Source organism: Macrotis lagotis, chromosome 1 (genome assembly GCF_037893015.1).
Source record: "Macrotis lagotis isolate mMagLag1 chromosome 1, bilby.v1.9.chrom.fasta, whole genome shotgun sequence".
Classification (NCBI taxonomy): Eukaryota; Metazoa; Chordata; class Mammalia; order Peramelemorphia; family Peramelidae; genus Macrotis; species Macrotis lagotis.
Genome location: NC_133658.1, coordinates 584,970,986 through 585,104,435, shown reverse-complemented (window position 1 = coordinate 585,104,435; position 133,450 = coordinate 584,970,986). Strand labels below are relative to the sequence as shown.

The following is a 133,450-nucleotide window of genomic DNA, read 5'->3' as shown; positions in this document are numbered from 1 at the left end:
CTTGGGGATATATGCAATGGAGAATACCATCTGTATGCTGATAAAGAACTGTGGAGTTTGAACAAAGACCAAAGACTATTACCTCCACTTTAGAAAAAAAACGCTATCTTATTATGTAATTTTACTATCTTATATTTTATTTTTTTCCCTTAAGGATATGATTTCTCTCTCATTACATTAAACTTAGAACAATGTAGACCATGGAAACAATGTAAAGACTAACAGACTGCCTTCTGTGAGGGGTGGGGAGGGGAGGAAGAGAGATTGGGGGAAAATTGCAAAATTCAAAATAAATAAATTTTTAAAAATTTACATAATCAACATTGTAGTACATAGTGATGATGATAATGATGATGAAGATGATGATGTGGTTGTTGTTTGCCCTTCATTCTTGAAGAGGACCATGATATCAGGGAAGTGATACCATGACAAGCAAATGAATTGGATTTCAGTGAGGGGCTTCTGTGCTAAATCACCAGCCTCACTTTCTCTTCCAGATCCATCTGGGTCCAGTGGCCAGATGTGAATCAGGAGGACTGGAAAAGGAGGCTCTGGTTGTGAGGTAGTCAGGGTTAAATATCTTGCCTGAGATCATACAGCTGGTTGGTGTCAAGTGTCTAGTGTCTGGTTCTATTCACCCCAGGACTGAGGTTCTATCCCCTGTATCATCTAGCTAGGAACAATTGGTAAGTAATTCACTCATTGTCTGTGATTAGCATTACTCTAACGTGAGCAAATCAAATATAACTGGGATCAGAGGGAGAAAGGGAAAGAAAAACTTGGGAAGACCAAGAAGTTACTCTGAGACTTTTCTGAATACTCCTAGATAGCAGATCCCATTAGGAACAAGAAAGAGCAGATGCTAGGGCCATAGAATATTATGGGAATTTAAATTGGAAGAAACCATAAAAATCATCTAGTCCACAGTCTCTTTTATAGATAAAGAAACTAAGATCTACAGAGTAGGAGACACTTTGTCCAGGGATATAGTAAGTAGCAGAGTCAAGATCTGTATTTAGATGTTCTGGCTGCAAATACAATATAGTTTGTAGAAAAGGGAAGAGTTAAGTGCTCCAGATTCCTAACTCTATAAAAATAAAAGTCATAGAATGCATTCTCCCTTCTCTCCCCCTCCCACCCACCAACTCAAGAATTATCCCATCAAACTTGGTTTACAAAATCTTGAACTTCTAAAAATTTTCCTAGATTTTCTAATTCCCCCCTTCCCCAAGTTAGAGGGAGAAAACTGAAGTCCATAAAACCCATTCCACTAACACTAGCTCAAGAGCAAGCAAAATAAATGATATGGTTAAGGGGACTGTCCCATGCTCAAGAACTCACATTAGAGATGACACTGGTTAAGGAGCAGACTGCATTCCGGTAAGCATAAAAGGTTTAATGGCATAGTGGATGCTGAATATTACACCTCTTCTGTAATTTCATTTGGGTGAGGAGCTCCACCACTAATGAAGTTCTGGTATTATTTTGTAATTTATTCTTTGAGAGTTGCTTGTAAATACTAAAATCTTCCCATAACTTGACAAAAGTCAGGGAGCTGGTATGTGTCTTGAGCCCAAGTGTTCCTGACTTTTAGCCTCAATTCTCTAATCTGTACACCATGGGTTGCATTCTATTATGAATTAGTTGAATTCTGTTTGTTATTATCAATTGTAATATTACCTGCCACTCCTTCTTAATTACCCTAGTAATGTCAGAATTCCAGTAATGCCCTTACATTTTTTACTTTTAAGATATTTTTGATTAGGTTGAATAGAGCTATACCCCAAGTCTCCACTTTGGGGTCTTTCCTCATTATTTTTGTCTTTCATTCTGAAAGAAGACCATGATGTCAGAGAGCTGATGCCATGACTTGCAAGTGAGTTGGATTTAAGTGAGGAGTCGGGGCAGGTAGGGCATTGTCTCAGTCAAATTTTGACCTAGAAAAGACCAAGTTTTAAAAACTCAAATTCTCCCATAACATCCAGGGCCATCTCCACTCATCCTGATTCATATCTGGCCCCTGATGACTCTGGAAAAGAAATAGAGGCTGATTCAATCATATGCATGTTATGGGATCACCTCCCTAATATCATGATCTTTTTTGAGAAGGAAAGACAAACATCATCAATGGCACTCCAATCAAAACAGAGGCAGTAACTAAAGGCAATGATGGCATGTGAATACTAAAACTGAAGCAATCTCTGTGAGTTTCCTAGTGATAATATCCTAAGAGGAGAAAAGGGAGAGGTGGGTATGATAATGATGAAGTTGAAACCAAGTAGGATAACCCATGGGAAAAAAATGACTCTGGCAAGAGCACTTTCTTTCAATAGAAGATAGATCCCATAGAAAATAACCAAATATCCCAAGATCTCTGAACCTGACTCCATCCTCTCTTAATCATCTCATTGGTGTTATTCTTTTTAACCTCATCCAAGATTTCCTGTTAGGGGTGAGTCCTTACCAGCATTACTAACCTAGCCTGATTCACAGGCCACCTAACCTTACTTCTCTTTCACATCTGAATGTCTAGGCTAACCCTAGCTTAGTCCTGCCCTTACAATTGATAAATGGCACTGTCTGTGCTTTCCCAGGAAAACACTTTAGTCTATGTGTTCCCTCAACAGGTATTTACATCTTAAGCCTCTTTTCTCTTAACAGAATGAAAAGTTTTGCCACTTCTAAACCGATTTTAAGGCATTTCTAAATAGGTGAAAGAGTTTTTTGTTGCACATCTGGAGCTGTTGGATCATACAAGACTCAGAAGAACTTGCTATTCAATTATTTCAGTTGTGTCCTACTCTTCATGATTCTATTTGAGGTTTTCTTGGCAAAGATATTAGAGTGGTTTGCCATTTCCTCCTCCAGCTCATTTTACAGAAGAGGAAGCCCAAAGTATGGTTAAGTGACTTGCCCCAGGATCACACAACTAGTAAATGAGGACAGATTTGAACTCAAGAAAATGAGTCTTCCTTGACTCCAGATCTGGCACTCTAACCATTGCACCATCTAACTGCACCTAGTCCTTGGAGACTTTAACCTTTTTTTTTGTATCACAGACCCTTTTGGCACTCTAATGAAAGCAATAGACCCCTTCTCAAGATAATGTTTTATTGACTGAAGAAATGCTACTTTTCAGTTTAAAGTTAGTAAAAAGAAATATGAATGTTGCTCCTCATCCAAAGTAGCCCTGCAATGGATCCTTGGACTTTTTGGCTATTTGTGAATCCAAGGTTAAAAATCCCTGGAGTAGATGGATTCTGAACTCCCTTGAAGTTTTGAATTCATCATCCAGTCATCCTGTTGAATACATAGAATGAGTAGCATTACATTTAGCAGATATGAAAACTAAGGTTTAATAATAGAAGGACTAGGTGGGTTAATTGACTTCGAAATAAAACTAATTTTGTTCTGAAATGAAACTTTCATCCTATTATCTCTATTTTCTTTGCCTTATAGATTAAAGAAATGCACTGCATCAAATGATACTGCTTAGTCCTTTGAGGTGTTCTTAAATTCCTACTATTCTTTAAAGAAGGTGCTCAGTCAGTTAACAAACATTCATTATGTACCTAAAACATAGTGCTAACGGCTAATGGCTGAAGATATAAAGGAAAGCCAAAAAGAGTTCTTGCTCTCAAGGAGTTTACAATCTAAGGAGAGAGGACATACAAACAGCTATATACACACAAGTTCTAATACAGAATAAATTGGAAATAATCGACAGAGGGAAGGCACTAAAATTAAGAGGATTTGGGAAGACTTTCTGCAAAAGGTAAGATTTAGCTGAGACTTAAAGGTAGCCAGGGAAACTTGAAGGCAGAGATAAAGAGCATCCAAATTTGGGAGACAACCAGTAAAAATATAAAGATGGATTTTTTTTGAGGAAGAGCAAAAAAGGTCAGAACCCCTGGATCAGACTGTTTGCCCCTGGAAGAGTCATACTGTTAATTAGTTCTAAACTCAAGTGTGCTGATTCCAGATGCTCTTTTCCATGATGTATCCTTTTATCTTTACTATTATCCTTATGTCTTTCTACCACTAGTGAAGTTCATTGTTGATCTAAAATTTCTTTATTAGTTGCTGTATGACTGTTAAATATACAAGTATAAACCAATTCTTCAACCTGAAAGAGTGCTCAACTCTCATCTTGTTTTCTGATCCATAATGGGAATGAAAAGCATCACCTCTTAAACAGAACATAAGGATCTTTCTCAAGCAATCTTTCCCGTAGTTGTTTCAGACATTCTTGGGAACAGAGAAAGGTCTGCTTTATTCCTTAAAACCTATTCCAGTTCCTCCTGAGCTAGAGATAATAGACTGTTTATGTCAAAGGACTTAATTAAGCAGACTAAGTGACATTGTCATCCAGAAATTGCAAGCAAGTTTTTAGTTCTACAGTCCATCCATGAATAATTGGGAATTGGATGAATCTTTCTATTTATTTACCTATAAAATGGTACTTTGCTGAATTTGAGTTACTTGCCAAATAACTAGGATAATGGCCTAGACCAAAATAATGATGACTGCCCTCTTATTTTCAAAAAGTAAATTCTTTTTGACATCTTTTGTTTTATATCCCCTATATTTCTTAATCCCTCCCTATTCCCTCTCCAGAGGGATATATACTTCATAGTCATTAATGCACTTAAGACACAAGTTCTATTTGTTGTAAGCTAGTACTATTATTTTAGTATATTGCTTTTGGTATCATAGATGCTGGCTAATTGGATCCTGGCCATACATAGGTATGCTAAATCATGCTAAACAGAACAAATTGGAAAAAATTATATGGAAAAAACTTATTCAAAAAAATCAGTCTCTGACTTTAGTTAGAATATTAAGAGCTAGAGACCAGTTCTACCAACTTCTATTTTACAGATTGAAGAAACAAAGGCATAGAAAATTTTAGTGACATCTAAAATATTAATAGCAAACTTCTTGCTATATCAAAGAAGTGGAAACTAAGAAGATACTCATCAATTGAGGGGATAAGTTGAATAAAATATATGAATGAATTTGGATTATTGTTGGACTGTAAGAAAGAAAGAACAAAGGGAACAGATTCAGAGAAATTTTAAAAAAATTATAAGTAGTCCCATGGAAGTGAGCAAAACCAGGAAAATCAGGTATACATGTAATATATGTGGGTATATACATATATACAAGCATATAAATAAATAATATGTATATATATAATATATGCATGCATATTTTTATGTGCTTTATAAACATAAACTGAGTCCCAAAGCCCATTGATATAGGACTTCCCTCAATGGAAAGAATCTCATCTTAATGGAAATCAATGTCTCTTGTGGGTGGGTCAGAGACTGGGAGAAAGAAAGGAAAAATTGGTTTCTTTGTCTTCAATGTCTTTGAGTGCTTTTGTCTTTCAGTTTCAAGAGAAAAGATATTCAATTCTATATTCTCTCTCCAGGTCAAGAAGGAAGAAAAAGACTCTAAGAAGAAGTTGACAGGAGAGAAACTAGTAATCACCATCATTGTGATTACTATCATCCCCTAGCTTGCTTTACTACGCTGGAGAATTTCCCGTCTGGATGAGTTCTGGACTTTCATTCTTGATAGGTAGTTGTTGTTTATTCATTTCAATCATTTCTGACTCTCCATGATCTAAGGATTTTCCTGGACAAGATATTGGAATGGTTTACTATTTCCTTCTCCAGTACATTTGGCAAATGAAGAAACTGAAACAAACAGGGGGAAGTGATTTACCCAAGGTCAGACAGCTAAAAAGTATCTGAGGCCAGGGCTGAATTCAGAAAGATGAGTCTGTCTTCTCTTTTGCTTCTGACATGGAAAAATGAGCTTCTTTGCTATTTTTGATATGTTCATTATGGAACTGGTACTTTATGGGAAAGGTATCAAGCTTTGAATATTAAAACTTTCCTTCCTCAACATGGAATAGTGAGTGAGAATTTAATTTGAACCTTAAAATTATTTCCTCTAGACTGATACTATTTAAGGATGTAGATAGATATAATTTTGATCCTCTAGTCCCAACTTACTGCTTGCCCTCTTGGTAGGAATTAAAGTCTCCCTTGCAGAAGGGAGGGAGAGAGTAAATGTCTAATATGCCCTTTCTGCAAGCTCCATTGAGGTAGCCTCACTTCATAAAAAAAAAAAAAAAAACAACTTTAAATTGATAAATTCAGTAATCAACCATGATTCCAGAGGCATAATAAAGCATACTACCCACCTACTAACAGAAAGGTGATGGACTCAAAGAGCTGAATGAGACATACATTTTCAGACATGAACAATGCAGAAATTTGCTTTACTTAACTCTGCACATTTTTTAGAATACTTTTGTTTTTCTTTTCAATTGGGGGAAGGTGGTTAAGCAGAAGAAGATCAGCAGAAAGATGGGGAAAAGAATCAAAGTATCAATAAAATTGAGAAGAAAAAAAGGAAAAAAGACTATTGAAGCATATTTTTAATGCCCAAAAAAAGATAAAAATCCAAAATGAAACTCTGTTAAGCGGAAAAGCTTCGAAAGTTAAATGCTGTATTTGTTTTCTACTTGAAAAAGAGGTAATAGAGATTTAAGTAATAGAATTGTACATAATAGAGATTCACTATGTCATGTACAATCCTCTTTTTTGGATCTATTTTATACAGAAATGTTAATTTTATTCTGTGCTTAATTTTAGATTAAATTTTATACAATTTTAAAACAATAATACCTGAAATTAATATTTGCAAAGCACTTTACATCATTTGTCTCATTGGATCTTCACTATAACCCTGTGATGTGGTTGCTATTATTATATCTATTCTACATATGAGGAAATTGAGGCTGAAAGAGGTCAAAGACTTGCCCATGGTTACAAAGCAAGTAAGTGCCCAAGATAGGATTAGAACCCAGGTCTTTCTAACTCCAAAGTCTAATAGAGTATTGCTATCTCCACCATACTGACTCTCTTTAAAAAAAAAATCACAGGATAGTAATTATTCAAACCCTAGTTCTTGAATTCCAAAGTCATTGTTCTTTTTACCACATCACATTGTTATGATTAAACCCTTTGAAGGACAACTCAATATTAGATATTTCAAGTCTTCACAGGAAGAGGAAAAGAGCAAAAACAAAATCTCTAGTTCCAAACTTGGTCCTTAGGATTAATATCTCTAGTATTAAATCTCCAAGTTCTCCACTTCTGCTGGTTATATCTTTCCATTTCAACCTTTTCCATGCTCTGACTCCAACTGTGACTATGGTGTCAACAATCCCTGGGAGCCTTATTCCTGGAAGCTGCTCTGTAGAGGCTTCAGTTCTCAGTAATTTTCCCTGTTCAACAGGTGTTGGATGACCCTGTATCAACCCTAGATTTCTATTACTTTTTAAAATTAATACAGAGTATCTATTTTGCTAACTATTGCCTGGGGATCATTTCTCTTGGCCCTCCATCACTAATCAACCCAAACTTCATAGCATATGTTTTGATTATCTCTATATAATTACCTTAACTTCCCTGGTGAAGACTGTTGTCAATGATCTGTGGTCTGTAATGGAGAGTGTAATGGAAGAACTGTTAAGATTTCATTATACCTTTCATAATGCAACTGAGTCCTATTAATTATATTCCTGCCCAATATGAGAACTGGAATGCATCATTTGTGCAGCTGATTATGTCTCAGACCTCCTAGTATTTCATCCAACTGATGCAATATAAATAGTAGGTTGACCACAGATACAGTGGGGGAAAAAACCCAGCAACATTACCACAAAATTCTACTTACTGATTTCAATCTGAGCCACTTAGACAGGTTATTCCCCACATTTTACTAATGCACTGACTCAATATTGCCTTCTGACTTCTGGCATCTTTACTCTTTCCACTCTCCAAAGATATCTACAGTGAGGCACTGTGGAAAGAGCACTTGTTTGAGATTCAGAGGACTTGGGTTTAAATCTTGCCTCTGATATTTACTACCTATATGACCTTGGATTAGTTTCTTAAGCTCTCAAGGACTCATTTCTTTATCTGTAAAATGAGATGATTGAACTTTGAGGTTCTTAACCTTTGGTCCATGAACTTATTTGTACAAATATTTTGCTGGCTGTATTTCAAAGGAATTGGTTTCCTTTGTGATTCTATTGATTTTATATGATGAATTTTAAAATATTCTAGAAGGGATTCATAGTCTTCACCAGACAGCCAGAAGGGTCCAGTATAAACATAAAGGTTAAGAATTCTTGAACTAAGTAGTCTTTCTCTTAAAAGACTTTCCTAGCTTTAGATAGATGATCCTATTAAAATGAAATAAACAGCCAACAGGCAGAAAGAATTTTGTCTGAGAATCATAGGATGTTTCAGCTGGAAAGGACGCCAGCAGCCATCTAGTCTAACCCCATCATTTTACAGATGAGCAAACTGAGACCCAGAGAGGTGACTTGTCCTTGTACACACAACAAGTAGTTGAGTCAGATTTAAAACTAAAATCTCTAAACTTTTATCCAAGGCTCTTTGCTCTAGACTACTCTGACTTTCCAATACATAAAACTGTCTGTTTTTTTAATGAACAAAGAATAATTTATTTAACTTTTACTATGTGTTAATTAGGGGCAACTAGTGGTTCAGTGGATAGAGCTCTGCATCTAGAACTGCATAAAACTAAGTTCAAATTTGACCTCAGACACTTGCTAGCTCTATGACACTGAGTAAGTCACTTAATCCTATACACCTTACTTTCTTCATCTGTAAAATGAGCTGGAGAAAGAAATGGAAAATTCCAACAACTGCCAAGAAAATTCCAAATGGGGTCATAAAGAATCCAACATGATTGAAATAATAAAAAAAATGACAAAAATTTGTAGAGGTAAGAGTTGGGAATACAAACAGAAAAACAACACAATCCCTTCTTCCAAAGAGCTCACCTTCTAATGGGGAAGAGGAAGAGGGTTCAGGAAACATATATATAGAAGGCTTCCATTCAAATTTATTGGGGAGGTCCCATGGTGCTTCTTTAGAATGCAATAGTAAAACAGATATACAATAAGACCATTTCTTGCTTAGTGATCCACTTTTAATCTCTCTCTTTGGTTTCTCAGTGTCATTAATCAAGGTTTACTGAAGTCTGGAAGAAAATGATACTAAAACCAATTGAGGTTATCATCACTCTTTTAGATTTATAACTCTATTTTGTTTCCATTCAACTATGCTCTTCATGCCCCATATGGAGTTTTCTTGGAAAAGATACCAGAGTACTTTGCCATTTCCTTCTCCAGCTCATTTTATAAATGAGGAAACTGAGGCAAACAAGATTAAGTGACTTGCTAAAGATCATACAGCTAGAAAGTATTTGAGATCAGACTTAAACTCAGGAAGATGAGCCTTCCTCCAGATCTGTTGCTTAATCTGAGCCACCTAGCTGCCCTGTATCTCTAAAGACCTCAGGAAATAGTACTTATTCACCTTTACAATGCATTTATATAATATTATGAATTAGAATTATCTGTGCACATATCATATCCCACCATTCATCTTTGTACCTTCCCTAGTGTCCAGCAAAGTGATCTGTAGATAAAAGGTAAGATCATTCCAAAAATGGAAGGGACCTTAAAAACCCTAATATCTAACCTCCACCTTTCCATTTTATAGATGAGAATACTGAAGCACAGAGAGATGATGCCCAAAGTCCCACAGGGAACTGAGTAGTTCAGATTTCAACAAAAATTCTCTGACTCCAAATCCAGTCCTCTTTCCCCTCTAAGATGCTTGGCAAGTTGCTTCACTTTCCTGGCTCTCAGTTTCCTCATTTGTAAAATGAAGGCAATAATATACTACCTGCCATTAGTATTATGTGAAAATAGCTATTTTTTTAATATTAAAATTTTATATAAATGTGAATTATTATCATTATTATTATTATTGTTTGAAGAGAATTGTACTGGTCACATTCAAGTTTGTTAGTATTAAATTTAGGAATGTATATTCTCTTTTTTATACAGGAGAGGTCTGCTTCATCCCACTTTTCTTGGGTCATTTTGTGATGGGGCAAAGTACAGTCAGGCTCCTGCTCTGAGAGACTGACTGTTATTTATCTGCCTACTTATTTCCTTTTGCAGGTGGCTGGCTCAGGGTAAGTTCTTCTATCTTCTCCTCAGGCAAAATGACATCCATTGGAGATTTCCCAGGGATAGCTATAAACAAAAATGAACAGAATCATGGCTTGTTAGAACTGGAAGGGACCTTGTAGACCACCTGGTCTAACCCTCTCATTTAACAGAACAAGACATGGTAAGGCACAGCAACGATTGGGGGGGGGGGCAACCCAACAAGGCAGCAACTCAGACAGAATAAAAGGCTCTGACTGGGCTTGTCACTGAGCTTTTAGAAGCATGGCAATAAACAAGCCCCTTTAACACGGTGGAGCCATACTGGGGAGTTAAGAACTGACTGCCAATAACTGCACACCTGTGAGGCAGTCCTCCAATACAGGGTGAAGGGAAATCAGTTCCTGCAGCTCTCCCAGCTTTTCTACATAGAGAGGAGCATCAGGAAAAGTATTCTAGAGTCAAAGTGAATATCACAGTTACAAAGTTACCAAGCTAAGAAGTGACCCAGATAATTGAAGGAAGTAGTGGGAAATCAATATACCAAGTCTGATTTTTTTAAATCTGCTTTTCTCATATGTTGGAATATAGAATATTAGAGGCTTAGATAGCACTTTGGGGACAACTAGATGTTTAGTGGATAGAGTGCTGGGCTTGGAGTCAAGAAGACTTGAGTTCGAATGTGGCTTCAAACACTTTTTGGCTATATGACCTGGGCAAGTCACTTAACCTTTTTTTATCTCAGTTTTCTCATTTGTAATATGAATTGGAGAAACTTGGCAAACCACTCCAATATCTTTGCCAAGAAAACCCCAAATGAGGTCACAAAGAGTTAGACACTACTGAAAGGACTAAACAATAAAACCAGCACTTTAAATTTTACTGTTTTCCATGCATTGTCTCATTTGACTCTCACAGCAACCCTATGAGTCAAGCACTACAGGGATGATTACCCCTATTTTGCAGATGAGGAAATTGAGACTCAAATATGTTGGTCATATATCTATTAAATATTAAAGGTAGGATCTGAAACAAAGACTTCCTGATTCCAAGTCTAGCTCTCTATCCATTATGCCACATTGCTAGAAGAGACAAAAATGAAATCCAGAATTAGAAATAAATGTTTCCTCAAGTCAAAAATATAGTAACATAGGAAATACCATGGGATTTTTAGTGATGATTCATGCAATATAATGAACTGCATGCTGAACCAAAATTATGCTCTCATACAGACCTAGCCATTAATTAATTGTGTGCCATGACAAATCTATGAATTGCTCTAGATCTCAGTTTCATGGAATTGTGGGTCTGCAGGATCTTTTTCAAATTCTAAGTTTCCATTTGCTTACATCAAGATGTTTCTATGTTCTTACTGAGGTTAAACTTTCTCCCCATCAAACAATTTCAATGCATTTTTGCCTTATCTTCAGTTAGGTGACTCAGTGGATAGAACACCAGTTCTGGAATCAGGAAGAGCTGACTTCAAATCCAACTTGATGTTGGATGTTATTAGATATATAACCCTGGATGAATCACTTAACCTCTGTTTCCTCAACTTTCAGAGGATGATAATAGCATCTACCTGCTAAGGTTGTTGTGAGGATAAAAGGAGCTAATATTTGCAAATTATTACTTAGCATAGTATCTGGTTTATAGAAGGTGCTTAATAAATGATTCCTTTCTTCCTTCCATCTAGTCTAAATAACTTCAGAGAAGTTAAATGACTTGCCCAGCTATAAGATGTATTGGCAAAGGACATAGAAAGGGAATTAAAATTTTAACATACTGTACATTCTAAGATTTAATCACAAATAGGGCTCTTAACTGGATGAAGTAAGGGTGACTTATAAAAGGGGCACATGGACTATCAGACCTGGGAGAAACCTGACAGGTCCCTTGGTATAATCTCCACACAAATGGGGAAAACTGACACCACCAAAATTCAATGATTAAACCAGAATCACATAGCTACTTAGTAGCTGTATCACAGTTAGATCTTCCACCTTCAAGACCTGGGCTCAGTATATCATACTACACTGTCAAGGCTTGTCATTGATCAGATCATAAGGTCCAAGAAGCAGATTAAACAAAAGAGGGGGGCTGAGATCTGCCATGGAGACAGAGATAGCTCCCAAGAAGTCCTATTGTTCTGACAGAAGCACATAGCTCTCTGGGGTCATTGAGCTAGACTCTAGAGCATCTCATTAGCTTTTCAACTCTTGTCTTCTTACATTTTCTGTTTTACATTTCTACTCTTTCTTACTTTACACCTTTCCATGAACTATAAGATCCATTATACTGACCTACTTTTTGTTCCTTAGATACATCTGCCTTTGGGCTACTTTCTCTCCTTGCTGGAATTCTCTCTCCTTATCCCCCCCCCTTTTAGAATCCCTGGTATCCTTCAAGACCCAACTCAAATTCTACCTTCTGCAGAAGGTCTTTTCTGGTCCTCCCAATTGCCAATCTTTTCTTTAAAGGTTATCTTCTATTTATTTATTCTACATGAATCTTCCATGTGGAAAGTACTGCTTCCATTTCATATGCAAACAAGTTGGATACTCAAATGAGTAGAAAAAGGACATTTGAATAAAAGAAATCATAAAATCAATTTGAGAAGAAACATAATCTCCCAATTGAATGGTTGAAGAGAATCAAAGACTATTCAGAGAACCAGACAAATCTAGTTAAAGAACTGATCCCCACTTGAATTTTTGAGAAGACTGATTTGATGACAATGCAAGTAATGAGATAATAATGGCTACAGAGAATTAAGATTCATCCATTTATTTGCATTTGACTCTCTTAAGAGATTTAAGGGTCATAAACTGACAAAATTATTAATCAAATAACTCTTTGAAGAATATGTGAAAATTATACTAGAATGCTCAGAATTCTGTACTGGGCTCTTTTCTTTCTATCCTATCTCACTTGATGATCTCATTAACTTCCATGAGTTCAAATATCCAGTCATAGTCTTTCTCCTGAGCTTCAGTCTTGTTTCATCAACTACCTATTAAAGGGACAAGATGTCCTTTAGACATTGAAAATTCACAGTGGTGGCCAAGTTGCTTTTTCTCAAACACAACATTCATCTCAGATCCCCCTCTTTGGCAAGATGCCTTTCCTGATCTCCAGATGCAAAGCTTTCCCTTCTAAAATTGTCTTCATCCATTCTGTATGTTCCTTGGATGTCCCTATTTATATGCTGTCTCTCTGTTGGCCTGTAAGCTCCTTGAGGACAAGGATTTTTGTTTGTTTTCTTTGTATTTCCCCATTGCCAGATATAATAAACATTTAATAAATACTTGTTTACTGATAAACTATCGAGTAATTATCTTTCATGTAACCATGATTCCACTGTTCCCTCTTCCCTTGTTCCCCATCCCCAAGGCCCTCTGAGTGTCTGAAATCAAGAGTTTCCCTTTGTTTGAGTTGAAATACACCTTTAATAAAAGACCTGAGAGGCAGCATGACATGAGGGATAACTTCTTGACCATGGAATCAGAATACCCTGTATACAAATCCTGTCTTGTATAAAATCTGTGTGACCCTGGATGAAGTAATCTCAGTGCCTCTAGGTAACTCTAAAACAACTTAGATGACCACTGAAGTCCCTTCCATCTCTCAATCCAAGTTGAATCTGTAGCCAGAATGCGAAAGGAGAGGGAAGAGAAGGCCTACATTTCCCAGGATACTTAGATCAGGCAGCATCAAGTTATGGAAGACAACAATTCCAAGAATGACTGTGGCCAGAGTGCAAACATTTATTAGGAAGAGAGGAAATCCAATTCCTATGAAGTTTATTTGCCTACAGCACAGGCTGTTTGCATTGAGGGAACTGAAGGGAGAGACCAGCAAGATGGAGAAAATAGTACTGAATTTGTGACCATTAAAGTAGAGGAGGGGAGTTTTTGAGACTAAACCATATAAATAAGTTTTTAAAATTTTAAACATAAAGCTGGGAGTGACAGGTCTTGGCTGTGTAAAAGTTGAAAAAATTGCGATCTGAGTGAGAACTGCAAATTGTGTCTGGGTAGAGCAGTCTAAGAAGGAACTGTACTAGAAATGATATAAACCAGAAAGTAGATGATTAGCTAGAGAGAAACTTAACCTTTCACTGAGGTCAAGGCAAATTAGAGATATGCAGGAGAACGATTGGGCTGCTAACACGGTCTATGCCAGATCTGTGAATTATGGACAAAGCTTAGTTGCATCTTCTCTAAGAAAAAAAAGTGGAATGAAGCTATGCATTCAGGAACCTGCCTGAGATTATCTTCTGTTATTTTACTATTTATTTCTATCCCAATTAAATGATTTACTATTTCAGTTCTATTCCTTGCCTGGATGCTTTAGGCTGGTATATATCCAGACATGAGTGATTTTTCAGAACTTCCCAATTTTGTGAGAAAGAGCAAAAGAAACCAAAAGAATTACATTCTACATAATTAGAACCTAATTCCATGATGGTTCAGAGATAAAAAGAGCAAGGATTTCAGAAAACTTATACTTTGTTCTGGACTGTCCTTTCTCTCTTTCTTCCTCTTCCTAATATCTCAGTGCTTCTATCCAATGCTCCTATAACTATTTTCCCCCTTCCATGGATAATATAGGGATTGGAAACTTGAGGAGAGCGATCTTTAGACAAAAGGGAGGATTGGATATGTGCATTATGGCAAGGAGAAGCTTTCTACCCTCACTCTCCTGACCACAACTAGTATTTTTGCACTAGAACATGGTTTGGATATGGATGCACAAGATTTAGGACAGAGAGAAGTTTTGATTAACTGTCTATTTTGACAAGAAAGCCCTAGAATAGGTCAAAATCAAGACACAAATAGAATGAAGAATCTGGCAGATTCCTCCTGATAATAGCTGTGAGTCTTGCTTCACCATTGTAGATATTTGCCTTAAATGATTATTTTTAATGAGCTAATTGGAAGATACAGGTCATGTCAAGAGACTCTCTTTCATCACTTTTTCTCAGTCTTCTCTCTCTCCCTTCCTCCCTCTCTCTCTGTAGGCTGCCTTCTCCTAGAAGTCTCTAATTTTCTCACTTTTCTCTTTCTTCTCTATCCTCTCTATGTCATCCTCTCATTCCCCCAGGACCAGCCTTTGGGAATTTGGTTCTCATTGTAAAAGATTGCTTCAGAATGACTGTGCTGTGCTTTTCACACTGTCAGGAATCTGTATGAGGAGGGAAAAGGAATAACAATAAATAGAGTCAAGTTCCAATTGCTCTGTTTCTCATCTGTAGTTCACAATTCCCTATTGACTGTGGAGGAGACCTTGACCTTCTGAATCTGACTCATCAAGCAATTTGTGTCCATTTGAAATTGGGGCAGTATTCATGCTGTAGTTGCTGTAGTTGCTTTATATTTCTCTAACATACAACATTGAGTGTGCATGTCCCCATGCCAGAGCTGCCTATAGGCTAAAAAGACCTTGCTCCAGAACTGCCTGGCACAATGCAAAAAGCAATGGATTTGGATTCAGAGTATCCAGGTTTAAATTCCAGCTCTGCTACCTGTGAGACTTTTGATAATCCATTTAAAACAAACTGCATCTCAGTTTCCCATCTATAAAAATGGGAGGGAGGTCAGACTATATGGTTTGTGGTGTCCCTTCTATCTAAGATCATGTAAAACTTTCCTGAAACTACAGCCTTCCAAACTGCAGCAGCATGATACCATGGAAAATTCAATGGTTTTGATGTCAGAAGAGTTCAAAGCCTACTTCTGCCATTTCTGTCTGGCCCCTTGTGTGGGACGAATGTAACCACTTAAATAAATTTTGGATATTTCTTAAGGTATGAAGAGAAAAAGATTTATTCAATTCTAGAGAAGCTGACCCCATTCAACCATAAAGATGGAGAATGAGGCAAAGGGACAGAAGACCCCAAAGGTCATATATCCTAATGCGGTCCCCCCACACACACACACACACACACACACTGACCCATCCTTATTAGTGAGGAATGTGGTCTTCACAGTCTAAATGCTAATCTAAAGAAAAAAGCATATCATTCAAACAGAGACAGGATTACCCCTCCAGGCCCAGGAATATCTGACTTCAGCCAGATAAGACAGGGTCAGTTGACTCTTTACATTTCCACTCATGATACCCCAGAAGTTGCTTGTCAGGGGAGAAGGGGCAGAAGAGATATAACACACAGTTCAACTATTTCTAATCTATAGTATTTTACTGAAGAAATCTCAGGCCTTATTCCGCTCACCCTTGAATAAGTTATTTTAAAATGAAGAGGTTTTGAATTAGATGTGTTGAGGGGGCAGATAGGTGGTACACTAGGTAGAGTAGCAGACTTGGAGTCAGAAAGATCTGAGTTCAAATATGATTTCAGACTGTGTGACCCTGGGTAAGTCATTTAATTCCTATTTACCTTAGTCCCTCATCTGTAATATGGAGACTTAAAAGAGAAGGAAATGGCAAAGCACTGCAGTATCTTTGCCAAGAAAATCCCATGTATGGGGAAATCTCAGTAACATTGTGGATAGATAGTGCACTGACCCTGAAGTTAAGAAGACCTGAGTTCAAATTCAACTTCAGATACTTAGTAGCTTTTGATTCTAGGCAAGTCACACAACCCCAATTGCCTCCAAAAGATGAAAACCCCATGTTCAAAAAGCAAGATGTCAAGTAGACTAGGACAAAGAGGGACAACAACAACAGAGCTCTGAATATATGATTGGATAAAAGCATAGAACTCAGAGTGCTTACCTCTGCTTACGTGGTTCTGAATTCATAGAGTAATAGAATGTTAGATAATTAGAGCAAGAAGAGACCCTACAAGTCACCTAGTCTTCACCTTACAAATGAGGTGACTGACTCCAGAAAAGTGAAGTAACCTATTCGAGGTGACAGAAAACTGGCAGATGCCAGAACTGGGAATAGATTAAAGATCTCCTAATTATGAGTTTCTCTCACCTCCCCAATCCCATTCCAGAAAGTCCTGCACTAATTACTTCTTTGTATTGATATTTAAGAAACCAGTTAAATTGTCTACCTTCTCTGCTTTGAGGATCCAACATAAATGCCACTGACTCTAAGAAACTTTCATGATCTTTTCCAGCTGTGATTCTCCACCTCTGAACTGTTAAGAGGTCCCCCTGAATTTATCTTTTGAGTTATATTTTCCAGAAACACTGAACCCAGAACATTCAGGAAGCCCTGAATGGGTCAAGGATAAAGTCATTCCCCACCAGCACCTCATACCCCGACTGACATAATGTGTTGTTTGCAGCTCAAAATGGATTGCCTGTGTGTCCTTGGAAGGTCAGACAAATGGGATCCAACCTGTGCCAGTCTGGAGAAAATGCTTGTGCAACTGGAGGCTTTGTAGATAAGCAGACCCTCCTATCTTCATAGTTTCAAGGTTTTCAAAAGGAAAAAAAATGGGCTTTTGTCATTGTGAGGCAGGAAGATGATGTGGAGAATTATGAATGTGGCAGAAACAAAAATCTGTAGTCTTAAATGCTGTTGAAGGAGTGGAGGTTCCCCACTCTTGAGATGTAAATTGACCCCCCTGTTGATTGTGTCCTGCCTATCTTGTCCCCATTTTCCCCTTAACTTGACTTTTCCCTGGATTCTGGAGTGGCAGGAAATGACTTGTTGAACTTGGGGATCAAGCACCTTGGGACAGGAAGGACCAGTGTGTGGCAAGGAGACCTGGTCCAAGGCGTAAGAACTACTCCTCAAGCATCACCCTCTGTCCAGCCTACAGGGGAGGGGTATTTAACAGGAAGCACTTCCCCTTCAAGCTATCTTGCTTTTCCAGTCTCCCATCCAGAAGGATGGGGCTTTCTCTGACTCTTCTTTAATCCACATGGAGCTCCATGGACCATACCATGTGGCCTGGTTAAGCCAAGTCTCATGGCTGTCTGCCCTTCTCTCTCTCTCTCTCTCTCTCTCTCTCTCTCTCTCTCTCTCTCTCTCTCTCTCCTCTCTCTCCCTCTCTCTCTCTCTCTCCCTCTCTGTCTCTCCATCTCTGTCTCTCTCTCCCTCCCTCTCTGTTTCTCTGTCTGTCTGTCTGTCTGTCTCTCTCTCTCTCTCTCTATCTCTATCTCTATCTCCCCCTCTCTGTCTCTCTCTCCCTCCCTCCCTCCCTCTCTCCCTCTCTTCCTCCCTCTCTCTGTGTCTCTGTGTCTCTGTGTCTCTCTGTGTGTCTCTCTCTGTCTCTTTCTGTCTCTCTCTCCCCCTCTCCCTCCCTCTCTTCCTCCCTCTCTGTCTCTCTGTCTCTCTGTCTCTCTGTCTCTCTCTCTCTGTCTCTCTCTCTGTCTCTCTCTCTCTCTCTCTCTCTCTCTCTCTCTCTCTCCTCTCCCTCTCTCCCTCTCCCTCCCTCTCTGTCTCTCTCTGTCTTTTCCTGTCTCTCTCTCTCACTCACTCACTCCACCTGGCCTGTCCTCAGGGTGCTTGCTGCTTTTCTTACGAATTTGGTCAATGTACTTTGTAATAGTTTTTTGCTATACTAAAATCCTGAGTAGTTTTAACATCCCAGAGAGCATACAAATTGCTTTGCCTTTTCAGTGGCCTTAAATCTTAAGCCTTCAGTCTCTAAATCTTTAAGAATCAGCAATTGTCTTGCTCCTCCCCTTCAGGAAAGGTTTTATGCTTTTTTTCCACTTATCTGTCACCTCCTATGTCATGCCCCTTTATGTGGAGATTTGTATTTCCTTCTCCTTTCTTTGTCTTCCTGTTATAAAAATGTGAACTTCTATATAGATTATGAACTCTTTGGGTTCCACAAGCACATTCATTTATGTTGTAATAAAACTGACTCTTACATAAGTCTCTCAAGATTGTGATTGACAGAACTAACAGCATCTCTTACTGTACTTTTTCCTTCAGTTTTAGATTGGTTCTCCCTATTTCACCCAGGAAGTGCAGGATCAGTTAAGAAGCCCAGTCCCTCTGATTGGCATGGAAGTTTTGACCTGTTCCATTTCTGACCTAGGCTGACTTGCTCCTCCTTAGACTGCTTGGTGTTCTTGTCCACCACTCTCACCTCTGGAGTTCGCCATATTAATGGCAGGCTTAGTGTGGATACACAATTAATTTAGCCTGAAGCTCAGAACTCCCAAGCTCAAGTGATCTAGTAGCTTCATACTCCCTGGTAGTTTCGGACTAGATCTTATTACACTTTCACATTGGTTTGATATTTTAAGAGACTCGAGGTGAACGTAGGAAAAAAGACATTCCAAAAGTTAAAGATGAAGAAGTGGATCAATCGAGGAATGGGTAACAGTCAGTATAAAAGTTTAGTGATGAGATATAGAGAACTATGTGAGAGGAACAACAAGAAAACCAGTCTTGTTGGGACACAGAGTGTGTGTAGGGTAATAATGAAGCAGAGAAACTGAGCAGAGAAATATTATAACCCTTTTGTATTGGAAACAATCTTTAATTTTTGTACTGTTTAAGTGTTCTTGATTCTGTATTGACTTTTGTAAACCACATTTAGCAGTAAGCTCTTGTTTTTAATCCTAAACTATTCTGAACTTAACAATAGGTGGCCATGTGCCTAACCTTGGCCACATCCTGGGGGCAGGCACAGTTACCTCATACTAGGTATTAATTGAGCCCACCTTTGGAGTATGTCCAGTAGACTCTACCAGGTGTTAAGTAGTCCTTCAAAGCCATCCCATTCCTCCTACCACAGAAGTGTATTTGAAGAGGGTCTGTCACTTTGGCCAGACAATGACTCTGCCAGGCAGCTGCCAGGTTCCCTTTCCCCTTTTCTCCATGCCAGATCCATGTGATCCCAGCTCCATATTGCTACACTTATTTTGTGGTAGATGAGATTTTAGGATTGCCAATTAAAGATTGGAGAGTGAGAATTTCTCTGAATAGCAAATGAATTCACATGTCCCTCCGGGATTTTAAAACTGCTCAGGATTTATTATAAATTATTGCAAAGTATACAGATTAAAAACTTTTTTCCTCCCAGAGACTCAACAGTCTCCTTGAATACAGAGTGAATAACAAAAGGCTAGGCAAGGTTACTTGGGAGAGAGAGACAGACAGAGAGATATGGAAGAGAGAGAAAGGAAAACAATCAGACAGAGCTGACTAGACCAGAAAGCAGACAGGCTAGGTGAAGTCTGAGAGAGAGAGAGAGAGAGAGAGAGAGAGAGAGAGAGAGAGAGAGACAGAGACAGAGACAGAGACAGAGACAGAGACAGAGACAGACAAACAGGCAGACAGACAGACAGAGACAGAAACAGATAGAGACACAGAGACAGGGAGAGAGAGAGAGAAAGAGAGAAAGGTCAGGCAGCCCTGAGGGTTGGCTTATAGTCCAGCCACATGGCATGGGTTCTCCATGGTACTCCACTAGGTCCTAGTTTGGGAGCACATGGCCTAGGAAGGAAAGAGAGATGCAGACATCCTTGTGGATAGAGTCTAAGAGAGTGAAAGAGTCCCAGGATGGATGGGACTTCTTCTTAAATGCACTTCTACAGTGGATTGATGCTTTTTGTAATGATCTAGCACCAGTATCCTTCAATGGGTAAGTAATATATTGGTCCTTCCTATCCGAGGGTGTATGACCTCCAAGTTCAACATGTCATTTCCTGTAATGCTAACATCAATGAGTAAGGTCAGGTAGCTGGAAATCCATGCCACTCCCATCGTGGAATAGAGTCCAAATTCCCTGCATCAATATGATAACATTTCCATATTGCTGGACTCATATGATCCAATCTCCATGTTTCTGGATTGACATAGTTCCAATACCATGAGACTGAATCCTTGTTGATCTAAGGCTAGCCACCATCTTGTGGCTGTTTTCCTTTTCCCTTTGACTGTCTCTTTTTGGATAACTGTCTTCTTAGAAACTCACCTTCTTTAACTTGTTAGAAAATCTAGCCCAGTAACTGTCTCTTTTTGCTTAAACTTACTATCTTCTTATCTCTCTCTCTCTCTCTCTCTCTCTCTCTCTCTCTCTCTAGGATCTCCTCCACTCCAGTTGCTCCTGCAACAATAACACATAATAAAGCTGGAAAGAAAGGACAGATAGAGAGAGAGAGAGAGAGAGAGAGTGAGTGTGTGTGTGTGCGTGTATGTAAACACATACAAACCATGAGGGTAGCTAAGAGTGAATTTGGTAGAGGGCTAAACCTGGAGTCAAGAAGACCTGTGTTCAATTCCAGACTCAGACACTAGCTGTGTGAACCTGGACAAGTCATTATTTGCCATCGTTTCCTCATCTATAAAATGATCTGGAGAAGGAAATAACAAACCATTCCAATATCTTTGCAAACCAAAATCCCAAATGAGGTCATGAAGAGTCAGACAAAATTGAAAACAACTCAACAGGGGTGGTTAGTCATTGGTGAAGGAGTCAGCACACACACAGACACACAGACACACAGACATACAGACACACACACACACACAGACACGCACACACAGACACATACACACACACACACAGACACACACACACACACACACACACACACACACACACACACACACACACACTCTCACACTCTAGCTAGTCCTGCAGTCAGGAAGACCTGAGTTTAAATCTAACCTCAGACATTTAATAATTACCTAGCTGTGTGACCTTGGGCAAGTCACTTAACCCCACTATCTTACCAAAAAAAGAAAAAAGAAAACAACTCAACAACACCATAGTGACAACTACAACTCCTTGTACGAAGTAGTCATATAGCTTAAAAAGATAATACACTAAACCATTTTCCTCTTTCACCATTAATCTAATTAATTAATTCATACAGAATTAATTCTCTAACAAAAGCATGGCTACCAAAGAACAAGATACAGTTTAAGTTGAACATGGGAGGAAGTTCTAGAAGGTTAGGGGAAATTTTATTGATATTTATACAACACTTTAAGATTTACAAGGCGCTTCTCACATTCTCTCCTTTTATCTGTAAGGTATTGTAAGACCCTGAGTGTCGAAACCTATGAACTTTTGCCTAAATTCTTCTCCTAAGTCTCTGCCTGGTCAGCTCTCAGACCATGCAACAGCGGGGCTTCCCCGAGGACCTGCATCCAATAAGAACACGTCGCACCATCTCAAGACAACAACCAGCAGGCAGATGCTTGGAAATCCCCTACTGAACCATATATAAGGTCTCTCCTCACTTTACTCGGGATTCCAGGATCCTAGCCCTGTCCTAGGATGGAACCCTAGCTCGAGCTGGTTTAATAAACCCTTGCTATTGCATCTCCATCATGTTGAGTGTCTCTGTTCAGAGATTGGGGATTTTTCTCAGACCCTAACAGTATAGAATTCAAGCACTATTCCCTTTCTACAGAAGATAAAGAACACAAGCTTAAAGACAGAGATGAGATTTGAACCAAGTGTACCAAATTAAATGTTCATTTTACTATACCACAGCTCCTCTAAGGGAGCCCATTGTGATTCAAATTGCCTTGCCTAGGCCTTTAAACCCAAAGGCTTCTAATGGTTCATTGTTAGGTTTTAATGACTTAGAATAAATGTAAATAGAAATTGTTTTCTATTCAGGTCAAAAGTTCCAAGGGTCTTCCCCTGTCATATTAATATTTTTGTGATGGCAAATTGGTTCATCTTTTCTTACTTCTTACCTAGCCCTTAGTCTTGAAACAGGCATTGTTTGTGACCTGGGAAAGACCTTACTTTAGATCATCCATTGTATCCTGGGTCCTCCATAGTTCTTTTGACTTTTGTCCTGCCACTGGTCTTCAGTGACTGGAGAAGAAAGTGAGTCTGACAGTTCTGTGCAACTCTACCTCATTTAAGTTCAGTTCCTGCAAGTCAAGACATCTCCCCATAATGTCATTGAACCTCTTCTAGAATGAAGGACAACAACATAGAAGTCAGTGTTGTCTACTTCAGTTAGGCACAGTCATGGATATATGAAATGATTAGCATAAGAGGTTTGAGCAGTCACCTGAATAGAATGACTGAGGAATATCTAAAGAAACACAGAAGAGAACAAAGTACCCTGAGAACTAAATTCTTCATCTACTTTGCCAGTTGAGAACACTTCTCTACCTTCTTGGAGTAGTAACAGAGAGTATGTTGAGATCATTGGACTGGACATCAAAACTGCAGGACTATGACCCAGAGGGATCTATTATCACATTATAAGTGTAGGCACACTTTGTTTTATTGATACTGTGGGTTCTACAAATGAAAGTTTGGGGCAACCCTCTGTTGAACAACTCTATCAGTGCCATTTTGCCAACAGTTTATGCTCAAATTGTATCTTATAAACAATGAATTTTGCCCTTCTATTAATTATTTTTCTGAGTCTCCAAGAACAGAGTGATATGTAAGGTCAAACTTTCTCTTAGATAATAAAAAAAAAACTTCCTTTAATCATGTCCATTTAGGAATTGAAAAGGGTGCAACTCTCTTAATTATAAACAGACCAAAGGCTTGACTTCTTAATCCAACAAAGAGCCCCTACAGCTATTCATTGCTTCAAAGGTCTTTTAGGATGAGGCACTTCTTTTACTGGAATGTCTAAAGGGTTGGTAGCCTTATTTGTTTGGACAAGCCATAAATAACATTTCAGATCATAACTTCTGATGGTCAAAACTATTTAAGGATGACAGTAGGTCCCCATTTTGGATGCTGGTGTTATAAATGAATGAAAGAAAAACCTGCTAGAGTGAGAGAAAATTGTAGATTTTATTCACGAATCCTGCAGGATACAGGTACCTCACCTAGCATGAGGCACAAGGTGGGGTTATTACAGCAGGTATTATTTAGTCTTCAGAAACTCTTTCCCCTCCCTCTTGGATTTTCATAGGCTCTAAGAGTTTGAGTTACAATCTAAGAGGTCTGCCCATCCCATGACATGCCCCTAATATGATGCATGATATGCTGATGAACCTCAATCATCACAGGGGGTGTGTGGGATGATATTCAATTACCTAAAGCACAAATTCAGTTGCATTAGGTCAAGATCTCTAGGTCACGCTTGACCAATTGAGAACCAGATCCTTCTAATCTTGGGTTTATCATCTTTGGAGTGGGATTAGAAACACTCTCCCCATTTTGTGATTGGCTGGGCCATTCCCCCTTTTTAATGGATCCCCTAGGGGCCCCCCTCCATACCCTGTGAAGACCATCACCCTACATTCCTCATACTAGGGAAGTCTATGACTTTGAGTAATATCAATAAATGTACTTGCTAACTTAATTTTGTTTTGCTCTTTCTTAAGACTAAAAGCTCTGGTAACATTTGTCCCTGATTAGGAAACCCTCTGGGAAGGTTAATACATGTGTATTTCCAACAAGTCAAAACTCTGTGAGGACCCCTCCTCATTTTGGGAAGAATTTTTCACAATCTATTCACATTTTGATAATTCTTACAACATTTAAAACTTTTTTCATTATTATTATTATTATGTTATTGTGATCTGTGATCAGAAATATTTGCTGTTATTATTGTAATTGTTTGGGGGGTACCATGAACTGTGTCCATATAAGACAGTGAACTTAAAGGCTTAGTGTGTATGTGTGTGTGTGTGTTTGTGTGTCTGTGTGTCTGTGTATGTGTCTGTACTGACTCCTCCACCAACCAGCTATTCCTTGTCTCTCTCCTTGACCTCTGACTTCCCTTTTCCCAGAGACACAATATTGAAATTAGGCCAATTAATTACATTACAATGGTGTTCAGGTGGAAGGGTCAATTGATACAACAAATTTCATTATTGATTTATTGTAAGAAATTGCCACAGCTACCCCAACCTTCAGCTACCATCATCCAGATCAGTCAACAACCATCAGCATCTAGGCAAGACCCCTCCACTAGTAAAAAAAAAAAAAAAAAAGATAATGACTCACTGAGGGCTTAGATGATTGTTAGCATTTTTAGCAATAAACTATTTTTAAATTAAAGTATGAACATTTTTAAAGGCATAATGCTTATTGCACACTTAGTAGACTATAGTATAATATAAACATAATTTTTAAATGCACTGGAAAAACAAAAAATTCTATGTAGCTCTCTTGATTGTGATATTTGTTTTACTGCAGTAATTGGGAACTGAACCTTCAATATCTCTGAGATATGCTTGTAAATGGATTCTATTCCCTATTTTCCAATCCCTAGTCCCATATGTACACAATTCCTTGAGTCTTCCAGAGAGCAGTGACTCATATCCTGAGCTACAGTATAGGAGTAGTACCTAGGGAAGAGAACTGAGGTCTGAGGGACAGGCAAAATCCCATAAGTCCAAGTCAGTTTTATAGCAACCATCAAAGAACCTTCACTGACCTGTATCAAGTATGAGGGGTGGGAGGAGCAGAAGAGAAGCAGATGAGTGAATGACAGATATTATTATTTCAGTCTTTTCTGAATTTGATGATTCAGATAGAAGTGATACTGGGAGATGTACCTATCAAATACATATATATATATATATATATATATATATATATATATATATATGTAAGTTTGATGAACATGAATGGATAAAATGACTACTTTTTGTAAATCACTAAAAGAGCACAAACTCTTCTTTATATATATATATTTTATTATTATTATTATTATTATTATTGTTATTATTATTATTACCAGAAGTGGAAGAAGTGGGATAACATGGCAAAAAGAAAGTGAACCTCAGAGCCAGGAAAACCTAGTAGTCCTATTTCTGACACATACTGATTGATATGTGACCTTGGGCAAGTCATTTAATCTCAGTGCTCAAGGCAACTAACTCTAAAGACTAAATTGCAGAGAAGTTATTAACGTATATTACTAGAAGGAGTTTTCTCCCCTGAGATGCCCGATACCAGTAAAAATTCAGTTCCAACCCTATCTCTATTAGAGGGAGTATGCTACTTCTTTTCATGCTCCCAACTTTCCCTCTGCCTTTCAAATAAAGCTTCCCAGACCTTGCGACGATCCTATTTTGTGAAAGGTCAGTCTGAGAGTTTAACAATTCATTGGACATTTCTGGGTGTTGTAAGAGTCAGAGGATGAAACTTTCATTTCAAAATGAGGGTGAGAGGCGGCTAGGTGGTTCGGTAGATAAAGCACCGGCCCTGGAGTCCGGAGTACCTGGGTTCAAATCCGGTCTCAGACACTTAATAATTACCCTAGCTGTGTGGCCTCGGATAAGCCACTTAACCCAATTTGCCTTGCAAAAACCTAAAAAAAAAAAAAAAAAAAAAAAAAAAAAAAAAAAAAAAAAACAAATGAGGGTGAGCTAATAGATTTGAGAGAGGAAACAAATGCCTCTTGAGGGGCATGTATTATTTGCTGTGTGATCCAAAAAAGGCGTCGGGACCCCAGGTTGCGATGGCATTCATCCTTGCATGACGAATGAGTTTTCTAAGCATGTAGAATTACAGAATAGCACTGCCAGGGCCTGTCACCCACAGGTGTTAACATTCCCCCAGAGACCACCAGCCAAATGTCTTGCAGCTACCAGCTCACTCTGTGACAGAATAGGAGCCTGAGATAAAATTAGAAAGGATTTCTCAGTTCAAGCCTTCTCCAAATCTTAGTGGCCAGCTAAACAGAGTCCCTTCTAATTGCTAAATCATACCATTCCTTCTCTGTCTCCTGGTTAGCCTATTTGAAAGGCAGGAGAGAGTTAGAGAAGATGGGGATGGGGATAGGTATGAGGACTGGAGGGGACATCAGACTTTTAACGGAGCAAAGATTTTCAAGACTTTCACTCTACATTACTGTGGGCTGTCACTTAAACACCCAGGAGATCCTATTACTCAATCTGACTAGTGTAAAAATCAATTACCTACAGAGATCTCTCAGTCTCTCAATGACTCACTCCCCAATCCCTGCAAATCACTTAATTTACCCTTCTTCTCCAGGCAATTAATAAATATATGAATGTATGCATATTTAGTTCCATGTGTTTAAGCATATACATATATATATAAATTTATATGCCATATCATTCTGTTTTTTCCACTTCCCTTTTTTATTTGTTTTTTCTTTTCCACTTCTAATAGAAATAATAATAAATGTATGAGTAAAGAAAAATTTCTATCTCCATACTTTTACTGATGCATAAAAAAGTAGTCATTTTATCCATCCCTTCATAAAATATAAAAAGATGATTCAAGATAGGGAACTCTCTCAGGGCAACTTCTTTCTGAACTCCATAACATATAAATTTATATTATACTATATTTTATATACAAATATATAGGCAAATACATCCATATGAGATATGGATATCCATATATATGTATTCAAATACATACATAGATATGAAAGGGCTCTATATGCATGCATGTTTAGATTCATATATTATATATATATATATGGACCATATGCATGAATATTTGAGATACATATGAGGTGGACTGGGCTATATGAGAGTGTAAAGGGCAAAGAACTCCTATTTCCCGCAGCTATTCAGACTGGGGTTCTATTGCTCCTTATTTTCTGCCCTTTTTTAATTAAAAAAATGCTTTTGTCTCATTATGAGATTTCCACACGGATCTAGACTCTGCAGCAGGAGGGAGGAAAAATCCTCCTTTTCTCTGCAAAGAAAGAAGCTTCGAAGCTTCCACAGAGAACCCAGCCAAGGCGAAGCTAGTTCTGAGAAAAGTATTAATACAGAAGGCAAGTGGTCAAACATGAAAAGGGCAGGAAGGCAAAGAGAACATGAGGAAGGGGGTGGGGTGGGGGCAGGGGGGAGGCCCTTGTGAAACTAGAACTCTTCTTTCCAAGGGCTCTCCTTCCTCCTCCACCGTGGGTGATGGATCCGCGCCGGGATTTCCTTTCAGAGGTGACTTATAAGCGCTTCATTAGGGCAGCTCTCTCCCGGGCTCTAATGGCGTGTTTGGCAGAGTCAGCGAAATGCTGTTTGTGTGTCGGTTGTGAGTGAGGGGGAGCTGTCAGCCGCAGGGAGGACAGTCCGCAGGGTCACTCTCCGCGGGCAGCGCGGGCCAATGCGCACGGCCGACAGGTGCCATGGAGCTGAAGAAGGGCAACTGTGAGATCGCCATCGATATGCTCCTCATAGTGCACCCCGAGAAGAGACGGACCGTGCAGAGGGACAGACAGACGGAGCCTGCGGCCCCGCTGCAGTGCCGAGGTAACCACACACGGGCAAGCCAGCCCTGCTGCTCCCGGAGTCCGGAGAGGCCCGGGCAAGGGGCCGCTGTCCCCGGGGTGCCCGGGCCCGGGGTGCCGGCGGAGGTCCGAAGCCGGGTCCTCGCCCCGCTCCCCTCCAGAGGGTCCCGCCGCCTCCTAAAATTGTTTCCAAGTTTGCCCACCTGTGTCTGGAGAGATTTCTGCAAGCCCAGGCGCCCCTGGGATTGCGAATGTCCAGCCCGATGGGAAGTCAGTGGAGAAGAATCTTAGGCAGCCTCTCTCGCTAGGTTTGTAGGAACTTTGTCCAGGGAGCTACAGCCAGGGGAGGGTCTGATCAGGAGGGGGACTTGATGGCTTGGCGTCCCTGTTCATCACTTCTGTCAAACAAGAGCACCAATAAAGCCTCCCCCCACCCCCATGTAGTCCCTCTATCAGAACGAAGAGGCAGGTTGAAAAGATGCTGATGGTAAAGGCCGCCCTGGTTCCGCACACAGCTGGGCAAAGTTCATGAGAATCCAGAAATCAGCTTTGTGTAGCCCACATTGGACCCAGATTTTCACTTGAGGCAGAAATGTAGCTTCCAGGAATACAAGCTTGCCAGAGATTGACTTTGTGGCTTAAAGGGTTGACCCGTCTGGTGCCTCAGTTTCCCAGGACATGAAACTCTCTGAGAGTATGTTTTTGGAGGGAGAAAATGAAAAAAATGATAAATGGCTTTGATCTCTGGAAGGAAGGGGCTACATATTATAACAGGAGAGGAATAAATTCATAGAATGATAGAAAATTAAAGTTTGAAAGGAACTTGTGCTCATCTAGTTAAATCCTCTCATTGTACAGATGAAGAAACTGAGGCCCAGCAAAGAGAAATAGTCATAATTAGTCAATTGTCAAGCCAGGACTAAAACAGCGGATTACTGATTCCCAAAGATTTGGACTACTTAACAAGGCAATCTTAAAAAAAAAAAGACTAGGGATTATTTCTTTGGTTTTTGTAGTGAAGCTGGAATATTAACATATTATCAATGTTACATGTGTGTAGATATTCATTGGTGATGGTGAGTCTTCATATTTCCAGCCCTTAACATAGTCTATGGCACATAGTAAAAGCTTAATAATGCTTGTTGTTTATTTGAAATGATGGTGGTGATGATGACGAAAATAGCCCCTTTTTAAGCATTTGAGGGCCATTAGTTATCGATAGACTATCTCATCAAGAAGAGAAGCTACTTATCCACTGCATTAATGATAAGTGGCCACCTACCTGATTAAGCTTCCATTCTTTAAGAACAAGACCTAATGGAAGTTCTGTGAAGTGCATTGTGTAACTCCCTTTTTAGCCTCCTACACCAAAGCGGTTTATATTTTCTGCCGCCTCTGGCTCTGATTCTATCCCCAGAGCTCTTGAATCCATTTAATTTCCACCTCCTACCTACCCACCTGAAATGGTAGAGCTGAAGATGTCTTTGTCCCTGTCAATTATAGCTGGAGAGTCTCAGAAAGTCTCCTGGGAGCTCGCCTAGACACTGCACACAAGCAAGGAAAATAAATAGATTCAGGAGTTCTGGGAATACCGACAGGTGTCCTGGACTCAGAAGAGACATGGGGGCCAAAGGCAATTCTCTGGGATTCTCTAGGTGGGAGGGACAGCACTAAACTAATGAGAGAATTTGGAAGCTTTGGGTTAAAATAATTAGGCAATTAGCAGAGGTAATAGGATCCTGATTAAGAAATTAGATTTTGTCCATTCCGTCTCTCAATTCCTCTGTTATTGAGAGGTTCTATATAATCCCCTTCACTTCCTAAGAGGCCAAATCAAGATTTTGCTAGTTTTTGTTGAACTCTAATGTGTGTGTGTGTGTGTCTATATTTCTCTCTTGGGAGATCTGGTACTAATGAGAGTAGGTGAAAGAATAAAGAAAACACCGACTACCATCAGAATAGAAGTAACAGTAGTTTAAATGTACAATTGCCCCAAAATAGACCGAATAGATAAATCCACCCGTGTTTCTTCTAATATTATGATTCATGCACCTGAGAGAAATCCTGGCTGAGACTGAGGCCCAAGAATATTCTTTCTGCTTAAACTTTTAAAATTATTTCTTTTCTTCAAATGTTTTATTGGTGAATTCTAAAGTTATCTTGTTGACTGAAAAGAAAAATGAGAGTTAGTTTACATTGGAGTGCTCCTTTTGACCACTTCAGAAATAAGAAGTTACTGGCATTTCAAACACTTACTAAAATCTGTGTAAATAAGAGAATGAGAGAGGCCCATCCTTTAATCAAACAGGTAGGTCAACTCAGTCAAAATGAGCTGTAGTTCTATGGAAAAATGCCCAGATCCTCCATGGAGAGAAAGCATTGAACAAACCTAACATGCTAGGAGAAGGAATAAAGAAGCATAAATGAATATTGGAAGAACAGAAAGGAATAAAAATGCTTCCTATTTACCTTAGCTCTTTGGTAGAGAAAATGGCATCACTGAAATCTCCTTTTTGTTCTGCATCCTCTTTCCAGGGAGTCTGAATGAGGAAGTAGGACCTCTCAGATATGACTGGATTCCATAGCAGCAGAAAGGCATTTTCTTCATCCAAATGTCAGAGAATTGAGAGAAATTTGTTAATAATAGAACAGGGTTTTCAAAGGGCTAGGAAGAGATAAGTTTGATATAGGTAGTAGCAATGGAAGAGAATTTTTGCCTAAGTAGCCCAGGATATTCCATTTGATTGCATCTGACTCTCAGGTGTCCTGTGATGATGAGAAGGGCAAGAGGCTATTTTTTTTCAAATACCAGAATAAAGGGAGATCAGATCAGGTATCTGAATCAGTACATATCTAGTGAGTGAATCTTCAAAGTCATGAATAAACAGGAGCTAGTGGTAGCATAGTCTGAAGTTGTCCACCACCTGGAACATGTTCTTGGTTGGTATTGAGTCCTGGTGTCTGAGGTACTGATCCTGGGTAGGATACTACAGATGGGATGGAATCAACAGAAGGCACCTAAAAATCAGTAGAGAGCTGTCACTTCATCCATATAGGGAATTCCCAGATGAAGAAACTACCTCAACTAATTGTCTCCTCTGCAATGATAGTGATTTACTCAGGGTAAAACAACCAGTATATATAGTAGATGGGATGTTACTTTAAAGCTTTGTTTCCAGGTCAGCTCTCTATCCACTCTGTTAGGCTGTCATATATCTAATCTCCTAATTTGACAGAAAAGGAACACACCCTGTCCAGCTAGCCAGACAATCAATGGTTGGAGTACTGGGCTTGGATCAAGAGTGCCTGATTTCAAATATTTCCTTAGTCACTTGCTAATTGCATGACACAGCCTGCCTCAGTTTCCTCAACTGTAAAATGGGGGATGAAAATAATAGCACTTAAGCTCCCAGGGTTTTTGTGAGGATTGAATAAGGCAATAATTGTAAAATGTTTAGCCCAGTGAATGGAGTGGTAGTACTTATTAATGCTTGTTTCCTTTAATAGAAGAGAATCATAGACTCATAGGACTTCATTAGAATTAGAAAGGACTAAATGTCTCCAGGAAAAAAACTGGGAAAAACAACTGTTAGTCAAGTAAAGAAATCTTTCACAAAAGTGTTTCTTATTTGCAGTTCTGGTTCACAGGTCTTCCTTCAGAGACAACCAGCCCTATTTTGTAGGGAAGAGAAACCCAAGGGCTACAGGAAGCCTCCTGGCTTCACTTTACCCATTAATCATAGAACTGACTGTCCTCATCTGTCATGAAATTATTCATTGGTTAAGTGGAATACAGTACCCTGGATTGAAGGCTTTAACCATGTGACCAGAAAAATGTGGCCAGAAATGAATTAAAATGAAATTGAGAAATACTTAACAAAATAAAGTTATAAAATACAATAAAACATAGATAAGATTGCATTTTGAAACTAAGGCAATATACAGGATTTATGTTTAGATTAAATTCTCCATTTGAGTTTGACTCAACTGCCATAGATAAATGTTCAACTAGAAAACTACTGAAGGTAGTTTCAATAGAAAAACAGTGGGCAACACAAATTTACTAAGAGCCTACTTTGTGGTAGGCACTATATTTAGTACTGGGAATATTAAAGCAAGCAAACGATAGACAGTCCCTACCCTCAAGGAGGTGACATTCTAATGAGAAGTCAGCACATTAGAGGAAGGGGATTGGAGAAGTAGCAGTCAAGTCCTGAGAGAAATTCACCAATGGGAAAAGGGGTCTAGCATGGTGTGATATCTCTAGAGTCAGAAAACTTAGGTTCAGACCCCATCTCAAATTCTGTGAGACCTTGGAAAAATCATTTAACCTCCCTGGATCTGTTTCTTCATCTGTAAAATGCATGAGTAACATAAATGGCTTCTAAGGTTCCCTCTAAATCCAGATCTTTTATTTTTTGGATTGCCCCCCCATTCCTGGAATACTCTCCCTCCTCTCCTCTGACTCCTGATCTCTCTAACCACCACTGAAACCAACTAAAAATCCACCTTCTACAGGAAGCCTCCCTTAACTATTCTTAATTTCATTGCTTTGTATCATTTAATTATCTCTTGTTTATCCTGTATATATTTAATTGTTGTCTTTTTTGGTGTTGTTTAGTTTTTTCAACATTCAACTATTTGCAAATTCATAAGCTACACATTTCTCTACCTTCCCTCCCCCTGGTAAAAATTGTACATGAACATTTATGTTTAACATATTTACATATTAGTCATTTTGTTTAAGAGGAGTTAGGACTAAAGGAAAGGACGAAAACCATGAGATAGGAAGGAAAAACATGAGAAGTTTTAAAATTTCACCTTGTCTTAAACTCATTAGATTGTAAATTCCTTGAAGGTAGAGACTGTCTTTTGTTTCTTTTTCTATCACCAGTTTTTTTGCCCAGATCCTGACACATGGTATGCACTAAATAAATGTTTATTGTGTTTTGGGGGGTTGGTTTGTTTGTTCTTGTGGGGCAGTGCAGGCAAGTGGCTTGCCCAGGGTCACACAGCTAGTAAGTATGAAGTGACTAAGGTCAAATTTGAACTCAGATCCCCCTGACTCCAGGGTTAGTGCTTGATCCTTGGTGCCACCTAGCTGCCCCCCAATAAATGTTGATTGAATGAATGAATGAATGAATGAATGAAAAACCATTCATAAAATAGTGTGATGAGAAAATGCTAGAACCAAGTCAACATGCAAATCTACTATGACAATATATGAGGAAAATATACAAGTAATAAAGGTATTAGTTGACACAAAGCAATAGGGAGGAATACAACTAGCAAATATAATGTATATGTTAGAGATATCTGTGATTTTAAAGTTTTTATAAACTTAGTTGGAAATGTAAACAACTTGCATTTGTTATTGTTTTAAGTTTACAAAAAAATTTTATTCAGTTTTAAAAATCACTAAACTAAATGTCTAACTGCTCTGGCATGTCTCATGCCAACTCATTGTTTCATAGGCTTCCAGGGAATCGGAAATGGAAACCGAAGACGTCAGAAATTTGAAGGAAATGACCTTCGAGGTAACTGTCTGGGAGGAGGTCATGGGGGGTGATGGAATGTTAGAGCTGGAAGGAACCTGAGCAATAGATCAACTTAGTCTAATCCTCTATTTTATATATGAGGAAACTGAAACCCCAGTCTCATTCAGCTCTTTTATTTTCTTTCTTTCTTTTAAATCTCTGGGAATTCAATCTTTCTGAAAAGGAATGAGAGCAACTGAAGTTGGACCAGGCTTGCAGCCTGGTTCTGAAATATCTTTCAACCTCAAATGCTGTTCCTTCTGTGACACAAGGCCATGGTAACAGTGTTCCTCTTCAGCCTTTTCAGAGACTGGGCTAAATGATCTTGGAGGTCTTTTCAGCTCCTTGAAGATAAAGAAGGCAGGCCAATTGTATTGGACTTCAAGGAAGTTTTATGCCCTAAAATGGTCTCATCTATGAAATCTGATTATGTTTAGGTTTTAGACAAAATTATCTGCAGAGACAGGCCAAGAATTCTGTGATTCCGTAATGATCTAGGAACAAAGCACATGATAAAGTGTTAGTCTGAGAGAGATTCTGAAGCTTTCCGTTCCGTGATTCAGTCCTTGTAACCATTCAATCCAGATGCAACCCACTACTTCCTTCTATTACAATCCAAGAGTAATCTCTTTGAAGATGGGATCTATAAACCAAGTTGATTGAACCAGATCTTAGACTGCTTTGGTAACAGTTACTAACAACTCATTTGTGTAAATGAGACTCAGATTGTTTTTTGATTTAGGCCAATGTGCTGGTTTTGTTAGTGTAGTTGTTTGTTACAAGGGAAGGTCCGTATTGGGCTGGGGAGGTGGTAAAAAAGTAAGAAGTCATAGGAATGGGGAATAAAAAGAAGAAAAGAATAATAATAAAATATAAATTTATGTCTTATTAGGTATCAAGGAGGCATCATGCATAGAATAGTAAGCGACTTGAATAAAGAAGACCTGAATTTAAATCCTGCTTCAGATCCTTAATTAGCTGTCTGATCCTGGGGAAGTCCCCTCTTTTCTGCCATCACTTTTCCCATCTGTAAAAGATGGAGATAATAGCCCCTAAAACATTATATATACATATATTATTACAATATAACATATATTATATATATATAAATATATATATATATATATATATAAACCTTACAGGCTCATACAAATGTGAATTAATACTTTATGATGATAACAAATATCATTATGCAAAGTCCTGTGTCCTTTCAGAGACTTTTTTAATATTGCTATTGGAGGTTACAAACCATCCAACCAACACTCCAATTAAAGCACCCTTGAATCACAGAAATCTGGGAAATCAGATTAATCCAAAAAGAAGCTGTTCTGTGAGCAAGAAAAATAAGAACTAAGTTCCCACAGATCTGCTTGTGTATTGGGTTAGGATTTAGGAGCTAGATAAAAAGCTGTCCTCAAGACAACTCTATTTTTCAGTGGGATTGACCAAGAAGGGAGGGTGAAAAAAAGCACTGGAGTGAACACAATATTGGGAAGACAAGTCCTGCTGGAGTTAGCATGGGTTTAAGCCCTTCCTCCTACAAATCCTAGGCATGTGACCCAGGTCACCCAAGGTCTCACTGCCCCCAGTCAAATCTCTTAAGTCTAGACCCATTCATATTGGTGACTTTTTTCACTAGGAGCTCTCAAAGTTGATGAAATCAGAGGTCCAGATTCCTTGTCCACACTCCCCACAGCATCTCTTCCCACCCCCCTCCCACCCACCCCCCGAACCCAGAGTTAGAAAACTTAGGTTAGAATTCTGCTTTGCCTAAGCAAGCAACTGTACCCTCAGGTTCTAAATTTGCAAAAAGAACAGAATGGGCTAGATATTCTGTGAAGTTGCTTTGAGTTCCATTGATCTCTGCATTTCAGAATCCCATATTTTTAAACAAAGAACCAGGATATGAACCGCTTTTTCCTCTCTCCATCAGTAGCAGCCATTTCTGGGTGAGCCAAAGAGTCTTGTCCTTATCGGTACATCAATTTTTCTGTTATCACTCACAGAATATCTTTTTCAGACAGGTTCTAAAATGCTGTTGGCAGTGGACAGATTTACTGTCTTCTGCAGTGTCCTTAATCTTTTCCTTCTAACTGAAGTCCAACACAAAGATTCAAAAGTGGTTGAAAGCCAGTGCTAGCATTGGGCCAGCCCTGATAGAACATTTTTCAGTTTTTAAATGCCAATTCTTCTTTATCTAATGCCAAGATGTCCAGGGGAAAGACTACCAGATCTGGAGTCAGCTTCTTCATACCTGTGTGACCTTAGGCAAGTTACTTCTCTGGGCTTCAGTTTCCTCATCCAGAAAATGAAGAGGGTTGGTCTCCATGACCTTTAGATTCCTTCCAAATCTAAATCTATGAGCCTGTGCCTGAGTTCTCTCAGGTTAATCTGATGGCTTTCTAGCCAAGTCATGACTAGAAGCTAGGTGAAAACTGCTGACTTTTGCTATTACTCCATGTATGCCCTGGGGGAGAGGGTGAGCTGAAGAACTGGTAAGCTGGTCTCCTCTCTTGGTGTACATATTTAGAAATACAGACTTGTCTATCATTCCTTTCTACTTTCATTTATTTAACACTTAATTACTGAGTGCCTGTGATACACAGGCTACCATTTCTAGAATTAATTTTATTTTTTTAGAGACCTTTTAGATCTCATGGCTCAATTTTCTCCTATTGTATTCATATATGCATATATGTGTATGCATATATTATATATATAATATATTATCTTTTATAGTTTATCCTGTCCTCTTACATAGACAAGAAAAGCAAGGAAAAGAGAATTAAAGTGAGGTTTAGAAAGAAGCAAGAGTTCCATTTCTCTACTACTTTATAATCTTAACACTTTCTTTTTATTGACAATATGAGGCAGAGAATTCAGTTTTATGGATAAGAAAAGCCAAGACACAGAACAGCTGCGATCACCAATATAACATGCTTGATAAACAGCCAGTATGGGATTCTAATTCAGGTTTCTTGATTTTCCTGTGCTTATTTAACCAGATTCATTTTATGAAACTTCAAGCACACTCTCCAGGTGTTCTCAACCTTTTTGGTATCAGGACTCCACCCAAGACATTTTGTTTGTATGGTTATATCTATTAATGTTTACTGCACTGAAAATTAAAATGAATAAAATTTTAAAATATTTATTCTTTTAAAATAACAGTAATAAATTCATTACCTATTATAAATAGCATCTTATGAAAGATAATGTTTGCCCCAAGGAAAAAAAATGTAGTAAGAAGAATGACATTGTTTTGCATATTTTTTACAAATCTCTTTTATATATGGCTTAATATAAGACAGTTGGTTCTCACATCTTCTGCACTCAGCCTGTTATGATGTATTATTTTAGTTGAAGTATATGAAGAAAATCTGGCCAAAATTGGGGTTGGGGAAAGTAAGTCAACCATCATTATATATCTTTTTTTAAGCTAGGATTTTATTTAAAATTTCTGAAGTGATAATATGAATATTAGCCTACACTTACTATTCTTTGTTTTCTGGGCCTCTGGTTTAGGTTCTAGGACTGTATTCTTCTTATAAAAAGAGTTTGGCAAAACTCTTTTTTTCCAATGCTTTTAGAGCAATTAGTACAATATAGGTATTAATTTTTCTTTAAAAGTATAATGAATCCATCTGGAATAGGTTATTCTCCCACCCCTTCCCTCCTTGGTAGTTTCCAGCTACTTTAATTTTCTTTTCTAAAATTGTATTATTTAATATATTTGGTGTTCTTTTCGTCTAGGTCTCTTTATTTTTGTAGATAATTCTCTTATAATTTTTAAATTTTCAGTTTTGCTGACATATATTTGGATATGTGCTCTGGCCATTAAAAAAAGTCTCCTCTGCTTGTTATGATTTCACTTTGTAACCGATTTAATTTCTAAAGGCAGAGCAAATATACCAAATTGTTGAGAAACCCAGTCTGGCAACACTGTCATCCAACCGGCTGTGCTCAGGATGGAGCCGTGCCCGCTTTCCTGGCCGTGTGTTCCTCTGTGTTTCTATTCGCTGTTTCCTAGTCTCTTGGTGAACTCTACCTAGCAGCACTGTACAGCTCTGTTGTTACATATGGAAATCAACTGTACAGTCATGTCTATAAATATCAATTGCCTATTGGTGCCAGCCAATCCTCCTCCTCGAGGATTCCCTTCCCCAGGATCTAGTTTCCTCAACACCCCCCCACACACCCGCCTCCCCCCCAGCGAGACAGCCAGCTGTCCTATGTAGAAACACAACCTTCCTGTCTTCAGGCCTCAGGGTTTGAGGACCAGGGATTCCCACTGAGCACTGTTTTATTGGGTTGTTGGGAGACACAGGGACAATAGTCAGTTTTAAAGAGAAATGGGGGGAAGAGGTAGGTCTTGAGGGCCTCTGGAAGAAGGCTGCTGCATAATCACAGGAGGTTACTTTGAGGACAGTTACCTGCTCTGGGTTTGGCTTTGGTCTTATATTGAAGGGAAATAATGAAATGCTGCTAGAGGATGCTACATTTCTAGGTCTAAGGAACCAACCTGGTGTAGTAAAAAGAGAAGCAGAAATAATGACAAAATATGCGAAAATGAATGTTGCAAAAATGTAAAGAATAAGCTTGACTTCTAAGAAGAAAGATGGGTAGAAATTTCCCTTCCCTCCTTTGCAAAGGTAGAGAGAGATGGGGGAGAGGGGAGACAGGTGTCAATGAAGGGGAAATATTTCATTTATTATCAAAATTGTTCAGCATATTGATTGATTTTGCAGAATTTTTTCTCATCTTCCACTTTTTCTTTTTTTAAAAAAATTCTGTTTTTATAAAGGAATGAAAAGAATATAGAGAAAAATGTAAGCCAAAAAGAAAAAAAGTTTATTTAAAAAAAAAACAAAAGATTTGGAATTAGAAGACATAAATTTGAATATTAGCTCTGCTACTCGGAATCTGGGTGACCTTGAGCAATGGAAAAAAAAAGAAGAAAAAAAGCATGTATAAGTGGTTAATATGCACCAAACACTGAGATAACTGAAAATAAAAATGCAAAAGCAAGACAGTGTCTGCCTTCAAAGAGTTTACAAAAGGTGGTGGAGAGCCTCAGTAGGTCAATCATGGACAAACTAGTTCCAGGTTCAGTGTTTGTGTTCATTTGATTTTCAATGCAAAAGGTGGAAAAAAGAAATAGGTGGGGAAGGGAGAAGGAGCACTATCCCTATTGAGGGAAAAGTAGAAAATGTCCAGTGTAGGGAAGGGATGATATCAGGAAATTAAAAATGGAGCAGCTTAGTTCTTCACACATACAGTCTCTTTCTGAATCTCTGGGACTCAATTTCTATAAAATGAGCAAGTTAGACTAGTTAATCTCTAAGTTCCCTTATAGTTCTATATTCTTTGATGTCCTTAAACAAAGGAAAAAGAAGAAAGGATAAACATAGTCTTCCCTTTATGGTAAGGTCAGAAAGAAGAATTAGGGACCATACAGAAGATACTCAAATCAGTTCAGGGACAAAAAGAAATCAGAATTTAGGTAGAATAAGAAATACAACAAAAACTAAAAAGTAGCCTTGCAGTATTATTGTCTACAGCTTTAGTTGGACATTGGGAAAGTGATCAAATCTGTTTCTACATATTTTATATGAAGAAGCATCCTAATTTGTGTATGGGGGGGGAGGAATAGACAATGACCTTGGTGTCAAAAGATTTGCATGTGAATATGAATGACCCTCTTGACCTCTCTGTGCCTCCCTTTCCTCAAATGTAAAACTGATATGCTATTTCTTACACTACCTATCTCACAGGTTAATTGTGAAACACTTAATAGAGATGAGCACATGACATTATCTACATGATCCTACCATTTCCTGTTTTAAGAGGATCTTTGCCCACTATGATTTAAGGCAATAAGAATGCTATGGAAAAATAATACAGAGAGGTAGATGGTCAAAGGGGGAGAGTAGGAGGGAAGATGCTAATGGGATCACTGCCATAAAGCCAGTACCCTCTGCTGCCAAAACCTTGATTCCCCTCTTCCCCCAAAGCTCTTGTTCAGTTAGCAAAATCAGAATCCCATAGATGGAAAGAACTATTGAAATCTTCTAGTCCACCCTTGTCATTTTACAGATTTATTTTAGGAATTCCTTTCATTATGGGATGGGGGAGATGCCTGCTAAAGTCCCTCCCAACTCTGCCATTGAGTGATTCTGAAAATCTGGAGCCCAGGGAAGAGAAGTGACTTGCTCAAAAGTCATTCATGACAGGCCTCAATGGCAGTATTAATAGGATGGCAACTTCCCTTTTCTAGACCAGCTCCTTGGAGAGGGAGAGTTAAGGGGAGCTAGGGTAGCTCAGAATTGCTTCCAAAAAGTAGATAGGTAAATAGATAAAATCTGTAGTATGTCTGATTAGTTATGATTGATAAATTCCCCTAGGAGATGCTGCAATTTTTAATTCATTTTAAGGTTATACATTAAACTGCACACCTTTAAAAAAAGATACCTCAATGTTTGAATGCAATAGAATCAAAACTTGGGCATCAAGCATGGGGCAGGGGTGAGGTGGGGGCAGGGAATAGTTCTCCAGAGCAGTGATTTACAGGGACAAGGGCCTCCTTCACCAGCAGGCACAAAGGGCTACTTGACTCTGTGCCACTCCTTCTAAGCTTCGGATCAGCTCTCTGGTAATGAAGGAAACCCAATCTCTTTTGGGACACTGATGAAAGGTGCCCCCTGCTGAGTTGGTCCCTGATGTGGGAGGGAGAGGGAATGGAAAAGGGGAGATATTGGCAGCCTTTGGATAACCTGCCTCTCCTGGAGCCACACACGCATCTCTTAACTCTGCCTTAAGGGAAATTCCACCCCAGTCCCAGTGGTCACCACAGTATTTTCTCTCTTACTTAAATAGGAAACGTGGCCCAGACACAGCACCATCAGCAGACACAAGTCATCACGTCCTATGACAACGAAGGTATGTGATTAGCTGGTCCATGCTGTTTTCTCCTAGCTGTATCCTCCCTACCCAGGAACTAGAACATGCACAAGCTCCCTCACCCCAGAGGGGACCAGAGATCATTTAATTGAACAAAGACTCTGCTAAGCACTGGGGGGAAATACAAAAAAAGTGGTCCCTGCCCTAATGGAGTTTGTAGTCCACAGGGGGAGAAAATATAGATCATTTTAAAAGAATCAGTGATCTTGTCAGGGTGTGGAACCCTCTGCCAGTAGAGATCACAATCCTTCCGTTCATTGAGCATTGGTCCATGTGAAATGGTACAGATGCAAAGTCCACCTTGAAGCTAACCCAGTGATGGAACTCTCTGAAATAATTGCAGCTAGGCAACTTGGGCAGGCTTTCCAACAGTGGGCAGACTATCCATAGCTTGAGTGCTTACCCATCTTGCCTTCAGAGGTTTCTGGGGTTGTGTCATATGTGGAAAAAGTCATGAAGGCTTCCTTCAAGTAAAGAACTGTCAGGCACTGAACACAGTAATAGCATTTATAGAGGGTTTTTCAAGTTTGTGAAACATTGTACATCTGTAAAGTTGGGATAATAATAGTACCTACTTCTTGGGGCTATTGTGAAAATCAAACAAATTAATGGGTATATGTGTGTTTGGGTAAATACATATATATATATATATATATATATATATATATATATATATATGTATGTATATATATATATACACACATATATGTGTACATATACACATGTACACACACATAGACACTTGTGTGCATATCACACATACCTATGTATAGACCTGTACATGCATATACATGTGTGCATATATAAACATGATCATGCATATAATACATTTCTATGAACATGTGTTTGTATAATCACATGTGTATCCGCACATGCACATATTTACGATGTCTGTGTATATGACATAATATTGCACACATGCACATATGTGTGTGCCTGGATGCATGCAAGCAACCTTCACAAACCCTTGGGGACTAGGTGATAGTTACCCCTTTTTTACAGAGCTGAGAGAGGTTAAGGGTCATGCCAGTGGTCCCATACCAGGGAAACATGTAAGAAGGATTTGAACACTGGTTTTCCTTACTCTAGGTCCAGCACACTAGCCACTGTGCCACCTAGTGGCACCTAAGTGGTGAGCTCTAAAATGACACCATAAAAATTGGAATGGATTCCACTTTAATAGATAATAAAAGATTTGGTTTATGATTTTAATATTCAGGATTTGGCATGAAAAACATACCAGATTTTCAAGTGGGCAATATAGGATGATGTGATGAACTTGAGGAAGATCTGTATTCAAATAGGTCACTTCCTGGTTTTTTGACTCTGTACAAGTCTCTTAACCTCTCTTGGACTCATTTCTTCATCAGTAAAAATAAAGTATTGGTCTAGATGACCTCTAAGGCCCCTTCTGCTTAGTGTAAAAAAATCTATGATACTATAACTGAGGAATATGAGCAAAGGATTCATGGAGGAGATGACATTTAAAATGGGATTTAAATAACAGCTAAAACTCAATAGGAAGGAGAAAGACTACTCTAGGCATGGGAAACATGGAAACAGGAAAGTTCTGAGCTCGTTCAGAGATTATAGAATAGTTTAGTTTGGCTATAGTACATGATAGGTTGCAATATAAGAAAAGACTGGAAAAAATAGGATGGCTCTAGACTTTGGAGAGTATTGAAGGCCAGGCAAAAGACTGTTAAATGTCATTCAATAGACGATATGTCTTTGCTCACTATTTTTTCCATATTGAGATTTCAATACTGAGATTTTCCCCTCCCTCTGTCTGTTGAGTTTTCCTCCATCATTTAAAACTCAGTTTTTTTGAAGCAGAGGAGAGATATGACTGAGTTCAAATCCTGACTCTAAAATGTACTACCTTTGTAACCTCAAGTAAGTCACTGAATCTCCCTAATATTCAACTTTTTCATCTTCCCACACTAAATAATGATCTAATGTATATGGAAGACTTCAGTATAGGGTTGATATGAAAAATGGGTTATAAGAAAAATGACTTTGGGGTTGTTGTAATAGATTTTTTTTAAAAAGGCATTGAAGCGGGTAACTAGATGGCACAGATAGAGCACCAGCCCTGGAATCAGGAGGATCTGAGTTCAAATATGACCTCAGACACATAATAATTTTCTAGCTGTGTAACTTTGGGTAAATCACTTAACCCCATTGCCTTAAATAAATTTTAAAAATTAAAAAAATTAAAAGGCATTGAAATTCCTTTTGTAAGCAGTGGAGAAGAGAGAAAAAGTATTTCTAGAGCCATGTTTTTATACTGGATACTTCTCATTCCTGGAACGTTCTGCTTACCTCCATTCCCAACCCCATCTCTGCCATTTCCTCCTCATCTTTTAGTTTCTTTCACACTTCCTTCAAATCTGAGTTCACGTGACATCTCCTGCAGGAGACTTCTCTCAGTTCCCTCAGCTGCTAGCGCTTTCTTCTCTTTGAATACACTCTGTGTTTTTGAAGGCAAACTAAGTAATCTTTTACCTCAGCTCTTTTATTATTGAATGGGTATAGCCACGGACAAATTGAGGCCTGGGAAATACCATAGCTTAAAAAGGCCAAAATCTCCCACTGAATTTGGGGACATAGCCAGTCTTCTTGACCATGATCCACTAGACATCAATGAATCTGTAGGAGATAGTAAGGCTGATGATTTTGCACAACTCAGCCTCATTTGAATGCAACTCACTTGTAAGCCAAGACATCATTGATCCTCTTCAAGAATGAAAGATCAGCTAACAACAGCAAACAACATTCTATCTACTGTTATCTACCTCTTGTCTATGGAAGGTACAATGGGAAATGTGCCAACCCTGAAGTCAGGAGGACCTGAATTCAAATCCAGCCTCAAACATTTATTAGACTTGGGCAAGTCACTTAACCCTGATTACCTCACATCCATGGCTATCTCTAGTCATCCTGATTCCTATCTGGCCACTAGACTCAGATGTCTCTAGAGGAGAAAGTAAGACTGGTGACTTAGCACAGCACTGCCCTTACTCAAATCCATTTCACATACATATCATGGCATCATCTCCCTGATGTCATAGCCTTTTTTTGAACAAAGGAAAAACATCATCACCTCTTGTCTATACTTAATTTTTTAAACATTGCCCTTCATTAGAATGTAAACTCCTTGAAGACAGGAATAGTAGGGTTCCCCCACTCCTTTTCTTGTATCTGAAGTAATTAGCACAGTGCCTGGTTCATAATATTGTTTTTCAGTTGTTCTGTTTTGTTTTGTTTTCAGTCATGTAGTAACCTAATTTGGGAAGTTTTCTTGTCAAAGATACTGGATGAGGAAACTGAGACAGACAGAGTTAAGTGACCCAAATGGAATCACAAAGAGACAGACTGAAATAACTTAACAACAACATACCTATGCCAGACATTGTTCTAGGTGCTAGGGCTACGAGTACAAAGAATGAGACAATCTGTACTCAACAAGAAGAAATTTACAGTGTAAGGTAGGAGGAGAGAAAGAAGCATCAACACCTATAATATATGTGCTTAAATACAAAGTAGTTATATACAAAGTAGTTTAATGCAAAAAAGCAAACTAATCCTGAACAAAGATGTTAAGAGGAAAAGGTGGAAAATTAATGGAATTTGAACTTTTCAGAACAAAAGGAAATCATGTACATTCAAGGAATTATTCATTTCTAAATCAAAGAAATCAATTCAACTACCACCTACAGGTGATAGAGTTCTGAGTTTAGAGTTAAGAAAATCTGATTTCAAAACATGCCTCAGATATTTCCTAGCTGTGAGACCCTGGGGGCAAGACACTCAGCCTCAGTTTCTCTCAATTTCTTCCCCTGTAAAATGGAGAGCATAATAATCCTTATCTCAGAGTTGTAAGAATGGAATGAGATTACTGCTTTTCAAATCTTAAAGTGTTATATAAATGCAGTCTATTGTTATTACCTATCCCATAGAACTGTTATGAAATGCAAATAAGATTATGTGTGTAAAGTGTTTATTAGCCTTAAAGTGATGCATAAATACTCTCATCATCATATTTTCATTGTTCCTCTCTTTTTCAATGGGATAGAATTTTTTTTCAGATAGAAATAGCCCTGGAGAAGTTGCTATCTTGTGGTCATTCTTTTTCACTTACTATGCCATCACCTTCCTATTTATTATTCTATTGACCATACCTGGGATTTCATTAGTATAAGAAAGTTCCATTAAGGAAACTTACTTTAAAATTTGGCTCAGCCACTGTTCTGAACTAGAGTCTTAAAATCTTATCATTACATTTTTCATAGTTTTTTGGTTCTGTCCTCAATAGAAATGGAGTAACTACTAAACCTCTGTGGGTCTGAAGAAAGTTATGTCAATCACTCCTCAACCCACCATGTCTTTTCCAATATAAACAATCCTTCCCACATTTTGTTTGAAATCCTCTGTGAGAGGGACATTGCAACTTTAGCTGATACTGAATTAAAATACACACACAAGAACACTACAACAAACCAATTCTGTTTTCTGTTCTGGTCTGCACTTTAATAGTTCACAGTTGTCCAGGACCCATTTTGAAAGCTTGTGAGTAAAAATGAGGTCTTTAACACCACTCTATCGTGTGCCTCTTTGACCCTTTCTTTGGAAAAACTAGACAGGCCTTTCAGGAAATAACAGGGTAGGGAATGGGGGGATCACAATGAATTCTTTTCAAAACTGTGGCTGAAGAATAGGCTTAGGTTAAATTCATTTCATTTTACTTGTACCCTACTCTTCTTTAAAGAATACTAACACTGATGGCTAAAAGCTTTCCCAGCACTTGATATGATTAGGTTGTTGGGCTCAACTGGATAACCCTTCAACCTTTACACTCAGAATTGATTTTCTAATACATTAAGGAGCTTAGTCATTCAGGAGAGGCCTGGAAGATGCTACTGAAGTTGAAGACTTCAAACAATCTCTGAAGGAATTCAGTGCCCCTCAGAAAAATTCTGAAGATTAGATGAGACACTTCTTAATTAAGTTCTTCTCATGTACATGAATCTGACTTTCCTCTTCTTTGTAGTGATAGCATTCAGCACCACCTGCAGTGTCTGTATCTACTTCCATTTGTGGGAGAGAAAGTCCCCAAAGACTAGACCACTGAGCAATGTGATGTAGGGCAGGAGCATTAGACAAAGGTGGCACTTCTCTGACCTAATTATCCACAATACCAAGATTTCCAACATCCTTCTGACAGCCTTATGTCCACATCTCATGGTATTTGGGCAGAGATCTGGGCAGGGACAATTGGCTGTTTCATTCAGGGTCAGTGTTCAAGTAAAGTATTGGAGATCAGAGAATCAATTGAGAATCAGAGAATCATGGAATTCTGCCCACTTCCCTTATGTTAAACACCTGGAAACTCATTTGACTATTCTAAGTTGATTCATCTGTGAAATAATTAAAATGACAACACACCTATAAAAAACAGGAATAATAACATGGCAACCCTGTTTTCCTGGGGAACAATGAGAAATATATGGGAAATGGAGACTCTTTCAGGTCAGTAGAGTAATACAGAACAAATGACTTTACTTCTGTTCTGGACAATACCCTCTTTTTTTTTTTTTGGTTTTTGCAAGGCAAATGGAGTTAAGTGGCTTGCACAAGGCCACACAGCTAGGTAATTATTAAGGGTCTGAGACCAGATTTGAACCCAGGTACTCCTGACTCCAAGGCCGGTGCTTTACCCACTACAGTGCTTTATCCACTACACCACCTAGCTGCCCCTGGACAATACCCTCTTGAACTGCAATGCCTCTGACCAAGGTTAGAAGCTCACCCCCTACTGCCTTTTCACCACAGTCTCTGAGCATTTAGGTTCTAGAGGATTGCTAAGGAAACCCAAGGGAGGAGAAGGAAGAGCAAGAAAGCATAGGAGAATCCATTTGAATACAGCTTCCAAGCATGAGTATAATCAGCACATTACAAGATTTGCTGGTTACAGCAAGAAAAAAAAACCCTATAATGCAAGGAAAACAAGGCACAGGATGAGAACCTCAAGACAACTAGAGTTATGGAATAAATATCAGATCATTTCAGAGTTGTCTGAATGGGTCCAGGTTGTCTCGTGAGTCAAGCTCTGAAATGGGATTATTTGAGCCTTTGTGAATGAGATTGCACAAGTCTATTGAACTGTTGACCTTTCAGTATATATATCGGATCTTTCTTTCTGATAATCATAGGTCAAGAGTGTAGTCAAATTGGAAAGTCATTTACTCTGATCAGATTGAGTGATAAATGCAAAGAAAAGAAGTGAAATTTAGGAAATGGGTTCATAATCCTGCCATTGATTGTGATATCTTCTGGCTTAAATCCAGTGATTTGAAGTAAGTCTAAAAGATGGTTAAGATTAAACCAGATGTTCATGGGAAAGGAAGAGACAAAATGGTGGAAATGGGGCCCTTCCTAGTGTGTTTGAGAACCATGACATAATTATTTTGATTAAAGAATTTGATATACATAGAAGAGAATTAGGAGATAAGGTTCGAAGTGTGCATAAAGGCTAGTCTGTGGGGTTTCTGACTCTTGGGTTAAATAGTTTAAATTTTATCCATAGTAGTGGTTCACTCTTTCTGACTCTTCATAACCATTTGGAATTTTCTTGGCAGATACTGGGAGTGGTTTGCCATTTCCTTCTCTAAGTCATTCTAAAGTTGAGGAAAATGAGACAAATGGGTTAAGTGATTTGTTCAGGGTTGCAACAGCCAGTAAATGTCTGAAGTACGATTTGAACACAGGACGATGGGTCTTTCTGACTTCAGGCCTGGTGTTCTATTCCCCTTAGCTGTCTGTAATCAGTAGAGAATTATTGGAGGATTTTGAGCGGAGGATTTTTTTGGAATATTAATCTAGTATCAGAGTAGAAAGTGGATTGGAACAGTAAAAAGAATAGGAAATAACTACATTGTCAAGACTCCTTTGGACCTCAATACTACTATAAATGATTCCTATCTGTGATTTGGAGTCTTGAAGCACATTATTAAGTAGTCAGCTTTTTGTCTGAGTTCTCATCTTTTAACTACCATTGTACTTCATCATATAAGTATTTGTGAGAAACTTTCCTTGATATTCCTTCTTTTAAATGAAAGATTTTCTCTCTCTTAGGAAAGTCATTCTCAAAGTGATATCTAAAGACCTCATCCTTGAAACCCTTTCAAAGACATCCACAAGGTTAAAACTATTTTCATAAGAATGCTATTTTACTTTTTTTCAATATCAATAAATATAATTCACAAAAACAAAATCTTTTGTGGAGGGAGCATTCTCAATAATTTTTAAGAGTGTAAAGAGTTTGATCTTGAGACCATAAGTTTGGGAACTTCTATTCTATGTCTTCTATTCTATTTCTTAGGTATCCACTGTTTCTGAAAGAAAGGGGGCAGAGAGTATTATCTCTGTTTTACCAAAGGGGAGCACTTTACCCAATGAGTACTTTAGGATCTTGGAAAAATATCTTGGGGAATGTGAGGTATTTTTCCAGGAGCCTAAAGTGCTCACTGGGAGGGCTCAGTGAAAGACTTTCTATTATTATAGAGCAAAATTGTACTCAATAATTTTGGGAATTTGGGGGGATCAAGAGCTCCCAGCAAGGAAACATATCAGTGCACATCAGATCATGCTCTGCAGTTTATATTCTTAGAAAATTGTCACAGGGTGCTGAGATGTTAAAGTGACCTAGCTGTCACACAACCAGGATGTGACATTAGGAGGACTTAAACTCAGGTCTTCTGGACTCCAAGGCCAGCTATATTTTCATGTCATTCTGCCCTTCAGAACAGTGTGTCCTATAGTGCCACATAGCAGTCAATCAACAAGGATGTATTAAACATCTACTATCTTCAAAACACTGTGCAAGGTACAAGGGAGACAGACAAAAAGGAAAACAATCCCTACCCTCAAGGAGTTTACAATCTCTCAGTGGGAACACTGATACATTTATCAGTGTATACAGAACACAAAGGCACTAATGGTTGGGAGTATCAGGAAAGGATTTCGTACAAGTGGATCTATTTATCTTTTTTTAATGTTATTTTCCATTATTTTTTTCTAATTTACCTTAAAGCATTCATCTTTTTGTAAGCTTTTAGTACTACACTTTTCTACCATCCTTTTCCCTCCCATTTCACTATGACAGAGAGTAATCAGATATAGGTTATATATGTACAATCATGTGTAAAATTTTTGCGTATTAGTAATGTTATAAAAAGATGAATCAGGACTAAAGGTGAAAGAATAAAAGAAATAAAGAAACAAACATAAAATAAGTTTTAAAAGTGAACATACTTTGGTCTGCATTCAGAATCCATATTTTTTCCCCTCTGGATGAAGATAGTATTTTCCATCAAAAGACTTTTAGAATTGTCCTTGATCTAATACTGCCCTGGTCCAGACAAGTGGAAGGAGGAAATATCTCAAAATGTTGATAATAGAAATATGGAAGAGGGAACAGTTTTGAAATATCTTGGCAAAATTAAATGCATATGACTTGATAATGAAGTCAAAGATAGCAATTAGTTTTCAGAATTGGGGGGGTGCATTGTTGATGACACTGACAGGACTTCTGAAGTCAGAATGAAGAGCAAGGTTAGGGGAAATTTCACTAAGTTCAAAATTATGAACTTATGATGGGAATGACTGGAATTGCTTAGAGAGAAAAGGCCAAGGTCAGAACCTTGGAGAGTACCCAACTTGGGGAATCTAGCCTGGAACAAGAAGTGAAGCAGAAGCAATAGTTAAAGAAGCAGATGAAAAAACTATATTGTACAGTGTCTCTTAAGGAGAGAATATATAGTAGTAGGGGCTGGAAGATGGTGTCTAATGCTATAATGTGGTCAAGAAAGATAAGGACTAGAAAAAAACAGGTATTGAATTTGACAGTGGAGTTTGCTGACTTTTTAAGAGATTGGTTTCAGTGGAGTTGGGGCATGGGTTAAGAGAAAACAAATTACTAGGGCTTGAGGCAAGAGTGAGTAGCAAGGAAGAAGAGAAATATATTATACTTTAGACAATTTGTTCAAGAAATTGGACAGTAAAAGTGAAAAGAGAGTGACAATAGCAACTGTATGAAGTAGAAGGACCAAGAGAAAATTTTTTTAGGGACCTGAAATACTTGGTTGTATTTGTAAAAGAAGTGGTGCCATTACTATTACTATTACTATCTTTGACCTTGAACAAATCAATAAAATTATCTGGGTCTCAGTTTCCTCATCTGTAAAATCAGACCTCTACAGTTCTTTCTAGCTCTAAATATATTCAGTGGGAAAAGAGCAATTGAAACTACATGAAAGAACCTGATGTGATGAAGGAGGTGGGAGGGAACAGGGTCAAAGATGCAAAGAAAGCTAATCTCTCCTCCTACATCCCAGACAAGGAAAAGGGATATAATCATGGGTTCAGACAGCAGAAATGTTCTTGCAAAGGCATATAATATCTTGTCTATGAATATAATCTGTAACCAGCATTCCTACTGAGCTATATTCTTGATATCTGAAATAATCATTTCTGTAATGGTTCCTGACATTTTGTGTTCCATCCCAGCACCACCAGAGTTGAAGGTGAAGACAACTTCATGGTGTCCATAGATTATCCAATTCCAGTGACCACTGGCAAAAATATACCCTTAGGGTAGATGAGTGGTCCTGAGATATCACTCCCTAACTCTTCAAATGTGTCCATATCTTGGCTTTTGAGTACATTTGTGAATATGTATGGGTATATGTAATAATAAGGACATTGCAAGTATACACCTTCTTTTCTAAAGACTCAATTTAAGGTTAATGTCTGCAACAGGGAGGCACAATTTGCAGCCTGATTAATTAGGGCCTGCTAAAACTTATAATTACTTGTTTGTTTTAAATGAGGTGTTTTGTTCTCATTAAAATCATTAATGCTAGTGAAGGAATGATAATGTGTTTTTATTATGTATGTTTGAATATGAATCCCTTCATTTTATAAACAGGAGCCTAGGCTTAATCAATATGTTCACATACTGACAACTGTATTTGTTGGATAAGAATGTACTTAAGCCATCAAACAGTGCTCACTTATAATGTCAAACCAAAACAGAAAGATCTGTTCCCAACTCTAGTCGAAAAATATTAACATTAGCCAAGCATCTGATTACATCACCAGCTTATTAAATACAGAACTGCTTACTTACTGAACACATAACTAGGGAATATGTTTGGTGTCAATATTAAATAATCAGATAATATCAATAGTAACTGACCATCATCCAGACATTAGTCATTTGTCATCCTTGTTAAAGATCCTGCTATTAATATATTGCTACCCACATAGGTAAAAGGCAATAGGGAAAAAGCACTGGATTCGAAGTTAGTGAGACCTAGGTTCAAAAGTGTGCTGGAGTTGACTCAAATCTTCCTAAGAGCCAATTGTTAATTTGCACTTCAAATATGAACAAATGCTATAATTCAGGACATGATTTCTTGTTTTGTTTGTTGCCAAGACTTTAAAATGTGAGAGATTTATGATGCAAATTAATCTTAAAAATTTAAAGCCTTTCAAAGGCAATTATTAAATATTTTAGTACATTATTAGTGACTGGGTTCAAATCTTTTCTTTATGCCTTATTTTGTATGCAATCTTGGATGAGTTACTTCTTCTCTTAACCATATCTTTCCTATTTGTGAATGAAGAATTTGAACTGAATGACCTCTAAGGTTCCTTCTACCTCTAAATTCTGTGATCTTTTTTAGAATTTTCCAAGATAAATCATCAACCCAAAATAACTCCTAGTAGAAATGCCAAGGCAGTGTTCTGTCCTTGCAGCTTTGCTTGATAACCACAGGGTAGAGAAAGCATATCTCTTTCTTATGCAGGATGTGCCCCCATTTGATCTCTATAGTTCTGTAGCCCTATTGCACTTCTCTCTGGTAAAAAAAAACTGTCTATCAATCAGTGGGAAGCCAGGAGAGAAATGAAGAAAAATAGGCACAAAATATCAAGGCATAGATCAAAGCATGAGTTTTAGAAATATAGATAGGAACTTAGAAATATAGATAGGGAAAATGAGCAAGCAGAGAAACAAAAGGAAGACTATTGAGAAATATTTTGCAAATGAGCCCAAGAAGGATCAAAATACTCAATCTGAAGATGAGGAAGCACAAGCTCCTGCATCTAAAGACTCCAAGAAAAACAGAAATTGGGCTCAGGCTATGACAGAGCTCAAAAAAAAAAAACTTTGAAAATCAAATGAAGGAGTTGGAAGAAAAACTGGGAAAAGAAAGGAGAGAAATGCAGGAAAAACATGAAAATGAAGTCAGCAGCTTAGTCAAGGAAATCCAAAAAAATGCTGAAGAAAATAGCATGCTAAAAACCAGCTTAGGTCAAATGGATAAAACAGTTCAAAAAGTTATTGAGGAGAAGAATGCTTTAAAAAGCAAAATTGGCCAGATGGAAAAAGAGATAAGAAAACTCTCTGAGGAGAACAAATCCTTCAGACAAAGAATAGAATTCAGGGAGATTGATGAATTTACCAGAAATCAGGAATCAATACTTCAAACCCAAAAAAAATGAAAAATTGGAAGAAAATGTGAAATATCTCATTGAAAAAACAACTGATATGGAAAACAGACTTAGGAAAGATAATTTAAAAATTATTGGAATACCTGAAAGTCATGACCAGGAAAAGAGCCTTGACATCATTTTCAAAGAATTACTACAGGAAAATTGCCCTGATATTCTAGAAGCAGAGGGCAAAATAGAAATGGAGAGAATCCACCGATCCCCCAGAGAAAGAGATCCCAAAAAACCAACCCCTAGGAATATTATAGCCAAGTTCCAGAACTCCCAAGTCAAAGAGAAAATATTACAAGCAGCCAGAAGGACACAGTTCAAATATAGTGGAGCTGCAGTCAGGATCACACAGGACTTAGCATCAACTACATTGGAAGCTCGTAGGGCTTGGAATACAATATACCGGAAAGCAAAAGAGCTTAGAATGCAGCCAAGAATGAACTACCCAGCAAGGCTGAATGTACTTTTCCAGGGAAAAAGATGGACTTTCAATGAACCAGGAGCATTTCAAAGGTTCCTTTTGGAATGGCCAGAGCTGAACAGAAGGTTTGATCTTCAGATACAGGACTCAGGTGAAGCATGGAGATTGGAGGAGAGGGGGGAAATATGAGGGACTTAATGAGGATGAACTGCATGTATTCCTGCATAGAAAAATGACACTGATAATACTCATATGAACCTTCTCATAGAGCAGGTAGAGAGAGCTTTTATAGTTGAAGCACAGGAGAAAGCTAAAATCAAAGATAAAATAGGGTGTAAAAATGGAGTCAATAGAAAAAAAGGGAAATGGAATGGGAAAAAGAAAAAGGAGAAGGGGAATAGTGCAAGATATTTCACATGAGACTTTTTTTATTACAGTGAGCTATTGCAATGATATGGAAAGGGAGAGGCAAGGGGGAATGAGGGAATCTTTGCTCTCATCAGAGGTGGCTAGGAGAGGAAACAGCATATATTCTCAATGGGGTATAGACATCTGGAGTAAGAAGGAGCGGGGAGCAGGGGGAAGGGGTGGGGATGTGAATAAAGGAGGAAAGGATGGACCATGGGGGGAGGGTGGTCAGATATAACACATTTTCTTTTTTACTTCTTGCAAGGGGCTGGGATTGGATGGCCTGTCCGGGACCATGGGGCCAGGTGGAATCTGGGCCTAAGGGGTGGTATGGGGGCTCAGGGCTTCTTGGCCCTAGGACCAGGGATCTGTCTGCTGAGCCAGTCAATGACCCTACAGCAGAGTCAGAGTGAAAGGAGAGAGAAAATAGAGTACATGGTAGTGGAGAAATAAGAAAGGAGGGAGTTGCGATCAGCAATGGCAACGGTGGAAAAATATGGAAGTAACTTTTGTGATGGACTTATCATAAAGAATTGTTGGTGTTGGAACAAAGACTCAAGCACATTTTTTGTTATTATTATTTGGGGGAGGGTTCAGGGCAAGTGGGGCTGGATGGTCTGCCTGGGGCCACATAGCAGGATGATCTTTGGGTGTCTGGGGCCGGATTTGGACCCAGGTGCTCCTGGCTCAAGGGCCAATGCTCTGTCTGACACCCAGCCACCCCTACTATTATTACTATTTTATTTTATTTTGGGTCTTTTTTTTTCTTCTTTTTTGGTTTTTGCAGGGCAGTGGGGATCGGGGAGCTTGCATGTCACACGGCTGGGTGATTGTTGGGTTTACGAGGCTGGATATGGGCTTGGGTGCTCGTGGCTCCAGGGCTGGTGCTTCGTCCATTGCACCACCTGGCCATACCTACAATTATTACTATTATTTTTTTTAATTTTAATTTTTTTCTCTCCCCTTTACTTTTTTTCACCCAAGCAAGTCTATCTATATTCATGGGGGAAGAGGGGTGTTTTGTTTACTTGTAAACAAGAATATTTTATTAATGTAAAAAAAAAACAATTGTACAAAATGAGAATAAAAAATAAATTAAAAAAAAGAAAAGAAATATAGATAGGAGGAAGTCAAGAGTCAGGACAAGATTGAACAAGCAAAAACTAAAGAATCAACAGGTTTTCAGGAAATTCAGCAAAAAGTGAGATGTTGCTGCACAATGGGTGTGTAACTCTGTTCAATTCCTTTTAGTCTGACATTAGAAATAATACCAATATCTAATATTTTATGTAGCACTTACAATGTACCAGGCACTTTTCAGTTATCTTATTTGATTCTCACAATAATCCTAAGAGGTATGATCTATTATCAACTTCATTTAATAGATGAGAAAACTGAGGTAAATAGAATTTAAGTGACTTGGTCAGGGTCACACACCTAGGAAGTATTTGAGGACACATTCAGGGCTTCCTATTCCAGGTCCAGTGTTCTATCCACTGTTTCAACACTAAAAGCCACATCTTATAGATAATATAGTAAGAAATAGTATTATGAAAAGTAGAAACTATATTTACCTCACCAATCATTGCCAAGGAGAACCTTGGACAGTGAATTGCCACCTGCCCAAACTATTGTAATAGCTTTCCAAAAGGTCTTTTCACCTCCATTCTCTCTCACTAGATCCATCCTTCACCCATTTATCAGGCTAATTGTTCTTATGCAGAGATCTAGCTATGGCTCTCAATACTCAAAAATCTTCAATGTCTCCCAATTTTCTACTGAGAGCAAATTCTTTTGCCTGGAATTTAGAGCTTACAACATCTGGTACCATTTGACTTTTTCAACATTATTTCACATTACTTCCCCCTGATATTTTTTCCTCTAGCCAAATTAGACAACCCTTTTCCCTCGAAATATGTTCTTAATTCACTCACCCCCCATATTTATTCATACCATTCCCAATGTCTAAAATGTTTTCCCTTTTCCTCTTTCCCTATTAAATTCCCATGTTAAATGACACCTCCTCCATAAAATTTTCCTTGATTCCCCTTGTTGGTAACATCTTCACCCTCTTGTACCTCCCATGATACTTTGTTTCTACATTTCTCTAAAATAATTGGATTGTTGTATATTCTAAATTTCAGTCTTTTTGTCTTAGCTTCATAAAGTGAGGAATTATATTCTATTTCAATTTTATAACTCTCACAGCACTTAGCACAGTGTTCTGCAAAGAGCAGATGATTAATAAATATTTGTGGGATCTAATTTTAAAAGCTTCTTTTGCTATAGTAATTACATACACAAAAAAACCAAAGCTTTAAGAGTAATATCCAGTGGAACCAAATGTGCATACTCCCTCTAAATCGCAGAAAATCCACAGACAAACAGAGACCCCCTAGTGAGTTCAATTTCATCAAGCCTGGGGGGATGGTAATGGTAAAATTTAGTCATGATCATTAATTGTTAGAAGTTAGTGAGAAAGGTATCTGTGATTGCACTCCAATGTTTCTATTTCTTACTGAGTTCCTTAAATCTTGTTATAAGTAGCATATTTTAATATGGTCATTAGAGTTGTAATCATAATGTTAAATTTCAAGAGGAGTTCCATTTTAATTGAATTCTATAATTGAATGAGAAAAACAGGCTAAGTTCTTTTAGATAGGCAGATCTAGGGTAAATATTTCTGTTCAGTCTCTGTGGTCACCATTCCCATGTCATACTTGCTTGGTTTTCAAAACCCTTTACAATCTGGCCTCTTTCTACCTTTTTAATCTTTGTATACTTTACCCACTTTACCCTCCTCCATGAACTATATAATCCTGAGATGCTGATTTGCTCATAGCCCTCACACAGAACACCTCATCCCCTAAGTCCATGTATTTTCACTGACTGTCCCCATAACCTGCTGTAGTATTCTTCCTCACTTTGAACTCCTGGCTTCTTTCAAAATTGAGTTCAAATCTAAATCTTCTGCAAGAAGACTTTTTTCTGGCTCACTCCTCCTCCTCCTCACCCTCTAGCCACCCACCTACCCTGTGCCTTTTATACTGCATTGTTGTTTTCCTTCATCTCAAAGAGGACCAATGGCATCCTAAGGGTGAGGCTTTGACTTGGGTATGAACTGTATTTGGATAAAACTGGCTCATACCGTTCTCTTATACCATACACATCTTGTATCTATATCACTGTTTCCAAATCCTCCTATTAGAATATGAACTCCTTGAAGAGAAGAATCTTCTTTTGAAAAAAATGTCTTTTTAAAATCCAGTGCTTAACACAGTACCTAGTATATAGTAAGCTCTTAAAAAGCATTTATTAATTCACTGACTAACTACAAACCATGCCACTTACTTGGTAGCAATTTACTTGAAGTATAGGAAAAAATTAACTCTAGAGATAACTTTGAAAAGTAAAACTCATAAAATCAAGATTAATGACATTACATTACAGTTTTAAGAAAGTGTTTAGGACAGCTAGGAAAATGCAAGTTATCCCCTTGGAAAGCTCAGATTCTAAGTTGGCATTTAAAACCTATGGTCTAAAGAGTAACAAGACTAGAGACTGAGGAATAGACTCTTCAGAACCATAAGGTTGTCATGGCAACACCCTCAGAGTACATAACAACTCATGAGTGTATTGCAACATAGTTTAGATGTTTAGTCATTCATCCCTATTATCCCTTCTGTTTTAGGGAGAAATGAGTGAGGATTGGACTGATTTAGGAATTCTTGGACTTCTACATGGAGTTAGTTTGGAGAAAAACCTCTTGGGACTAAAACCAGGGATAGCAAATTTATCAGCACTACCTACTTGTTAGTATATCTTCTTGAGGGTTGAGAACCAATATGACTTTTAATGACATAAGCAAATTGAAAAGGACAATGGAGCAACCAAGTGTCAGCACATTTGTCTTATAATATCCCTTCTAGACTCTCAAGAGTGTGATCTTTTTGGCTTGGTAAGGACTCATAGCAAAGACACAAAAGAGAAACTAAACTGTTCCTCACTATGTAACTGAATTCTAATAATATCATTCAAGTATGACCTTAGAGAGAGAGAGACAATAATGATTTTCTAGAATAATAGGAATCTGACATTTTGGAGAAGACAACTACACCAGCATAGCATAATGGATAGTAATTTGGCCTAAGAGTAAGGAAGATCTGAGTTCAGTTAGTCCTCTGACTGGGTAACCTTGGACAACCCATTTAACCCCTCAGTGCTCTCAGGAATGCTCAAAGATTGTAATCTCAGAGCATTTGCTGAATTGTACTAATAAGGGAAGATTCTTCACTGGAATTTCCCTATGCTAGTGAAAACATAAAGGCATAAAAAGGAAGGGAGATAAAGAGAAGGAATAAGGAAAGTAAAGAAAGAGAAAGGAAGGGAGGCGAGACAGACAGACATTGATTTTTCCCCAGGGGTAGAAAATTAGCTAGACTTCAATATTTACTATTTCTACCCATTACATGCTATTCTTGTTTTCCTATTAAGACTGTATGGATATTAAAGAGAAACATATTAACTGTAAAAAAAAAATTCTCGGTGCCTAAAATAATGACATATGTGTGTGTGTTTATGTGTGTGTGTGTATATATATATATATATATATATATATATATATATGAAGGAAAAGAAATCATATATATGTGTATGTCAAAAGGAATCATATATATGTGTATGTATATACATACACATATATATGATTCCTTTTGACTTCTCCAGGCACATACATTTAGTATATTTCTGATGCCATATTTGATCCCCACCATGCTTGTATGTTCACTTTGTATGTATGTAACACCAATACCATTATTTACTTTGTTTTATACACAAAGTGCTATTTCTTAGAATGGCAGTTTGATACCCCTTTTATTTGCCATATTTGAGGGCAGGAACTATTTCATTTTCTTGTCTTTGAATCCTCATTGATAACAGGAATTATTTTATTTTATTTTTTTGTGTCCCCAGAACACCTAATATTTGACAGATCTTGTCCTCTAATTGCTTAAAGCCTCAACATCTCTTCCTTTCCAGGAACTCATCTAACTGTGGAGATACACCCTGGGAACAAGACACCACAGCTCCTTAAGAAATTCTCCTTTGACAAACGTAAGTATCCATTTCCATATGTTGCTGAACCCTCCCCCCACCCACCCACCCCAGGATAACTGTATCTGTCTGATGTATTCAGGAATAGTAAGAAGATTTAAAAGGGAGGAGACCTATAGCCCAAGAGATGGCATTCCAGGCCCCTCAAGACTAACTATACTCAGTCCTATATTCTTTCTGGAGAAACAGGAAGAATATATAAAGCACCTCATCAAATCCTTGCATTGGGAAGGGCCTCATCTCTGGATTGTTGATGACTTATATTTCCTTCTCAGTAGTTAGTTGCCTGGAACTGTTCTCCATACTATATATATTCCTTCTAACTTTCTATACATTTGTGGGAAACTCATATCATTTTGGTGGAAGAAATGTATTATATCCCAAAAGCTTTTCATAGACTAGTAAGTGGGGTGTGTCATCTGGTTGTATCACTTGTCTGACTTCTTTCTGTACAGGTGTATTTGGTGCTCAGGGAGATTACTCCAGTCTCAGAGGGAAGTGTTAGGAAAAAGTTGAACTCCTCAGCTGCTTTCTGGATTGACAGAGCTCCTTTCCTCAAGCAAACATGGAGAAAGGAATAAAAATAATTGCAGGATAGTCTTGAAAACAATAATGATCATATCTACCCTTTTATTCTTTCTATAAAAAAGTGTCAACAAAATGGTGTAGTCCATTCCTTTGCTTTCCAATTAGTACAACATTTTAAAAAATGAAGACTACTTTTATTTTTAAACCCCTCTCCTTGCCAACCCCCCCCAAAATAAAAATGGAGAAAAATTGCAATTCTTATAACAAAGACACAGTCAGGCAAATCAAATCCAACTCATATGCCATGTTCAAAAATGCATGTTTCATTTAACATCTGGGATATATCCCTTTCAGGTAGGAAGTGGATAGTATTGTTTAATCATGGTCCTCTGGAATTATGTTGGTTATAGCTTCCATCAGAGTTATTGCTTGTTACTGTATAAATTGTCCCCCTTGTTCTACTTCTCTCAATTGATAGAAGCCTTCCCAGATTTCTCTGAAATCATCCCTTTTCTTGTATCTTTTTAAAAATAGAATTTTTTGTTTTTTTACTTTACCATTCATCTTTAAAATTCTCAGTTCCAAATTCACTCCTACCCCCATCCCCCCATCCATTGAGAAGACAAACAATCTAATATCCATTATTTATTTCATGTCTTTTGACACTGTAATTCTCCAGTGGATGAAAACTCCTTCTGTTTCTAGTTCTTTGCTTCAACAACAAAAACTATTATAAATATGTTTGCACATATGAGCTCTTTTCCTCCTTTTTTAAATTTCTTGGGACATGTCTAGTAGTGATATCACTGGATCAGAGGAGAGGCTGTAGTGGAATTTAGTTCTAAATTGCTTTCCAGAGTAAGTTAAGTCAAGTCACAGCTCCACCCATAGTGCACCAGTGTGTCAGTCTTCCCACATTATCTCCAATCATTGTAGAAACTCAGAGTTATTTTAATATGCATTTCCCAAATTATTAGTGATTCAAAGTATTTGGAGCACAGATTCCTGTCTTTGAGAACTGCCTCATCATATCCTTTCATCTTTTATCTATTGAGAAATAGCTGTCATTCTTATTTATCTGAATCAGTTTCTTTTGTGTTTTAAATATAGACCTTTATCAGAGAAACTTGTAAAAGATTTTTTCCCACTGAACTATTTCAGCTAAATTTATGTTTATCCTATTTTTAAAGCCTAACAGAAAAGATTTTATAAATTCCTTTAACTTCCCTTCCAATAATTGTGAGAACCTTGCCAAAACTTTTTACATCTAACTTATATCACTTATGTTCCTCCTTAAATGTCTTTTATCTTATTTAGCCCTTCAATAAGACAAGAAACAACTGATCAATTCCCTAAGTGCAAAAGCCTTTACTATATAGTATTTGAGAAAGGAATTATTATATTTCCTTTGATTTTCATTTTTCTTCGTATTTTCTTTTTTCTGACTTTACTTTTTTCTATTCCCTTTGTTCCTTTCCTTTCCAAGTTCCTTCCTTTTTATTTTTGGTAATGTTCAATTCTTAGAGCACCTATTCAATCCGACAAAAAAATGAATCAAATATCTAATAAGAATAAGACAATGTACTAAACCCCATCTGGAATATAGAAATTAATGGGGCACTACCCTTGTCAGAAAAGTTCCCAGAGTCTAGCTGATAATACAGATTGCTAAAAGCAAATCTTTTGATCACAAATAATCTCTTATCACCCTTGGATATATCCTTCTCCTTTCTTTCCCATTCATTACTTCTCACCCCACCCAGGAGGAGTTAATTAGAATTGACTGATGCCAATTTCAACTATTTTTTTCTTGATCTGTCCTAATGAGAAGACTAAGGTTATGGGGGGGAAAGTAAAAAAAAAGACTTGGAAACAAAAATATGTGTTAACAGGATAGTTGAAAACTGTTAATATTTGAGTCATCTACATTTGGAATTTTACAGGTTTTCAAGGTGATCGGAATGGAAACACAAGACCACAGCAGCCTGGAGCAAAAGATGCCCATGGTAAATGTCAGTCAAATTGTATAGCATTTATTCAATTTGCCAAGCATTTAGTAAGCACCTACTGTCTATGATTCACAATATGTTCTAGGCTATAGGGAAAAACACAAGCATAAAGAAGATATGATTTCTCCCTTTGAGAAACATATAGTTGATAAGTCATGTCCAACTGACTACAATGCAGAGAATCCAATAAGTGAATGAAAAAATGAAGTAGATGGCTAAAGTCTAAAGCAATATTACCACGATAAGGGAAGCTTCATATTCTGGCATTTGAGCTGGGCCTTATAGGATAAGTAGGTGACCAAAAGGTAGCAAAAAGTTGGAGGCAGACAGCCAAGGTGTAGGAAAAAACAAAAACAATGCCCAGAGATGGGAAAGCAGTGATTGCAGTTGATTTTTGTTATTGTTGTTGTTGTTGTTCAATCATTTTAGTCATGTTTGACTCTTCATGACCTTCTTTGGGGTTTTCTTGATAAAGATACTGGAATTTTTGCCATTTTCTTCTCTAGCTCATTTTACAGTTAAAAAAAACTGAGGCAAACAAAGTTAAGTGACTTGTCTAGGGTCACCTAGATTTGAACTCAGGAAGATGAGTCTTCCGACTTCAGATCTAATCACTCCATCCATTCCTCCACCTATCTGTAGTTCCGGGTAACTGAAACATTAACTGTAGAGGTAAGATGAGGCTAGAAAGTTCAGTTGGAACTTCTGTGTAGTGTCTTCAGTGCTAAGGCTAAAGAAGTCATACCTTATTCTAAAAAACTGAGAGTCCATTAAAAGCTTTTGAGGATCAAAGTAACAAATTGGCATCTGAGAATTAGGAAGGTTAATCCAACTATAAAGCAGTGTATGGAATGGCTTAGAGGAAAGACTTATTCAACTGAGAGCTAATGAATTTCTGAAATAGGCCTACCTAGTGGAAAATAAATTCCTCTCATTGTGGAAAATAAATCTGAAACAGTAACCACATAAAAATGCCTGGTTTCTGATCCCATATTTCAATGGTATGAAAAAAAATTATGTTAAATTTTAAAAGCATTATTAGTTTTAAGTATATTATTAAATATTATCTATATAAATATACTACAGTTTAGAAAGTAAGTTAACAAAGCAAGTGGATCTTGTGGGAAAAAAATGCCAGACTGAGAGCTAGAAGGGCATGAGTAATCTCCCTCACTTTGTGGATCTCAGTTTCCTCATCTTTAAAGTGAGGGGATTCAACTCCCTTAGAGGTTCTCTAAGGCCCCTTCCAGTGCTAGCATTTTGATTCTGTGATAAATATAGTTAGCTTTATTCCATGCATTTTCTATGATTTTAAATCAGATCAACTTGGTTAATGCCACAGATATTTTAAATGTATTTATGCACAACATATTTGGGTAGGGGTGCTATGCCTCTGAGCCTTATATAATCTGTACAGAGGAGAGATTTAATGAGGCATAAATCATTACAGGCTTTTAAAATATGCAGATATTATGAAATGGAATGGAGAAAGAGTGAAGCTAGTAACAGTGTTTTCAACCTCATTTTAGAAATGTCATCCTTCTTCCAAATGGAAGGGGAAAAAAAAATCCCTCATTTTCAGAGCTATATTGAGCAGAGACCTGTTAAATGTGTAAATCCACTTTCCCTCCATTTAGGTCAATGCAATAGCCCTTGTCAGAGATAACCTGATAGATGTAGACTATAGGTACAAAAAGCTGTTAAAGAAGGAAGAGATGAGGGGATGGTAAGCAAGTAGGTTTCATTTCCCCAGGGTTTCCAGGACATACATGACTTCAGTTCTTCTGGCTCTCCAGCAGATGCTGCACATATTCTGATAGACTGAATTCCCATTTGAGGATTACAATAACAACACCATCACAATACTAATAATTAAAAATCACACATTAATGTAGCATTTTGTGGTTTATATAATGCTTCCTTCATAATAACCTTGTGAAGTAGGTAGTAGAGTGGGTTCTTATCCCCATTTTACAGATGAAGCTCACTGAAATAAGTTGAGTTAACCAAGGTCAAAAACTGAGGCTCACAGATATCAGTTTGCCTTCTGACACAAAGTCCAGTACTTTCTTTTCCTATACCATGTTTCTTTCTTCATAATTATATATCGCATTACATATTTTCATATCCAATATTCAATCAATCAATAAGTACTTATGAAATATTTACCATGTGTCAAGTGAAAACTATCTTTGCTCTCAGGAAGCTTACAATCTAGAAGTTTGTGTGTGTATATGTGTGTGTGTGTGTGTGTGAGTATGTATAAAGCATGGAAGAATCATGACAGTCACTTTCCTGCAAAAAAGTAGACCTAAAGCTGAGGCAAAAAGACAGAGGCAAGAGGAGAGAGACACCACAGTAAGGCCAATTTGGCCAGTCTGAAGTGGGCCTGAAGAGGGAATCTGTTATTTTAGTTGATTCTTACTATAATCTTATGAGATATATAAGGACAGAAATGTTATCAACATTTTACAGATGAGGAAACCAAGACTGAGAGAGATCACTCTCTCTATGATTGGATCAATAGGGATTCAAACCCAGGTTCTCCTCTAATTTCCAATTCATGCCCTTTCCACTCCATCAAATTCCCCTGCCTCTCTTACAGGGAAGACCTGAAGATAGATCCCAGCCTAGGTTTTGAGAATTGCATCTACCTCCTCAGACAGTTGAGAAATGAGACTGCTGAAACCAGAAGGGCAAGTGTGTCACCAGTAATACCTTGAAAAATAAGTCTGTGAGACTTCTTCCATCATTTCAAAAGGGAAAAAAAGTAGTATATAGACACACATACACAGAGAAAAAGGGTATTAAATAAGGCTGCTTCTCTTGTCTACAGAGGTTTCATTTCACTTGTCATGAGAAGTAAGACAACTTCGAACTTAGGTGGATTTTTAGGTCATGGACAGAACTTAACCTTGAGCTAATTCTTACTTGATTATCTACAACCTCCTCAATGAAAGAAAACTTTATAGCAAATAGTGGGATGGAAAGGAAAAGAGATGATCATCCAAGTTCTGGGGTATTTGTGAACTTTGAACCAGGGGAGCCCCAGAAATAGTTATATACACAGTCATCAAATCATAGGATATTAAAGCTGAAGAGAACCATATTGATTGTGTAGACTAGGCCCTCTCATTTTCTTCAGAAGATTCTTACTCACTCATGAGTCCATAAGGAACTCATTTTCAGACAGCTGTAGTTACTATGAAGTCCTTTTTATTGAACTAAAAACTCCCTCTGTGCAATTTCTAGGAGCAGCTAAAATAGAGTGCTGGGTTTGGAATCAAGAAGACTAATCTTTCTGAATTCAAAAACAGCCTCAGACACTTACCAACTCTGTGACCTAGGCAAATCACTTAACCCTATTTGCCTCAGTTTCCTCATCTGTAAAATGAGCCAGAGGAGGAGAAAATAGCAAATCACTTCATTATTTTTGCAAAAGAAAACCCAAAATGGAGTCATGACTAAAAACATGCAACAAAAATGCATTTTCTGCCCACTGGTGCTATTTTTACCCTTTAGAGAAAGACTAATTTGGATGACAATTGTCAATACAATGACAAGAGAAGCAAAAAACCTAGAGTTCATTGGAATGCATTCCTTCTCTTTCCCAAATAATCATCAGATCAAGAAACAGAGGAGTAATTGATTACTTAACTCTCAGGATTATGCTCAATGTATGTCTCACCAAGGAAGGAAATTTCCTGCTGGCTCACATGTCTGCAAGTGAAGCAATGTCCTCAAATGACTCAATATGGTTCTGGCTCTGTCCAAAGTTCTACTCCAGAGAATGTTTCTAAATTAAAGTCTCTGGGAAAACAAGCACTTGTTGTAAAAGAACGGGGTTTATTCTCCAGGAATCTGAACATTTCTCCAGGGAGTGAACAATTTAGAGCATCAAAAACAATTCAAAATGAACTAGGAAGATGGAAGTTGATTCTATTCTAAATGGTTGGGATTTGTGGAAAGCTCAGGATAAGAAATAGGGAAATCCCAATGGATGGAATTTGCTTTTCCAGATGTGATTTCATGGATGAAACTTCTACCAAGGTTAATCAGCATCTGTTCTGCAATTTATAGCTTCAGAACAGAGGTTCTTAATCTCCTTTAGTATCATAGAAGCTTTGGCAGTTTGAATAAGAATAGGGATCCTTTCTCCTAGTAATATTTTTATCTTCATAAAATAAGATAGAATTACAAAGGAAACTAATTATATTGAAATTCCAGAGACAAACAAAAAACAAATTTTTGGATCCAGGGTTTAGAACTCCCTGCCTTAGGGAGTTCCTAGGATAGTTAGAGCTTAAATACTTGCAATGAGTGACAGAGGTAGCACTTGAACCCAAGTCTTCCTGACTCTAAGTTTCCTCCATCAATTGCCTCATCTATCACTATGCCTATCACAAGATACCTGGATCTGAAGCAATGAGCAAAGGCAACTTGATGGTCTGGATGTGGGATAGTTCTCTTTTTAAAAATGGGGTTTTAGGGGCAGCTAGGTGGTACAGTGGATAGAGCACTGGCCCAGGAGTCAGGAGGACCTGAGTTCAAATCTGACCTCAGACATTTAATAATTACCTAGCCGTGTGGCCTTGGGCAAGCCACTTAACCCCATTGCCTTGCAAAAACCTAAAAAAAAAAAAAAAAACAAATGGGGTTTTAATCTCACTATTGTGCATTGCCATCAAAGAGAAAGGTACTATATCCCAAAGAGTGAATCTCTTTTTTCCTACTGCCATATTTCATTTCTGATTTAATCACAGTGATTCCAGGAATAATTTTTAAATATGTTAGAAAATGCACAGACACCTTCAGATTTTACAGGGTGTCTTCCCTAGCCTCACCCTCAGTCACTTACTCAACAAAGATTGAGCATTTTATATTTGCATTGCATATATTGAGCATTTTATATTCATGCAGGGGCACTGAGGATTTGGGTTCTAGTTTAGGCTCAGCCACCTTCTATGTGACTATGGGTAAATCACTTCACCACTCTGAAAATCAACTTCCTGACTTCTGTAAAATGAGGGGGCTGGCCCAGAGGATCTCTGAGCTTTAACATTCTGTGATTCTAAGATTGATTCTATCATTCAGTCTGTAGACACTCCATAAATATTTTCTGACTGATCTGTCTGGAGTAGCATAGGGGCGGACCTACCTGGAAACAGGGAGATGAATGGTATAATCCCTCAATCTCCTGCTCCCTTTCTTCAACCCTCCCACATCCAACCCTCCAAAAGAAATAATAAATCTAGAAAGAAAGTGCTTTGTGCTCCTATGCAACCTGGTATCCAGGGACTTCAGATCTCTTCACAAACATTAATTAGATTCTGTCCATGTCTCTGTGAAATATGACCATCTCCTATTCTCCATTTTGGAGATGGATGGACTAAGATCTAAAAAAAGTGAAATCCCTTGCTTACTATGGATGAATAGACAGTATAGGGAAGAAGAGAGTTAGCCCACATCTTTCTGCAACCATGTAATTACACATTTGTCCATATGTCTTAAGGGCTACCAATCAGAAATTTGGTTCTTCACACTATTCCCCAAAGTACTCACTTTTTGGAAACTTTTGAACTGATAGTTACTGACCCCAACAATTCCAATGTCTCTTTGTATCTGTGCAGTTATACTTGCCCCACTCCCTTTGCAATTTCCTGAGCTAGAAGGTTGGGGATAGGAAAGGTGAGAATGATGAACCAGTTCACTGCTTCCTTCACTCACCCTGTACTGCTCCTCAAGAAGAGTCTGGAGCATGAGAATAGCAAAAAGATTAAAAAGGAGAATGATAACCACCACCATTACCTTTTTTTTTTTGGTCTCTACCTTATGATGTATTCTCAGGAGGTAGTCACTTGCCCAAGGTCATAGTTGCTAAGTGATAGAGCCAAGAAAATAACCCTGTTTTCTTGAATTCCAGCCAAATTTTCTCTTCCATAGATCCCTCTCCCTCAGTAGGATGCAAAGATCTCTCAAGGGTATCATAGATGAAAAGATCTCTACAGTGTATACTTTGTTCAGGACCTTTAGAGGTATGTGAAGTATGAACCAAAGGACTTGTGAACCAGGCAGCCCTGTGTCAGATGAAAACCACAGCTTTCCATTCCCAGGACTTAGCCCTTCAGGAAATGTTAGAGCCCCTTAACAATGGCATTCCCAGCCCTAGAGTTTTCTTACCTTACTGCCGGGTAATCACAGTGTCAAGAGGGATTGTATTGACACCCCACACACATACTTCTCATTATTGTCTGCTAAACTAGTCTGGAGTTGCCAAAGATCTTTGTTCAATGCAATTCTTAGGATGTTTGCTGGTGTTTATGATTTAAACAAAAAAGTACAAAATCTCCTATTCTTTGTTTTCTACCATGCCTCTCTCTCTGCCCTCCTGGCTTGGCTGGCAGCTTTGTTCTGGCCACTTTGTGCTGATCATAGCATTCAAGGGCATCCTCAAAGGGGCCTTCTTTCTGAAATATAAGGACAAAGCACTTCTGGGGTCAGGGTTCTCTGTCAATGGCCATTCCAAAATGTCTGGTAATGATAAATTAAAATGCCCAGGTTCTTCTTAAACATCAAATTACTTTTTCATAGTGGTAGGAAGTTCAACTTACAACAATAGAGAATATTTTTGATGGAACAATATAGTTCATTTCAACTCAGTTTCAATATAATGATTATCTACTAAACTGTAGCCCAAGGAAAAGGTACATCAGTGATCTAAGAGGGGTCATTTGTCCTCATGGAGCTTACCATAAACTGGGAGATACTTTTTCAAAGTCTGTGTTCACATTTATAATAGTCTTCAATTCATTGCCCTCATTTTGCAAAGTAGGTAACAAAATTGTATGGGTAGGCAAGTCTGCATTATTCAAGGATCTATTGCTTAATTGGTCAATTATCTAGGACTCCTTTGACTTATAACCTCCTTGGGCTGCCTACTTTCTGACCTTTTTCTGCGTCATTAAGAGTTCAATCAAACTCAGTTCATTCTACTCGAATTCAAATAGTTCTCTCCCTCCAGCCTTCTCTCTCTCCATCTAGCCAATGAATATTAATTGAACACCTGCCTTGGGGAATGCAGGGTAAAGGTTTTAATAGGGGACAAAGAAAATGCTAGATAAAATGATAAAATAAGGGTATTTTTCTTCTATATCCCACTATACCCCTACCAAAGTCTTCTTTTACAATTCTTTCCTCCAGATACTTTATTCAATGGTTCCTCACCTACCCAATTCTACCCACATGTCAACTTCACTCCTAAGGTCCTGGACCTCTTTCTTTCTCCTCTATTCAGGAAATTTCTTTTTTTATCTCATTATCTTAGAGTTGCACCACAAAAACTTGTCAGTTTAGAAATATTCTGATAAGCTGATTCTTCTTGTCGTTCATTCATTTTCAGTTATGTCCAACCCTTTGTGATCCCATTTGAGGTTGTCTTGGAAGAGACACTGGAGTGGTTTGTTTTTTCCTTCTCCAGCTCATTTGAAAGATGAGGAAACTGAGGCAAATAGGCTTAATGACTTGCCATGGTCACACAGTTATTATTTGTCTAAAAACCAGATTTGAACATATACGTCTTAGGGCTAAGTGTGTGTTTATATATGCACACAAACTAGAATAACTGTATGTATCTATATGTTGTTCTGGACCTGTGATTTCACTAATTTAGTAAACCCCTCATGAAAACATTTTCTTTTACCAAGGCATATCAATAACTAATCCAAAACTTAGTCTTTGAGGTTTTACTGGGGCATTGAGGGTTTTTTTTTTAAATCTCTACCCTGAGTTAAATGACTTGCCCAGTATCATATAGCAGATGTATGCCAAAAGAAGAACTTGAACCCAAGTCCTCCTGCTACTCAGGCTTACTCTCCAACCTCAATGCCAGTATGCCTCTCATCAAGTACATTATCCCCTGTAAAATTTCTTCTCTCAGTCCCTGAAGACTGGTTAACATTTTAATAAATGATGTTGCCAATAAGAACTGTTAAGATAAGAGTATGAATCTGTAAATCAGTGGGGAGTGGGGGTTAAAAGCGATTTGTTGAAGAGAGAGTTTGGGATAGAGAGAGTTTCTGAAGTGTCCTCCAAATTTTACCATTTGGGTATCCATATGCTCCATCTACATATAAGGCTAATCCATGGCCAAGAGTGAGGATGCAGAGCTTGAAATAGCTAAATACTATGAGATAACAGATTAATTGTAGGTTTTACTTATTGTCTCACCTCATCTCCTATGACTATAGAAAACTGAGATTTAGTTTTATCCTGGGCTTCTATAGACACTCTTGTTATATATAGATGGAGAAATTGAAGTAGACAGATCTAAATGATATCCATATTTACAACAATCCACTGGACTGGGAGAGATTGATTTATGCCAAGTAATCATAAATTATATTGACTTTATTGTATTCATAGATTCATAGAATTAAAAGAATATTTATCCTAATATACACATACATACGCATACACACAAAATTTTAAAATAAGGAAACTGAGGCCCAGAGACTCATCCAGCGAGTAAATGACAGAACTAAGAATAATACCCGGGCCTCTTGAGAGACTCTCTAAGTAAAAAAAGCAGAGAAAAAATCATTTTAGCATGTGAACATACATGGTTAAAATTGTCCCAACTTCTCCATGCTAGGAACCCATTTCGGGTACAATTTCCCTATTTTTCTTTTTGTGTGATCTTAGTTCACTAGATGTTACTATTTGTAGAAGGAGGAACTTTATTAATAGTTATCTTTATGATTCTTTATATTCTCTGATGTTTTCCAGTCTATCCATGGGATCGGTCTAGTCTGAAATCCATGCGATTAGACCTAAGGCAGTTTGAAAAATTGGATGTCTATGCCTCCAAGGTAAGAAATCTAATATGTGCTGTGATTGTCTCAGATCCTCAGATAAATAGGCACCCTCAGGGTATGGGTTAGAGTACTGAGGGTCAGTAAAACAAAGTCCAGCTTCAAAGAACCCCTCCACAATATTGAAAACTTAACAAACTCATACAAACTCTGTTAAAGGTGGTCTGTATTCACATTGACATATACCCTGTGAGAAATGCCCACTGTTGCCAGCATCTCTGCCTCTCTATTCCTATATATTCTTTCTGGCTAAAATGAACTTCAGTGAGTCCCTTCCCAGAAAACAAAGAGAACAGCTACTCTTGAAGTTAGAAAGAATTGATTCATCATTTCTCTCTTCTGAGTTCTGTTATTCTTTTTTTTTCTTTTGGTTTTTGCAAGGTAATGGGATTAAGTGACTTGCCCAAGGTCACACAGCTAAGTGAGTATTAAGTAACTGGGATCAAATTTGAACTCAGGTCCTCCTAACTTCAGGACCTGTACTCTATCCACTGTACCAACTAACTTCCCCCCTCTGTTATTCTTTTTTGTCCATCTTCACTACCTCTAGGTTGTGAACCTTACTGGCATAGACTTTCCTGCTATAACCATTCTTAGATGATCTCCTTAGACCTGATCCCTTCTGTATTATCCATTAGACTTAACCAATTGAGCTATTCTTCTGATTCTGGAGCCTATTGGCCATCCCTGATCCATTGCTGCTCCAAACCAATATTATACATTACCCCTAATAACAACACTATTCAGCTTCAGTTGTAAAACTGACAGGGGATTGGTGGAAGAGAGAGTAAGAGCTATTGTATTATATTCTTATACCTCAAAACCTCTAGTGACTAGAAGAAATGATGAGTAAAAGGAAAGGGGGACCAAGAACTGAGGGCAAAAGGAGAAGGTACACCAGAGGGCTTTATGGTCAATTTGTACTGGCCATGAGTCATACCTAGTTATTGCATTGACCCCCCCATCCTCCATGCATCAGTCAATATCTGCTCTTTTCCAAGTTAAACAAGACAGAAAGATAGCTCATCTTATTCCACAATTGTCCTGTTCCTTTCCATCAGGTGAAGGTCAAGTCTGGTTTGGAAGAACTAATGAAAGATCTACTCCAGGAGGCTCATACAGATCTGGAGAAAGTCAGAGTCATTTGGATCTGGATATGCCATCACATTGGTAGGTCACACAATATAGACATACAATCAGCTCTGGGTGGGTAGGAATAATAATAATAGTAATATAACTATAATAAGTAGCATTTTATAATCCTTTAAGGTTTGCAAAGCTCTGTACATGTTATTTCCCTTGATCCTCATTATCTTGTACAGAAGGTACTACAATTTTGACCATTTTGTAGATGAGGAAACTGAGACTGACTGAAGACTAGTAACTTGCCCAGAGTCATAGAACTAGTAACTGTTTGAAGAGAGTTGTACATTGGTCTCCTTAACTTCAAGTCCAGTCCTCTCACCCATTGAGCCACCTTGCCATCTCCAATCCACTATAGAATTTATAGTTCATTAGCTCTCTTCAAAAAAAAGCCAAATTAAATTAAAGGACATAATCTCAAATTGTCCATCCTGTTCCTTGTTGGTACCTTTAGTAAAGGGTTTATATGGAAGAAATTAAAAGTAGATCCCAGAGGCAGCTAGGTGGCACAGTGGATAGAGCACCAGCCCTGGAGTCAGGAGGACCTGAGTTCAAATGTGGCCTCAGACACTCAGTTATTACCTAGCTGTGTGGCCTTGGGCAAGCCACTTAACCCCAGTTGCCTTGCAAAAAACCTTAAAAAAAGAGAATTAATGAAAACAGTAGATTCCATTACCAAGGGGTGGCTACCATTGGGGCAATACCCAGTATTGGGCAATGATAAAGAATTCTCCATTAAAGAGAAATTGAGAAATCATGGAAGATTTACTGTGTGATTCTTAGGCTGAAGCTGCAGAATGTGTCATTACCCTCAGACTCTGTCTTTTATGAACATTGTTTCATCTCCAGATCATCACAGGGCTCAACAGTGGATCCTACCTAGACATTCAGGAAACACAAGCCCATCACATAACTAACTTCCTTCCCTTGAAGGACAATAGCTAAGACCAAACATACTACCACCACCACCAAAAGAGATGAAAAGGAAAATATAGAAGGCCTCAGAAAAACCATGGCAGGATTTTCAAAGCCCCTTCCTCATTCCTCACATACCTCACTATGAAACTCACCAAAGTTGAATTGCTCCAACATTCATGTGGGACAGCTAGGTGGCACAGTGGATAGAGTGTCAGACCTGAAGTCAAGAAAATTTAACTTTGTGAGTTCAAATCTAGCTTCAGACTCTTACTGGCTATGTGATCTTGGGGAGGTCACTTAATCCTGTTTGCCTCAGTTTCCTCATCTATAATATGAGCTAGAGAAGGAAATCTAATGGGGGTCACAGAGAGTCAGACATACTTGAAATGACTGAACAACAATACCTGATATAGTGTAAAGAGATAGGATTTGTTTGCTATAGTAAACTCTCCAGTGACCAAATGGTATAGTAAATGCTCCTTGATCAATATATATCACGACCTTCTCTGCAACTTTGAGCTTGCCCAGGCAGCTAACACAGGCAGCTGAATAGTCAAATGGTTAGAGCAAAAGAAATGAGTTAGGAAGACCTATAGTTACATTTGTCACAAACACTAACTAGTCACTGTGTGACTCTGGGGAAGTAAGTCCCTTGACCTGGGTTGGACTCAGTCATATCAACTGTAAAATGATGATAATAGTGGCACCTATCTCCCTGGGTCATATAAGGATCAAATGAGGTCATATTAAAAACATACTTACACAGTGCCTGGAAAATAGTAAGGGTATAATAAATAATTTCTTCCCCCTTCTTTTCATTATGTTTCTTTATGTTACTTTTTTTTCCCATTTATTTAAGGGGCAGTGAGATTAAGTGACTTCCCAAGGCCACACAGCTAGGCAATTATTAAGTGTCTGAGGCCGCATTTGAACTCAGGTCCTCCTGACTCCAGGGCTGGTGCTCTATCCACTGTGCCACCTAGCTGCCCTCCATTATGTTTCAAAAGCAGGACTTAAACTCCAGTCTTTCTGCCTTCAAGACCAGCTCTTTCTCTACTCTGCCATGCTGCCACCCCATATACATATGTATACACATACATATATGTGAACAAATGCTCATATACCCAGTGATAGATAATCATGTACATTAAAACACAAAGATGTCACATGCTCACTCAATATATATATATATATATATATATATATATATATAAATAAACATGAATACACATGCATTTATACTCATAAATATTCCTGCATTCACAGATATGTTCTTACAAGCTTACACATATACTCTTCCATATACTTACACACACACACAAATAAGCACTCTCATGTATGCAATTGCCCTCATTTATAGGTGTGTTTGTATGTATCGTGGATGTACAAATGCATATATTCACATGTATACTGTGTGTCTGTATACAAATATGCATATATACTTATATACATGTGTACTGTCTTTCAAACATGCATGCATCTAAATTCCTACTCCTTCATGTTCACAGAAGCCCTTCCCAATGGCTCCTTCTACATATCAGTTTGTTGAAGTGTCTCCTAGAGAATAGACTTTGTCCTCATGATGAGAGTGTCACTTTTAAAAACAGATCACCAGGACCTCTGATCTTGGCAAAGCACCAGTGCTATAAGCACTCATCTGATAAAAGCATTTCCTGGCACATTGAACTATGTTCCAATGAGCCCCTGATCACTGAAATATTCCATCCAGGGGCAGATTTCTTCCTCTGTTTGGAAATTATGAAGATTCAACTATTCAACTGCCCTCATGGCGGCGAGCTTAGAATGGTGGGAATCAATCTCTCTGTCTGGCAGTTAATGACAGAGCAGCAACACTTTTGGTCCCCAGGCTTAAGCTTTCATAGCTTGATTTGCATTCCCTGTGAATTTATTCTTCCTTCTTTTGACATACAATCAGAAGTCCTCAGTTAAAGACAGTGGGCATAGACTCTAGGAGCCAGTGGCAGGTAGTTCCTGCCTGTAGTGCCACTCATCTAGCCCAGAGAGCCTTCCCTTCCCTTTGTTTCACTCTAATAGGTATGTGACTTTATTTACAGACTTTATATCATCTAGTAGTCTTGGCCTCCTGATAACAAAGCCCATAGTAATTGATTTTACTGGATTGGATTGGTGACATTGTTCAATCATTTCAGTCATGTCTGACTCTGTGTCCACATTTTGGGTTTTCTTGTCAAAGATACTGGAGTAGTTTCCCATTTCCTTCTCTGGCTTATTTTATAAATAAGAAAATTGATATAAACAGGGTTAAGTGACCCACCCATGGTAAGTTTCTGAGATTTGAATTCAAGTCCTTCTGACTCAGGTCCAGAGTCCTATCAACAGCATCACCTACCTGCCTCTGATAGCCAACTTCAAATTAGATATGCTTGGGAGGTTTAGGGGACGAAGCAGGTGTAACTGAAATTTACAGTATCTAAATTCTATTTTAACCTTCCTCCTCCCAATTTTAACCAAAGTACTCAAAAAAATTGACCCAAATTGCCTTTACCTCTTTTACATCTGCCTCCATTCTAGTGACTGTGCAAATCCCAGATTCAGGTTCCTGGGGAAACCAATCCAAATGGAAATAGAAAGAAGAGAAGTTTATGAAATATATTTCAAGTCCAGTGCCTCATTTTCATAGGGTCCACTTTAAATGTTTTTAATACAAAGCTATCTGTGAGTCAACACTACTCATGATAATGATGATTCATAGAGAGCTTCTAGATAGAGTCAGCATGACCTGCATTCAAGTCCCACTATTGATACAAATGGGTTGTGTGATCTCGGGCATGTCCTTCACAATTCTCAATGCACCAGCTATCCCTCTAAGATTATAAGTTGCATAGCAGATGACAGTATACATTGGAAGAGAGAGAGCCCTTTCATTGGGAGTTGCCTATGCCTATGAAATCACAGGTTCAAGACCCAACTGATTATCAGATGATTGGAGCAGTCCCAATGGAATCTGATAGAGACAGTGTCCTTCTAGTCTGCCATTTTCTTCTTGGGGGAAGAATCTGCCTTACATCCTCTTATGCTCTCTTCTCTACCTTTGTCCCTTCAGAGTATGATATTGTGGCTGCCCAGGAGAAGGACCGCAGGTCCTACAAGCCCACTGACATTCTACAGAGCCACAAGAGCAACTGTGACGGGTACGCTGAGCTCTTCGAGAAAATGTGCAAGTAAGTGAAAAGTCAGGCAAAACCCAGGCCCCAAGAGAATACTCTGAAAGCTACTGACCCTATCCTCAGCTGTCACTTGTAAATCATTGTCTGCCTTGGTGCCAGGCTGGAAACTTTAGTTTGCAAACTAGGCTTTGGAATCCGAAAGAGTCCTGAAAAGGTCAATTTCTCTCTCTCTCGCTCTCTCTCGCTCTCTCTCTCTCTCTCTCTCTCTCTCTCTCTCTCTCTCTCTCTCTCTCTCTCTCTCTCTCTCTCTCTCTCTCTCTCTCTCTCTCTTTTTTCACCAGCATAATTTACTTTGTGCCATCTGCTGAGCTTCACATTGCATTAACATAATGGCAGATGAATACACAGAGATAATTTGGTTATAAAAGGCTTTTTTTCTCCCTCCTTCTCTGGGTCTCTGTGGAACTGAAGGTTAAAAGAATGGCAGGTCTGGGAACGAGAGAGCTGGTATCTGTAGACAGCCAAGGCCTAGTGTGAAAAGCTGTCCTCTGTTCTGGCCCAGTGGCCCTCCTGGGGTAACAAAAGGTCTTCTACCTGGAAAGCTTTGGCAGTGGGGAAAGGTGAATAATTATAAATGGAGCTCTCTTCAAAGCCCCTTTAGTTCCATTTAAAAGGCTCTGTATCTTTGCCTGGGGTTCAAACAAGGAAGGCTGAATGAATGGAAGACCTATGTCAAACTCCATGAGGTTGATTCAGGTCAATTAAAGAATCCATGCTTAAGATGGTAAGAGCAAGAATCCATAGAATGGTAAATCTTAGTAATTTGTTTATTAGATTGGTTTGAAAGAATACCATTTCTAACCAATGTGATCTAAATTTCTCATGACTTCTTAATAAGTAAAACTATGAGCTCTGACTATTATCACTATTACTATTGCTGCAAATTTCAATTGATCATTATCCCTCCCAACTTCACATTTGCCTCATCTGTAAGATGCAAGGTTGAGCTTCTATATCCCTACTACTTCTCCCAAAGTTTTTCTATATAATTTTGCTGTTGTTAAGTCATTTCACTTGTGTCTAATTCTTTGTGAGCCTATTTGGGGTTTTCTTTGTAAAGATACTGGAATGGTTTGGCATTTTATTCTCCAACTCATTTTACAGATGAAGAAACTGAAGTAAACAAGGTTAAGTGACTTGCCCAGGGTCACATAATGAGTAAGTTTCTGAGGCCAGATTTGAACTCAGAAAGATGAGTCTTCCTAACTTTATACCTTTCATCCTATCTACTGCTCCACTACTGCCCTTTCTATATCGACATTCCTTTAAAATTTACATTCTGGATCTCCTCAGTGTCTCCCAGACAAACCCAACATATTTCTAACTCATCTCTGCTACTGTTCACATTAGTCTTCCTTTTCCCACCTTTACTCCCTATCCAATTTCTACATATAATTTAAAGTCCAGCTCTACTCCCATCTCCTCCATGAAGCCTTCCATCCAAAAGTTCTCCAGACCACAATGATCACCCTCACCTGTGAAATTATAGGGAATTTAATTAATTTTCCATTTATTTGTCACATTACTATTTTGTGGCAGTTGGGTGGTGTAGTAGATAGAATATTAGGTCTGAAGTCAAGAAGTATCTTCCTGAGTTCAAATCTGGCCTCAGATATTTACTCAGTATGTGACCCTGGACAAGTCATTTAACAGTCACTGAATCCCAATTGCCTCAGTTTCTTTATCTATAATATGAACTGGAGAAGGAAATGACAAATCACTCTGGTATTTCTGCCAAGAAAATCTCAAATGGGGTCATGGATAGTCTGAAACAACTGAACAACTACTCACTGTCTTGTGTTATTATTTAACTGGATATATTAGTCTTAGCTCCCCACCTAGATTAGAAGCTCCAGGGCAGTGTCTCAAACTTGCCTTGTATCTTCCACAGCAAGTAGAAGTTTCTAACACATAGTAACTACTTATTAAATGAATGATTCTTAAATATTACAGTATGTTCTTGTTCTTCTCTATAGCCATGTCAGCTAATTTGATCAAATGGCCTGTGCTGATCTTTATCTAGAACTCCTCAGCCTGTATGTCATGCCATATATCTGGAGTGAACTGCAACTTTTGAGACTTTTCATCAGTTTGCTTATTTGAAAATACTAATAAATAGTCTTAGAAGATAACCTTCCTTATCGAATATTGCCTTTCTACCTTCCTATCCTAGACAGTATTATGTTCTGGTCATTTAGTTGCTATTGGCCTTTTCTGTAAGATTGCATAAAAGCTGACAGAGATTATATTCTTCTCTGCCTAGTACTTTCATATGCTGTTGATTACCCCCTGCCAACTAATAAATAGGGGAATTTTTGTCTTGACTTTTTTGCCATGTATATTTAAAGAATGCTTCTGGTAATCTTTTTATTTTTAAGTTTATTTTTAGGTTTTTCCAAGGCAAATGGGATTAAGTGGCTTGCCCAAGGTCACACAGCTAGGCAATTATTAAGTGTCTGAGGTCAGATTTAAACTCAGGTCCTCCTGACTCCAGGGTCAGTGCTCTATCCACTGCACCACCTAGCTGCCCCTGGTTATCTTTTAAATTTCTAGGAGGATACACTTTAGAATAGGGATATTTTACACATCCTAATTTTATCTCTACAAATGTTTTTGCTTTCTGTATCGAAAGCATGCTACTGGTTGTCTTTTGGGGTTCTAAAATGAACTTTAAAGAACTTTAGTGGAAAGACTTTAGAATTTCAGCTATATAAATATATAGAATTATAGATAACACACATATGTATGTGTATGTGCATATATAGATAGGCATATATGAGTATATATAAAATCTTATATGATTTCTTAGAACTCATGAATGGGAACCTCTTTGTAGAACCTTTGGAAGGCACCTGAGAGGTCTTGAGACCAGCTCCTATCTAGTATCTAGCTACCTTAGCTGTGATCTCAAGAGCCATTATTCAGCCACCATTTGAATATCTCCCTCACATCCCAAAGATGGGACACTTGCTTCTTTAAAGTTTTAATAACTCAAAAGTTCCTCCCCTCCTCCTCCTCAAAAGTTCCTCCTACCAAAATCCTTCATTTTGCTCCTAGTTTTGTTCTTCACAACCACACAGAACATGTCTGATCCAAGATCCATGTCACAGCACCACAGATACTCGAAGACTATGGAAGACTGTGGATGACAATTTTCCAGCTCCCCTTCCCCAATTTTTTTCTTCTCCAATCTAATCTGCACATTTTAGAGAATTCCACTTGAAACCTCAAATATTTTTATGTGACATTTTTAGTCAACCCAACTGCTAATTACCTTGCATGCTTATTGGGTATCTGGCTACATTTTAAAGCTCAATAATTCTTCCAAGCTCAAAAAATAGCTATCCCAAAAAATAAATATAACTTTCTTGCTTCTACTTGGCCAATTACAGTAGCTTCCAAATATAAGCTCCTCTGTTTAGTTTTTAAAGTCCTACTCGACCAGCCCCAGCCCATCTTTCCAGGCTCTTTGTACATTACTCCCCCCTCCTGCCCTCTGTGATCCAACCAAATAGGCCTTCACTCTACCCTTGTACAGGGAATTCCATGGCTTTGTACTAGCCACTCCCTAGGCCTGGAACATACCCCATTCTAGCTTCTTCCTCATAAAGGTTTTCTATTCCTTTAAGATACTGCTCAAGCACCATTTTCTGTTTGAAATCTATTTGAATTCTAGCAACAGCTAGTGTCCTCCCTTTTGTATAAATTTGTATTTATTAACTTTGTATTTAGGTGGCATAGCTCTTTAAGGTGTGAATCCTAGGGGTGGTTTCATTCTTTGTACTTCCATTCAGTACCCAGCAGAGTGCCTGTCAGAGAGTAAATACTCTACCCCAAATAAATACTTGCTGGTTGATTCATTGATTTCCTGGACCAAAGACTTGACAGTTGAGCCATTTTGTCAACAAATTGATAAACAATAAATCAAATAAATCAAAGAGAAAGGGAAAGCAAAAGAAGTGTTTTATATAGCACCTCCTTCATTCTAGTCACTGTGCTTTATAAATTTTATCATATTTGATGATAAAATATTGTATTACTTTTCATCCTTTAAAATTAAGTTTTCTGCTTAGTAGTTACCATAGAGATCATAGATTCAGAGCTAGAAAGGACAGACTATCTAATCCAAACCTTTGCTGAACAGATGAGAAAATTGAGGTCTAGATATTTGCAGGTCAAAGTCACACAGGTAGTAAGTATTAGAGATAGAATTTGAGCATAGGTTCATCTGACAGTAGGATATCTGAAATTTTCTCCACCACCCTACCCATAAAGGATTAGAGACATTATCCTTACTTGTCTTAAGGTCAGCACAGGCTCCCTTCTTTATTTTACAGCTCAATATTACCTGTCCTTTTCTCCCCCTATTTATGGATCACCTTCTTCATTTTTTTTACTTTAAAATAACTGGCAGAAGTTTGGCAAATTCATTAGCTAATCCCTTAATAACCTGAGATACATACATAATCCTGATCAGTTGATTTATCTCTGCTCAACTGCCAAAGCAGGCTTTTAGCTGGTGTTGTATTTACAAGGCCATCATTACTTCTTAATGGTCCTACCTGCATTTTCTCATTAAAAGCTGACTTAATGAAGCACTTCAGAGGAGAATTCAGATATTCTACCAGTATCATTCATTTCCTCATCTTTCTTTTCAAATAATAAATGTGTTTTCTGTTAGTTCTTTTGTCTTCAACTGCTGGGCCAAATTTGTTCATATTCTCAGCTGTCAAGTTTTAATTCCTTCCATTTTGCCTCTGTTGCCCACAGTCATAATTGATTCTGTCTAGTTCCCTATCTAGAGCCTCACTTAATTCCCTCCAGTCTCCTGTCGTTTTGATTCAGTTTTCACAGCATTTTCTTCACCTCTTAATGTTTCTCTAGCTCCATGAGCTATGGAGATTTTCCAACATAACTTTCCATAAATCCATGATGTTTACTACTAATGGGCCAAGTTCTATATGCTTCCTGGGACCTCTCGTTACCACAGATCAGATTTTGGTCCCATTATTCCATGAGCCTAAACCTGGTTACAAGGTTAATATCATAAACAAGCACAGTAGTAAAGAGTTAGGATTTCATCACTTTGTTCTTCCTTCCACTTGTACCAAGAATAGCTCTTCTACTCCTTTAGGAGACAAGTGTCATAAACTGCCACTGGGGAAAAAGATTGCCTAATGGTCAGTCCTGTGGGAATAATTCTCCAAACCGACTAGACCAATATCAAGTCCATTGCCAATGGACAGAATACATATTTAAAACCTTCCCAGTTTGTTATGATCCATCAGGGTTTGTGCAAGTGCATATCCTTCAAGTATGACTTTTGTGGAAAACTATTTTCTTCTGTGGGGTACTAGGGGTCATAGAACACTGGGATTAAAGTCAGGAAGACCTGAGTTCAAATTTGACCTTGGACACTTATGGCTTTGTGATGTTGAGAAAGTCACTTAGCCCTGTTTGCCCCAGTTTCCTCATTTGTAAAATGAGCTGAAGGAGAAAATCACAAACCACTCCAATATTTCTGCCAAGAAAACCCCAATAGGGTCATGAAAAGTTCAACACAACTGAATAACAACAAATTTTTCCTCTGGGGGTGGGGTGGGGTAATAGGGGAGATCCTCAGATTTCATTGGTATGGAAAATTCCTAGAAAGAAAATTCTCTTTAGCACTTCAGGTAAATATCTTCTCTATAATTTATAGTCTTAGAACAGGAGCTCTTAACCTGGGATCCACACACTCCTATGCAAAGATTTCAGGAAGGTTTATGAATTTGAATGGAAAAAAAACAGCATATTTAATTTTCATAAATCTCTGATATTTAGCATTTCCTTCAACTGAGAAAGGATTTAAAGGAGCCACCAGACTATCAGAGGGGTTAAGAACTCTATCTTTGAGAGGCATTCAGGTTTATTTATCCAAGTATGTGTCAGAGGTGGAATTTGAATCTAGACTTTCCTCACATCAAAAGCTTGATCTCTATCCATTCTGCTGTAGTAGTACCAGTAGTACTAACAGTGCAAGTGGTAGCAGCAGTAGTAGCTGTAATCATCATCATTGTCATTTAAATTAGTAGGCATTTATTTTGTTGTTATTATTATTATAGTATAGATAACATATGCTACTATATTATTATGATAGTATTTTACTATTATTATTGCTATTATTATATTATAAATATACTCTGTAAACAGGCACTATCCTATGTGTTGAGAAATCCAAAGACAAAAATGAAACCACTTCTCCCCTACAGAAAGTTATACTCTGGTAGAGAAAGACAATATGTACACAGATAAGTAAATACAAAACACATTCAAGCTAAATAAAGGAACATAAGGAAGAATTAACCATGGTGGGATTAGATAAAAATCTTCTCAGGATGGGGCATGACAGTCCTGAAGGAAGGTTTGGATTCCAAGAGGTAGGAGTGAGAAAGGAGGACCTTCCAAGGATGGGGGACAACATGTTCAAAAGTAAACAATGGGAATATGGAATAATATATACAGCAAACAAATGCTTTATTGGAATATAGAAGCAAGTAGAAAGAATAACATGAAATAATTATAGAAAGATAAGCTGGAGCCAAATTGAGAAATGTCAAATAGAAGAATTTCTAAGCATGGCTCAGCAGAAAATGACTGATTTGAAGTCAGAAAACCACTTATTGTGTGTGCTTAGACCAGTTCCAAACCATTTTTGACCTCAAATTTCTCATCTATAAAATGTCAGGTTGGACTAGACAACCTCCAAGGTTTTTTCCAACTCTAGAGTTGGAATTTTTTTCAATCTTCTTTATCTTACAATTAATTTGTAGCTACTATATCCTTGTGAGTGGAAGAATAGCATAATCATAATAATACCCACTCACCTCAATGGATTGTTTATTTTTAAAGAACTTGGAGGCAAATGTCAGCTCTCCTCTTCTAAGATGATTCAGAATTAATGGCAAGATTTCAATTCTAAAATTTTATTATCAACCAACATACCTATAAAAGGGTCTCCAGTTTTCACTTTCCATTCCCAACATAATCCTTAAGATGCAAAACTAAACAATGACATCAGTCCTGTTTAGCTCTTTTTTTTTACAATGAGCATGAATCTGTATGATGCTTGAACCTGCCTGCAGTTTTCCTTGTCACTGTAATGTTAAGAAGTTAAAACTGCTTTATTAAGGCAAAAGCTCCATAAGAACAGAAACTTTCTGTGTACTTATTACCTCACTCAGGAATTTGGTCATTACTCTGCTCAGCAAATACTTGATGACAAGCAATACAGAACTATAGTTGCACCCATAAACAGATTTTTCCTAGGACTAACATACACATAACATCTTCATATAAAAAATGGAGTTTCATATCAAGTCAACAATCATTAAATTCCTGCTATGTGAAAGGCATTGGGAATACAAAGATGATATAGATATGATTCTTGCCCTTGGAGTCTTAATCCTAAAAGAATGGAGTTAATGCATGTTTGCAAATAACTATAGTAAGGCAGAATGCAAGGAAAGTTTTAAGAGCAGAGGAGTCATTTTTAGCTGGGAGGTAGATTGAAAAGGGAGATTAGAGAAGGCTTCAAAGATAAGAGTGGGTAGAGAAAGTTTTTTAGATGGATCAGATCAGATCTGATTTGGTCCTTCAAAGGACAGCTTGCAATGGGTAGATAGGGAAAGAAGTCTATGAGGCAGGGAGGAGGACTTGAAGAGATGAAAGACAAAAAGTCAAGGAAATAGAAAAGGGCAGGGTCAGAATTTTGGGTACTTAGTAGTCTAGTTTGGCCGTAATGCAGTTCATATGAAGAGGAAGAGAATGACATAAAGGTAGAATGGAAATAGTGACAGGCTTTGAATGACAGGGTTAGATAGCCATACTTTATTTATCTGGCAAGAAGGAACCACTGATGTCTTTTTTTTAATCAAAGAATAACACAATCAGAGCATTGCTTTAAGATTAGTCAGCTCAGGGGCGGCTAGGTGGTGCAGTGGATAGAGCACTGGCCTTGGAGTCAGGAGTACCTGGGTTCAAATCCGACCTCAGACACTTAATAATTACCTAGCCATGTGGCCTTGGGCAAGCCACTTAACCCCATTTGCCTTGTAAAAACCTAAAAAAAAAAAAAGATTAGTCAGCTCAGTTCAATTCAAAAATCAATTTAATTGACTACTTACTATGTTAGATACTGTGGACAAAAGGACAAAATATGAAATAGTTCCTGCCCTCAGGGCACTTCCAATTTGCTGAGGAATATATCACATACACAGAGAAGCAAATATAAGATAACCTGAAGAACAAGAGAACTCCTTCCTTACCTCATATCCTTCTTGCTGAAATAGGCCTTTCATTTAATGGCCTTCTTCCATATAAGGTGGGAAGATGAGAGAAAAATTCACAGAGAAAGCAACACTTGGTCTGATTCTTGAAAGAAGATGAAAGATGAGTCAACTCGAGACCCAACAAGGAAAGAAGAGAAATTGTAAAAATGCACTGAGACAGGGGATAAGAGTATTAAGTTTGGATTACTAATAGTCCAGTTTGGCTGTGATATAGAGTATATTAAAGGGAATAATTTGAAGTACAACAGTTCCAATTAACGTAAATAATGAATCTTGTGAAGTGATCACATTATTCACATTTTCATTGTATATTTTCATTGGGCTGGAACCAATTGCCATATTTTAAGATACTTATATTTTGAATAACACAACTAGTAGTATTCTCACTAATTAGAGCTTAGTTGGCTATAAAAGTAGACTGGAGCTAGATTTTGGAGGGCTTTTAATACCAGACTTTAGGTAAGTCCTAGCTGTGGGACCCTGGACAAGTCACTTAACTCTCTTTACCTCAGCTCCTCATCTTTCAAATGAACTGGAGATGGACATGGCAAACCACTCAGGATCTTTGCCAAGAAAATCCCAAATAGTTCATAGAGAGTCAAATATTTCAAAAAATGAAGCAACAAAAATGCCAGTCTGAGAAATTTATATTTTATTATAGAAGTAGTAGGGAATCAAGAGAAAGGATGGTATAATGGACAGTAATACCACAGAGTTGGGAAGACCAAGTTCATATCTTGTCTCTGAATTATACTGGCTGTGTGACCCTGGATAGGTCATAGAATTTCTTGTTGTTGTCCCTACCACAACTCTCCAAGACTGTTAGTTCCAAGGTGGTCACTGATATGTCTTGACACAGGAAGTTTGCTCATTGAATGTGCCCTATACCTAAGAAATCAGAGCTCTTGTGTCTAAGTATATATATTTATACAGTATTTTTTCCAAGAAAACCCCAAATGGGATCATAAAGAGTTGGACTTGGCTGAAACAATTACAATTAAACAACAACAACCATATATGTGTGCATTTGGCAATGAGGCAGATATAGATATCATAACTTTGATTTCTTTGGCATAGGGACATACAGACACATATACATATACATTTATGTAGCTAGATGGCATAAGGAAAATAGAGTGCTAGGCCTGGAGCCAAGAGGACTTGAGTTCAAATCCAGCCTAAGATATGTGTTAGCTATGCGATCCTGGGCAATTCACTTAACTGTTTGCCTCAGTTACCTCGTCTGTAAAATAGTGATAATAATAGCTCCTATCTCCCAGTTTAGGTCTGGCCCTTAGTAGGTATTATATAAATAGTGCTAAATAAATGCTAGACATATATATAGATATATAATATATGTATATATAATATAGTTATCATATCATTATAATTATTATAAATACTAATATACATGTACCTATACTATATATACAGATATTATATATGTATATGTTTATTTTTGTTCTTCACATACAGTCAGTCAATCATGCCCTTCTCTTTTTGACCCTATTTTGGGGTTTTCTTAGTAAATATTGGAGTGGTTTGCCATTTCCTTCTCGAACTCATTTTACAGATGAGGAAACTGAGGCAAACAGGATTAAATGACTAACCCAGGGTCACATACTAGTAAGTATCAGAGGGCAGATTTTTTTAAAAAATTTTTAAATTTTTATTTATTTAAAGCAATGGGGTTTAAGTAACTTACCTAAGATCCCACAACTAGGCAGTTACTAAGTCTCTAAGGCCGAATTTGAACTCAGGTCCTCCTGTCTCCAGGGCTGGTGCTCTATCCACTGAGCCACCTAGCTGTCCCCAGAGGCCAGATTTTAATTCAGGTCCTTCCTATTCTGAACCCAACTTTCTATCTCCTGTGAGTATACATAGCAAGCCACTGAAAGTTTGTAAGCAAACGTTTATTTTGGCAATTCTATTGACTAAGGTTTGGAGAGGAGGGGGACTGAGGAGGAGTCAGTTGCCATAATCTAAATAAGAGGTGATGTGTCTAAAAGAGGAAACAAATATTAGATGGTTTGAAAGTTAAATAGACAAGATTTGGCAAGTGATCAAATATAGGGAACAAAGGGGAGGGTTGATGATATACCAGCTTGGGTGGGTGGAGTATAGGTATAGAGTCAGAAAGACCTGGGGTCAGATTTCATGGTAGATGCTCCCTAGCCATGTGACCATGAACAGGTTGTTAACTGTGCAATGGTGGTAACCAGTGATTCTGTCCCTGACTACCTTCCCTTCTCTGGCTCTGCTTCTGTTAGCCTCCCCGTCTCATAGGGTGGTTATGAAGATCAATATGAGAGCAGACATGTTTTCACTATATAAATGTGAGCAATTATTAGATCCTGAAGTTATCATTTTATACTAAGTGGTTAAACCAGCTAATTATCTCTGAAGTGGTATTTCATGTTTATGAATCAGATGTTACACTGTAAATGTGTTTCATGATTGCTTTTAGTCAATCACAGCCAAAATGATGGAGAATTTCTTTTTAATTTTTCACTTGTGAACTGGTGACCTACATCAGCCAAACAATGTTCTCTATTAATATTGCAAAAACTCAGAACTCAAACATTTGCCACATCATTTCTTTCTTGAAGTCCCGTGAACTTTTCATTATTATTTTCAGCCTCTTCGAGATTAAGGAGGCAGCTTGGGACAGTGGAATGGGCACTGAAATGAAGTCAGAAAACCTGGACCCAATCTTATCTCTGACACTAACAAGTTGACCTTGGACAGTTCCCTTAATCACCCTGGGCCTCTGTTTCCTCACACAGAAAATGAAAGAGTTTCACTAGATGGTTTCCAATATCCCTTCCAGGTTTAGATATATGATTCTATAATCCTATAAGATGGTGACCTTTGGATAATAGATTTGGTTAAGTGAGCCATCAACTCTTTGATTTAACCTATAACAATAACCCTAAATACATGCTGCTTCTGAGATCAGATTACCTTATGGCTGTGTTGTCATAATAATATAGATATTAGTAACAAGAATAATACTTTAAGACATTAAGGTATATGATTTATTATTTGATGTAGAACTTCCAGTAATGCAGATCACAACTCTTCCCTTTATACCTTCACTAAACTGTGTCCATAATGAAAAAAATCCATCACCTAGTAGCCAACATTCTGATGAGAAACTATTTGAACTGAATTAGACTGGCCCCCAAATACCAAATATATGATCCACTGATGAGCTGATACTCAAAGCCTTTCCCATTTTAGTGGGGTCCTCAGAAATTGGGTTGGGTTCGTCTGGCATAGGTTTCAAGAACCCAAGGTTTTCTCCATGTCCCCACAATTAGTTATCATAGTATGATTTTAATGCCACCATGAAGAATATTTGGAAAGAAGAGTTCTTGAATTTAGTTCTCACCATAAAATACTGCAGAACTAATCTTCAAATGCTAGAATCTTAAAGTAATATGGGACATGGAAGGTCATCTACTGCAGCTTTGCTATACCATAGTCATGATCACTACCATCTAATATTTTGCTTCATCATTTCTAGTGATAGCTAACTCACTATCTCACAAAAACATCTATTCTATTTTTCCTGCTAGACCTATAATCTCAATGCTATAGGAAACTACTGGTGAAGAAGCTACCTACAATTTAGAACAGCAGCTACTCTGCAAATTTTAATCTTAGAGGCCACTGAGTGGCACAATAGATAAGGTGCTAGACTTGTAATTGGAAAAACCTCAGTTTAAGTCCTGCCTCAGAGCCATGCTAGCTGAGTGATCCTAGGCAAATCATTTAACCTTTCTCAGACTCAATTACCTCATCTGTAAAATGGGGATAATAATCATAGCATCTACCTAAAAGAGTTGTTGTGAGGATCAAGTGAGATAAAATATGTAAAATGTAAATGTAAATGTAAAATGTAAAATTATAAACCTCAAAGTACTATATACTTTTTAGCTAGTATTATTATATTGTTGGTGTTGTCATAATTGTTGTTGTTAATCATTATTGAGCTACCCTTAGCACTTAGGAATTCAGTCACTTGCTCAGAGGTATTCAACCAGTAATGGTAAGAGACAAGATTTGAACTCAGGTCTTAATTCTATCTGGTGGCCTGAGTTTCAACTTCTATACCAGAAACAAAAAATATTTCTAATCTTTCTTCCATATAAGGATACTTCAAATATTTGCAACCATCTATCATGTCCCTCAAAAGCATCTTCTGTAGGCTAAACCTTCACCATTCCTTCTTCCTTTTTTCATACAACATGGTTTCTAGGCAGCTTGCTATCTTCGCTTCTTTCCGCTGGATAATCCCAGAATGAAACACAGTTCTCCAACTGTGATCTTCCTCAGTTGTCCTATGGGGTTATTGCCCCTATTCATCCAGACACTTGACTTTTATTAAAATAACAAAACAATGTGATGTCTTCCATTGGATTGTGAGCTCCTTGAGAGCAGGGATTATCTTTTCTCTTTCTGTATATCCCCAGCTCTTAGCACAGTGTCTGGCTCTTACTAGGCACTTATTATATTGTTACTTGACTGGTTTCATCATTGTCAGGAGGTGACTCTGGGTCCCTGCAATCCACTGGAGCCCTAGCTCTAACAGACCCTATCAAGATATGTATGTGTACAACCCCAATAACACTAGCATGTCTCTCTCCTTTGGACCAGATAGCTGAATTTGAAGAAGTTATTACAATAGGTTGGCCACTAAGTGAAAAGTATTTTCAATCATAGCTCATGGAAATTGTTTATTAAGGCATAGAGAGTTTTCAATCTGTACTGATGGAATGAATAACCACACTGATAAAGCCATGAATTCTTAAAGAAGCCAAGTATTGAAGGTGAGGCTGTTAGCTATTCAAACAGCCCTGTTACAATATTGACCATGAAGGGAGTAAAAAAATCTTCCAATCAAAATTCTATTCTTGATACAAGACTTTATTCTTGCAGAGTAGAAAAAACAGTTATCTCTTCCACATTGTGGTGCCCCACCATCTTAAAGATAGGCATAAAATTTTTAGAAGTCTGATTTTTCTTTTTTCTTTTCAAAAGTATTTATTGTAAAATTTGGATTAAGTATTTGGTCATAGGTTTTGTGTGGTCTTCTGGGTTTCATGTGTCATTGACAGCTTCCACAAAACTTCTCCAAAATTCCCATTTGATTTCTTACACTGACTGACCTGCAATATACTGAAGCCACAGTGGAAAAAGTCATGATGTGGAAGGAGTAACTATACTGTGAAGTCAAAAGAGGGAAGACCAAAATAGAATGTGGGAAGGTGATATTCAAACCTAGCAAAACAAGCAAGACAGGTCATTTCTGCCATCTTTATTATGATGGCCCTTCTGTTTGCTTCAATGAAATCACAGGATGTTAAGGCTACCAGAGGCCTTAGAAAGACCTGGTCTACACCCCTATACCCTACTGTCACTCATTTTATAGATGAAGAAACTGAGACCTATAAAAAATAAAATTACTCCCACAAGGTCTTACACAGAAGCAGAACCTAGACCAAATTTCTGAATCCAAGGCTCACTATATTATATCTTATTCTCTCTCACATCATGAATATCGATTTTATTGATGTGATGTTTCTGACATCTGACTCCATCATCTTCCCACTGTCTCACTAAGGAGGGTCCCAGTTGTCCCTCGATGTCTTCTGTTGTCTTGGTTCTTTTATTTTCACCCACCTTCAATTAACACAATCTGAGTTAGCATCTGGAACTAACTCCCAGTAAATGTGAACTGCCTTCCTCCTCTCTCAGATGCAACCTAACTTCACTGATGCTCAGTGGTATTGCAAATTCAGAGAGAATCTGGGCCAGTTGTTGCTGCCAAAGCAAGTGTCAGCTCTGTTCTTATGTGCCTGAAAAATCTCTTAATCCATCCCTGAGAAAAAGTATAGTTCCACCTTCCTTCCTTGAGACCAAGTGGCCCCTCAGCAGAGAAACAATCTTGGATTCACATGCCTTAATGGGCAAGCATATCTTGGTAGTAAAATTGTTTATTTACCATCATTGTTCTTGATAATAATCATCATTCAGCATCATATTTGAAATTTATATGTGCAGAAATCAAAGATGGCCTGAGAGTTCATAACAGGACTAATGGTACTACTCTCAATAGAAACAAGGAAGCCAGAAGGTAGAATTGATTTGGGGAGAGGATTAAGTTTGATTTTCTGTAGGTTGAGTTTGAAGTGATGATGGGACATCCAACTATAGCCATCCAGAAAACAGTTGTAATTCTGTGAAAGACAGTGTAATTGTGGAGTGTTGAGTTCTAATTCTGTCTCTGAAACTTATTGCTTTTCTGACCTTAGATAAGTTATTTAATTTTCTTACTTCAGTTTCCTTATTTATAGTATTGAACAATTTGGCCGTGAAAGTTCCTTCTGACCTATTATTCTACACAATTATCTAACTTGTGGATTATGTGCAGAGAATTTTTAAATGTCAGGCAGGTGACCCCCTGACTCTCAGCACACTCTCCTGATACCATCTTAGACATCCAGCTGGGATGTCCTTATGAGGTGATTGAGGAACATCCATGACGGAAAAGGAAGCACTACCCTAAAAATCAGCAACCTCTAAACAACATACTCAGAATGTTTGACTGGTACAATGCATAGAATCAGACAGCAATTACACTTCAGTAGAATGGGCAGCTAGTACAACAGGTACATTGGATAAAGTGCTGGGCCTAGAGTCAGGAAGACCTGAGTTCAAATGCGACCTCAGATACTCACTAGCAGGTGATCACCAGTGTGACCCTGGACAAGTGTCAACCACTATCTAACTCAGCTATAAAAGGGGGATAATAATAGCACCTACCTCACAAGGTTGTTGTGAAAATCAAATAAGAAACTATTGGTTAAAAAAAGTGCTTTTCACAGACCTTGGTACATGATAGAATTTATAATGGAGAGCTCCTGGGAGGGGATGTTGGTAATTTTGAAATGAGTCTACCATCATTCTATAGCAGCAATGATAGGGGAGCCAAATGTTTGGGGCCAGGGAGAAGCTGAGTAAGGAATAAATGACTCTTCCATACCATATGTATCCATAGTCTCCATAATCATAAAGGATTTGCCCCTTCTTCCTCTCATCTGTGTTTCTGTGGCTCACTAGGGAGTTGAGTGGCCTCAACTCATCACCAAGAAGTTATGTTGGACTAGTTATTTAACCTATTTGTGCCTCAGATTCTTCAGCTGTTAAAGTCTGGGGCAAGGTAGAGGAGAAGGTAGCTATATGGAACAGTGGATAGAGTTCTGGGTCTGGAGTTAGGAAGACTGATTCAAATCTAACCTCAGATAATTGGTCTACAAGTTGCTTTAGCTCTGTTTGCCTCCTATTTTTCTCATCAGTAAGCTGGAGCTGAAGAAGGAAATGGCAAACCTCTTTCTTTTCTTTACCAAGGAAAACCAAAGAATGAGTTAGGCAAAACTGAAAAATGGCTCTACAACACCAAAAGCGAGGGATTGGATTGAATAGCCTCTGAAAGACCCTCCCTATTCTAAATCTATGATCCTATCATTCTCATTTTCTGCCCAGATGCCCTTGGAAAACTGACTCCTTGAGGTGATATTGGTTATGTCCCTCCAGAAATGGAAAAGTAGTTGGCACAAATAACAAGACCCTAATATCCCTAGGTGACTATGCCAATGATTAAAAATATTATGCCTCATTTTGGTATAAAGGAAAGAGCACTGGAATCCAAAGAATCACCTTTGAATAATGGTTCTGTTGCTCGCTACAACTCTGGGCAACTGACAAAGTCTCTGGGTCTCAGGTTCCTTAACTGAAAAATAACAATATGTTAACTTCCTACTTCACAGAGTTATTATGAGGAAAACACTTTTTAACCCTTTAAAAGCTATATAAATGTAAGTTGTCTACTGGAGTGCAAATTCCCAAGGAGGAAACTCCTTCTGTCTCTCTCTGCAAATCAGTAATTGTTCTATAGATTATACTCTCAGGGGGCGGCTAGGTGGCTCAGTGGATAAAGCACCGGCCCTGGAGTCAGGAGTACCTGGGTTCAAATCCAGTCTCAGACACTTAATAATTACCTAGCTGTGTGGCTTTGGGCAAGCCACTTAACCCTGGTTGCCTTGCAAAAACCTAAAAAAACAAACAAAAAAAAAAAAAAGATTATACTCTCAGCTTTAAGAATTGGTTGCAGGCACTGAATGGTTAAGTGATGTAGTCTAGGTCACATGGCTCATTTCAGAGATAGGACTTGAACCCAGATCTTTCTGATTCTAAGATTTACTCTATTTACTACTCTGTGATGCTTAATAGAATAATGATGGTGGTGGTGGTGGTGATGATGATGATGATGATGATGATGATGATGATGATGATGATGACATCAATGATGATCACACCATGGAAGGTTTAGAGAACCAAAATGATAGAGTTAGAACAAGCCTCAGAATCTGAAAAATATGGGTCCAAGTCATCACTTTTACCAAATGTGAAACCCTAAATAAGTTATTTGACTTCTTCATGTCCTAGTCAACTCTCTAAGACTCTCTTAAAAAGATTGCACAGAAGGTGCCAGTCTGCATTGGTAGATGGAGTTTCCTCACTTAGAAGTTCCCTATCCCAACCTATCTCTATCAATATTATTGTCAAGTATTGTTGTTAACCACAGAGATTTCCCTTGGAGATCAGACTTCAGCATTCTCTTGGACCTATACTTGAAATCTTTTTATATCTGGCAGTGTTTTTGCTCCCCAATCCATGGGGAGCATGGTATTCAGGAACTCAGATGATTGGGAACCCTATGGTGATTGGGCTAGTGGAGGAGTGAAGGGATATTCACTTTTATTTGAGGAATGTATTCACTTAAGCAAAACATAATCAGGAAGGAAAATGGTTTCTTGATGTCATCACTTACTGTACACTGACTTTCAGTGCTCTCTGCCCAGTATGAACTAGAGTCAATGGTGAGTAAAGTCTGCAGGTGCTACTGATTGCAGTTCCTCAGCAGGCCATCCTCTGTGGCAGGAGCGGGCAGATAACACCATAGCTGGTAATTAGAGGTCTTGGTGATGATTTGTTTGAAGCCAGGAGAAGAGATAAAGCTACAGTCTGAAAAACTTGTCAGGATCAGATGAGCCAGAAAACTGCTAAGTTACTGCAATGGGCATGACTTGGCTTACTACAAAATAAACTGGAGTTGGAAACAATGTCCAAACTCAGGGGGGGACACAAATGAGTTGTGCTAATGGCATCCACTTGAGAATTCGAATATTTGACAAGGTGACAGAGCACTAGCCCATCCCACGCCTACCTTTCCAGGGCCTCTGACTTCTCTAGGATGATGTCTTCCCCTAATCACTTCCTTACTAAATGATTAGGAGGGAAAAATTTTGGAACTCAAAATCTTTCAAAAAATGAATGATGAAAAATGTATTTATATGTAATAGAAAAAATAAAATACTATTAAATTTTTTAAAAAGAAGAAAATGGAAGTAAGTCAAGAAGGAATCATAGTTAAGCAGAATTGCTTTGAAGTTATATGTTACATTTTTCAGTTATTTAAAAAGAAAAGTGAGTTGTACATAATTGAGATATACAGTTTCATGCACAATTCTTTTTCTATTCTACAATGTCTTTGAAAAATTATCAATTCATTTAGTGTATGTTAATTTAAAAAAAAAAACAAATCCTATGTGACAACAAAGGCTCTAAGTTTTCAGTACACAATAACATACAATGGATGTAATTTTCAAATGCAGAAGGAGTCGGTCACAATCTATTAAACTTTGCCTAGCAGAAAGTTGACCTTCTATATCATTAAAGGTCCTTGTTGTCCACTTTGACACTCAGTAGAGATCTCAGTGAAGGAAGAGTACCCCAGCCCTGACAATATCCATTGCTTTGGCATGTCATAAGAACTTAATATAAAGACTTGTTAATTAGCTGAGTTTGAATCTTCCACATAATTACACCCTTCTACTAGTGTGGTATACTCTCTCACAAAGCTTGACTCTAATGCTTCACTGAAGCCTGGATGTGACCCTGGGTTCTCAGAGAACAGATTATATCATTTCAGAAAGGTTTCAGGTATGATCCTAACACTTTGTCTATTTTCTGAGGACCAGGCTAGCCAATTTCAGAGAATCTAATAACAAGGAAACTAGCCATTTGGTGATGAATTATTTGGCCATGAAAAAAAAATGGCCTCTGGTTTCTAGTAACCCCCTTCCACTTCTGCAGTGACAGTAACAGAAAGACAGAAGTAGGGGGCATTGTTGATAAAAAAAATTTCACATTGTTTTGAGACAATTTATAAACATTAACCTTGGGTATTCTAAATATGAAATCTTTCTGAGATTTAAAAAATAGACATACTATTGGAAAAATTACATTAATCTTGTCATTCTTCCTACCAATGAAGTGAGAAAACAAAAGAAATTTTGCCTAAATGGAATGTTTCTCAAGTTCTCTTTGGAGAGACAATCACAGTTATTGTCCCTTCTTGGACTCTAAGGGAACAGAAAAACACCCCTTCATGGCACATTTGGCCCTATGCTTGCAATCCTCATTGTGAGCAAAGGAAGACAATCATGATATTTTCAACTTATACACTATCTTTTGTGAAAGATGATGAAATAGAAGGTTACGTAACAAGTTACCAAACCAAAGTAAACCTATATTTTGATACCTATTGAGTTTAATGCAATGGTGGATATTGGTTTTATAAACATGAATCAAATGTTTATAAACTATTCAGAAGTCTCATGCCTTTATGACATAATCCTTCCATAATGAATAAAGTGAAAAGCACTGGACATGGTAAACCCTGAACAATAGTACAAAGAATGAAAATGATTATATCTGAATAAACAAAAAATTACTGGGTTGCTCATGCAGGATGGTGAAGGGACTATATCAGAACTGTTGGCCACTATATTCAGACCATTAGTTAGTTATGATAAAAGTCTAAATCAATATAAAATTAGAAGAAAGGTTAAAAATGAGATAACACTAAAAAACTGCAGTAACTCTAGCCTGACCTATTCAAACAAACATTGATGCCAAAAATTAGGAAATAGAAAGAGGCAAAGATATTGACCTTGATCATCAGTATTTCTGGGGGGAAATTTATAATGTAAAATATTTACTAAAATGAGATGAGAAGACCCTAGAAACTGCCTTACCCAGCAAATATTTGTGAGAGATGACAGCTGAAAGCAGCAATAGTAGGGAATATAGATTCATTTATAAATGCTCCAGAGGAAAATGACAAAGGATTGTCAGTTGTATTACCTTTTAAAAGATTGGAAAGCAGTGGAAGTAAAAATAAATCTATAGAAGGCTTGGTCTGAGAGCCTAGTGCATTACATTATTTTAGAGAAGTCAGAGATGAAACCACCAGGAAGTTAACAAATAATCATAAAAATGAGAAGATTATTCAATGTTTCTATTACAATCTGTTTTTATTATTGATCATTGAGGTGCCACCACATTTGGATTCTTACCCCTCAGATAATGATATGCTATTCAGAGAAGAAGATGACACTTAGAAATACAGTTGCTCCAAAAGCCACTGGAAAAGACCAAGTATGCAATCTTTCAGGAGATGACACAATCTTGGGCACTAGAATTCACAGGAGGAACTGGACAAAAGTCTCATAGAATGACCAGGTATAGATGGGTTATGAGCTCCATCATTGGAAAGAACATTCAAATTTATGAGAGCATAAGTCCATTAGAGTATAGGCCAGACACTGTGCTGGATACCAGGAATATAAATATGAAATATAAATATATATGAACATAAATATGAAATTTAAATATAAATATGAAAAATAAACAGATGTCTCACTTATATTCAACTGAGAAATCAATATGCATACCTATAGAAGGATTGTATCTTTATGCAGGTACAAGTGAAAGAAATGAGGTATGACTTTGACTTAGAAATGAGAACACTCTTAAACCATCACATTCATCAGCCTAGTGCTTGTTTACAAGAACAAAACTAAGAAACTGTCTCCTAAGGCAAATAGAGACTACATCCATAACAAGTGGTTGAATTTGAACTGTGTGAGGTAATGGAACAATGTTAAGTAAAAGGACAAACATATTATAATTAACATTGTAATGCATAGTGGACAGTACCTATCTTATGCAGTTTTTCTAATTTTGGCCCTGTGATATGTTCCACATGGCTACCCACTTCTACAGCCCTAATACTTTTCGGGGGGGGGGAGGGAAAATGGGAAAGAGACAGAGAGGTCACCTCTTGGCATATTTGCTACTAATTGTTCTTGAGGCAGTCAATTTTCTATTTAGAGAGCCAGCAGACTCCCAGATCTGGATTTTCTACCATCATAGAACCATAAATTTAAAAAACCCTAAATCTTTATATTTGTGTAATAGATTACAGTTTTCAAAGTTCTTCAGTTACATTATCTCACTTGAACATAATTGTAGTAAACATTTATCTAGAGCTTTAAGATTTACAAAGTACTTTACATCCATTTTCTCATTTTGCCTTCATAACCACATGAGGCAACCTAATGGAATAGTATATGGTATAGTGGAGTAGTTGGACTTGAAATCAGTACAATAGATAAGTATTGTCAGCTCCATTTTCCAGGTGGAGAAGCTATAACTTACAAAGTTTAGGTGTCTTGTCCTATGTTACACAGATGGTAAATGCCAGACCACTATATAAATGATCCTGGAGATTAAAATTGGAAAGGACCTTAGTTGAAAGTAATGTCTAATTCAGTGCTCTCATTTAACATATGAGGAAACTGGAGCCCAGAGAGGGGAAGAGATTTTTCCAAAGACACATAGATAGTAAATATCGTTTTGGATTCAAACCATACTCTTTTTATTTTAATTCTTAGCATCCTTTTACAGTATATCCCATTTGACCCTTATAAAAGTCCAGTCCAGAGGGCTTCTTAATCTAGGGTAGGTGAGTATATATATATATATATATATATATATATATATATATATGGAAAAACTTATTTCAGTACAATTAGTTTCCTTGCTAATCCTATGTATTTAATTCTATGCATTTAAAAGTATTATTCCAAGATATAGCCCTCAGACTTTACCAGACAGCCAGAGGGTACTATGACACAAAAACCTCTGCTGTAAGACTAGGAGGAAAAGGTATCACCCATCCCCATTTTGCAGATAAAATACTTGACATGAAAAAGCTATGACTTCCCCAATATCACATAACAACAGAGTCAGGTCTAGACTCTGAATCTCTAACATATAGTCCAGAGCTCTTTCGACTATGGCAAGCCACATGCAGTGTGCCTCAACCTAACTTGTGCTATCTAGGAGAAAGAGATGTATGGAGTTGTGAGGGGACAACATGGTACATAGAACCTCAGAACTAGAAAGGGACCTAGATTCCATTAAGTCTAATCCATCCATCTTGCAGATGAGAAAACTGAAGATCAAAAAGGTTAAATAATTTTGTCTAAGCTAGGATTACACAGCAATTCTTAGAAACTAGCCATTGATACAACAGACAACTGGCCAAGACCAATGCAAAGCTAAACAGAAAGAATCAGAGAGAAAAGAAAGTAAAAAAAGAGGTAGGGCACAAATGAGAAAGACACAGAGACAAGAGGGTGGAAGAAACATAGAGACTTGGAAGAGCTTGGGGGTGGGAGGATAGTGACCTTGAAAGGTAAAAGAAAGTGAAAATTCTAGAGGACCCATGATGAAAACTACTATCTACTGCAGGGAAAGAACTGATGAGGTTTGAATGCAGATTGTAACATAATTTTTAAACTTTATTATTCTTGGAGTTTTTTGGGTCTGTGTTCTCTATTGCAACATGGCTAATATGGGAATTTTTTGCATGACTGCACATATATAATCTATATCAAATTGGTTGCCTTCTCAAGAAGGGGGAAGGGAAGGGAAGGGAAGAAGGGAGAAAATTTGAAAAGCAATTTTTAAAAAAATTAAACATTTTTGTTTCCATGTAATTTGAGAAAAATAAAATAAAAATTAAATATAAAACATAAATGAAAAATCAGATATAAGATTATGTTGAGGTTTCCTATAGAAATAAATGATGGCAATAATAAGCAAAAGATAATGATGTGGCAGTTAAAAGATAACTCAGTCTATTTCAATCTTTTATCTTCTGCTGCTCCTGCTAACTCTGGCAAAGCAGGTTCTGTCCCCTTGAAAACATCAGAGTGGATGAGAGACAACCTTACTGCATAGGAGGTACTGCTCATCAATTCTTTCTTTCCTCACAGGATTGCAGGGGTGCATTGCATGACAGTGGCTGGCTACTCCAAAGGCTACGGCTACCAAACTGGACAGAGCTTTTCAGGGGAATATGACCATGCCTGGAATGCTGTTTACCTAGAAGGAAGATGGCATCTATTGGACAGCACCTGGGGAAGTGGACTGGTAGATCCTGCTACCACAAAATTCACCTTCATGTAGGTACCCTTCCCCATTTCTTTTGAGTTTAGAGAAATGGGAGGGAAAAGGAGCAGAAGATTCTTTGGGTCAAGTTGGAATGGAGAGAACATCTTTCTCATTTATGCATTCACCCAAAAGCACACTCATATAGATTATGTCACAATCTATCTTGTTTATTATAGGTTCATGAAGGTTCCAAAGTTATAGTAGTCCCCATTTAGATTTTCCAGAACCACCCCCTACTCCTTAAGTCCTGCAACTAAAAAAGCAAACATATTCAGAGTTTCCTTCTCCCAGATCCCACATCTCATTCCTCTGCTCTATCCCTATCCCCAAATACAAGTTCTCATTTTAAAAAAAGTAAAATCAGAATAGCAAAGAAAAGTCCATTTTGATTTATCTTAGGACTTTGAGTATATAAGCATAGCTTCTGTGTGGCTGACTAAAATCAGAGATAGATGCCCTATGAAATCCAAAGTAGCTTCAGATAAGTGGAAAAGGCACTGGTCTTAGAATCAGGAAGATTTGGGTTCAAATAATGTTCTTGAGGAAGACACATTCCACAGGGAAAGTAATGTCAGTAAAACCAAGAGAATCCATAAAGTCTCATACCTAGCCCCCCTTGCACTTGACCAAACACTAAGCTTTTCTCCTGAAACTACTTCTCATATCTCCAATGAAAATCCACTATGCTAGGACACCTGAATCCAGCCTAGTAGTCTCAAGCATGTCCCAGCCCAAAGACTTGCTAATATAGCAAAATACTCTGATACAGAAAAACAAAGTTCCCACCCCTTTGAAAGTAAGATTTGTGGTGCCTGCATGAGGTTGGAGCAGCTAGGCAGTACAATAGATAGAGTGCTGTCCCTGGAATCAGGAAGACATGAGTTCAAATCTGGCCTCAGACATTTGCTATCCATATGACCCTGGGTAAGTCACTTAACCCTGCTTATGTTGGTTTTTTTCATCTGTAAAATGAGCTGGAGAAGGAAATGGTAAACCACTCCATGGCAAACCGAGAAAACCCAAATGGGCTCATGAGGATTTAGACATGACTGAAATGACTGAACAACCATCAGGTTCTGTGGGACCTGGTGAATTTCCCAGCATAAGCCCAACATTAGAATTGTAGAAGAACACAACCACGGAATTGGAAAGGATTCCATTGGTCATGCAGTCCACCCTGTGGTCTGAGCAGGAATCCCCTCCCTATAATAATCTCTAGGGAAATATTGTGGAAAGGAGCTTGAAGCTCTTGCCTGAAGCCTCCAGTGACAGGGGGTTTCCTACCTCCCAAGACAGCTCATTCCACTTTGTGGCTGCATTAATTGGAAGGTCTTTTTTCCCCTTGATTTAAGCCAAAATCTATGTCATTTTAACTCCCATCCTTTACATCTAGTTCTGCCCTCTGGGACCAATTAAGTCTAATTTTCCTTCTCTATGGCAGTCAAATAGTCTTGGGATCATAGATTTAGAGCTGTGGGGGTGCTTGGATTGGACCTAGTCCAATCCCTTATTTTACAGATGAGGAAACTGAGGCTCACTGAGGGTAAATGACTTGTCCAAAATTAAATAGCCAGTCAGCGAAACAGTCAGGATTCAAACTCAAAGTCTGCTAACTCTATTCAAACCTGGTATTCTCTCCATTGTGCCATACTTTCCTAATTAAAGGAATTGATTGTATATATCCCTCTCTACTGCTATTCTACTCAAACCTAAACCTCCTCAGTGTCTTTAACTCATCCTCAGATGGCACATATTTTCAGTGCCTTCACCATCCTGATCACCTTCCTTTGAACATGTTCCAGCTGTCGATGTCCTTTCAAGAGTGAAACATTCAGAACTCAAAACTATAGATATGACAAAATATAGCAAGCCTCTATCTTTCTGCTATTCCATCAAGGCATCCTAAGCTCAACTTAGATTCTCTGCATTTTTTTCTTACTTTCTCACATTGTTGATTCATTTTAAGCATTAAACACTCCTTACCTCTTTCCACCCACACACTGTGGTCTAACCATGCTCCCCCCAGTCTGTATTTTATACCACTAGTAGTTTGAATTCAACTGTAGGATTTTATATTTATACCTATTGCATTTCTTTTTATCAGAGTCAGACCATATTTCCAGTCTGTCAAGATCTCTTTGGATTCTAATTCTTCCATCAAACATGTTAACTGTCCCTCCCAGCTTTTTATGAGTAACAAATTCAATAAACATTCCATCTTTTGTTTCATCTTAGTCACTAATAAAAATGGTAAAAATGGTGAATGAAATAAGAGCAAAGATTGATCCCTAGGCCCTTTCTCCAGTGTGACATTAATCCATTGATCCTCATTTTTTTCATCTAGATACTGAACCAGTTCTAAATCCACTAAACTAAACTATCATGCAGTTCACTATTTCTATTTTTTCCACAAGAATATCATAAGAGCTGAAGTCTAGCTATATCTAAGACATTTCTTTTATCTGCCATCATAATCATGATGATGGCATAAGATTAGTCTGGTGTTGTTTACTCATGATGAGCCCACACTAGCTCATAATGATCACTGTTTCCTTTTCTACATACTCATAAATTACCCCTTTAATAAGGAACAGTTCTAATTCCATTCTTGCCAGAATTCAAAGGCCATAGCTTGAAGAGTGGATCTTTTCCTGCTTTCCAAAAGTCAGGACATTTGCCTTTCTCCAGTCCCACAGCCTCTCTTCCTTTCTTATAGATTTTCCCCCAAGATCTTTAAAACCCATTCATGAATTCTTTTATTGCCTTGGGTTGTAGTGAATTCAAATGTGATAGACTGAATTTATTGAGATGATCTGTTAGAATCTCTTCACTTTCAATACTATTTTTGTCCCATATAGACTAAAGACAACACAAATTGGGATGGTTGGTGACAGTTTTCACTGGCTTTAAATCTGTGGCATCACCTGACCTTTGTGAAGAGCTCTGTAATAAATGCCATATTCCGTTCCTCTCCCAATATCCCTATTATCATCATTCTTCCAATGACATAGACTCAAAACCATAGGCACATCTTCTGTTTATGTTTTCAGATGAATCATTTATTTTGTTTAACCAGTTCAAGGGTTTATGTATGGTCATCAAGCATGAAAGCTCCTTAAAGACTTCAGAAATGTCTCATCCTTATTTGAATTCTCCATATTAACTAGCAGACATATGGGGCTCTCCCAAAAGAGCACATGAATTTCTTCTCTCCCCTTTTGTTTCTGCAAAACTTCTTGGAACAAAAGTGGAATATTAGCCTAGGAGGCCATCGATATGCTAATGGACTAGAATAGAGCATATCTCTCCATCAGATCCAATCTCAAAGGTCTCATTATTCACCCAGTGCATTGGCCCAGGGCAAGGAGTCTACATAATGATCTATAAGATGTGTTTCCAACTCTCATTCCTTTTTTATTATTATTATTTAATGGGGGAGGGGGTGAGAGGAAACCTTCTGCCTTTAAAAACTGAAATCTTACAAACCCGTTTTCTTCCCAATATATTACTCTTCAACCTCTACTTTATAATTATGGTTGTATAAATTGCTTGCCTTTATTAGTGAGGGACATTTTCCTCTCATCTTTGTCTGATACTGCTTTTAGTCCCCACGAGCCAGTCCTTAATTGTCCTACAAAACAGTCCCAAACAAGGGCAGTCCAGTGTTGAAACAGTCTCCCAGAGTCCCTTGTCAGGCTGTAGGATCATAAATTTGAGTTCAAAGGGACATTAGAGATCATCTAGTTCCAAATCCCTCACTTACAGATTAGAAAATATTAAAGTCCAGAGAAGTTAAGTAACTTTCCTGAGGTCATATGTCCTCTGACTTCTACTTCAACCTTGTCCCCTCAGCACCATGCTGCCTGCAATACCCACAAATGATGGCATGTCTGCTTGCGGTGTTGGTTTTCTTATTAATGTGGTGTCCTGGAAAGCCTTTGGGGATGAGGCTCTGATAATAAATGTATTTTTTTAGCATGTCACTGCAAGGCTGAGTTAAATAGTTTCATAATGAAGCAATTGAAGAGCAATCTAGAGGGAGAACAAGAGTATTGTCCATTTCCATTCACTCACTATCTCCACCCCTATCCCCCACCCCTTACCTGAACATTCGAGGTCTGCATTGGGTTTTTTAATTTTGCATTTTGCATTTTTAGTCTTAAAAATAAAACTCCTAAATAATCATTTGCATAATGGATGCCCTGAATATGACAAATCCACAAATAAATGCAGGTCATATCCATTATGTCAAAGGACTGACACATCAAAAGGCAAGGGGTAAAATATGATTTATGAAATAATCTCCACTGTGAAGTTGGCAGACTCCAACATAAGAATATTATAATTTGCTTTGTCCAGGTTAGAATGGTTCTTGTACCAGGCATATCCCCATTCTGGCAATAGCAGAATATGGTAGAAAGAACAATGACTTTAAAATCAGAGAAACTGGATTTTAAAGTCTGTTACTGTGCAATCTTGTACAAATCACATCTGTAAAATAAGGGTTTCAACTAGCTGGCTTCTAAAATTTCTTCTTGCTCTAATTTCACAATCCCATAATCTCCTACTGCAAAAGAGAGTTAACCCAAGAAAACAGAGTGCTGTAAATCTCCCAATGTGACCCCAGATGCCGACAGGAAGTACAGCATCTCTTTAGACTGACCTTTGTGCAATGCTGTGTTTTCTCCACACCAGGCTGCCCATGACTCTTTCTTTCCCTCTGCTGCAGATACAATGAATTCTATTTCCTCACCCACCCTGCCCTGTTCATTGAGGACCACTTCCCAGACAATAAGAACTGGCAACTACTTAAACCTGTTCAGTCTCTAAGACAATTTGAGACCAATATGTACCACAAGAGTGAATTTTACAACAAGGGGATGCTGGCAGCTCATCCAGAGACATCAGTCATCAAAACAGGTAAAGAAGGCTCTGGGCCAGGTGAACAAACAATGGTTCTTTGGTACAGCATGTTCTGTCTCTCTCTCTCTCAGGGACGTATTTTAATCATGTATGTTCATTTTTCTCAACAGGCTAAGAAAATTTCTCTTCCATAAGGGCTTCAGAGTACAAAAATTTAGGTTACTTTTGAGTTAACCCATTCAATTAGAGAACAATTATTGAGTACTTACTATCTACTAGTTGCTGTGATACTAGAGATTAGAATAGATTGAGTAATATATATAGTCCCTGAATTTAAGGAGTTTACAATTGGCTAATAGATTTACAAGGGCAACTAGATGACTCAGTGCATAAAGCCTGGAATCAGGAAGACCTGAATTCAAATCTAGCCACAGACACTTACTAACTGTGTAGCTCTGTATGCCTCAATTTCCTCATCAGTAAAATGAGTTTGGGGAAGAAAATGGCAAATTACTCTGGTATTTTTGCCAAGAAAACACCAAATTGGGTCATGAAGAGTCAAATATGACTGAAATGACTGAACAGCAACATCAAATCAAGAATAAATATACAAATAAATATAAATCAAATAAAAATATGGCAAAGGCATAGAGTCAGCGCAAAATGCCACAGGGAAGGAAGATCTGATAGGGAGACCAAGAAGTGTTTCATGAAGATTTATTGAGATGGATAGGATTTCAGTGGATAAAGAGAACATCATGCACAAAGGTGTGAAAATGAAAAAGCTTCAGAATATATCTATCCATGATGAGAGATATGCATTAGTCTAGTTCATGAGCATAATGATGATCTTCTAGATTAATATTCAAAATTCAGTGGGTAGAGGAGAACTTCTAAAGGTTTTGAATTGGGTTGTGGAAGTGATAAAGAGATTATGCTGTGAAGATAGTTATTGTGTTTCCATTGCTGTTCTCTAGGAGCTAGGGTATTTAGGTCATAAGAGTCTCTTGGAAGATATAGAAAACAAGTTATAGTAGAAATGTGGGTTCTACATTACATCTCATAATAGAAAAGAGAGAGACACAGGTCTCAGATCTCAGATTAACGATAAATTACATGCATATAATGAGCTTCAATATACAGGTTAAAGAGTATGGTATATATTTTATCTTGTACAGAATAAGGAGCTACTAACGGTTTTTGAGCAGGGAAATTAAATGATCACATTGATTTTATATACATTAATTTAGTAGTTCTTTGAAGCATTGCTCAGAAAGAAAAGGTAACAAGGGTAGGCAGATCATCTAAGAATCTATTTCAGTCTTCCAGGTAAGGGATGATGAGGATTCAACCAAGGGTAGTGGTAATAGAAGTAGGTTGGTAGAAACATAGAGAATCAATGGTGGAGATATTTTGTAGATAGAATTGCTAGAATTTCACAACTAGGGCTTTAGGAAAGGAAGGAGTCAGAGATGACTCCTGGGTAACTTGGGGAATTTTGTTGCCATTGGCAGAAATTAGAAAGTTGAAGAGAAAGGCAAATTTTGGATAAAAGAAAATGAATTCACTTTTTAAATATTCTGAGTTTGAGATACCAGTGAGGTGTTCAGGTAAAGTTGTTTCACAGAGAATTCTAAAAGTGAGAGTGGAACTCGGAGGAGAGACTAGCCTGGAAATGGAGATTTGTGTATCATCTGCAGAGACTGATGTCTTTGGGAAGAATTTCAACTAATTTGTCCTAGACAGTTGGATATATTTCTTGTACTTGAATATTCTTTTTCATAACTTTCTCAATAGGTCTGAGAAATTTTTTTAAGTCTACTCTAAATCTATATATTTACACTTAAGGGCAATTTTTCCCTGTTCCATTCTTGTGGTGATGGAGAATATCTGATCACCATGCTCTTTTAATCTGATCTTTTGTCTACTTGAAGCCTATTAATAATAGTATTACATATTATATAGTATAATTTAGGTTTACAAAGAACTTCACAAATATCTTTCTTTTTTCCTTATAACAACTCTGGGAAGTACATAATATTATTTTCCTTATTTTACATATAAGGAAACAGGCAGAGGTTCAGACAGCTAGGAAGTGATTGATACAGAATTTGAATTTAGGTCTTTCTCATACCAAATTTAATGCTCTAGCCACTGTATCACCTATAGCTGCCTCCTGATAATCTCAAGTACCACTGCCAACATCCCCCTAGCTGCTAATGCCTCCCTAATCATATACATGTAAAGTATATATATATATACATGTAAAGTAAAAACACATGTATTTTTTGTGTATATATATATATATATATATATATATATATATGCTTATATGTGTTTATCTCCCCACTCTCTTGATTTTTAGATGGAAGGTAAGGTTTCTGAATATAGAGATACAAAATGTTTGATCTTGTATCCCCAGCACCTAGCAAATTATTTGGTTTACAACAAGCTATTAATAAATGTTTGCTTGATTGGTTACACTACAAACCTAAATCCAAAAATAAAACCTCTTTCTGCCAAATTATTATATTATTTGAAATTGGAAGTATATAAGTAATATATGTATATATATATATATATATATATATATATATATATACATACATACATGTAAGAGCTTACTTGTTGATTTTGTCTACCAATGAAGGGGATTCCATATATCAATAACAGAGCAACAAAATAAGATCAGAAATAGAAAAGGATAGTAGAGGGAATTAAGGAAATGACCTTTCTACCTGGTGTAATCCATATCAAAGGGAGGAATCTTCTAAATAATTATATACAAGCAGCTGTCCAGCTTTGATTAAAAGACCTCCAGATGTCTAGCTCCTAGAGAAGTAGCAATGGGAACATAAAGACATATAAACAGCATCTCTTGTATCCACCCATCTCTTTCCTACCACTTCCACAGCCCTTCTCAAACTCCTATTGCTCCTTGCTTGTATAACCACTCTTTAATTGGACTCCCTGTCCCAATGTTGCCTCTTCATTCTATCCATTCCACTTTCAAGCAATCCTAATTGTTGGGAAGCATTTTTTGTTTGTTTTTAATGGAGCTTAAATTGACTCTTCTTTACAACTTGTAGGTTTCAGTTTTTGCCCATCATGGGCAGGAATTTTGCATTTGCAAAAATTCCACTTTGGTTTTACATAATGAAGTTTATGCACTCTCCATAGCCACATTAGTGGAACATCCTCTTTGGGAGGTGTTGCTGTACTGGAAAGGTTCTTAGTCTGGGACTATTTAGATAATAGATTTAGAACCTGGAAGAGCTTTAGAAATTATCAAGTCCAGGAGTTACTAATGTGGGGGCCCATTCATTTTAAAAATACTTTGATAACTGTATTTTAATTTATTTAATACATTTCAAATATTATTCTGAGATGTCTATAGGCTTCACTAGACAGCCAGAGGGATCCATGAAGGAAAAAAAAAGATTGGGAATCTCTGATCAAGTCCAGAACCCTAATTTTACAACAGAGAGACTGACTTGACCAAAGTCAACAACATGTTATACTTTAAACATGCTGCTCTTAAAGGAAACAGATCTTGGTTTGACACCTGGCTTTCATAGTAACTTATTGTATGACTGGTCAAATCCCATCACTGCCTCAGTTTCTTATTACATATTATATTACATAAAATAGCATTATATAAATACAAGTGAGAGGGTAACGACTTGGCTAGACTCCTTGCCTCCTGAGTCCAGTGATTCTATAACACCAAGACCACATAACCATGACCATTTGTGTATCTCTCAGAAAATCCAAGTCATCACCCTGCACCTGCTAACAGTCTCTTAATTCAAAGTGTAAATGGTTTATGCTTGAAAAGCAGAAAGTCTTGAATCCCACTTCTCACACCCAATAACTGGTAACTGTGAATTGTCTGTAGCACCAGATTTGTTCTGGATGACCTGCCCTTTTCAGCTGATGTTAGTTTCTTTAAACAGGTTGTGCTACTCTCACTTACTTTTTAAAAACTATAAATATCTGACAACTCCAGCTGCTAAAATAACAGGGTAAGATTGTTTGCTTTTACATTGCTACATAGGGATAGGGAGTCATTTTTTTCCGATTGAGAACTGTTGACGCTCAGGAGAAAAAAATTCAATTGAGGACCGCACAAACATAAAAAGCAATTTGATTTAATTAGGGTTTGTTTGTAGAATCTCTAAGTTAAAAATGATTGGAAGTCACAGAACCAAGGTTCAAATCCTGATTCTACTACCCACTAGATGTTTGACTTTCTAGAAGTCACTTAGTACTTTTCAACCTCAGTTTCTAAGTTGTAATTGAAGAAATCGTTCTAGATTATCTGCATTTTTCAGTCATTTTTTTCAGCCATATCTGATTCTTTATGACTCTTTTTGGGGTTTTCTTGGCAAAGATACTAAAGTAGTTTACCATTTCCTTCTCCATACCATTTTACAAATGAGGAAACTGAGGTAGCCAGGATGAAGTACAAGTCACAGGGTCACACAACTAGTACATATCTTAGGCTAGATTTCAACTCAGGTAGATAAGTCTTCCTGACTTTCCATCTAGTACTCTATAAGAGGGAGAGGGAGAGAGAGAGAGAGAGAGAGAGAGAGAGAGAGAGAGAGAGAGAGAGAGGAAGGAATGGAAAGTCTTTCTGACTCTAGGTCCAGTGTTCTATCTACTATGCCAACTAACTGCCTAAGGTTCTTGCCAGTTCTAAATCTTATTTGGTCTATGGTCCTAGAGTATCTAGTCCAACTTCCTGTCTGATTTTGAATCCCTTTACAACATCTCAGTGATGACTGCTGGTTCAAAAGGATTCTTCACTATTTTGCATATCATTGACCCTCTCTGGTCATCTGATTAAGCTTATTGACCTCTCTTCAAAATAATGTTTTTGAATGCATAAAATAAAATATATAGGATTATATAGGAAATTGATTATATTGGATAGTTGTTAAAAATACATATTTTTAGCATTTATAACCTTTAAAACCCCTGAAGGATTCCAGAAGCTATGTAGTACAATCACTTCCTCTTATAAGTTGGAAACTGAGGCCCACAAAGGCCGTGTCTTACCCATGACCACACAAGGAATAAGCATAAGAGTTAGAATTCAAATCAGAAACAAAGCCAGAGCTTTTATTGTTGTACCATGAGGAGCACATTGCTTCCTAAGGCAGTTCTGTCTTCTTTTAGACATCTCTAATTATGAAGAAATGTTTCCTCATTTGGAGCTGAAATCTCTTTGTGAATAATATCCACTGTTCCTAATTCTCCCTTGAGGACCAAGAAAATCAAGAATGACCCTTCTTTCTCATGATAGCTTTTCAAATAATTGAAAACAACTATTTTATTCCCTCTAATTTTCTCAGATAATGCACAACTTCCTAACTAGCATTTATATTGCACTTTATTGTTTGCAAAGCACTTTGCAAATATTATTTCATTTGATCCTCATAATAATCCTAGGAAGTTGGATGCCATTATTATCCCCATTTTACAAATGAGAAAACTGAGGCAGAAGTCAGTGATATTATTCTGGCCATAATTACATGGCTAGTTCATTTCTAGACCTTCCTGCCTCTAGGTCTAGTGTTCTTATCTAATGTCCCACTTAGCCAGCCACTAACTTAATTACCTCTTGACATAAGCAGGACAGGTATTATTAGCTATTTTTTTAAATGGATGAGAAATCAGAATTAATCATAGAATCCCAGATTTGAATGGGACCTCTGGTATAAGCTGTGCTTGAAGTAGTAATTCCTCTCTACCATCTCCTTAAGAAGTGGTTATTCACCTTCCATTTGAAGACCTCCATCCCCTGGGGAAGCTTCTTCTATTTTGAGACTTCTTCAAATGTTAGGAATTTTATCCCTTTATGCAAATGTGGAAGGACCTATATGATTTCTTACATGTAAGGAATTTCTGAGTGGATGAGCTTTTTCCACCAAAAATTTGCAAAGCATTCATGACATTGTAGGTAATTTTTTATGGAAGGAATCAGCCCTAAAGCCTGAAGGCATTGTTACTTGTCCCAAGGTCACAGTTACTAAGTGTCAGAAACAGAATTTGAATCCAAGTCTTAACTCTAAACCAGTACTCTACCCACTGTTCCATGCTACTTCTTTTTCTTAGAGAAAAAGTAAAATCTTTCTCCCTGTAACCTCCAACTCTTTATTCCAACAAATAGTCTTAGTTCAGCCCTTTTTGTAGGGCAGTTGAAGAAGGGGGAAGAGAGAGAAGCAGAAGAGGTTTAATACCTCCCTTCTCCAATGTAAGATCAATGACTTTGGATTCAGTGGTCCTAAGTTCAAATCTTCACCATTTGCTCTTGGGGAAGTAATTTAAATTCATTGGACCTCAGCTGCCTCATCTTTAAAAATGTGGGCAAGGTAGAATAGATGAGCTTTCCAGCTTTAAATCAAGGATCCAATGATTCTCTCCACTCGGTCTCTCAATTCTTTTATTCTCATTTCTTTTTCCTCCTCTGGACACACAGTGGTTTTTCAGTTTCTTACCTAAAATGACAACGTTTCAAAAATAGAAGATGCAAAAGCATTGTTGTACTAAACTGAAAAGAATACAGTCCCAAGATTTGTTTTGGTCCAAGGAGATTATAATAATTGTTACTACCATCCATTCTGCTTTTTTGAGTAATAAACAAATACAAGTTTAAATTCATCAGGTTCTAAAAGGACAGACAAGAAACAATGCTTTATACAAAATAATAATAATTACTATTATCAATTACTTATTATTATCAATAAAGAGTTAGGGTAAGGGTAGGAAGAAAAAGAAAGAAATGAAGATGGGGAAAGACAAGCAACAGGCAGACAAAGACAGACAGGAGACAGACTCATAAAGATGAAAAATAGAGAGAAAGAAAAAAGTGTATTTCAGTCTGTGCTTGGATTCCAATGGCTCTGTCTCTGGTATGAGCTGCCTTCCTCATCACAGCCACCAGAGAAGTTGCTTCAATATTTTTCCCAGCTTTATTTCCCTCTTCTCTATTCCTCCCCACTCTCATCTATTCCATTCTTTCTCTCCTTTCATCTTGTCCCTGTTCAGAAGTGTGATGTATCTGAGTACCCTCTTCTACAATCTTCTCTCTCCTATCACCTACTCCCTTCTTCCCCCCCCCCCATTCCCCCTTATCCCATCCCTTTCTTTTAATTTTTCTCTAGGGTAAGATAGATTTCTATACCCTATTAAGTGTGTATGTTATTTCCTCTCTGAGCCATTTCTGATGAGAATGAAGGCTCACACATTCTCCCTCACTTTCCCCCATTCCACTCCATTGTCAAAGCTTTTTCTTGACTCTTATGTGTAATATCTTAACCCCTTCTTTTTCTCCTTTCTCTTCCTCCCAATACTTTCCTTTATCACCCATTGACTCCATCTTTTTTCTATATTATACCATTATATTCATCTCTTTCCTGTGGCTTGTCTGTGTATGCTCCTTCTAACTGCTCTTATGAATAAGTTCATATGAGTTATTAATATCTTCTTCAACATCATCAAGTTCCTCATAGTTAATCCTTCTCATCCAACCTCGCTATGGTTCACCAGAGTCCTGTACTAGGAGATCAAACTTTCTGTTCAGCTCTGGTTGTTTCGACAGGAAAGTTTGAAAGTCCCCTGTTTCATTGAAAGTCCATCTTTTCCCCTGAAAGAGGGTGCTCATTTTTGCTAGGTAGTTGATTCTTAGTTGTAAACCAAGATCTTTTGCCTTCTAGAATAGAATATCATGTTCCAATCCCTACAAGCCCTTTAATGTAGATGCTACCAGATCCTATGTAATCCTGACATGGAGCCTCAGTAGTTGAATTGCTTGTTTCTGCAGCTTTTAGTATTTTCTCTTTGACTTGGAAGTTTTGGAGTTTGGGTATAATATTCCTGGAAGTTTTTTTTCTTTTGGGATCTCTTTCAGGAGGTGACTGATGAATTCCTTCTATTTCTATTTTGCCCTCTGCTTCTAGGATCTCAGGGCCATTTTGCTGTATTGTTTATTGAAAAATGAAGTCTAGGCTCTTTTCTTGGTAATGACTTTCAGGTAGCCCAATAATTTTTCAATTATCTCTTCTGGATCTGTTTTCAAGGTCAGTAGTTTTTCCAATGCAATATTTCACATTTTCTTCTATTTTTTGGTACAGTTTTATTTCTTCCTGAGTTCTTGTAAAGTCATCAGCTTCCTTTAGTTCCATTCTGCATTTGAAGGAGTTATTTTCTTTAGAGAACTTTTTTATCTCTTTTTCCAGCTGGTCAATTCTGCTTTTTAAGGCATTCTCCTCATTTGCCTTTTGTGTTGCTTTTTCCATTTGGCCTAAACTGATTTTTAACATTATTTTCTTCAATTTTTTTGTATTTCTTTCACCAAGCTGCTAACTTGGTTTTCATGATTTTTCTGCATCTCTCTCATTTCTCTTGCCAATTTTTCCTCCACCTCCCTTAATTGCTTTTCAAAGACTTTTTTGAGCTCATCAATAACCTGAGCCCATTTTCTATTTCTCTTGGAGGTTTTGGATACAGAAGCTTTGATTTTTTTTTTCATCATCTGAGTATGTATTTTGGTACTCTGTGGGACCAAAGTAATTTTCTGTGGCCTGATTGTTTGCACATTTCCTCAGCCCATGGCTGATTTATCATACTTCCAAGGCTTTGGGACAACCCACAGGGATCTTAATTCCTCCAAGGTCTTATGAGAGACTCTCTTGTCTGTGTTCAGGCCTTCCCCTCTGCCCTGGAGCTGTGAGGAGGGTCTCAGCTCAGCCATGGTGATTGGGAGCCCAAACTGCAACCTGGATCTGAGTGTAGGCAAACAGCTGAGTCCTGCCCCCATCTGTGGATTGAGAGCTCTGGACTTAACTGGGTGGCTCTGCCGACTTCCACTGCAGGTTCTTACCTCAGGGCTGCTCTGAGGCTAGAGCTCTGCTCTGCTCTCACTCCAGTGTGGCAGAGCTCTCTCACTACTCCTACTGGCTGTTCCCGGAGATTAAGCCACCCTGTGTACCATGGACCCAGGTGCCAGCCCAGCTGTGCTGTGCTGTAACTGTGCTGTGGCTTTTTCCAACCCCTGGTCCCAGTGGAATAGACCTGTCCTGGAGATCTTCTAAGTTGTCTTGGACTGGGAAATTGTATCACTCAGTCTTTCTGTGGGTTCTGCTCCTCTAAATTTTGGTTAGGGTCATAATTTGATGACATTCAGAGTTTTGTGGGGAATGAGTTTCTGTGAATTCCTGCCTTCAACACTGCCATCTTAGCTCTTCCCCTAAAGATGGAAAATAGAGAGATAATTAGAGATATAGAGAGTGAGAGAAATAAAGGGAAGACTAAGGGGTGGTAAAAAGGTAGAAAGGAATAGAGAGACAGAGGGAGCCAAAGACTGGCTAGAAGGTGGATGGTGGAAGAGGAGGACTATTCATTAAATACTGTCCTGTTCATCAAACTGCACACCCTGCAGTTCTTATAAGCTGTGGGCTTCCAAGTCATGATTGCCCTTTGGGATGTTTATTAGTTGATTAACCACCGCTCATAATTCTTCCATCCAAAAAGTTAAGTGCCAGAATCCCCACTCAGACACCTATTTTCACTCTTGTTTCTACACTATTGTTTCTACAGAAAATACTTACTATGTGCAAGATACACTAAGAATAATTCTGTTTTTCCTTTTCTTAGCTCTCCCCCAAAAGACATGATCTCAGGTTTGTTGTTATTATTGTTTTCCCTTCCATGACTTATATTTCTGTAATTTCATTCCTTAAGTAGAATCATAGAATATTCTCACATCAGAAAGACTTGTGATATTATCTGCCCCACTCTCTTCATTTTACTCATTTTAAAATGAAATAAAGTAGCTGGTCCAACTTCACACAGGGAGATCCTGGCAAAGCTGGAAATAGAGTCCTGGTCTTCCTGGCACAGGTGTCTCTGGGAATGAGATCCATGAGTCCTAATTCCTAGGTCATAGGCTGCCTGTTCAACCATCTGTTTCCCAGGAGGTGGCAATGAATGTATCTAAGATTTGGGTTACTAAGCTTATAAAATTTCCCTCAGATCTCCTCTGGAGGTGATAGTGAGCCACTTGAGTTTATTGAATAGGAGATGATGTTATCAGACCTCCCCTTTAGAATGATTAAGTAAATAGGTTAGTAATGGATATATTAGAATGAGGAGAAACTTAAGGCAGGCAGACCAACCAGCAGGCTTTTGTAATATTCCAAAAGTCAGGTGAGGAGGATCTGCTTCAAAGGACTTGCTGTTTCAGAAAGAGAAGAGAATATATATTAGAGATGTTACTAAGGTAAAATCAGTAGGTCTGAGTAACTGATTGAATATGGGGGGACTCCTCTAGGGAGAGAGACAGTAAGAAATAGAGGGTGACACCTAAGTTGTAAGTCTGGGTGATTGGGAGGATGGAGGTGCCCTCCATAGTAATAAGGAAGCTGGGGACATGGAGGGCTTGGTGGGGAGAGAAGATAATGAACTGAATTTTTTAGATACCAAGTTTGAGATTTCTAGTAGGCAAAGATTAGAAGAAAGATTGGAACTAGATAAATAGATCTCCAAATCATCAGCTTATAGGTGATAATTAAACCACCAAGTTACATAATTTGGAAAAAAAGAGATGAGGACCTAGAACAGAATCCTGGGAGACAACTACAGTTATTAGGTATGACCTCAATGAATATCCAGCAAAGGAAACTACAAAGTGGTTGAACAAGGAGGATCACCAGAATATAGTTGTGTCGCTGAGGTCTAGAGAGAAGTAACAAGAAGATGGCAATTGACAGTGACAAAGAGAGGAATCAAGAAAAAAGACAACTGAGAAAATCCTGTTAGTTTGGTAACACTGGCTACTTCTGTTGAAGAAGTTAGAAGACAGACTAAGTTAAGTGAGTAAAAGGAAATGAAGTACAGTATAAATATCCTTCCAGTATCTATATCGGAAGGTGTGTAGCCACAAAAGATGATGTTGGCTAGCAAGAATAGATGGATCAGGGGATGGTCTTTTGAAGATGGAGATGTGTTTATAGGCAGTAAAGAAGCAACCAGTAGACCAAGAAAGACAGAATATAAGTCAGAGAGTGGGGATAATAGAAGGGGTAACCTGCTGGAGAAAATGGAGCGGAATAGAATTATATGAGTAGGTGATATTTGTTGGGGCCCTTTTTTCTTGTGAGATGGGATGAAGAAAAAGATAGTGACAGAAGTTATCTGGGTGATGAGTAAGGAAGGAAGAATAGGGAGCTCTCAGAAACTGCCTTCAATTGTTTTTTTCAGTAAAATGAGGCAAAGTTCTCAGCTGAGAGGACTGGTGGACTAGGAGCACTGGGAGGTCTGAAAAAAGGTGAAATTATATGGAATAGTCACTGTGATAGGTAAAATAATGAGTCAATCAGAAAAATATAAAAAAAGATTTCCTTGCTGCAGTGAGGACCCAGTCACAATTATGTTACATAAATATATAGTGGATCCAGTCAGCATGGTTTTATGATTTTTCTCCATCTCTGTTCAACAGCACATGAATAGGAATGAAGGCAGTAGATGGTCAAGTAATCCAAGCCTGAGCCTTGCCAGAGCAATAAAATACAAATATAGGACTGAGTTCTTGCTCTCAGGCAGATTATAATTTAATAACTTTTGTGTATTATAGTCAAATTAATCACACTGATAGTAAATACCATCATAGTTAAGGCATAAGAATTATAACTGTGAGTGAGAGAAGTCAGAGAAGGATTCATGTAAGAAATGGGACTTCAGAAAATCTTTGAAAGGAGGGTCTGAATAGAGAAAATGAGTGGGTCAAGACATTCCAGGAAGGGGGAAATAAATAAACAAAGCAAATATGTGTGATAAATATAGTTGGAGGAATGAGTTTGGGTAAGTAGGTACTAAGAATTCCAGCTTTAAATGGTAGGTTAGGATAACTCCAGAGGACTCGTGATGAAGTATATGCCTTCCCAATAGAGAGTTGATGAACTTGAGGTTCATAATTAGTCATAAATTTTTTTGATTTGATGTGTAGATTTATCTTTATAGATTGTGCTTATTTGTTTCAAGAATTATTACAAAGGGTTGGGGGGATTTGGGACGGGAGTTAAGAGTGGAGCTAATGATAGGTTATTAAAAGAGAAAGAAGAAAAGGAAGAGGTTCAATAAAGTATTTTTAAATACACAAAAGACACCTAGAAGAAATTCAGAAGGAAATTACAGACAAGCAAGATAGCTTTGAAAATGACCTATTGAGTTTTTTTTATATTCGTTTTTTAAAAAGCAAGCTATATGTAACAGAGTTTACAATTTTCACACATAAAAAAGTATATTAGAGTCAGATTTTGGCAGATAATTGTCCTATGTGACTGTATAGAGAGTCCCTGAATGTTTCATGGAGGTGAAGTTTTTAATAAGATGCTTTTTAACTATAGTATGAAGAATGAGTAGGAGAGATTAGGAGGAGGGAAACTAGTTAGCAGGCCAGTCCTGCTTTAGAGTGATAGTGATGAGGAAAAAATAAAACTGGACAGAAGAGACATCAAGCTGGAATAACTGCTAACACTGGCAATTGAATGGATATAGTGGGAAAGGGTGGATGTCAAAGTTGCCTTTGATGTTTGGTTGTCCAACATGCTAACTTTGAAACAATAATCCAAGTGGAAGTACCTAGCAGGAAACTGGAGACATGGAAACAAAACTCAAAGCTTGGCCAGAATTTAAATGTCATCAGAATGTTGGTATTTAAAGCAATAAAAATGAATAAGATCTCCAAGGAAGAATGCAGAAAGAGAAAGGCTAGAGACTGAATTTTAGAGAATGCCCACAATTGCAAGTGGGAAGGAAAGCAAAAAAGTCTAGTCCTAGAAGTAGAATCTCAACCAAGACATTGCAATGTGGCAGAAGCCAAGAGAGAAGAAATACTCAAGGAGGGAGGGTCAGAGGCTGCAGTGAAATTAAGGAACATGGGATCTGAAAAAAAGGTACCTGAATATAATGATTAAAAGTTGACCTTTGAATGACCAACTTCAATCAAAAATTGGAGGCAAAATCTGTATTACAAGATATCAGTGAATGCTATAGATTTTGATCATTTATTTGAAAAGTTAGAGAGTAAAAGAAATAGAGAAATAGAACAAGTTCATATGGAACCAATAACTGGGATCCAAGGAGATTGTTGGATTTGGATTCTGTGCATGTTTTAAATTGAGGGACTCTGTGCACATTTAAAAAGGGAAAAAAAGAAAGAGACAGAAAAGATATGTTTCCTATAATAATATTTTCCATTTTGGTCCTTTCCCTGGAGTTTGTTTTTTCTGAAATTACAGAGAAAGTCAGAATCAAAATCAAAGGACCTTTATGGTCTCTTCCAATTCTTAATATTCTATGACTCACCTCCCTCTCAGATTTAAGACCTATTGACAAAAAGAAAGGGAATGTGGGATTCTTGAAAGGGGGTATGAAACTGCCTTCTTATACTTTAAATACATCAGTAAATGGGGTTAATAAGGTTGAGTCAAATTCAACAAAAATGGTAAGTTTATGTAAAAGATAAAGACACAATGCAATACTGAGGAGAGTTTACCCAAATGTGTCAGCATAGTGTAGGTAAGAGGAATGGATGAAAGTTTGAGGATCTGAGAGCAAGTCTCTCATCTGATACTTATACTGACCTTGGACCACTAAAGCTCCTTCTGCTCTATATCGACAATCCTTATTTCAAAATTTACAAACCACTGAAAGCAAGTTCTCAATTTATCTATTCTTGTCAAGGAAGATAGGGAAAACTGGATACATGAAATTTCTCTCTCAGTTTTGCCACTAGTTTCAACCTCCTCTTCTATTAAGGCTTTGAAAAGAACTAAAATATACTGGTTTGAAATTTTCCTGTTTTCTAGGGAAATTAACACAAAAAGAGAGAAAGAAACAAAAAAGCCCAAATAAAACATGTACTAATGACAAAATAAGAACATAGGCTTTAGATCTAGAAAGGACAGAAGAAATAATTTAGCCCATCCTCCATGGTTTACAATTGAGAAAACTGAGGTCAGAGAAATACAGTGATTTATCCAAGCTCTCTCAAGTAGGTTGTTTAAAAAAAAAACTGGGATTTTTTCATCTAGCTTTTCTGACTTTAAAATCAATTACCTTTTCCCTATACTGTCCTGGACAGTACAGTGTTACTGGAACCAGACTGCAAGTGTCTAAGACAAAGGTTCTCTACCTTTTTTGTATGTTGTGGACCTCTGTAGAAGCCTAGTAAAGCCTATGGAGTCCTCAGAATAACGAGCTTTTTTTCATCATAACTGAAAGAAATGTAAATTTAGTTAGAAACAAGTGAAAGGGAAGATTTGTTTTCTATACAAGTTCATAGACACTCTAAAATCCATCTGGAGAGTCCTTTTGGTGTCCATGGATCTCAAATTAAGAAATCCTGCTCAAAGTAACAGAAAAGTGATTGACCAGGATAATGAATGAAATCTTCCAGCACAAAATTTGAACTTCAAAGGAACTTAATAAATAGATATTAAAGGAAGATATGAATGATCTGTCATGTATGGCAGAAGTTCATCTTCACATATAAATCCCTTCTTATTTTCTAGATCAATCTAGAGCAGCATTTTGTATACAATCAATTCAATTTGACAAGCATTTATTTCTGAAGTGACTACTGTGTGGTAGGTACTGAGCCAGATGCTGTTGTTTATATACATATATATATATACATAAATTTGCAGCCCTTCAGATGCCTATGTTCTATGTTCTATTGGGGGAGGTAAAGACAACATCTAACAAGGTTTTTGACTTTCTTTCCTTACAGTAAATGGAAAAGCCACCATTTCCATTGAGAGCTGTTCTCCAACACTCTTCATGTTCATGCTCAACGGAAAACAAGAAAATGGCATAATGACTTTCAAGAAGAATGGGATGAATCTGGAGGTATACCCCCAGACCACTGGCACACACAAGTTACAGATCTTTGCTAAAGGCACCTCAGACCTCTATAGTTCTGTGCTGGAATATACCCTAGAATGCAACTCAGTGGATAGGAGCATCCAGCTTCCTTCTGAACTCCACCAACCTGTGGGCCCCAGCTGGTTCTCAGAGCAGGCAGGCATCCTGAAACCTTCACATCTTGATCCCATCATCCACACCAAAGATGGGCGCTGCTCCATTAGCTTCGGAGTGGAAGAGGACATCAGTGTCTTAGCCTCATTACATGGAGATGAGAAAATAACCGAGGAGACACAGCGACGTTACATCTTCCAACTTCATGGGGAAAAGAGAACAGAGTTGAAAGTCCAACTACCCTATGCAGGGAAGTTTGCCTTGAAAATCTTTGCCAAGAAGAGGTTGGATCCAGGCAACTATGTCTTCATCTTCAATTACCTCCTCTGTTGCTCTAACACTAAGGTGAAATGGCCTGTGTTCCCAGAGAGTTTTGGCAACTGGAGACAGGACAATGAGCTGCTAGAGCCTCTGTCTGGGGTGCTGCCAGCCAACCGGAATATCCCATTTAAACTGAAGCTCCATGGGGTAGCAGAAGTATTAGTGAAAGGGCAGGACACATGGCCTCTAACGCTGAGCCAAGATGGATACTGGGAAGGTACCTGTAACACTGCTGGCTGTCGAGAGGTTTATGTCATGGTCTTGGAGAATGCCAACCACAACTTCTACTCCTATATCCTGAAATACAAAGTGATGGCCCAATGACAATCCTTAACCTCTCTCTACTCCATCCTTCTGGATGGACATTTATTTTTCCAGCTCAGCAAAAGTTAGAATAGTAGACTGATAAGGTGGGAGGGAGAGAGAGAGAGAGAGAGAGAGAGAGAGAGAGAGAGAGAGAGAGAATCATCTAGGAAATAGAAAGGACCTGTAAAGCTAGTTGCTAATTCTTGTTCTGCCTCCTACTAACTCATTGAATGATGTTCTTGAAATCACTTTTATACCTAGTAATTCAGTTTTCCTTTTTGCAGAAGGGATAATGATACTTATACCCTATTCACTTTGCAATGAAGTTGTGAGAATAAAATGATAGATGTGAAGGCACTTTAGAAAAAAAGGTACTATATCCATCCAAGGTTTTGTGATCATAGTAGAACCCTATTATAATGTTGTTTTAGGGCAACAAGGATACTGACCATGTTATAGGGTTTCCTCATTGTAAAGAATTGTCCTCAATGATCACAGAAGATAAATTAAATCTATTCAATACTAAAGGACAAAATTGTATAGTATTTAGTGTAGAGAATATCTGGACCCACTGAAAAGACACACACACCCACACACACACACACACACACACACACACACACACACACACACGCACCTCCCAAGTCCATCAGGAAAAGAGATAGTATCTAGAGTTTTCAGACAGTGGCCCTTTGGCCCCATTTCCTCTCCCTTCTGTCTCCCTTTGCTGGTAGTCAGATAAAACTCATAAAGAGTAAGAAAACCCACACGAGAATCCATCAGCATCATGACCTTCTTAGGTTCCCACAGAGCCAGAAAACATAATCCCTGCCCTCTCTGACCTTGGATTCTATCTAATGCATTAAAAATGATAACCTGAGAGGTGAGCTGAGAGAAACTGGAATAGAGAGACTTTGTCAGAGTATACAGGGGAGTTAAAAACTTCTTCCATAATCCAACCCTCATTTTAAAGAGTCCTAGAAATTAATTACACATACATACATACACACACACACACACACACACACATACACACACACATACACAACCATTCTTTACAGTAAAATTGCAAGTATAATCAACTCAATACAGCTATCCCCAAGACTTATATATCTCCTCCTTTCTACCTTTATTTCATTGCACAAAAACCTCAGAATGTGATGAATAGAACTCAATGATTTATTGGGTGTCTTCCGTATGCCAAACACTGTGGCATTTATTGTTTATTGTGTACCAGACTAGAAAAGTGGTGCTAGGATGAGATAGTCCCTGTCCTCAAAGAGCTTACATTCTCCTAGAAGAAAGCAGGTAAAACTAAAACCAGTCTTTTGTTTCTTTTTTACGTATCTAATTAAAGGTTTGAAGGAAGGGAAGGCAGAGATTACAGGTAATCTGAGCTTGATCTTAAAAGTGAGACTTGACTTGGGGAGTGAGGCTAGATTTCAGTTTTTAAAATTCCCCCTCCCCCCACTAGCATATCCCTTCATTAGATGTTTATTTTGGAAACAGACTGATCTGCCAAACTTTCTTTGCCTACCCTGTCAGTCCAGAGGGATGGGGAACTTCATTATCTTTACATCTCACCTAAAAAACTACCAATTAAGATAAATGATCAAGAAATCTTTGTGCTTATTTATTACTCTTTAAAAAGGAAGTCCCCTCTTTATTTCCAGCTTTTCATGAATGAATTTTTAAACCAAAAAACAAATTACCATTAACATATGCTTTCATCTGAGAGGAAAACCTCATCTTCTCTCTTCTCCCTCTTCCCCTTCCCCCTCCCCCCAGAACTGTTCACTCTTTATTTGAGATTAGACCTAGGAAAAGAACCTAGGAAAAGAAATTAGAGACCTAGCCTTGTATCTCCTCCTACCCCCTCCCCTAGCCAGCTGTCCAGTGAAGGGTATGCAGCCCCTCCCAAAGGACTCACTATCTCCATGGCAACAGAGAAAAGGCTGAATCCATAGCTGGACAAGGAGGGAGCTGAAGTTAAAGGAAAGCCACCCAATCTACTTCTCTAGGGAGGGTACTTCTTCCCTGAAAGGCTGAAGATGCCAGAAAGGGAAGATCTACTTTGTCCACTCTGACCTCAGAGAAAGACCCTATTTTTTAGCTTGTATTCCAATTCATCCAGGAGCTGCTTCTCTGGCCAAGAATTAAACACATAATCTTAGAATTATTTCTTCTGTCTCAGTATCCATTTCTTGTTACCCAGCACTGCATAGTCCATTCAGAACAATTCTGATGAAGGAGCTGGTTTGGGTCCCTTGGACCCCCACTGACTTACCCACAGACACCATACCCTGAACTGCCTAACTCATAGGATGGTTAAGAGCTGACCACAGAGCAGGAAAAAACACACCTTCTCAAACTCCCACAAGACACACCGATCTAGCTCATTTACAGTCACATCTTCAGCAGAGCCCTGAGAATTTAGTTCTACATTCAACAAAGCAACAGTGATGTCTACTGATTAGAACATGAGCAGCTGTGGAAAGAATTTTGGTTCTCCAACCCTAACTAATCCCCATTTTTGAGTCAGCCCTCATACACAAACATGCACACAAACATATTCATACTTATTTAACATTTTCCCCCTCCAAATTGCCATACCACATTCACAATCCCTTCTGTTCCCCCTCTCTGCTTCTCATCCCACACAGCCGTGGCGATGGCAAAGAGGGGAGAGTTTCCCATGAGGGCAGAGACAGGGCTTGCAAATGGTACTCCACCAAACAATTTTGCATGGGGCTAAGAATCCATCAATGAGACATCTGCCTCTGCCTGTGAGGGTCTCAGAGGCTGCTAACAAACGGAACCCTTGAGAAGCACTAAGATTCCAGGAGAGATGTGCTTTTCTGCAGCCTTTGGTTATATTTTAAAAAAGACAACTCCTCTCCTGAGGCAAATTTCACTTACACCACCACTCAACAGAAAATGGCATTTATAGATCATTACCATAGCCTTTTCTTGCATGTTTGCTTGTGTAGAGTGGAAAAAAAGAGCTTTATATACCATCAAAAGAGTAAGAAAATTCAACTTTGTGAATTTTGTCACTAAATGAATAGCTAGACCAGAAAGACACTGCAAAATATAGGACCCTGAGTAGCTGAAAGCTACCTGAAAGGAGGGGGGAAATTAGCATTCTGTAGAGTGCAGAGGACCAAAATATGTAGAACATGGGTATCTGTCCTGATAATAGCAAGGATGGGAGTCCTGCTTTTGTCAGCCAAATGATTCTGCCAGTCTCACAGCCCTTTCCTCTGGCTGCCCCCCAAAGTCATTCAACCAGGTGCCCCCTTTGTCAAGACAGCTTTGGGCCTTGTCAGAAAAATCCTCTCTCTCTCTCTCTCTCTCTCTCTCTCTCTCTCTCTCTCTGAAACAAAAATACATGAACTGAAATCAGATGAAATTGTAAATGCATGTTGCTCTTGGTAAGAATGCAGGATTGGATTTTTGAAGTCTTTTATTCAAATCCCATTCTCTTTTTGTTCTTTTTTTGATGGGTTTCTGTTATGCAGTGGAATGGCGTGGTTGCCCTCTGGTGTCTGTGATTTGGTACTGCTCACTTGTCTTCCAACAACAAATAAGGATGAATTGTTGGAAAAAATTATCCAGATTTATATACAGATTTTTTTCAAAGTATTAGAGTTTTTATGTTAGGCTCCCCTTTGGGGTTTCTCATGGGCATACTGATTACTATGCTTTCAGCATTTGCTTATCTTTATGCTTTAAAACATCTCCAAGCAAGCCAGAGGCAGCAAGCATGGGCTGGGTGTCACTGGTAAGACATGGAATGTAATAGAGAATGAGGGTGCCTAGCATTAAAATCCTTTCTTGAAACAGAAATGCTTGATATATTGGCCCTGGCAGCATTTGTCTGACTTGCTGTGCCAATAAAGTTACTAAAATTGATCGAATTTCTTTTGTTCAAGTGGAAAAACTGGACAGAAAGCTAGCCTGCCCCAGTATGAAAGCTAAATGAGGCAGCTAGGTAAACAGTCTATATGCTGTGACGGGAGGGTGGGAACCAAGTGGGGATAGGGGGTGGAAGGGCTGGGGAGTAAAGGGGAGGGCATTGCCAGAGAAGCTTCTTTTTTACTTGTTTTAGGCTGGATTTTATTTGCAGTCTGTGATCACTGCAAGCAGTCCATGGGGCCATTTTGGGGGACCATGGACCCCTTTGTCATCTGATGGAAACTGTGAACCCTCTCTCAAAATCATGTTTCTAAATGCATAAAATAAAATACATAGGATTGCAAAGGAAATCAGTTTTACCAAAATACCATTATCCAAAAAAAATTGTTTTTTTAAAGTTAATGGATCCCAGGTGAAGAACCCCCTCCTTTAATGCCATCAGGAAAAAACATTCCTTAAAATTTCTTAAGTATATGAGGAAATGGTCACTAGTAGAATAAAGGATTTGGTGTTAGATGTAAGGAAATACAACCTATTAAAAAGCAAGGTGAAGGGTGCTAAGGAAAAAAATTTTGTATTTCCTTCTCTGGAAGATTTCATAGATTTTAGAAACAGTTCAAATGAATTAGGTCCTTCTGTTCCTTGAAAAGTAGTCCCACTGCAGTCAGAGGATTAACCCCATTTGCCATATATTGGTACTGGGAAAGCTTTCAAAACTGTTCTGCATCTATGTCCCACATCAGTATATCAGCGTACATTTGAATTCTATAATTTCTTTTCATTTTGTATGAGTAGTCGAAAATGTTAAAAATGTGATTACTTTTCATAATCCTTGTATTGAGCTGAATAGGCTGACGGCTGTTTGATCTGTGTGCTTTCCCACATTGTTGCTGGTGTTGTTTTTCAATAAAATTTATATTCATTTTTATCCAACAATGTAATTATCGATCCGTTCTTATCATTGCTCTCAAGGAAAAAAAAAAGTCAAAAACATTTCCATGTTTGAAAGGAGCTGGAGAAGAAAAATCAATAGCCTGACCATTTGAATGTGACGGTGTGATGCAAATGGGCTGTCTGAGAAAAGAGCTGTATCTTCTATTAAAGAAAACACAATTAGGTGAATTCAGTCTTCTTCTGTGACTCATCAGTCCTTTGAAGACAGATAAAGGCCGAGTTTCTTTCATTACATTTTGTTAAATCTGAAACTTTTAAAACTAAACTCTGCTTTCTTTTTCTTTCTTCCCTCCTTCTTTCCTTTTTAATCTGTTCAGAACTGGGATTTCATTAGTGTACAAAACTCTCTCCACTCATGCAAATTAGTAATTCATTTATAAATTATAATCATTTCTAAGATAAAGTGGCTTGCAGTACTGAGAGGTCAGGAACCTTAGTTGTCCAGGCTCACACAACCACTATATGTCAGAGATAGACTTGAACTCTAATCATCCTACTCCAAAGCCTGCCCTCTAGATCCTCTGCCATGCTGTCCTACCAGGAATATTTTTATTATACTGAAAGAAAATTAATTTGATTTATTCATCATAGTTTTTGTTGAGTCTTTTTTAAAGTGGAAGTGGCTTGATTATTTGTGTTTTAAACTTAACTAATGTATAAATATGGAAATTGGAGGTGGATTGGGGGGGTTGGGAAAGTGTTTATTACCTACAATGATTATTTTTAATTTGGACATTATAGGGATTATGGAAAAACAAACAGATTTTTAATCCCACTTCCAACACATACTGCTTATATGATCCTGAGCAAGTCTCTTAACTTTTCAATGTCTCAGGCAAAATAGTTGCCATTATACATTTGTTGCCACTCTCTCACTGGAGATACCCTATGCCAATCAAATCAAAGGTCTAAAGGAAAGGAAAAGAGGAAGGAAGGAAGGAAGGGAGGAGGGAGGGAGTGAGGAAGAAAGGAAGGAAAGAAAGAAGGAAGGGAGTGAGGAAAGAAAGTGGGAGGGAGTGAGGAAGAAAGGTAGTTGGAAGGAAGGAAGGAAAGAAACCTAGCTATTCTAAAGGAGCTTTTCTTTGCTCTTGAAGATGGTCTCTGGTCACTAACACGCATAGTGACTATGTGTAGGTAGTGTCTCTCCAGGCCTTTATTCCTTCATCTATAGGATGAAAAGATGATCTTTAAGATTCCTTTACAGCTTGGGACCCTCTTATTCCTTAATATCTATATGTTGGACAGAAGTTACATGACCCCTCATTGAAGATTATCAAATCCTATTATTAGAGTTGAAGTGTTTCTGTCACACAAGTTTCAGGGTACACACATAGGCTCATACAAAGATGAACACTACAAGTTTTTAAAATCAGAAACTAAGGTTCATGTAGAATTTCCAAAGTTAAAAATCCAAATTAAATTAGGAGGAACAATTATGACATAGAGACAAGGTAGCAAAAAACGTGGAAAAGAATACAATGAGCTTTCCCCCTTGCCCAGTCCCTCCCTAAAATTTCTTTTAAAAAAAGATCTTGGGGTAGCTAGGTGGTGCAGTGGATAGAGCACCGGCCCTGGAGTCAGGAGTACCTGAGTTCAAACCCAGCCTCAGTCACTTAATAATTACCTAGCTGTGTGGCCTTGGGAAAGCCACTAACCCCATTTGCCTTGCAAAAACCAAAAAGGAAAAAAAAAAAAGATCTTGAAAATGACCAGATACAATTCTGACCTGAAAATCCAAGGTAAAAAAACTATGATTGAAAATCATCTTCCAGTCAAGGTCTGCATTGGGAAATAGAGAGGTCTATATGCTTGGAGTCTGACCTATATCTTATGCAGAACATTCAAATACAGCAAGAAGCTACCCACAAATGCAAGTAGAATCTCTACCCAATAGAGGGGAGCTTAAATTTGAATAGGGTGCAGGAATAGCTGCCACCTGGTCATTCTGTTACTCTCTTTTTGGTGGTTATAAAATCAAGGTGGACTGAGGAGGGAACCTGTACCAAAGAGTGTCATTCTAAAGTGAAGAACCACTGTGGACCCTGGACAGTACCAAGCAAAGATCAAGTTCAAAAGCAAACAGGAATTGTGGCCCCTCCTGGGCCCTGGTTCTAACTTCCAGCTCAATCTGGAGCATGAAAATGAATAACCAGAACATTAATCCCAGACCAATGGGAAGTCTATAGCTCTATCACTGTGAACTAGCAGAGCTTTCTTTTTTTCCTATTATATATCATTTATTTTTTGTAATAGTATTTTATTTTTCCAATTTCAAGAAAAGACAATTTTCAACATTCATTTTTGTAAAATTTTGAGTTCCAAATTTTTCTCCCTCCTTCCCTTCTCCATCCCCTCCCCAAGACATCAAAGCAATCTGGTAACGGTTATACATGAACAATCATATTAAACATATATCCACATTAGTCATATTGTGAAAGAAGAAACAGGAAAAAAATGAAAAACCACAAGAAAGAAATAAAAAATTGAAAAAGTGATAATAAAACTGATCTGCATTCAGGTGCCATAGTTCTTTCTCTGGATGTGGTTGGCATTTTCCATCTTTCAGAATTGTTTTTGATCACTGAATGACTGAGAAGAGCTAAGTCCATCATAACTGATCATCACACAATGTTGCTGTTACTGTCTATGATGTTCTATGTCTGCTCACTTCACTCAGCATCAGTTTCTATGAACCTTTCCAGTTTTTTCCTGAAATCCAGCAACAGAACTTTCTAAATGGTAACTAGTGGCTGAGTGCAGCAGCAAAAGTTTACTAAAACTCTAAATAAAGCAAGTTCATAGTCTTATTGTTCAGACCCAGATCTAAGTCAGGAACTTGCAGAGCTAAGACTAAGAGGACAGTGACCAGAATTTTTCCTGAATCAGATTACTTTAGAGCAATGAAAGTAACCTAATGCAGATCCCTAGCCTGAGTTGTCCCTAAGATCCTGGAATAACACAACAGTCAATAATTTCAAGAAAACTGCAGCAGGACTAGCCCAGATATTCCCTCCAGAAAGACACAGAACTTTCCCCTAATATAAAGTCTGAAGTGAAGAAGTAGAGTGGAATATGAGCAAATAAACAAAAGAGAATACCACCATAAAAAGCCATTGTGGTGACAGAGAGATATTCAAGATGCAACCAAAATTAAAAGAATGACTTGGAGTGAAGTCTCAAAAAAAAAAAAAAAACACAGTTTGAGCATAAATTCAAATTAAATTCCTAGAATAGATACAGAAAGAATTGAGTAAAAAGTTTATTTAAAAATTTTATAAATGAAATTAGAGCTCTAGCGGAAAACAACTGAAAAGAAATGAGAGCTAGAGATTAAAGAAATGGAAAGGGAAATTGCACAAGAGATTGTCCAAGTACCCAACTCCCTGAAAAATAGAATGGACCAAATAGTAATAAATGATTCCTTTGGCAAAAGTAAATACTAGAGGGCAGCTGGGTGGTGCAGTGGAAAGACCACTGGCCCTGGAGTCAAGAAGACTTGAGTTCAAATCCAGTCTTAGATACTTAATAATTACTTAACTGTATGACCTTGGGCAAGTCATTTAACCCCATTGCCCTGCAAAAAAAAACCCCAAAAAATAGTAAATACTAAAATATCAAAGACTGAAAAAATGAAAGAAATCATAAAGTATCTCCTGGTAAAATCAACTGACCCAGAAAACAGATCAGAGAAAAATAAATTAAAAATAATCAAACTACTACCATGATAAATGAGTGGAATTCCAGGAGGCAAAGGATTTAGAATTACAAACAAGAAAAACCTACCCAGCAAAATTGAGAATAATCCTTTGGGAGGAGGAGTGGAAAGGAGGTGGGGGAATGGATATTTAAGAAAAACAGAGGACTTTCCAGTATTCCTAATAAAAAGACAAGAGCTAAATAGAAAAATTTGCCATTTAAACACACACTTCAAGAAAGGTATTAAAAAAAGCACAATGAGATTTGCTATGTTGTTAAAGTTTCAAGTCTCATGTGAATGAAAAACTGCTATTCAATTCTTTAAAAGTTGAGATAGCATTCCTATTAGAGAGCTTGGGCATCAGTACCCACTGGTGATTTCTTAAGAGGAGACAAGTTTTTTTCTCTTAGAGCACATGTCAACCACAACTACATCTTTTCCTCAAGGAACTCTCTTCACAAGGTTCAATGACCACCCATCACTACTCCCAACCCAGCCCTAAAGCAGCTCAGGTCCTTCAGCAATAATATTAGGATCAGGGGCAGCTAGGTGGTGAAGTGGATAGAGCATAGGCCCTAGAGTCAGGAGGGCCTCATTTCAAATTCAATCTTAGACACATAATAGTTTGCCTAGCTGTATGACCTTGGGCAAGTCACTTAACCCCACTGCCTTGCAAAATAATAATAATAATAATAATAAATATTAGGATAAAAAATTGTAAAGTCATAACAATCTACACTAGGCTACACTAACTACCTGACTGAGGCATGCCCCAGTGAAAATGAACACAAGGGATACTGAATCTAACTGCGAAGGCATAAAAAATACTACCTCCTCCTAAAGTCTCAATTCATTTTGTAGTGGTGAGTATCTAGCATTTGGAGTCAGAAGATTCATGATTGGTTCTGATATTACTACTTGTATGATCATTAATGAATAACTTTCACATGTTTGGGCCAAAATTTCCCCAGCTTTTAAAAATAATCACAACAATAATAACATAGCATGTTAGGTTCTGCAAAGTGATATACACACATATATATGTATGTATATGTGTACATATATATATTATCATAACAACAATGTAGGTAAATATTATCTCCATTTTATAAATCACTTAGAATAAGAATTAAATGATTTGGCAAGGGTCACAAGTATCAGAGGCAGGATTTGAATTCACATCTTCCTGATTCCAAGTCCACTGCTCTATGCACTGTGCCACCTAGCTGTCTAAAAAAGCAAGGGCTAGTAATAACTGCATTGCAGATCTCACAAGTGTCAGTATAAAGTTCTTAAATTCATGAACCATAAAGCACTCTATAAATGCCAGTTAGCTTTAGTGTACTTTCAATAACAATATTACTTATATAATGAATGATTAGCTTGGGAAAACATCACAGGAGAAAAATAAAAGAATATGAATTAATGAATGTTATTTTAAAAAAATATTTAAACATTTTTGTAAAATTTGTAAAATAAAAAGTAAAAAAATTACTGGACTACCTGAAAGCCATGACCAAAAAAAAGAGCCTAGACAGCATATTTCAAAAACATCTTAAAAGAAAGCCATTAGATCTAATAGAATCAGAAGAAAATGAAAATGAAAAAATCCTCTGGTTATCTCCTGAAAGAAATACTAAAATGAAAATTCCCAAAATCAATACAGTTGAAATCTACAGATTGTAGTCAAAGAAAAAATTTGCAAGCAATCAGAAAGAAAATGCAAAGGATTACAATCAGAATCATACATGATATAGCAGCCTTCACTCAAAAGGAGCTCAGAGCTTGGAATAAGAGATTTCTGAAGGTAAAAGATACAAGCTTATAGCCAAGAATAGTTGGCCCAGAAAAACTAAATAGAGAACTATGGTGGGGAGAGGGAAGAAATGGGTCTTTAATGACATAAAGGACTTCTAGGTAGGTATTCCTGATGTTGTACAAGCACTTTACAAATATTACCTCATTTGATCCTCACTTCTGTGAGAAAGGAGCTATTTAGATCTCCATTTTATAGATGAGGAAATCAAGTTAGGAGAGATGAAATAATTTATCCAGGGTCACAGGAAATATATGAGGCCATATTTGAGCTCATCTTCCTAATTCTAAGCTCAGCACACCATCCACTAGTTCACCTAACTGCCTCAACTTTGAAATACAAACAGAGGAATGAGAGAAACATAAAAAAAGGTTAACATATATGAACAAGCATAACGATAAAAAGGATGAAAACAAGGACAAACTGTTTGCAACTTATATAAGAAGATGATAATGTGTTCCCTCTGACTCCTATGAACATCATCTTCAGGGTCATAGAGATAATCTAATTTGAAGGCCTAAGAATGATTCTGTTATATCTAAAAGATCTTAAAAGAAAGATAGAAAAGGAGGGGAAGGAAAACATACTATAGAGGGAAGGAAGAAGAAGGTTAGGGGAAATTATCTCACATATCTCACATAAAATTATCTCAAAAGTCTAAGTAGAAAAATATACAAATAAGGCAAAATGGGAGGAGCAACTGACATTCAAACTTCACTTTCATTTGAATTTATCAAAGATAGAAAGAATACATACACACACACAGAGCTGGGTACAAAAAGAAGAAGGTCGATAATAGGGAGGATAGTTTAAGGGAGGTTTTAATCCTAAACAAAACAAATTCTAAGGATGGACAAAAATATAATTCTTTTTCTGATGGCAAAGAATAAGACATTGTGGGGGTAGTCATCAATTGGGAAATATCGGAACAAGTAGTGGTATATAAATGTGATAGAATACTACTGTACAATAAGAAATGATAAAGGGGATTATGTCTCAGAAAATTGGAAGCACTTATAAGAGCTGATGCAGAGTGAAATGAGCAGACCCTAGAGAACAATTTGTACAAAGACAACAATATTGTAAAGTCAAACAGCTTTGAAAGACTTAGGAACTCTGATCAATGGCCAATGTGGAAATTTGTTTTGCTTTACTATACTTTCGTTTAACATGGATCATCCTGACCCCCAATGTCTGAAGGTCATGTTTCATTTCACCACTCCCTTGGGAGTCTTCTGTATTCTTCTTTTTTGTTTTGTTTTGTTTTAGTTTGGTTTTTTGTAGTTTAGTGTATTTCATAGTTCTGATTTTTCTGTTGTCTAGCCAGAATTGTGGAAGAAAAAAGAAAATGAAATCTGAGAATTGTAGCAAGTAAGAACACAATGATTACATGATATAAGACCAGATGGAGTTTAGGGCTGTCCATTCCAGCACCAGGGGAATGGTTGGTGGTTAAGATAAAAAAAAAAAAAAACAAAGAAAAACTTATGAGAGTTGTCTGCAGTCAAAAATGGTGATCTTCTTGTTGGTCTTGCCATCCCATGAATCAAAATTCTCCATGGTTTCCACAATGTTCATGCCTTCTTTCATTTCGCCAAAGACCATATGTTTGCCATCCAACCAATCAGCCTGAACAATACAGATGGAAAAACTGAGAGCCATTTATGTTGGGTCTAGGATTTGCATGGACACGATGCCAGGGTCAGTATGTTTCAGGATGAAGTTCTCATCAACAAATTTCTCGCCATTGATTGACTTGTCACCAATACCACTATGGTGTGTGATGTCATCACCCTGGCACATGAACCCAAGAAGGATCCTGTGAAAACAGGATTCATCATAACCAAATCCCTTCTCTCCAGTGCTCAGAGCACGGATGTTTTCTGCTATCTTTGGAACCATGTCTTCAAAGAGCTTGAAAGTAATACAGTCCAAAGACTAGTTATCAATGGAGATGTCCAGGTTCATGTTGGGATTGGCTATGCATAGCCACAGATGCCTAGGCTGGGAGGTTGGAGGAGGCAGGTATTACTGTTCAGCAGGCAGAACCAAATGAAGACTCCAGATGGCAACATCTGCAATGCCTCATCTGTGGAAGGAAATTTTAGGGGTTTTTAGAAAGGGATTTTAGGGTTATCTAGGTTCCTTGCAAATAACTCCAGTACCCAAATTATAGAGATGGTTCTCTTTATCCCAGTTCCATTTAATCCCATTCAAATTAGCTTTTACAAAGAAATTTTTACTCTGGGAGGTATAATCACACCTATACAAACTTACTCAGCCAGCACATGGAAAGAATCACCCCACCCCCATACCACCTCAGTCTCAGAGAAAGTGAAAGGGATAAGATTCATAGCTTAGCTCAGTTTCTACAGAGAACAGTCCCAAGTTTCATGTCTAAATTCCCTTTGGGACTAGTCATAGGGGAGGGAGGACTGAGTCTGATATCAGAGGCCTGTATTCTAAATCTAGATCTGTCCATATGATCTGTATGACCTTGAAATAGTTATTTCCCATCTCTAGGATTTGGTTTTCTCATCTGAAAATTAGGATGTGACTAGATGGTCTCTTACAGCTTTAAATTCTATGATCTTCCAATATATAAGTATCAGTGAACATTACCATAAATTCTTTCCTCATAAAAGCCTCATTTAAGAAACATTACAGCAAAAAAGGGGGGAAAAGTCCGAAGTGCAGAAGCCAGATGTGATTTTATTATAAATCATCTTAAAAAATCCAAATCCTTTACTGACTCTATGTGTCTTCTTTGTGGCAGACAAATTCAACAAGGTCCAAAGGTCTGGTTTTCTGCTTACATTTCTATTTCCTAAGAATCAATTAATTAGTTAACTCCTAACTTTTCTATAAAATAAAGGAAAGGCATGTTCTCCTTGCCCTGAGCTCATCTTCATGCTATTTCTGCAATTACTCTTGATAAAGCCACTAGGGAAGATTTCATCTCAGAAGTACAAATAAAACTCTAGTCTTAGATCACAGGGTCATCTATACTCCTCTTTCCAAAATAGAAGCGGGGGGATATAAACAAAAATGGTAGCTTCATTATTTTTCTACCTAGCTCTTGAACCAATTCCCATGGGGGAAACCCTTTGAGTATTTCCATTTGGGACTATTGCTACCATTGACCCACATATAATTCCTATTGGTTTTCCTGAGGGTCCTCTTATCCTCAGTAATCTTAAGTCTGGGGTTAGGGGTGATGTATAGCTCCAGTCAACAGGGCTATGGTATACTATATTCACCAATAATGGAACTGCTGGTTGACCCATAATAAACCTCAATTTATTTTCTAACGATTTGTCTCTTTGCATAGTCACTTTGTATATTTCCTTATTAAAATCCAAGAACTATTTGACTTCCCTACCCCACCTCAACTCCTCTTAGCTAACCAGCAAAGGGTGACCTTTCCCAAGGTTGACTCTGTGCTGATGTCAGTGGATGACAGATGGTGGCACTTCAATAGCTGAAGTTAGCCGAGAAGAATTATTGCTTCCTTTACTTTGTGGTACTAGACAATCTTCTGAAGGTAGAGTTTTAAAAATCAATGGCACTTATCTAGATGAAATTCTTCTAATGGTTCAATTGTTGTCAAATCTTCCCAGGAGGAATACTTTTAATATTGATCAACATAGTTTTGCCATACCAACCCATCTGTACTCTAAATCTTTATATGAAACCAAAACTGCGATAATAGCGATTTTTTTTAAAAAAATGTGTTTTGAACCACTCCCATAGATATTAGTAAAAATTAATTATTGTGAAAATTAACTAAACAAAGCATAGGTTCACCAAGTAAACTACAGAATATACATTTTATTCAATAAATCCTCCCTAGGGGTAAATGGAAATGGTCGAGAAAATTTCTGAGATGGTATATTATTAGTAAATAAGCAGAAAGAACTCCTGCTGTTGAAAATGAAGGGACTTGTTGAATAATTTAAAAATTGTAATACTTATGGATGAATTTCCTACTAGTGATCTATTTCAGAGTGTCTTAGTAATCAAAACCATACTTTCGACCTGATCACTGGCAAGTTGATTCAATATGTTGGTGAAAAATCAAGTGAAGTCCTTATCTACAAATTTATTAAATTCAACCTAGGTAAATGCAGACTCATTGTCATAAATTAGTCATTAAACATTTATTAAGCATCTACTATGTGCAAGGCATATGCTAATTATTGGAACAAGAAATGTATCTAATGAGCTATGTTGATAAAACTAGACATACTTTGAGGCTTTTTGAGTAATTTCTCATGATCAAGAATCTTTTTTTTACTGGAATGGTCCTATAAAATCAAGTTAGATTATTAACCAAATCCACTTCCCACAAAAAATAAAATAATTTTTTGGTAAATGACTTTAAGGAAATTAATATACTATCTATACCATTTTGACATAAGAGAGTAGATGATCTCTGAGGTCCCTTGCAATTCCAAAACTCTAATTGTTTTCAGTCTTAGGAAGACCTAAATCAATTTGTTTGCCCAACATAGCTACCAGTTAGTGATTTCATGCAAAGAATTTTCACGTGATGTGTTTAGTGTTAACTATGATAAAGTCATAATCATCTTCTGGGGAAAAAACACAATTTCCTCTTAAGTAGCACCTTTTATTGATGATAAATCCTGGTAGGGTCAGCTAAATGGCACTGTGAATAGAGTACTGGCTTTGGAGACAAGAGAATTAAGAGTTTGAATCCAGCTTCAGATATTTACTAGCTGTGAGACCTTGGTCAAGTCACTAAACCCTGATTGCCTCACATTCAGGGCCATCTCCAGTCATCCTGATTCATATCTTGCCACTAGACCCAGATGTCCCTGGAGGAGAAAGTGAGGTTGGTGACTCAACACAGCATCCCCTCACTCAAATTCAATTCACATGCATGATATGGCATCACCTGATATTGTGGTCTTCTTCAAAAATAGACATTTTTATTAT

At 37.7% G+C, this 133,450-nt stretch overlaps 1 protein-coding gene and 1 pseudogene across 1 annotated transcript; one reads left to right on the top strand and one right to left on the bottom strand.

Annotated features, from left to right (window-relative positions):
* The first annotated feature begins 27,825 nt into the window (after positions 1 to 27,825).
* KY (kyphoscoliosis peptidase) lies at positions 27,826 to 122,122 on the top strand. Its single transcript, XM_074214823.1, has 11 exons — positions 27,826 to 28,138; positions 33,591 to 33,653; positions 40,530 to 40,592; positions 58,051 to 58,125; positions 60,597 to 60,659; positions 69,447 to 69,529; positions 70,594 to 70,702; positions 74,679 to 74,796; positions 97,391 to 97,579; positions 102,298 to 102,488; positions 117,232 to 122,122. The coding sequence occupies exons 1-11, from the start codon at positions 28,015 to 28,017 to the stop codon at positions 118,122 to 118,124; spliced, it is 1,971 nt and encodes a 656-aa protein (XP_074070924.1). The 5' UTR covers positions 27,826 to 28,014; the 3' UTR covers positions 118,125 to 122,122.
* Positions 122,123 to 129,976: 7,854 nt separating this feature from the next.
* On the bottom strand, positions 129,977 to 130,474 carry LOC141521597 (peptidyl-prolyl cis-trans isomerase A-like; annotated as a pseudogene).
* Positions 130,475 to 133,450: the final 2,976 nt, after the last annotated feature.

Coding starts and splice junctions, on each gene's coding strand:
- KY (XM_074214823.1), top strand. CDS start 28,015: ATGGAGCTGAAGAAGGGCAACTGTGAGATCGCCATCGATATGCTCCTC. Junction 40,593..58,050: donor CACGTCCTATGACAACGAAG/GTATGTGATTAG, acceptor CTTCCTTTCCAG/GAACTCATCTAACTGTGGAG. Junction 58,126..60,596: donor GAAATTCTCCTTTGACAAAC/GTAAGTATCCAT, acceptor GGAATTTTACAG/GTTTTCAAGGTGATCGGAAT.